We start from the raw sequence: 144,179 nt of genomic DNA on the forward strand, positions 1-144,179 counted from the left end.
ACCCGCACGAGCGGGGTTCGAACTCACAACCTCAGTGTTGACTGGCTAGTGATTACAGTAGTAACTACTTAGACCACTCGGCCACCGAGGCCCCTTCACAACATAGAAAGACACACTATAAAATATCAATTGAAATGGCTTAACTCAATCAAAAGACATATCAACACCAGTGATCTATGATACAATGTAAATACAAAATTAATAAACTAAGGGAAGAATAATTAAAGTAACATGTTATACCGCTGTGAAATGTTATACAATTTAAGAAAAACAATATGCAGCATTAATTAAGCAACACTATATGAAGTTTGTCAGTTTTTAAAATACGTCTTTCTATTCCAACTACTAGTTTTGAATTTTACATCAATTAAGGAATGACTGTAATTATTTTTTTGTCTATGAAGTAATAGCATAATAAATGTGGTGCACGCTGAATAACCCGCGTAGCGATTTATTTAAAAGTGTGCACCACATTTTTTAGGTTATTTGGAATAGACAGAAAAAATATTACAATCATTCCTTATAATTTAATGCTAAATTCCATTTTAAGGAGGAAATCATGAAAAAAAAAACGTTGTTGACGTCACGGTCACATGACAAAACTATGTTTATGAGCTGATAGACAAAAAACTTTCAGCCGATCAGAAGACTTGTTACATACAAAATTAAATTATTGATTAATAGATCTTAATATAATGAGGACATGTTTTCATTTTCAGGAAGTATAATTCGACTTCTACACAACTAAACATTGGAACTTTGAAGAGTCAATTATGACCATATATATATGACTGTATACAAAATCCGTACAGTGTAGGAAAATATCAAATTTATTTCACGAGCTTTAAAAAAATTAAAAGAGCGAAGCTGGCCGAGCTATTCTCCTGTTTCGTAACGAGTACAAATAAAATTTATATTTTCCTACACTACGAATATTGTTTTTATCCTGCAATTTAACATTGAGAGTTTTTTTTCCGCATCTCATTCCTCACATTAGTTTTTGAATGAACTCGACATGACTTAAAAGCGGACCGCAATGCGGACCCCGAATTGAACTGTCATGTAAACAGTAATTTGAACATAGCCGTTCGCTCGCAACAGAAGCAGGATACCAGACTGTAATCGTACAGTACACATTTATCGCTTCGTGATATCAGTACACCTGTTATTGTATAGTAGTAAGGTCGATTGCAGGATATAACAAGTTATATACGTATTACGAGTATCATATATGGATCGACAGCATATTCGATCGGACTTGTAAAGGATTCTGATAGAGTTGCATATACTTGGAGAAATATAGGCTAAAGATGCAACTTAATACCACTTATTGATATCTTACATGTTTTATGCATGGAAAATATGAGAAAAAAATACTAATATTCATTTGTATAAGTAAGAGATGAAATAAATAAAATCTGTATTGGTAACAGCAGACAAGGACACTTCTGATAGATTAATGGTTTTAATTTAATTTATAGTTTTACCATAATTTTTTATCAAAATAATAAATTGCAAATGGATCGAACGTAAGTTAGAAAAGTTAGAATTGCCGTTTTCGATTTCAATATCATTTCTTTTTCATACAATATACAATTGAAAACAAGGTCATGCATTTCTCACACTGTTTATGACCTCTTTACACTAAGTTCATTGGCTGTGTACTGATTGATAATTTTGTCTAGGAGAACATCATTTATTTCGAAGTTGTAATTGGCTTTGAACATGTTGAACATGTTTCCAGTAACTTCGAGTACTCTGATTTCTGTGCTTTGTGTCAATTGTTTTTCTTAGTTGTTTTTGTGCGTCGTACTGAGCCTTTGAGTTAAGCCAATTGCAACTGGTTTTTACAGTTAGTTCTTATGTTGTGCTGTTACACCACTGTCCCAGGTTAGGGGAGGGTTCACCGCTCACTAACATGTTTGACCCCGGCAACATTCTTTATGTGCCTGTCCTATGTAAGGAGCTTGTAGTGGTTGTCGTTAGTGCATGTCTGTTATATTTGTTTTTCGTATATTGTTTTGTTATAAATTAGGCAGCTAGTTTTCTCATTTTAATTATTTCATATTTTTATGTCGGGTTCTTTGATAGCCGACGATACTGTATGAGTTTTACTCATTGTTGAAGGCCTTACGGTTGCCTAAAGTTGTTACACTCACTTCATTTGAACTCTGGTGGATAGATGTCTCATTGGCAATAATACCACATATCTTTATGTTTATATTTACTCGGCCACAGTATGTATGTGTAGTCCCAAGTGAGGAGCCTGTTATGAAGTTGTTGTTGTTGGTTAATGTCTGTCATACTAGTTGATTTCGTTGAATGTTATAAATTATGCCGTTAATAGCTTCCTTCGTTTGAATTGTAACACATTTTTTATGTCGGGCCTTTTATTGCGGACTACAAGGTATGGGGTTTTCTAATCGTTAAAGGTGACTTAAAATTTTTATCGCACCGATCCGGAAGGTTAGTGACGTTGTGACCCCCAATGCATTCAAATGGAATCAGCAGATTTCAAAAGTGTGTTGTGACTTCACGTCTGTTATTTATGCTGACGTTATCTATTAGTGTTATTGTATTTCATTGTCTATTTTTATACAAAACCTGGCAGGAAAAGTCCCGTTGGCGATAAATTTGTTATACGGTTCACTACTGAGTCCCTATGGATTTATCACCTTCTACTGATCCGTATGGGGTCAGTAGCAAACCATTTATACTACTTAGATAACGAGGTCCAATTTTTAGCCGGCATGACGTAAAACTGACGAATCAAACGACCCAGAACTTGTTACTTATTGGCAATATTAATTATGTGGAAAACAACATAGTCTGGAATGGTGTAATGTATAAACAACACCTTTGTCCTATATTAGTTAAATATAAAGTTGAATTCTTTGAAATCCGAAACCGATACAAATAGTATACATGTCACATGTTACCTGTTACCTAATCTGTACTTTCCGCGTCTGCCAGGCGCACCACCAAACGGTGTATTTGGGATTTAATATATACATGGGTCATAATCACACCTGAACTTCGTCCTTAAATAAGTATTGACACTACTAAATTCAATCATTGACCAAAAAAAGTAGTTTCCGTTTGTTGTAAGAAAATCAGGACGAAAAAAAAACAGAAAGATTTTGAAAGCAGAGAAAATTGTGCACCTTATAATCAGCATGACTTTATCAAATGACAATACGAATATTTAAAATCAGGCTGAAAATAAGGCGTAGGTACTTTAATTCAGTCACGGACCCAAGGTGTCGCGGGTGTGTTCTATTGTAACTTATAATATCCACTTAACACTTAACATACATATTGGAAACAGAAATATTTCAGAGTTAAAACCGTCTATCGGTAACCATATTCGTTTACAATCACGCAGATTGTGAAATTATATATTACAACAAAAAGAAAAACACAAAATCCTGCAGGTAACAAAAAATAAATTCTCAAAAGTACTTCCTTAACATCTCATAAAGTTCAATATCACCTTTCACTGGAACTGGATCAAACAAACAGATGGCGTACATAAAGGCGACAGTAGTATACCGCTGTTCGAAATTCATGAATCGATTGAGAAAAAACAAATCCGGGTTACAAACTAAAACTGAGGGAAACACATCAAATATAAGAGGAGAACAAAGACACAACAGAAACACTAAAATGCAACACACACAGAAACGATTATAAGATAACAATAGCCATTTTCCTGACTTGGTACAGGACATTTTAAGAAAAAATGGTAGGATGAACCTGGTTTTGTGGCTAGCCAAACCTCCCGCTTTAATGGCAATGTTAAACATAACACTAAAATGACAACATTACATAACAGGACTACAATACAAATAAATGGAAGAACATACAGGACAGAGAAACACACAAATAAACAATACAATAGAACATTAAGACAAGCTAATAGTTATCTAAGTTGCCAGGCCTAAAGATTAAGAGCATTGATGACCCAAAATTCCAAAAAGTTGTGCCAAATACGGCTAGGTTATCTGCCTGGGATAAGAAAATATTAGTATTTAGAATAATTCATCTTTTAGCAAACAGTGAATTTATAAAATATAAAAATGACCATATAATTGATATACATGTTAATACCGAAGTGGTGACTAACTACAACCTGGGGAGGATTGGCGCGCAAACATGTTTTACCCTGCCATATTCTGTATTTCTGTAGCCTGTAATGCTGTGATTGTCGTTTGTTGCTGTTTATCATATTTATTTTTTTTTGTTTATTGTTTTTTTTTACATAAATCTGACCGTTAGTTTACTCGTTTGAATTGTTTTACACAATAATGTCATTTCGTATCCCTTATTATTTATGGGTTTTGCTTATTGTTGAAGGCCGTATGGTCAGATATAGTTGCTTACTTTCTACGGCATTTGATGTCTGGTGGAGAGCTGTCTCATTGGCAATCATATCGCATCATATTTTTATACTACTGTACTGTTCGCTTCCGTACGCTAGAGTCCAACGATCTGGATAATCACGATCTGCAGAATAACAAAACACTGTAAATGGCCATACTAGGTCATGCAAGAGTAAAAAAAACCCATCTTAGTTAGTAAGACTGACAAACGGGACTACAAAACATGTTTTAGTATTTTCAAATTACATCAACCATATAAATCTGAATTGTGAAAAGGAAAGAATTTAAACGTCCTCTTTGACTAAAATAATGATTTTTACCGGAAGTGATGATATAAGGTATATCGTATATAAGCCAATTTGGGGATGACACTATTCTAGAAATAAACCAAATATTTAATATGAATTTATTAAACAACAAAGTTATGAAAGATGTTAATCTATATATTTTCGAAATGGTTGGTATAAAAGAATATCTGATATCGTCAACATAACGTCAGCAAAGAGGAGTTCTGAGAAAGAAGGAATATCTGATAGACTATGTACGGTTATTTCCAGTGAAACTCATTTCAAGAATACCTGTCGAAGATTGGACCATACTCTAACCCGAATAAATCAGTCCAACCCTGTAATCGATCTCTCCTTCTTACGAGGGCCTGAATTCCTAACACGATAAAAACTCTTCACGAATCCTGGATTGTGACCATGCAATCAGCAATCATCTTAATTTTATCGAGATAGGTAAATCCCGAGTTAATTCCGAATGATTGATTTTTGATGAAAAATTTGTCATTGTCCATGCATTAAGGCGTTGATGAAGTTATCGTAGATCAGCGGAATATAACGACTGAATTATTCGGGTTAACCATACTCATACATTTCAGGATCAATAGAACCATAACACATTTCAAAATTGCAGCCCTACTGTGTCGATGTTTTTAGCTGAGTAAAGTATCGAAAATACATGCTTCATTGCCTTAAATTTCACTGCCTTTCTTATCATTTCATAATTGCCAGATGTAGGGTTTCTAAGAAACTATGTTGTAACCTACAAAAGGCATTAAACATGCAACTTAAAGATACAAGTACAGCAGTTAAATAGTTTATTCTTATGGATGGATTTAATAAGTTATTATGAAATCAACAATCTGTTTAACCAACAACAGTTTGCGGAATTCTGAAAAATATACAACCAAAAAACAATTTTGTTAGTTTATATACTATAGAATTATCAAAACTAAATTGTATTATTAATTAATGTTACAGAGTATAATGCCATCATAGTTTACCACTTAATTTCCAAAACAGATCGATTGACATGTTTTCATCCAACCAGAGCAAGTTAATGAATATTTAGATTCCTATATTAAGGTGGTACATAACACTACAGGGAGATAACTCTGTAAAAATCAGCTGAACGTTTTAATCACGTTCTATTGTTAAGGAAATATCAAGCTACTCAATGATCAAAATAAGTGTTTGTCAAACTGCCATATATCCAATGAAATTTTTCCTAGTGTGTGGTTCAAGTTTTTTGAAATTTTTATATTTTTGTCAAAGTGAATATTTTGTCAAAATTTAAGAAAATTAAACGAGCCAAATTAATTTTAGTCAACGTGTTTGGTACTACCTTAATATAATTTATCCTTCATAAGGGTTACTAATTACAAGGAAGCTAATGCATTAAAGGTTTCAAGTGGATAAATTGAAGTCTTCCCTTCGATTTTTTTGATAATTATTTGGTTGACTATTTTTGATATTTGTGTAAAGATATAACTACGGATATATTCGATTGTGGTAACCACTACCACTACCTATAGTCTTTCTTCAAATTACGATTATTCCTTTTATATCTATTTGCCATTTTATTTTGTTTTACATTATACAGCCATCCAAACAGATTTGAATACATTAAACAAGGACTCATAAATATTTGCCATCCGTAAAAGTCTAGATATATCGACATCTGATATGAATTATACTTCCTTTAAAACTGAATCTATTTTTACAAAAAACGTTATCAATTAATTTAAATATTACCGAAACAAAGTTTTTAAAAATACTATAAGACGGATTAAAGGACAGACGGACGGAGTTTTAACCTCGCCAATTTTAAGATCGCCGATTCGAGTAATAAAAGCTGAACTGATTATTGTAGATACAAATTACAAGAAGTACTTTTAAATTTAACGAGACCTATTGTGAAATACTTACTTAGATTCACATACATATCTCATTTCTGCTAAGCAACTTGTATCATCCCATTGCCAATTATGTGCACTCCACATTTGAAGGCAGTTTCCGTATAAACCGTTAGCTGGTTCATATGGTGCCCAATCGGTGTATGAAAAAAAACTTTTCGTGAATGACCACTGCCATTTTCCTTCCACTATGTCATCCCTACCACCAAGCCAAAAACCTGATAAAATGTATTACTTTCGAGTTGATTTTGATAATACGCACGGTGTTACCATGTATTACTCAAAACCTTTACAGCATTATTTCGTAGACACAAATATGTGGTTTTGATTTTTCATCATTTTCTTTTAATTAGATTTTAATATTTTTATCATCGGTACTAACATTGATTTTATTTCCAATAGTAATATACATTTAATATACAAATATTGCTATCGAAATTTTATTGTACTGTCTTTATTTTGGCACTTCACAAGATCAAACTTTTTCCTACAGGTTATGACATCTTTACGATGTATCTGTTGGAGGTATACTGATATACGTTTAAATCTTGAACATATGGTCTTTTTTAGTTTGAAATAGGTCTTTGAGCTAGCTTCCACTCACTGTTAGTACTCTTATCGATACTGTTTGTCCTTTAACATTGTGATGTTTGTTTTTGCCTTTCGCAAATCTAATGAGTAAAGCTTTTTGTTGTCCTCCTTTATCACTGTCCCTGCAATGGTAGGGTTAAGCAATGGCGTGGAATAACCGTTTCACAGATAATATCGGATATGTTCCTTATGTCGTAACTACAATACCCTTCCCTTTTCACGAATGTGACCTACCGAATTAGACTATTTACCTGATTTTTAATAACATAAGCAACACGACGGGTGCCACATATGGAGCAGGATCTGCTTAACCTTCCTGAGCACCTGAGATCACCCCCAGTTTTTGTTGGGGTTCGTGTTGCTTAGTCTTTGGTTTTCTGTCTTGTTTCATCTGTACTATTATTTGTCTATTTGTCTTTTTGTTTTTGGACATGGCGTTGTCAGTTTGTTTTCGATCTGTGAGTTTGATTGTCCCTCTGGTATCTTTCGTCCCTCTTTTAAGCGTGTACAAACATTTCACATTCATAAAGTGTTATTATTATTAATTCCTAAAGTGGTATTGTTAATTGATAAAGTGGTACTGTCATTTCAAAAAGTGGTAATTTCAATTCATAAAGTGGTATTTTCAGTTCATAAAGTGTGCATTTTATATAAATGAGTCACTTTCTTTATGCAACTGTCCTAAGTAATTGCTCGTGATACAGTGGTTGTTCGCCATAGTTTTTACCCCAAATGGTATAAGCTTAAAGCAAACCGCTGTTGTTCTCTTTTGATTTTTTTTCACATTATGTTACAATAAGGCCTTTCATAGCTGACTATACGATATGGGTGTAGTTCATTGTTGAAGGTCGCAGTTATTGACATCTTTCCCAAATGGTCTGTATTAGCATTTCTAACCTGAATAACTATTAAGACCAATCCTTCTTTTTAAGAGTTTCATCCATAGTTTACATTTTTTAATCAATGTAAATGAAGTTCAAGACAATAGTTGTTTATCCGTTTTAAAGCTTGCAAGTTCATTTTGAATAAACAAAAAAAGATAAAAAAAAAAATAAATAAAAAGCTTCAGGGAATCGCATAAACACTAAACGGAAGGAGGATTGAAGCATCCGCAGTGCAAGCGTCTCAAATCATTTAATTATCTTATTCCCACATCACAACCTGTTCCATAGATAGTTCACCAGCGAAGCTACCAAGCAAGAAGCAGTAATGTACGATACCGATTCAAGCTCAAATCTTGAATACCTCAGGTACGATTTGTTAACATATCTAAGGAGTGAAAAATGTAGACTTTATGAAGATTCTGAGTACATACACTCTAGACGTAGGGAAATAGGTGTTATCTTTAATAAACCATGCATCATCTATCATACAATTAAAATGCACTTTTATTCAGTATTTAATGTAATTTAATTAAGGTACTGATATTGCATTTGTATTTAAATAATACATAAACTCCCTCTTTTTTTGTATTATATTTAAGGTTAGATTAATAATGTGAATATAATATAGAAATAAGAAAATGTGGTATAATTGCAAATAATGAAGAACCAGAGTCCAAATGACGAAGATGTTAGCACCTATCTATAACCTTACTTTCTTCAACAATGAGCAAATCCAATACCGCATAGCAGAATAAAAATGACCCCGATAATACAAAATGTAAAACAATTCAAACAAAAAAAAACAAACGGTCTTATTTATGTACAAAACAGTTAACGAAAAACAAATATGATATACAGCAACACACGACAACTACTGAATTACAGGTTGAGGAAAGACAGATGTTACATAAAAAGTGGCGGGGTTACAAATGTTTGCAGATGCCCATCCCTCCCTTACCTTGGGCATTGGTGTAACAGAACAGCATAAAAACAAAATATAAACACTTGTTAAACAGGGCTTGCCAAATCCAATCCATACAAAACACAAAAAACAACTTTAAATAGGATTAAAAACACAAAGATAACGTTTGAGATCAAGAAAATATAGTATAAAAAGAACAGTCAACTCCGTGTAGTATCAGATTTATTGAAGGAATTGCATTTTTCACGAACAAAGTATAAGTACAAAAACAATTAGACCAAAGGGATAATTTTTATTATGTCAGTATACACTTGCGACTAGTTGGATGTTACATTTTGAATTCAGGCTTGTAATATATTTAAGATACTTGATCTACAAATATATGTAGTAATCAATAGATGATGTAAAAATAGTTAAAGCCTCAGCAACATAACTCATTGAGGGCAAAGGTTAAGTTTACATGTATTTGTTATTTTTCAATGCTTCTTATTTTTTTAATGTAGAATTGTATTTAATCATTATGATCTGGACTTAATGATTTATGCGGAGGAAAAATAAACAATAAATAAATGTTAAATCGTTGGCATATGTTCTAAAGAAAAATACATATTGTATTGTCCCTTCGTTAATATCAGTATACCCGTTGTCATTTTTGTATCTATCACTTTCAATATTTTAGTTATTGTGATTATACTTGTAATAGTGATAACAATTATGTTTTATTATCATTTTATCACAATTACTTTAATATTTCTTCGTCATTTTAACCATCATTAACACGTTTGAATGCAGATGCTTGCTTATTTATGTACATGTCATAAAATACCTGAAGAATTTCCATATAATCTTGCTGTATAACGCAAATATTCTTGTTGTGTAGATAACATCACTTCTGCAAGTCTAGCGTCATGTGCTCTGCATGAACCCTTATTCACCGTACAATTACAATTGCATTATTTTCATATCATAAATAATATAAAGCATCAACAATATAATCGTTACTTATGTTCGTTAAGTATATTTCCAAAAAAAAAAATTCACCCATAATGGAGAAGTTTTGTTTTTTATTTCAAAACCTAAAAAGTCAAACTTTGTGACAGCCAACAGTGACAGGTGTTTGAATTATAAAGTCGAAACCATAAAATGTTAGTTTTGCACGAGAAAATTGAAATTCATTGTTGTTTAACTTAAATTAAATAAATAATAAAATGTATTATTTCAGGTAGTTATTGATTGTCAACATCGAATGGTCAACCCATGAATTGAGGATAAATTTGGGACTAATCATTTCCAGCATAGCATGTACCAAGAGGTAGCCATTGAAAGTAGAACACAAATATTATTGGCATTTCATTGCGATTGGTCATAGTCACCAATAAATTGAAAGTACAGATAGGGTTGTGAATGACTTCGAGAAACAATCTTTAGTCGACACCTTTTATATTGGACCAACCAAATGGATTTTTCTCATTGTTGAAGGCCTTATGACGACCTATTATTGCGTACCCTTACGTGATACTCCAGCGGATAGTCGTCGCATTGGCAATCATATCACACCTCCTGATTTTTATATTAAGAATCATATTCAGAGTTTAAGTAATGTCTCTGTGCGACTTCCTCTTGATAGTTGCCCATTCGTTTTTGAAAGACTACGACTGTTATTAACATTATTTTATTTCACAATGCTTCCATTCTATTATAATAGTATATATTTGCTAATTCAAATATAGATATAAACAAATCAACGAAAGCATGTAGCTTCCGTTTTAAGGTTAGTTTAACACATACCTGTGCAGTTTAACACATACCTGTGCATTAAACCAGTTAAGTTTCTCGTGACTAAAAAGATAACAAGAATCTTCATAATGATGCCATGTCATTGGACACTCTGCTAAAACAGTCGCTGTAAAGACTACAAAAAGACAGTAAAAAGACATTCGGTTTTCATAAAGAGAAATCCCCCCTCAATCATTAACCAACGTCTATCAAATTTCCTATTTAATGTTCGAACTGTGGGTTGCTGGTTTTTGTAAATGATTCCTATATGGAATAGTATGAACCATATATTTTCCGGTTTTACACTGAATATGTTTTTTCTACTGCACTGTTATTCGCATATGTAACTAACTCATTCAGGTCATTTACGTGAATAAACAACACATCTGTTGTGGTTAAACGAAATGCCTCTAATAGTCTGTGTATAGTTTTTGAATATTGCATCTATCTTACAAGTTTATCGTAATGGTAAATTCCATGCTGTGGTATTTTCGGTACCTTTTTAACCACTAGTATACTAATTTTCCACTCCAGTTTTATAAAGATTGTATGTTGAGTGTTCTTGCCATCATGAAATATTTTTACACATTTATATTCGAATTGTGCAATAGATATAGCTATAGTATAAACAAGTACCCGGCCACGTCCACTTGTATTTTTAGTATTTGTATTTTTATCCATCTGAGGAGTTAAGCCTCTTTCAACTGACTTTTATAGTTCATTCTTATGTTGTACTTTTACACCACTGTCCCAGGTTAGGGGGAGGGTTGGTATCCCGCTAGCATGTTTAACCCCGCCACATTCTGTATGTATGTGCCTGTCCCAAGTCAGGAGCCTGTAATTCAGTGGTTGTCGTTTGTTTATGTGTTACATATTTGTTTTTCGTTCATTGTTTGTACATAAATTAGGCCGTTAGTTTTCTCGTTTGAATTGTTTTACATTGTCATTTCGGGGCCTTTTATAGCTGACTGTGCGGTATGGGCTTTGCGAATTGTTGAAGGCCGTACGGTGACATATAGTTGTTAATTTCTGTGTCATTTGGTCTCTTGTGGAGAGTTGTCTCATTGGCAATCATACCATATCTTCTTTTTTATATATACCCTTATATCAGACATTTAATGTGGGGTGTATCATATTGAATGGGGGTTTGAATAACATTTTTTTTAGGTTTGTGTGCCTGCATGCCTAACTGGTGTTGTTGAAATTGTATCTGCATTGTCAAGTTCGTAGGCCTGCATACAACAATTTGTATACTGACTCATAAACATTTATTTGATTGCATGTATGCTTTCAAATCTATTCGGTGAACAGTAGGAAAATATAACCGTAAACATACTAGTATACGCGGACCATAAAAATAAGTGAACTATTATCGTCAGCATCAATTGCTGTTGACTCAAAGCTGCTTTTGTTATAGCAAATTTGTAAATTTTAAGTATGCTTTTGTGTTTTGATATTTCCATACCGCAAACTCAAATTGTCAAGTTTTGACCAACACAATACGTCTCTATTTAAGACTAATCTCATCATGTTAACAGTAATAGGCAGGGTATTTTTTTAAAATGGTTTAGATAAAATATGTTCATCTTCACACTCAACGAAAGGAAGGGATCAGAACAAAAAAAAATATGCACCTATTTTATTGCGTAAAAGCCAGTAATAAAGAAACGGTCTAAGGTGCCACTGATGAGGTTTATGTAGATGAAATGCGGATCTTGAGTACGAGATTATAAGTTTGATATGTTTGAAGAGTTATTTTGAGAAGTTTCTTTCAGAATCAAATACGATACATATAAAGCAAGTGTAGTAACCGAAACTGGTGAAGCAAGCAGTTCGTATCGTGTACACCCAGAACCCCTTGAATGATAATGTAAGATATAATTGTTGAATGCTTTTACTATCTTCTGCAATTTAAGGTAAGTGATGTGCAAAATCACCAAGATGACTATTTTTAATTGTTTCCACTGCAAACAACAATTTTGCTAAGGATAAAGACATTAGTATTTACATGCAACGTCAATCATAAAAAAACATGTAAATGAGGCAAAACGACAAGCATGCTATTGTTAAGAAATAAAGAACCATCTGTGACAGTTTCATGTTTATCACGAATATTCCATAACGGGAATTGCTCTACAAGAACATATAAAAGAATACTGAACGCAATAAGGGAAAACATATGTGACTATAACGGCCTCTTTAAAATACAATATTATTGCCAACAACAGGAAAGTTGTTTTTTCTCTACTCAAGAACACAATTATATCCCTTTTTGAGCACTCTCTCATAAAGGAAACAAATTGTGTTCGGGAACTGTATTGCTTCATATTTATCAAAATCGTCGGTCCTATAAACAATTTGACCAGTTAAATCATTTCCATTTGTTTTCTGTTAACATTACGACAAATAGGACGATACCACTGTTTAGAACTACTAATGGGTGTTGGGAATGATACATTTGATAAACAAAAACCCGAACAAGATATTCAGATGTCATGTTAAGACACACAAACTATGAAAAGATCTGATAAAATTCACGAATTATATAGATATAAGAAGATGTGGTATGTTCATATTTTATAGTGTTAACAATTATTTTGTAATGTTATAATAACCTACCTGAAAGCAGCAGAATCAGTATTATGGAAATATAAAACGATACTTTTGAACGGAAAATCAACAGCATTATTTTTCCACTTTCAAATGTATACTATATCTTATCAATGCCTTTCACAATAGATTTGACCTATAAACAATTTCCAACAACTTCGATTCGGGCATAGTTTCTTATATATCTATCTAAACAGGTCATTGATTTATACTTCTCTTTATTCTTATTTATAAAAATACATATGTATGTTATTTAATTTGGGTTTTAATGCAAATTGAACTGCAATCTAATGTATTTTTTAATCCTCTAAATTTCTCTTTCTAAACAGGTCATTGATTCATATTTCTCCTCATTTTCTATTTAAAGGTACAAGTATGTAATTTATGTTGGGTGTTTAGGTCAAATTGAACTGCAATGTAATTTATTTCTTAATTGTTTGAACTTGTTAGATTAAAACGTCGAATCTATGTACTTATCTCTGTAATAACACATTGCAAATGTTGTTTTAAATGTTTTCTGTTGATGTGTTGTACAAGTATAAAATTTCAGTTGCTTTGATGGCTACGTGAATATTCTCTTTAAGAAACTGTTTTCGCTTACAACATTCGTACGATGCTTTAAGAATACAGAACGGTCTTCAGTTAAACATTTTGGTGCTGACGTTGTGTATCATTTAATATTTCTTTTGCAGTTTTTCCTATATTTATTTTTGTACTATAGTATGTCAATAGCTTTTTGACATGTATCGGTATTTAAACACCAAGCTTCAATTTTTTGGCTTTAGGCGTTCCTGATGAATGTAGTTCGATTCGGACACATTAAACTTTTGTAGTGTTATTTTCATTTTGTGTACCATCGTAATTATATTTAATTTAATTCGTACTTTATCGGGAGAGACATGTATATGTCATTATGTGTTACTATACTGTACTAGTTTAGATTTACTATCAACTACAAAAACAGTTATTTTTTTTTTGGCTTTCTTGTTAGATTTCATTGTATGTTTGTTTGGGTGATTCAATTTATATATGTTGTATATTTTTGATGTAGTTGTACACAATTTTGGCTGCTGGATCCCAACTACTGTCATGTTGACCAATCGTGTTCTTTTGAAATATCACATGTATATCAATGTGGCCAATTTCATGGAGATATAACAACAATGTTTAGAAATATATATGTCAATGTGTCAATGGTTCATACATATTCATAAATAGAATTATTCATCTTCTGTAAAGTTGTCTGTAAAAACTATGTAATTATCTTATTAAGATGTCAATTGCTCAATGCTCTTCAACTTCGTACTTTATTTGGCCTTTTAAACTTTTTTGTGTCGAGCGTCACTGATGATTCTTTTGTAGACGAAACGCGCGTCTGACGTACACAATTTTAATCGTGGTATCTATGATGGGCTTATTGTATTTCTGATAGCTAGGAAATACATAAATGGTGGACTGATGATTTTCCCATGAAGTATATGCGAATAAATCAATTCATTTCTATAAATTGAGGGGGTTTTAAATCCCAGCCGGACGCCTGTATCCATATTTCCCTCTAAAAATCGCACCAAACACAGAAACTGACGATTTTTAAGGAACATTCTGTACCTTTTAAGAAAGATTAAACTTGTGTCCATACAACAATAGAAAGCAAGGTTGACAAAGTGTTGTGTAACAATATCTTGATATTTAGCTATGGGAATACACTCCCCAATGTAAGACATTGATTTATTTTTCTGTTGGCTGAATACGTCAATGGAAGACGGCAATTTCAATCATTTACATGCCGCTAGACCAGCGATTTTCAGGAGAAACGTATCAACAAGATCTATTCATATGCATCAATGGTCAACAGTTGAGAATAAGAGTAAGTACACAAATCAAGAGAATCTTATTGTTATTGAACAATGTTTGTGTTTTCTGAACTTGTTTGTCTTTTCGTCGTGTAATGTATTTTCGCATGGCGTTATCAGATTCTTTCGACATAAGTTCTGAATGTCCCCTTAGTATCTTCAGCATCTTTTTAAATGCAAGTATAAAGATAATTGTTTTATTTTAAAATTATTCCTATGACAATGTACAGATTTTCGTGCTCGAAACGTAGTTGTAGAAAATAGGTATACTTCGCAAAATTGTATCATGTCAAAGACTATGTCAAGCACGTTGAAAATTTGTGTATTGAAAGACGTTTAGATTCAGCAAAGACCCAACTGTTTGGTTCAATATCAGCTTATCCAGATTTTAATGAAATTACCTCGATCAGTTAGCAAGGTAATGTTCCAAAAATATAGTTTAGCAGGAATTTATCAAAATGTACGATACTGTGAACCAACGTATTTTCGCGAGCAATTCTTTTTCGTGACTTTTGCGAGTAGAAAAATAACGCGAATATAAGCGGTCGCGAATATTTAAAAATTGAACTTCCCTCATCTAACTACACCAAGAAATAAAAAAATCGTGAAAATGAATAGCCATGAAGTCGGCTGAAAGGACTTATCGCGAAATGAAGTATCCGCGAAAATAAGTTTGTTTACAGTATTGCTTTTTTTCGAATTTATTTTTTTACATATTGTGTTGGTTGTCCTTCATAATCCCATAACAGCTTGTTCCTGCGTATTCAAACGGGTTTTAGATGAAGTTCGTGTTGCTCAGTATTTAGTTTCTATCTTGTGTTTTGTATACTGTTACTCGTCTTTTCATCGTTTGTCGTAATTTTTTGTCATGGCATTGTCAGTTTGTTTCGACTAATGAGTTTGAATATCTATCGTCTTTTTTCCGTAAACAAATATGAAGTAGAAAACAATTTTTTGTATAAAATATTCATAAACACTTCACAATCCATCTTATTTGACATTCAGAAATATTGTATCGATTTGCAATATCATGTTTATTCGAAAATGATATGTGTCATATATATAATTATATCTTTACATGTATATCTAAATTTCATACAAAGATTTTCTATTATTGATTATCAAAAAGAACAACAGTATTGGTATAAGAATAACATTTTTAAACCTCGAGAAGCTTGAAGCTGGATAACTACTCCATACATTTTTCTTGTGTTGTAACAATTTGGTAAAAGTATGTTAAACACCGTTCTGAGTCAATATAAGACATTTTGTTTCGCATGTTTTGCATGCATCATACACTTTTCAAGTGAATTCAGCTTATCAGATGTGTGTCACAAGAGTGATATTAATTGCCAGCAACCGAATTTTGACCATTCAGGACGTTTACATTTTGAAAGATGTCAACGAAGCAATATTCTTCGGCGATTAAGTCAGATAAGCATGCTAAATTGCGTAAAAGAATGCATTATGACATCACAATGCAGAGGTTTTAATTACAGATATGATTGGTTAATATGTGACCTTCTCGGAGAGACAAAATATATAGTATCTGAGACAGGTTGTATTTTCAGTGATATTGCGACATGGCCTAAGGTAAGCTAGTATTACAATCTGTCATGTTTGTAGACTTTTTCTCAATTTTTATATATTAAAAAATGTTTGAAAAAAGAAATCAAATGAATATGGATCTACATATTTTCATATCATATCATAAAAAATCATATCATAATAATAAGTATTGCATTTTTCCTTATCCAGTAAAGATAAAGACATTTTCATGTCCTCAATTCTCTCCAATATTGGCCTTTATTCGAGCATCAATGATGAGTCTTTTGTAGACAACACGAGCTTCTGGCGTACAAAATTTTAATCCTTGTATCTATGATGGGTTTATTTATCAATAATTTCGATTTTTATATCAGTTGGTTAAATATTGTTTCGTATTGTGATAGAGAAGTAGGTTAACGTTTATTTCCCAGTAGTTTCTTATTTTTATTTTCAATCAAAGGCGGTGTATGAAACGCATCAATGATTTATTAGACCAACGACAAGGTCAAGGTCACTCATGTTACATTCAAAAACATTTGTTGATATTACAGGTTATGGCGGGGGAATGCCGACAGCACAGTTGCAAGAACGGCGAGAGATGTATCTTCAATGGTCAACATCAGCTTTGTGAGAAATCATGTAAATAACCATATATATAGTGGAATTATAATTATAAGTAATTAGCAAGCGGTAGCAGGAGTTTATGTTTATATCTCATAGATACAAATAAAACTGGGTGCGTCGACAAAATAGGTCTATTTTTCCTTTGTATATACATGTGGGGTCTTCTCCATGTATTCGAATTAGTTGTTAAGATCGAAATAACAATAATAACAATAATTAATTATTTTCTTCGTAAACGTCTCTGAACGCGTTGTATATATAAGCAATAATCTGGCATGATCCAGTGACTTATACAGCAGATAAAATATGAGTTGAGGTTTCATATAAGAGGAATTTATTCCCACATCACCACGTCAAAACAATGTTACACATAACTCTTATATTCTGCTGTTCTGATCTCTTTTTGAATTAAGGAGAATATGATGACTTTATATGACAATTCTGATTAAAATTTTAATTTGTTCAATAATGTTTTTTACAAGATCATTTTTTTGTATAAAGCTGATTATTAACATCCTCATTGAAAACGTACAAAATATTTGAGATTTCCACTTCTCGGTGTTGGCAAGGGCCATACGTTTTCACACTTGTTTTGTTTTCAAATGAATTCAAACGTTTTAAATCTTCAACACTACCATGACTATATTCAATAAAATGATATTATAAAGTGTTGCAATAAATGGATGTTTTACGTAGTTTGAAGACATATACCATGAAAAAAACTCTGCAATTGGGATCTTGGGTGATCGCTATGATGTTATGTTACATTTGTCGACATGTCCTTGAAGCTTAAATTGTAATACAGGTCCTCCTTTATATATTTCGCTTTCAAATATTCGGCTTTGAGCGTTCATGAAGAAGGCAAATTCCAGAAAAGAGTTTCGAAAGTATAACATTGATAACGTGTTGTTTTCATATTTTACCTTACTATCAAAGTTGTTTTTATAAATATTAACCTTGTAGACTGTATAGAGGCTCCAGTTGTACAGAATGCAGTTAGTACTGAGAGGTTTGGTGTATATAGGAATATTGGTGCCGGTTTAAGATTTAAATGTGAAGATGGATATAAAATCAATGGATGGCCTTACTCAGTTTGTCTACCTTCAGTTGAATGGGAAAATAAGTTTTCCTGTGTAGCTGAAGGTGCGATTTATACAATAAAAATAGACTTTTTCTTAATTTTTATTCATCTTTTTTATTGTTGTTTTATTTTAGATATTTCACTCATGCTGGATATTTTTTCTATAAGTATAAAAAAGAAGATGTAGTATGATCGCCAATGAGACAACTCTTCATTGGAGATCAAATGACACAGATATTAACACCTATAGGTCACCGTACAACCTTCAACAATAAACCAAGTCCATACTGCATAGTCAGCTATAAAAGGCCCCGAAATGACAAATGTAAAACAATTCAAACGAGAAAACTAACGGCCTAATTTGTGTACAAAATATTGAACGAAAACCAAATATGTAACACAGCAACAAATGACAACCACTGAATTACAGGCTCCTGACTTCGGACAGGCACATACAGAATATGGTTGGGTTAAACATGTTAGCTGACGCCCCCTAACCTGGGACAGTGGTGTAACAGTACAACATTAAAAGCAAACTATAAATATCAGTTGAAAAAGGCTAGAAATACATATAACAAAAACATTGAGTGAACGTAGCTGGGTACTTGTACATCCCAAAAACAAATATTCACTAAGAACAGATCTGAGAGTACTCGCAGTTTTTGACAGCTAGTTTAAAGCCAATAACAACTAATAAAACAACTCAGGCATCTAAGACTAAATTAAGGCTTATTTCTCAATTTGCATTCATTTTTTATTTTAAATTCCTCCGAAAGAATAAGATGTTTATTAAATTTTAAAGATTAATTGCTTAACATTATCTATATCGTATCCTGTATACAATTTAACCGTAAATACTAAACATGCTTAAATAATTCTTATACACCAGAGACTGGTTCCTGTCCAGATGAATGGATATTACACAACGAACATTGTTACTTCTTTGATAGGGAACAGATGACATGGAGCCAGGCAAAGGTTAAGTCACTTTACCAAATTACACTACACACTCAAAATAACAAAAAGGCAGAAGTTTACTAATGATTTAGATATGTATAGACACTTGTAGGACTATATATATGTGTGTTAATTTGATTTCTGCTATTCAATTGCTGCTTAATATACATATAATCGATGTTTGTAATTTAAAGTTCAGGCTTAGGAGAAACAGAAATCATGCATACGGAAACCGGTACTAAATATGTTTACATTACTTTTATTGGACCCGTGTCGCTACCTCTGAATGAGTAATTCCTAAGTTACCATCCGCCAAGTAGTAATTGTATCGATTCCAAATGTTCAGGTTCTTAATTAATATGTAGTTGGTTTCATTGACCAGAGTATCACACCCATACATTTTTAGACTTTTAATTTTGAAATAAAATTTGAAAACAATATTTTTTAAAAATATCTAAAATTGAGGAATCCATCCGTCTTTGCAAAGCTATGATTGCCTGTGTGACTTTGGCTATACTTTTTTCCTATTTGGTTTATAAACTCTACAATTTTTCTTAAGATTTGGATTTTCAAACATTTTTATATCGAGCATCACTGAAGAGACATCTATTGTCGAAAGGCGCATCTGGTGTAGGAAAATTGGTGTCTTTTAAATATTGTACAAAACATATTATACTATTTTCTGATTTCAATAAATTATCGTCCGAAAGTGTTTGTTCTTCCATTTGTCCGTCCTTGACGAATGCTACGATCGCCATAATCTGAAAGTGGCGATAAACTAAAAACTAAATCAATAAATTAATCTTAAATTCTGAAGCATTGAATTCCAAGTATTAGGTTTCAAGCACCACCACATATAGCAATAAAGATTCAATTCATGTAACTAGTTACGATTTCGTGATTTATGTTGGACTTGAAAGAACAGTAAACGACTGTAACTATCATGCACGCATTCGTTCAATTGTGAATTGCATTACATTTCAGGTTAATTGTATAGAGAAAAATAGTAACTTAGTGAAAGTTGAAGATGACAATGAAGAATTGTGGATAGAGGGAAGTATGCCTGGTAAGTTTCAAATGCTCCACATTAAGCAATGATCAGTTCAAAGTTACCTTTATTTCACTCTTTGCACTGAGACCCTCAACACTGTGATATTCCAAAATAATTTCTTCCGGTGTTATTTAACACTGTGCTAATCAACAGTAAATACTTGCGATGTAATTTAACATTGTGTTTCAAATGTTTCATGAAACCAATTTATGACAGCTTTTCTAAAGTGAACTGAAAAAGCAAACATAAAGTGTACTGCACTTTTATAACGTAGGGAATGTTATAGTTGTATAAATATGTTATTGTGTTTAAAATATATGTACCCACTATATCTTGATGAATTACATGTGCATCTGCCAAAAAGCATTTGAACACATGTATTTTGCATCAATGGCTTAGTTGCTCTGCATGTTCAGGATGTTAGCTACTCTGTTTTAAATTAACAAGCTTTTTAAAAGACTGTTATGGCTTGAGAGTAAGTAAATACCGGAATTTAAAAAGCAGAAAAAAGGTCCTTGTCCTTGTTTTTTTTTAATACAATCAATTGAAAATTTGGCGGGAAATGATTCACTCTCATACATTTAACATTGGGACCATTTTTCTCTCAAAAACTATTTAAAAAAAGCATGGATTTTATAATATGTTCAAAAATAGCTTTTTATAGCAACTTTATCATGTATATGCTGTAACATTTTGAAAAAAGTACGAGTTAGCGGGCAAAATTTGTATTGGCACTTCATGGATAAAACTAGAGGATTTCGAATATTTATCAAAAAATCAAAAACAAAAGTAGAGAACATCCTTAATAAATTATATAGCTTGACGTCTTTTGATGAACACAATACTATATACATTTTAGTTGTTGCCTTAATATTCGTTCATTGATATCTCGAGAATAGTTGTTTCATTGGCCCTGATAAAGCACCTACTTTTTATTAACAAATTTATAGCTAAAAGATATCGATGAATCCATTTCTTTATAATTTTATCTATTATCTAAAAGAATATACTTCTTTATGGTAGACTCTAAAATTTGGATTGGTGCAAATGACATTGAGAATGAAGGTCGGTGGATATGGTCATCCGATAGCACAACCCTACAGTATTTCTCTTGGAGATCCGAACAGCCAGACAACCATCATGGTGAAGAACATTGTGCACACATTTTTTCTGACAAAGAAGGTGGTTGGAATGACATCGGCTGCTCTGAAAGAATTTTTTTCACATGCGAAAGAAATGCTATTTTATAGTTTATCCACTTAAAAGTATAATTAGAAAATACGTGGTACAGTGGGTGTCGTTCGTTGTTGTAAGTTGACAGTTTTTACCCCCACATTTTATTAGCTTAAAGCAGTGCGCTCCTGTTCTCTTTGCTTTTTGTCACACTTTGATTACACATGGCCTTCAATAGCTGAATATACGGTATGGGTATATATGTATTGTGGTCTCATTTGCAAGCATATACCATATCTTCGTATACATTTTTATTTATATTAATCAATAATAACACCTGGTTAGTAACTGTTATTCTTCATCCTAAACTACTGTAAGAATTAGGATACTGGTTTTAAATTCCAGTATTTTTTTGAATGTCATATAAAGAGATACAAAGTGGCCAGTAAAATGTACCTATTTCGATGCGCCGGATAGGGCCATTGAAGTTTTACCAGGCTTTATTTAACTCAGAATTATGATAACCTAATTATCACACTTGTGATAATACTACTATAAAAATAAGAACATGTGGTATGATTGCCAATGAGGCAACTCTCCACCAGAGACCAACGACATAGAAGTTAACAACTATAGTTCACCGTACGACCGTCAACAATGAGAAAAACCCATACCATATAGTCAGCTATAAAAGGCCCCGTAATGAAAAAAATGTACTAACCTGAATAACCAAGACTAATTACTTTCTCTGAAGAGTTGCATCTTAAGTTTGATTTTTATATTTATTTAAGCAAACTATGAAATAAATTCAAGGCAACAGTCGTTTACTATGTTCAAATCTCTTTAGTTCATTTTGAATATACAAGTCAAGATAAAACAAAACATCAAAGCTTAATTGCGGGAATCTTATAAACACCAAAACAGAGGCCTGATGCGTCAAAAGTGCAGGTGTCTCAAATCATTTTTAATTGTATAATTTGTCACACTACATGTTCCACAAGTAGTTCAACTGAAACATGACATATCCCGAGGCAGTAATGAAAATTGCACGATAACGCTTAAGTTTAAATCTGGAATACCTCAGTTACGATCTAGACCAAATATCTAAGAAGTACATACACACTAAATGTTGTGAAAACAGGTGTAACATATAGGCAAATATCCGCAATCAAACATGTATCATGGAGAAAGTTTTGATATTTCTTCCTTATGCAGTGTTCTCATTTTATTGAATTAGAGTAATATGATTTCTTTAAAACATGTGTTTAAATAAGACTTAAAATCCCCCTATTTTGATCATTTTAAAGTTAGATCAATAGTTAATATAATATAGAAATAAGAAGATGTGGTATGATCCAACAGAGTCCAAATGACGTAGATGTTAGCAACTATAGATAACCGTAAGGTCACCAACAATGAACATAACCCATACCGTATACATGGTATAGTCAGCTACACATATATTAATATATACGAATATCAATATATAAAATATCCCTAATGGACAAATGTAAAACAATTCAAACGAAAAGATCAACGGTTTCATTTATTCACAAAACAGTAAACGATATAATAATAATAAAAGAAATTATATTAGAAAATGATTTGTATCATTATAATTGTAAAATAGTCTTTTTATCTATTAATAGCACTTTTGAATGCTGATGTTTGCGTAGCAGACATGCCCTCTGTTAATTTGTGCCCTAAATTTGCACATTTAATAAAATACCTGAAGAAGTTCCATATAAGCTTGCTGTATAACGCAAAAGGTCTTGCTGGTTTGACGACATCACTTCTGCAAGTCTGGCGTCATGTGCTCTACAAGAACCCTAATTCACTGAACAATTACAAAAAATTCAATATTTGTATATTTATAAACAATATTAGGCATCAAAAATATAACCTTTCATTATGTTCGATTGTATATTTTGGAAAAAAATTCAACCCATAATGGATTAAAAAAAAATTCTATTTCAAACATCAAAGTCAAACTTTGTGACAGCCAAAAGTGACAGGTGGTAAATTGTATAGTCGAAAATAAAAAGGGCAAGTTTTGCACCAGAAATTTGAAATAAGATTAAAAAATAAAATGTGACTGTTCATGTTTTTATTGATTATTAATTGTCAATGTCGAATTGGCAACCACTGAGTTAAGGATGAATTTGGGAACTAACCATTTCCAGCATAGCATGACATCAGATGTAGCTATTTAAAGTAGAACAAAAATACATTTGCCATTTCATTGCGATTGGTCATAGTCACCAAAAAGCTGTAAGTAGAAATAGGGTCGTGGTAGACCTTGAAAACAATCTTAAGTCGGGGTCTTTTATATCGAACTAACCGAATGGATTTTTCTCATTGTTAAAGGCCTTACAGTGACATATGATTGCTTATATTAACACATAACTTCCGTAATAAGATTACTTTAACAAATACCTGCGCATTAAAACAATTAAGTTTCTCGTGACAAAAAAAGCATGTAACTTCCGTTTTAAGATTAGTTTAACACATACCTGCGCATTAATCCAATTAGGTTTCTAGTGACTAAAAAAGAATATAACTTCCGTTTAAAGGTCTGTTTAACACATGCCTGCGCATTTAACCAATTTGGTTTCTCGTGACTTTTAAAAAAGGCTTTTAACTTCCGTTTTTTGGATTAGTTTAACACATACTTGCGCATTAGAATAATTAAGTTTCTCGTGACTGAAAAAGCATTTAACCTCCGTTTTAAGATTAGTTTAATACATACCTGCGCATTAAACCAATTAAGTTTCTCGTGACTAACAAAGTAACAAGAATCGGCTTAATGATGCCATGTAACTGGGCACTCTGCTAAACCAGTCGCTGTAAAGACTATATAAAAAGACAGAAAAAGGTGCTTGTATGATTGTCTAACATCAGGTTTTCATTACGAAAAAGCCCCTATCAAACAATAACCTGTTGGTGGTTGATTCATGTCGAGTCTGCGATATCTATGTCGCGAAATCGAGACATGACGTCGGCGTCGTCAATGTTTAGGTTCAGTCTGTTGTTTAAAAGTGTTTTTTAAACAACAATAACTTTGACAAACCTTCATGGAATTTATGAAATTTGGACAGAAACTTGTTTATACTCTCCAACTTCGTTTTTATGTGGCTCTTTTAACGTTTTTTAATAGAGCGTACCTAATGAGTCTTCTGTGGACGAGACTCGCGTCTGTCATACAAAATTTGAATCCTGGTATTTATGATGAGATTAATTATGACCAAAAGACAGTACCTAAATTTATTTTGTGTACGGTAGGGAAATTTATACTACCAAACATATATACGGACCAAGAAATTTAAGTATTTAGTCAAAAAGTTTTGATACCTGACAACTTCATTTAACACATGATTAAGATAAACTTCTACTTAAATTGGTAAACAAGCAAGAAAAATCATGAAAATCAATTAGCATTCCATTGTAGAGTAGCTTTTTACCATGCAAGGTTTTAAGTTAACATTCCACTGTACAGTTTATTAATGTTATTTTTACATGTTTTAGAGGTTGTTGGAATTTAAATGGTTGAATTCTATAATTCAAAGTAGATTCAGTAATTACTTGTGTTGAAAAAAATTAGTAACTTATTATCGTAAGCATCAATTGCTAATTCCATTCTTTGTGGACTCAATGATGTTTTTCTTAAAGCAAATTTGTCAATTTTAAGAATTATTTTGCGTTTTGTTTTTTTTTCCGACAGCAAACTCAAATTTTTCAAGTTCTGACTAACACCATACGTCTCTATGACTGGTCTCAACACGTAAACAGTAATATGCGTATTTTGTTTTACACTGGTTTTAATAAAATACGTTCCCTTTCAAATATCAACTAACGGAAGGGCTCAAAACAAACTGAATTATACAGAATGAGTTCCATTTTATTGCGTAAAAAAGCCGGTAAGATAAGTCTTATGTGCCACTGATGAGTCTTATGTAGATAAAATGCAGGTCTGGAGTACGAAATTCTATGCTTTGTATCTTTGAAGAGGTATTTTGAGAAACGTCTTCCGGAACAAGTACGATACATGTATAGAAAATGTAGTAGCCGAAGCTGGTGAAGCAACCAGTTTTTTACTTGTACATCAAACTCCCTTGAATTGGTTAGTGTAAGATATAATTTTTGAATGGTTTTACTATCGTCTGCAATTGAAGGTAAGCGATTTGAAACATCACCGAGGGGAATATTACATGTATTATAAATGTTTTAATTGTTTCAATTGCTCTACCAGAACAAATACTAAATACGAATTTAATAAGGGAAATAAATATTTGATCATAACTGTCTGTTTGAAAATACAATTTCACTATCCACAACAAAATATACTCCTCCTTAAATCTCTTATCACTTTTAAAAAAAATCTACTGGAAGGGTATGCCTGCATTTGAAACCTTTCTGCTTATTGCTTCATACTTATCAAATTATTCTGTCCTATACACCAGTAAAGTCATTCAAATAGGCATCTGTCGAAAACAAATAAAGATGATCCCTAACTGTGGTTTCATTTCAACATTACAACAACTGAGACAATGCCACTACAGGTGAACTACCAATGGAGGTTGGAAATGATTAACAAACCGGAACCAGTTATACAGCAGTCATGTAAGAACACACAAACTATGATCTGATACAATGCACCAATGTTCTTTTTTTACAGTGTTATGATTTATTTCGCAAATTATAATGACCTACCTGAGAGCAGCAGAATCAGTATAATAGAAATACAGAGCTACTTTGAATATAATGTCTTATCAATGCCTTTTACACTAGGATTGACCTATAAACAATTTCCAACAACTTCGAATTTGGGCATAGTTTCTTACATATCCATCTAAACTGCAATCTGGTGTATTTCCTAATCGTCTGAATTTGTCTATCTAAACAGGTCATTGATTTGCATTTCTCTTGATTTTCTATATAAAAGTACATATGTTTGTTATTTAATTTGGAATTTTAAGGCAAATGGAACTACAATTTAGTGTATTTCTAAATCCTCTGAATTTGTCTATCTTAACAGGTCATTGATTTATATTTCTCTTTATTTTCTTTATAAACACACATATGTAAGTTATTTAATGTGGTTTTTAGGGCAAATGGAAGTCCGAACTACAATCTAGTGTATTTCTTAATCCTCTTAATTTGTCTATCTTAACCAGTGTCTGAGCAGAAAATTGATGAACCAGGGGTTATGTCAAAGAACATCTCGTCCTTTTTTCTGAAAAAGTTCACCGGAAGGTACCAAGACCTTGTTGATAAATGTTCCGTATCAACTTCAAAAATAATACACGATGGTCTTGTATAGATTCTGCGTACTGACGTTGTTTATCATCTTAATAACGTGTTATAGTATAATTTTATTTGTCTTTATTAATATTACTTTTACTGTTAAGTCTGTTTTTTGTAATATCCATTTGACGTAAATTTGACGTAAATTTGATATATGCCTTTTTACTTTCACTGTTAAAACTGTTTTTTTTTATATACATTTGACATGGCTCTGTACTTATGCATCCCGTCATACATTGAACGACAAAATTATTTTTGTTCTACCTGTGTGACTTCAAACGCGCGATTCTACGTCTAAGTTAATGTTAATCTAACCATGTGTCTGTCAGAGTAAGGATTCGGTCCCAGTAGTTAAAATCTTTCAATCCTTTATGGGTGGATTTTACATATATAAATTAAATCGTATAATAAAAAATTAGGTTGTTAAATTTGATGTATGCCTTTTTGTGCTTCTTTGTTACATTTGTTTGTTTTTATAGTGATTAAGATGATAACACAATGTTGACTGCTGTACCCTTATTTTTGACATTTTACTTATTGTATTTGTTTGTTTTGTTCACGCAGCGTTGTCAATATAATGGAATTTGATGCGACTGTCATACAAGTGAGAGGTTTAGCTAGCTATAAAACCAGGTTCTATCCACCATTTTCTACATAAGAAAATGCCTGTACCAAGTCAGGAATATGACAGTTGTTATCCATTCGTTTGAAGTGTTTGAGCTTTTAATTTGCCTTTTGATTAGGAACTTTCCTTTTTGAATTTTCCTCGGAGTTCAGTATTTTTGTGATTTTACTTTTTAACAGTTCATTGATTTACATTTCTCTTTATTTTCTATATAGAAGCACAAAATGTAAGTTATTTAATTTGGGGTTTAAGGTCAAATGGAACTACACTCTAGTGTATTTCTTAATTGTTTGAATTATTTAGACTAAAACGTCGAATCTATTTACCTATCTCTGTAATAACACCATGCAAATTCTGTTTCAAATGTTTTCTGGTGGTGATTTTTGTAAAAGTATAAAATGCCAGTTCGTTTGATGGCTATGTGAATATTCTGTTTAAGAAAATCTTTTCGTTCACAATATTTGTACGTTTTGTACTACATTATGTCTATTTGTGACGTGGCTCGGTAATTAAACACTAAGCTTTCAAATGTTTGGCTTTATGCGTTCCTGTTGCAGGTACATGTGGGTCCAGAGGGACTATTCGGACACATTATACTATTGTAGTGTTATTTTCATTGTGTGTACCCTCGTATTCATTTTTGATTGACTTTGAACTTAGAGTACATGTCATTATGTGTTACTATACTGCACTAGTTTATATCTACTATCAACTTTTTGTGTTGGCTTTCTTGTTAGCTTTCATTGTATGTTTGTTTGGATGATTAAATTTATTTGTGCTGTATATATTTATGATGTAGTTTTACACAAGTTTGGCCGCTGAATCCCAATTACTGTCACATTAACCAATTATGTTTGTTTTGGATGCTTACCTATTTTGTCAATAAAACACTATTATAGAACTATTTGGTGGGGCACTCCCCCTCCTTAACTTTTATCATTATTCTGTAGTTATTCTTTACTCAATTCAGCATCCTTTATAACTGCAATACTGATAATGTTAGATCATTTTGAACATTTCCTACAAAGACATGAGCCCTCAAAGTATGACCCCCATTATCTCAATGGAAGTATCGTTTGAAAAACTTGGCAAAACTTTCTTTTGGTAGCAAAGAATTGAGAATGCCTTATGGAAAGGAGAAGAAAGTATACACGGAAGTGTAAAACTATGATTAGTCAAGACTTGATTGAAGAATCGCGGAGGATACACAATGTTGGATAAGTGCAACGGGGGTGGGGGTGGGGTTGGGGCTTTCTAAAAAGGTATACGCAAAAGTGCTGCTGGTATGGGTCACTTTTAAAATATGCGGCCAATATACGAATATAGATTAAAACAATGGGTAAAAATATAAACCTGTATGTCAATAGGTCATAAAAAACAAACATTCATATTTGTTAAGTTGTCTGTAAAAACTATGTTAAATTTCTATCAAGATCAAGGTAATTGTATGTATGATAGCTCGGAAATATTTAAATGCTGGGGTGATGACTTTCCTATGAAATATATGCATGGGTAGGGATTTAGTAGACATGAAGACATGTCTATAACTTGAGTGTGTTTTAAATACCCATTTTCCCCTGAAACAATCGCGCCAAACATAGAAACTTTCGTAATTTTGATACTGCGGAACACTTTGTACCTTTTCAGAAAGGTCCAACTTGTGTCCTTTCTAATATAGAAAGCAAGGTTATCAAAGTGTTGTGTAAAAATGACTTGACATTTTGCTATGGAAATACACACCTCATGTAAGACATTGATTTACTGTAATGTTTGCTGTATACGTCACTGGAACAAGCCAATATCATGCATATATATATATATATGTAGCTAGACCAGAGAAGTTCAGGATAAACATATGAAAAAAAAAACATATTCATATGAAGCAATGGTTAACATTTTAGATTAAGAGTAACTTGAAAAGTTCAAGAGAACCTTCTTGTTGTTATAAAATTGTTTGTGTTTTGTGATCTTGTTTGTCTTGTCGTCGTCTTTTTTTTCCATGGTGTTATCAGATTGTCTCGACTTATGAGTTCTGAATGTCCCCTTGGTATCTTCCGCATCTTTTTTAATGCCAATAAAAAGAAATAATTGTTTTATTATTTATTCCAGAGACAGTGTACACCCTTGCGGGCTCGAAACGTCGTAGTAGAAAATAGGTAGACTTTGCAAAATTGTATGATGTCAAAGATTATGTCAAACACTTTGCAAAAAATAAAAAAAACAAAATTACCGAGGTCCAAGGAAAATTCTAACGGAAAGTCCCTCAACAAATGGCAAAATCAAAAGCTCATTAACATCAAACGAATGGAAAACAACTGTCATATTCCTGACTTGGTACAGGCATTTCCTTATGTAGAACATGGTGGATTATACCTGGTTTTTAGTAGCAAAATCTCTAAAATGTATAACAGTCGCATACAATTCCATTATATTGACAACAATGTGTGCAAATAAGTGTATGAAAAGACATTTTGATTCAGCAAAGATTATCTTTTTTTGATCAATATCAGCGTACCAAGAAATTAAATCTCTTTTTCGTAAAAGATTATGAAATAGAAAACAATTTTGTGTATTAAATACTCATAAATATTTGATCATCCAACTAATTTGACTTTCAGACATATTTCATCGATTTGCAATATCATGATTAATTGGAAATTATATGTTTGGTTTTATATAAATATTTCATGTAAAGACTTTTTCATCGAATATTAAAGAAATCAACAGTATTGGTTTAAGATAAACATGTTTAAACCTCGGAGAAACTTGAAGCGGGATAACTGATCCATGCATTTTTTATTTGTTGTAACAATTCGATAAAAGTATGTTATACACCGTTCGTAGTCAAAATGAGACATTTTGTTTCGCATCTTTTGCATGCATCATGCACTTTTCAAGTGCATTCAATTTATCAGATGTGTGTCACAAGAATGATTTTAATTGCCAGCAACCGAATTTGGACCATTCAGGACGTTTACATTTTGGAAAATGTCAACGGAGCAATATTCTTCGCAGATTAAGTCAGATAAGCATGCTAAATTGCGTGAAAGAAGCATTATGACATCACAATGCAGAGGTTTTAGTTACAGATATGATTGGTTAATGTGTGACCTTCTCGGAGAGACAAGAAATATAGTATCTGAGACTGGTTGTATTTTCAGTGATATTTCGACATGGCCTAAGGTAAGTTACTATTGCAAACTGTCAAGTATGTAGACTTTGTCTCCCTTGTTAATGGTATATATTAAACACATTTTGAAAAAAAATCATTTTACTTTGGCTAAATGAAAATGGATCGACAAATTTTCACATCATATCATAAAAAATCATATCATAATTACAAGCATTGTATTTTTCCTTATCCGGTAACGATAAAGACAATTTTGTGTCCTCAATGGTCTTCAATATTGGCCCTTATTCGAGCGTCAACGATGAGTCTTTTGTAGATTTTAATCCTTGTATCTATGATGGGTTTATTAAGCAATAATTTAAATTCTTATATTAGTTGTTTAAATATTTGTTCGTGTTGTGATAGAGAAGTAGGTTAATGTTTATTTCGCAGTTGGTTCGTATTTTAAGTTTTAGTCAAAGGCGGTTTATGAAATGCGTCAATGATTTATTAAACCAACGACAAGATAAAAGTTACAATTCGAAAACATTTGCTGATATTACAGGTAATGGCGGGGGAATGCCGACAGCACAGTTGTAAGAACGGCGAGAAATGTATCTTCAATGGTCAAAATCAGCTTTGTGAGAAATCATGTAAATAACTATATATAAATTGGAATTGTTAAGTACGAGTAATTAGCTAGAGACAGCAGAAGTTTACTGGTGTTTATATCTCATAGATAAACAAGACCGGATGCGTCGACAGAATAGGTCTTTTCTACCTTTGTATATACATGTGTGGTCTTCCCCATGTATTCAAATAAGTTGTTAAGATTGAAATAACAATAACGTTTGTTTTAATTTGTCTGATGACTTTAGTTATAAAATGTTAATCATTGCTGCCAATCAGTCAGTTTTGTTGATAATTTTCTTCCTGAAAGTCTCTAATCGCCTTGTATATAAATGCAATAATCTGGCATGATCCAGTGATTTATACAGCCGATGAAATATTAAGATAAGGTTTTATACAAAAAGAATTTATTCCCACAGCACCATGTCAAAACACTGTTACACAGAACTCTTATAGCCTGCTGTTCTGATCCCTCTGTTATATTATGGAGAATGTGATGACTTAATATGGCAATTCTGATTTAAATTTAATTGTGTTCAATATTACTATTTTCAAGAACATTTTTTTTCGGTGAAAAACTGATTAGTAACATCCTCGTTGAAGACGTACACGATATTTCAGATTTCCACTTCTCAGTGTTAGCACTGGCCATACGTTTTCCCACAAGTTTTGTTTTCAAATGAATTCAAACGTTTTAAGTATTCAACAGCATGTTAAATAAAATAATATTGTTAAGTGGAAAAAAAATTGATGTTTTACGTAGTTTGCAGACATATATCATGAAAAAAACCTCTGCAATTGTGATTGTTCTGGAGTTTTCTTCGCTGCGATGTAATATAAAATTTGTCGACACGTCTACAGAGCTCAAATTGCAATACAGTTTCTCCTTTATATATTTGGCTTTCAAATATTCGGCTTAGAGCGTTCCTGATGAAGGCAAATTCCAGAAAAGCATTTCGAAAGTATGAAATTTATAACGTGTTGTTTTCATATTTTACACTAATATCAATGTTGTTTTTATAAATGTTTACCTTGTAGACTATAGAGGCCCCAGTGGTACAGAAGGCAGTTAGTACTGAGAGGTTTGGTGTATATAGGAATGTTGGTGCCGGTGTTAGATTTAAATGTGAAGATGGATATAAAATCAATGGATGGCCTTTCTCAGTTTGCCTACCTTCGGGTGAATAGGAAAAAAAGTTTTCCTGTGTAGCTGAAGGTGCGATTTATAAAATAAAAATAGGCTTTTATAATATCTTTGTCTGAAGATATGTTTATGTATTTTGGTTGTAAAGGAAGATGTATATATATGTTTATTTACGTGAGAATAATTCGTTTTCTTTTATTCATCTTGTTTGTTGTTGTTTTATTTTATATATTTCACTCGTGTTGGATTTTTTTTATAATGGCTTATTTCTCAATGTGCATTCATTTTTTATTGTAAATGGCTCTGAAAAAAACAAGATGTCTATTAGAGTCCAAAGGTTAATTGTTTAACATTATCCATATTGTATTAAAACATGCACTGTCGTATCCTTCCTGTATACAAATTAAACGTAACTACTTAACATGTTAGATCATTCTTTTAAACCAGAGACTGGATCCTGTCCAAATAAATGGATATTACACAACGAACATTGCTACGTCTTTGCATGGGAGAAAATGACATGGAGCCAGGCAAAGGTTAAGTCTTTACCTAAATACACTACACACTCAAAATAACAAAAAAGCAGAAGTCAACTAGTGATTTTACATATTGTATAGACACTTCTATATATGTGTTAATTTGATTTCTGCTATTCAATTGCTGTTCAATATACATGTTATCGATGTTTGTAATTTAAAGTTTAGGCTTAGGAAAAACAGAAATCATGCATATGGAAACCGGTACTAGATATTCTTACATTACTTTTATTGGACCCGTGTCGCTACTTCAGAACGAGTTACCATCCGCCAAGTTGTAAATGTTTCGATTCCAACAGATCAGGTTACCAATCAATATGTAGTTGCTTTCATTGGTCAGAGTATCATACCTATATATTCATAGTCTTTTAATTTTAAAATAAAATTTAAAAGTTTTGTTTTTTGAAAATATCTAAAATTGAGGAATCCATCTTTCTATGCAAAGTTCTGATTCCTTGTTTGGCTTTGGCTATACGTTTGTCCTATTTGGTTTATAAGCTCTTCATTTTTGATAAGATTTGGATTTTCAAATATTTTGACCTCGAGCATAGCTGAAGAGACATTTATTGTCGAAAGCGTATCTGGTGCAGTAAAATTGGTACCATAAATGTCTTTTAAATATTGTACAATATATATTATTCTGTTTTCCAATTTGAATAAATTATCGTCCGAAGGTGTCCGTTCGTCCGTGTGTCCGTCCTTGACGAATGCTACGATCGCCAAGAGTGCTGAAAATGGCGCTTAACTAGAACAAAAATCAATAAATAAATCTTAAAGTCTAAAATTTTGAATTTCGAGTATTAGGTTTCAAGCACCACTGATCATTAAAAATGTGCAATGAAAATCTGATTCGTGTTACTAGATACGAGTTCGTGCCATTATATTGAGACTCAAAAGAACATTCAGGACTGTAATTATCAGGCACGCATTCGTTCAAATCTGAATTGCATTACTTTTCAGGATAATTGTAAAGAAAAATAGTGATTTAGTGAAAATTGAAGATGATTATGAAGAATTATGGATAGAGGGAAATATGCCTGGTAAGTTCTAATGCTTAACAGTAAGCAGTGATCATTGCAAAGGTACTTTTATTTCACTCTTCACTTCTACTTAACGGTTCAACACTGTGCTATTTTATAATAAATTCTTCCGGCGTAATTTAACACTGTGCTAATTAACAGTAAATACTTGTAGTGTTATTTTACACTGTAATGGTCAACAATAAATAATTGCGGTGTAATTCAACACCGTACTAGTCAACAACATATATTTGCGAAATGGTTTGAAACTGTTCTAGTCAACAATAAATACTTGCGATGTAATTTAACACTGTGCTAGTCAACAATAAATACTTGCGGTGTAATTCTACACCGTACTAGTCATCAAATAATACTTGCGAAGTGATTTAAAACTGTTCTAGTCAACAGTAAATACTTGCAGTGTAATTTTACACTGTCCTGGTCATCAGTAAATACTTGCGGGGTTATTTTACACTGTTCTAGTCAACAGCAAATACTTGCGTAGTATTTCAGATCCTACAAAATTGATGAATACACATTTTAGAATTTTATACAACCTTTTGTTTGAAAGGTATTTCATAGTTTGAGCGATGTATAACACAAAACGTATGATAGTCTTTGTTAAGATGTTTCACAAACTTATTTGAGTTTGGCATATTGTATAGGCACTGGTCTGTTCTTTGACTTTGTTTTGATCTCTCCTTGCTTATTGTGTTGTGTATGTGCAATCTTATTGACGTGTATCCAGCATCCCATTCAATGCATATGATAAATCTTGATATGTTTGTGCACGATAATTGTTTCCTGATTATCGCCATTAAGCACCTATTTGTTGACTCTTGGTAATTGAAGATATGCTCCTTCCAGAAGTCGAAGATTGAAAAAGAATTATCATCTACGAAATATAATATTCTAGTTTATTTTCGTTAAGACATTCTGCTGGTGTTTTATCATCTCGCATATGGCATATGAATTCTAGTTGTTTTAAAAGAATTTAATTTAACAGTTGTTAATTTCTTATTTTGAATTGATAACCTAATAGTGTTAATTCTAATTCGTTTTTCCCCAAATTATTTAGGCGAATTTTACACACAACATGCGCATAAAATATAGCGCTAATATTCAATATTCCTTATTACGGACAGTTTTTATCAGTTAAGCAAAGCTGAAGTTAGCGGACAGTACAGAATGTTACACCTCCAATGGAAATTTATCACATTATATTTCACGTGTTTTATGAAACCAATTTATGACAGCTTTTCTAAGGTAATCTGAAAAAGGAAACATAAAGTGTACTGTACGTTTATAACGTAGGGAATGTTATGGTTGTATATGTTGTTGTGCTTAAAATGAATGTACCCACTCTAACTGAAAGAGTTACATGTGCATCTGCCAAAAAGCATTTGTACACATGTATTTTGCATCGATGGCTTAGTTGCTCTGCATATTAAGGATGTTCGCTACTCTGTTTTAAATTAACAAGCTTTTTAAAAGACTGTTATGACTTGAGAGTATATAAATAACGGAACTTAAAAAGCAAAAAAAAATGAAAGGTTCTTGTCCTTGTTTTTGCGATATAATCAATTGAAAATTTGGTAGGAAATGATTCACTATAGATGTTTTATACATTTAACATTGGCGCCTTTTCTCTGTCAAAAACTATAAAAAAAAATAACAAGGATTTCATAAGATGTTAAAAAATGGCCTTTTAAACTATATGTTGTAAAATTATAAAAAGAAAAGTAGGAGTTAGCGGACAAAATTATTATTGGCACTACATGGATAAAACTAGAGGATTTCGAATATCTATCAAAAGGTAAAAAAAAGAGTAGCGAACATCCTTAATAAATTCTATAGCTTGACGTCTGTAAATGAACACGATACTATATACTTGTTTCCTAAATAGTCGTTCATTGATCTCTGGAAAATAGTTGTTTCATTGTCCCTAATACAGCACCTTCTTTTTATTTACTTATTTCTAGCTAAAAGATTTCGATGAATCTATTTCTTTATAATTTTATCTATTATCTAAAAGAATATACTTCTTTATGGTAGACTCTAAAATCGGGATTGGTGCAAACGACATTGAGAATGAAGGTCGGTTGATATGGTCATTCGATAACACAACCCTACAGTATATGTCTTGGAGATCCGAACAGCCAGACAACCATCATGGTGAAGAACATTGTGCACACATTTTTTCTGACAAAGAAGGTGGTTGGAATGACATCGGCTGCTCTGAAAGACTTTTTTTCTCATGCGAAAGAAATGCTATCTTATAGTTTATCCTCTTAAAAGTATATTGAGAAAATAAATCGGATAAAGTTTTCTTATTTTTGTCAATCGTGTAGCTAACAGTATTTTCTACCATATTTTTAAAGTTTTCTTGTAAATGTTACTTGAAATCTTATTTCTTATAAGTGAGGGAAAACAGATATAATAAAGTTTACTTCAAATTTTCAGAAACTAGTTTTATCTCAATCAAACTACTTCGACCATTCACCCAAAAACAAATCAAGATAAATACAAAAAATACAAAAATACAAAAATACCGACTCTAAGGAAAATTTGAAAAGGTAAAGTCCGTAAAACCTGACAAAGTCAAACGCTCGACTATCAACAAACTTCCCCTCTGGAAAACGACTGTCATATGTCATATTCCGGACTTGATATAGGCATTTTCAAAAGAAATTGGTGGGTTAACCTGGTTTTATTGCTAGCTTAACCTTCCACTTGTATGACAATTGTTTACAGTTCCATTTGATTGACAAAATTGTGTGAGCAACCCAGATATAATTTGGATCCAGCTACTTAAATTGTGTAAACACACACCATTTTTGATGTGAGATTTTTTGAAGTGCGATGGATGCTCATTGTGGATTTAAGTGATAATAGGACAAGCAATAACTAATAATATTCATTTAATGACTTAAATGTTGATGATATTTTCAATTTAAAAATCAAAACTTATCGTACATGCTTACTTGAATATACACGGGGTATAACCACCGTACGGTTGATTCCGGACAATGTGCTTTTTTAATCGATAAACAACAAGCCGAGAGAAGCAGATATATGATATTAAAATAAAATATTCTGAGTTATTTACAAATTATATATAAAATATATCATACACGTTGCATACATGATAAGCCATCAATATCTATTAAAGAATTCCACTTTTAACTCGGACTGCACTTACTAAATGATAAACTCACGAATGTTTACAAACCTTGGTCACAAAAACTCGCTTAAAATGCTTCACAAATGCAAACATTTAATAACTTTACATAACAACTGATATATGTGCAGACAATTGAGCGCATTTTCCTCAAGAAATATATCCCACATACCTAGTTCATTGTAGGGGTAAATTCAATAAATCAATATTAGTCATCAGGGACCGCCATTTGGGGGAGAGCTTTCTGTATAACACTAAAGTCCTGTGCTCTTCTGATTGGTAGATAATGTTTGTATTAAAAAAAAATTTTTGTAGATGGATCAAAACTAGAGTTAAAAAAAATTGCTAAATGAATGCTGAATGCACTTAATTTTTTTTTACTACAGTGTTGAAAAGTAATGGGGTCAGTATAGGAATACAGTGTGAATCTACCGTGTTTGTAAACAAGGCCCTGTGAATGCCAAAAAATGCCGCATGACCCTATGTTTTTATTGTTGCAAAAGATGGGGCTACATTTGTACTTTAATGAATGATATACGAAAGCTTCTGATTTCTAAAGGTAAACCAGTTATAAATTTAATTAAAGACATAGATTTGCATTAAAGTCAATGGGAGATTTTTTACTGAGTTTACCCCTATAGGAATATACGCACTCTGTTACCGTACTTTTTCAAGGCCACACAAAAATCACAAAGCTCATTTCCTTTAAATATTAAAGCAATGGAAGCTTTTTTGGACCAGTTAAAGTTGTTTTTCATACACAATTCTATGTTTAACTGCGGCGGGCAAGGATGCACTGAGTATACAGTGGGAGGAAGCATGGAGTGTATGGGAAATATCAATTTTGTGTCCAGATTGACAGAAACAATAGAAATTACACTTTAGAGTTATAAAATTGATGAAAAACATAAATATTCACTCCATTGTACATCAAATTTTGCACATATTTCTTCTAATAATGTGTAAAATCATATGCAAAATCAGAAGTACCTCCCTTTGACAAAGTGTTTTTTTAGCAGTGTTCCCCATGTAAAGTTGCAGATCAAGTTGTTATTAAGCACTTTTTCAAGCATTTTAACACTCGAATAATCTGACCGAATAAAGATATTCATTTTTTTTTATAATTCATTGCGTTTCTTTAATTAAAAAACATTCTGGATATCTTTTCAGGATTAGATATCCTTCATCTATCAAACTGGTGTTGAAATGTGTGTATTTGGATTGCCATGTTAAATGATTGCTTTTAAATATTCTTAATTGTTACTTTAATCTTTCAAATGCAAAGTTTGGTCATACCCAGTCTTATTTTTTCGTATTTGGCACATTTTCTTCTTCAGTTTTGGCTGTCAAGTTTTTGCGAAGAAACCATGCTGATGTTGGGTTAACAGGAATGTTTGTAAATGACAGTTTTTACGAGTGCAACATATTTGTATGGCGAATTTCCTTGAAAAGAGTTTAGTACTTAAGATTTAAAAAGTTTTACGTTATTGTTGAAAGTGAAAATTATTTGAATATAAATAAGTCGATAACAAAAATCAAAATTTTCTGCTCTTTGAATTTTCATAAATAGAATCTACGATATATCATAATAATGTACCGTATCAAAATTAATGCTTAAATGAGATGTCATTATGTAAACTACACACAAATTGTTACGCTTCGCATGCTAGTCACTTTTAACGCGTGTTTATCACATTTATACATAGTTACTTTTCTGCATGGGTTTGTTCGTGTTAAATTGTATCAGAAGCTTATTGTGCTATGAGATCTTCGAACCATTAGAAAACAAAAAGAACAAATTATAGCACGAAAAGCATTGGAATGCTAATAAAAAAACATTTGAATAATTTTTGGATAAGGTTTTAAGGGTTTCGTTTTTAATTTCTGGAAAAGACAATACTTCAAACAAACTCAAAAAAAAAAAAAAAAAAACGGGAAAAAAAGTGGTTTGGAAGACATGCACCTAAAAAATTCAACCACAATTTTCATTTCTCACAACTGTATTGCATTGTAATCTTATATATCCCAATTGTAAATGTATGCCAATTTTTAATCAATGTGTGACAGATTATCTAGTACTTAAAAAGCACTTTGTTTTTCTGAATGCCTTTAACGAGAATGTTATGCAGAACATCTACCATAATATTTTAATGCAAAATCAGTGACAATCAAATTTGGAAAAAAAAAATGGTCCAAATACAAATACAAATTTATCTCTCATTTTCAATTATTATCAGATTATAACATGACATCAGACGAATTATCAGCCCAAGGTTCGTTACCAGCCCAAGAGCCAACATATGCTTCAACAATGGAGAAACAGTTTAATATATTGATCCTTTTAAGTGGTTCTCAAGTAGAAGTTCAAAAAGTGAAAACTTTACGGACAACGGACGCCAAATGTAATACATCGCATATGAAATCTTTCTACCATATCAACAGAGGAGAAAAACAACAGTAATATATATTTTTATATTGACGAAAAAAAAACATTCAACAAAACATAATGAACACTGTAAGAAAAAGTCATTATCTGTACAGTAACTTGCTAAATTTTGCTGGAAACTTTGAAAAATGCATTTATTGTATCATTTATTTTGCATTTTACATAATATATTTTCCTGTTTCCTAATATTTGTTTTATACCCTTCTTTGTTATGTTTTTCAATGAAAACGTACCATTGAGGTGTATTTTCCGGAATTTGCCGAGTAACGTCGAAATTCCATGCGATAACGTTACGGAAAGGCATGCGATAATAGCCGGAAGCAGTTGATAAAAATGTTTATTTCATATCGGTTAAGAATTAGCTTCTCTTATTGGATAACAAGGGGCCACATGACATTCTTTATTCTCCAGTAAAAAATTCCATCGGTATTTAACAGAAAAAAAACGGACCAGAAAACCGGTCGTTAACGGACTTTTACATGTTAATGACCAGTGGGGCGTGGTTTCTCTGTTTATAGTGATGTCCCTTTAATAAAACGCAATTGCGATTCGTTAATCATAAAATTATAGAAAACTTTATTTTGTATTCATATCCTGAAAAATTGCACTTAAATGAATGGCAGTGACTTATAGTAATCACTATGACTGGTCTTCACTCTTTCCTATAGAAATCGTACAATAACTCGAGTTTGCTTTGAACAATTTGAATTTATGAGGATTTTTAAAAGCATGGTTCCTCAATAAAATAAACATAAAAGTTATTGAAGAACTGGTCATTATTGTGATACATGGACTGCCCGTTGGACAGTGATATTGACTGCGACAGCGATAATGACCTCGCCTACGGCTCAGTAGTTATCTTTTTCTTAGTCAATACCACTGTCCTGTGGGCAGTCCATATATCACGAGAATGACTAGTTTTTTAATAACTATTATGTAAATAAATACCCTGACACGTCCGGTCTGTGCTTTGTATCGATTTGAGGAGCTAAGCCCTTTTCAACTGATTTTTATAGTTTGTTCTCATCTTGTACTGTTACATCACTATCCCACATAAAAGGGAGGCTTAAGCGCCAACAAATTAGTTTAACCCCGCCAAATTCTGTCCCAAATCCGGAGCCTGCATTTCAGTGGTTTGTTGGTTTATATAATACTTGTTTTTGTTTGATCGTTTTCTACTTTGTACAGCACACGGAACATTTTCAGTGTTTTACATATACAAGTGTTTACTTCCTTCGTCAACGCACGATGCAGTAGAAGCAACCTAGAAAACAAATTTCTACATTTGTACAAGAGAAACATTTGAAATTCAACTTTTAATAAATTAGTTTACTAACTATGTTATTATCTTTTTAGGATTTAGTGTTTTTAGGATTAGCCTAATATATGTATATGTTAAGTCTTTTAATTCTTTTAATATAAATCATGAAATTACAAACAAATAACAAAAGAAGATGAAAGAGTTTTTTTATCATTTAGAAGACATAATATGACAAAATGTTGACATCTTGTAAACTAAGAAATTGTCCGTCGTTGATCTTTCATCGTAATTGAACGGAAATTGCACTGTACGAATATTTGACGACCGGGAAAAAAGATAGTGCAGATGATTTGATTTCGAATGGTAAATGAATTAGCCGTATGTTAGGTTGGTGCATTAAAAAAAAGATTTTATGGTTAATGTCGCTCATCTAAATGTTATGTTCTTAATTGAACACCAAGATTATGTATATAATATAAATTTATTAATTTTCCGCCTTTTTTAAAAAAATTAAAAAAAGAGAGATTTTATAATGATATTGTAAATTTTAAGTGCGTGCAAAAAGTATTACACACGTGACATAAATGTTTATCCTTTAGACCTAAGGCAACAAAAGTTAATGTGCAAAATACCAATTTGATAAAGCATGATAATTTTAAAGTGATATATAAGCATTTTAACGAATGGTCAACCATTAATATCAAAAGTTTTTAGCGTAACCAACAGATAAATGTTGAGATCTTTACATCACCCAAACCAATTAAATGGCTTGTTATGGCTATGATTATGATAAGAAGTGAATACATATTTCTAAGCCTTGAATATGAGAGTATTTTTCAGAAAATATTTCTTCTCGAATATTTTGATTAAAAAAATGAAACACATGTAAGACGTTTAATTGATCAGTCGAGGCAAATAGGAAATACTATAATATTATGAAATTTCATAATTTTATAAAAAAAAATCTAGTTGTCTTTCTTAGAAGCTTCTAGTCAAACTGGACATGGGAGATTACAACTTTTGTCTTAAATGAGGTTAAAAGGAAGATGAACACATGACTTCAAAAGGGATTTGGTTGACCGTTTTTGAATGATCAGTGTCACAGGTCCGTTTATCGTAGCCACAACCCCGTCATCTTTCCTTGCTTGTGAGCAGGGAATCATGGCAACAGTTTACATTCAAAGTGTAATAGTACACAACGGATACCATGCCACCATGACCACTAGCCAATTGGAGGAAGAACTTCTTTAATACCCTTATGAATGTTGAGTTTACTCTTAGTCCAAATTATTTGAACTAGTTTACCCCTACATTTTTTAGTTTCTGTCATTTTTTCCAGTGCTGTATTTTGTTAATTTGTCCAATCATTTCCTTGTTGTTTTTACAGGTAACGTCATAGTACCCAAATTGCACCCATTTAGGAAAAATAGCAGCGGAAATCTCATAAGTTTTCTTAGAAACTAAACAATTTGTATTTTTATAATTTGACATTATGCACGTCTCTCAACATAGCGAAATATATTTAAATATACACAAAACGTTACAGTATATATCAACAGATGAAATATTCACTTGAAAAAGTAAAATTTACTACCACAAAAAGTCATCTTTTGAAAATGAGCAATTAAAATATGCTACAGCCATTCATTTCTTAAAAATTGAGTAGTAAGCATGGACTTTTGTCAAATTGTTCTAAATATTTGGAGTAATAAGACAAAACATCAGCTATTCGATTTTTAAGGATGACTGTGTCCAATTAAAGCATGGATGCAATTTAAGTACTTCTCATTACAGAATCGTGGATCATTTGGAGGTCGGTTCGAACCCATTTTTCTATGATTCAGTATGGATTCAAAATTAAATTGATGGAACTATATCGGAAATAAGGATACATCTACAAAAGAAAAACAGAATGGAAACTTTTGTCTCGATCATGAATAAACGTAGGTGAAAAAACACTGTCAAAATAGGAGCAATTTAGGTATCCTCACGTTAACCGTCTATCTATCCTCTATCAGGTCAGTTCGCTCTGATTACATGTTTTCCCTTTGTCCAATTGTTTGCCCCTTAAAATCTCTTTGTCCTGGTTCGTTCGCCCTATTCTTCTTAAAATATATTAATATTTAGGTATTCCGTTTTCATATATCAATGCAGTTATTTATTTGGTAAATATATTTAAAAAGAAATATAATGTTAAAGGGTCAGATAATTATGGTACAATTAAGTTATTTAGATTAATTTGAAAATAACAACATAAATACTCATTCTGTTCAAAATGGTTGGCAAATATATTTACGTTTTTAAGCATGACTGTTTATCGTAATTTTCAACACACTAACTTTAAATAAGCAATACAGTACATGTACATACTCTATTCAAAAATAAGAATCTGGGCCAACGGACACAGGGAAAAAGGGAATCGTGTTGAACGGACCCGGGGCGACTGTAAATCAGGGCTAAAGGACTCAGATTCAAAACCTTGTTTACATTTCAAACTATCACATTCGGTCAAGTTTATTGTATGCTAAATTTTGACTAAACATCATTAACATCAATTTTCACTTGTGCCAATGGTTTATGAATTCGATGATGTCTTATGGTTAACAAGAGACATTCAACAATATGATAGTATAAAGAATAATCACCTTATATTATGATTTCAGGTAAATTAATCAGGAGTAATGGTGGGTTTCAATAATGGAGAAGGAGCTAATAACCCTTTTGGAGAACATGAGTTTACCATACATTCATCAACTTAGGGCAGCAGTTCTTCCACTTGTATCACATGCAGAAATAGAAGACATCTGGTTCCATGCACTTGATGACCTGAAAAATTAAATTCAGACTCAACAGCAAATACCACTTTGTTTACGAACTACATCACATCATGCTGGGTTTAAAGCAACAGGTAGCTATGAAACCATTACCAAACCAAAGGATCAAGGACGACGAACCACCTTGAAGGATGGCACAGCAGCTTGAAGAAGATGATCTCAATACCACACTCATTCATATACAAGCTACAGAACTACCTTAAAGACAAATGGGCCGCTTACGAAGTGGCCATCATCCAGTACCATTTCGGGCGGTGGAATACGATCAACAAATAGAAAAAAATACACACAACTCAATCAACATCTACAGGAACTCAAACATCATCTTCATAATGGTGATGTTAGTGTGTTTCAGTATGCTAACATTGCCTCTTATTTGTAACACTTAGACTAAATTTGTTGCAATTATATGATGTGTTGTGATTTTTATGTTATGTATTATGTGCTTTATTGTTATATTTATGTGTAATGTGTGCTATATTGTTGTACCTTCTGCGTTGTGTGTGCTTTATAGTATCTGCTCTTCGTGTCATATGTGTGCTTTAATGAATTAAATTGTTTATTATGTGTGCTTTATTGTATTAAGCTATTAATTATGTGTGCCTAATTGTATCTCTTTTTATCATACATTTATGGCGAACTGAGAAGTGCTTGATATGTGCTATTTTATTACTTATATCATATTTTATGTTTTATGATACTTCAGTTGTACCTAATACATCTAATATGAGCAAAATATGAAATATGTAAATACTATTATTTTTGTTCATGTTCATTTCATATTTTATAAGTTACATTAATTAGTTATCTGTAATTACCTCCTACACACTATAAAACAAATTATTTACTATCAAAACAGTTCCCGATTGTCCCACATTTAAACTTTCCAATTGTCCCACAAAATTTCGTTACTTTTTTACCTGTTTTTTCAAAAAGTGGGACAATCGGGAAGACACCAAATAGCCATATGTGCGCGTGACAACTTGTATACCCCTGTTTCAAAGATTATTGTAAGAAATAGCCATATGTCAACCTTTATGCTTCTGTTTTGTAAATTTTGTATGAGAAGTAGCGTGTATCAATCTCCCTATTTCAAGATATTTGAAGATTTTAATAAAAAAAAATAGACGTGTGTCAACCTGCATACCCGTGTTTCAAAGATTTTTATAAGAAATAGGCATATGTCAACATATATATTTCTGTTTCAGAGATTTTTATAAGAAATAGTCGTATTTCCACCATATACTTCTAGTTTAATTAATTCAATAAGAAATAGCCGTGTATCAATTTCTAAACCTCTGATTCAATGGTTTTATAAGAAACCTGTGTATGCAATTACTTACTAATGTAGTACAATAGCCTAGAATTTACATTCATTTGGGTTTTTTCCGGTCCACATGATGCAACTATATATTTCATTTCTTAAAAATAAAAAAAAATCTGCGTTGAACACATTTTCTGGTACACAAAAACTGGTACCTGCCACCTTTAACCACTCATTGGAAATAAGTTATTTCCCTTTTTTTTAGTCAGATTGAATTCTGTAGTCATTTAGCATTAAAAATACATACAGTGCATATGGTTACATCATAAAAAAAAATCATACATAGACTTTTTAGACCAAATTCAAGGTTTTTGTCACTAGCCGTCAACCTGCTTTGAACACATTAAACTTTGTTTAAATTAATTGTGCTAGCAGTTAACAAATTATATTGTGTGAGTTTTCTGGTATAATGAATGCCTGCGAAAACACTTTAGTGTATTGTTTTATGTGTGGTATGAAACCACTTACAGCTGATCTCGGGAAGTACTTTTCCATTGTCCGAAGGCTTAAATAGTCTGAAATCATGTGACTACCACTTTTCTGCCGACTGCAGTGCCTAAAACGGCTTAGCTATGAATACATAAATTTTCTTGATATCACGTTGAAGATCCAGGATGCACTGAATTAAGTGTACATCAAATCCCAAACACTCTCCCCTCTTATCCTTATAACAAACTATGTAGGCTGCATGTTGAAATTTAAGAATTGTCACACTATTCCTGATGGGACAGACCTGTTTTTATATCTCTTTGGCCTTTCCTAAAGCATTAAGTATGTAATAGACCTATTAAAAGAGAGGAGTCATATAATCAAGATTTAAACTGTAAAGAAATATAAAAAATGTTCAAAACATGTGAAATTGATCATTATAACAGGTAATACCCCGTAAATTGGGTTATTTTGGTTGTAGTCTTATTTTGGTTTATTTGGTGCCTCCAATGAAAGTGCCAAAATTAAACACACGAAAATAAGGCAAACACTAAAAATTGAAACGCCAATATTGCGTACTTTGTCATGTTTCTAGTTTGAGAAATTCAATGATATTTTGTCAATAAACGGGTAAATAAAGGTAGATATGAAGGAGCTTGCGCACTACTGTTGTTCCAAAATTAAACATATCAATTGGACGAAGCACCAAAATAAAACACATGCCTTTCGAGAAAAAAACGCCAAAATGTCCCAATTTACGGTAAACAGTATAATCAGCTTTTCTAGTATAATGCTGGAAATTATATTACTTTTTTTTCTCTTTGCAATCACTTCTTCTTTGTATTTAATGATAATAAATCATTCTAAGGTGAACATAGTCATTGTAATAGTGTTCCATTGAATGTCATTGTCTGTAATAGGAAACAGAGTTATCTTTTTTGATATTTGATAATTCTTTATATCTATGAAAAAAATATTTACTTGCCAACAGGCTGTGAATAAAAGAAATATAACATCACACAAATGTAGAACCCCTAAAAAAACGTATTTTATCATATGTTAAAATCAAATTATGTTTAAGGTGGCAGAAACCATTTATTTTACAATAAATCTTTAGATATTCATTTCCCAAAAAATCATTCAATTAGCAAATAAAAATTATGGTTTTGGGTAACTGAGATACTAGTATGTACGTGATTTTGTGAATATAAACAAATAAACCTCTTGTTTCATTGGACAACGGAGAATACTTTGTTATTTGATGAGACATTTAAACAATCACATGACATAAAACATAATTGAAATTAAATTTTACTTGCTGGTCAGTTTAGGTTATTTTAATATTCAAATGTGCAAAGTCGCAAGATACAATGAAACAGATATTCAAAGCACATGAATGTTGTTTTTATTTTGATTCGACGCCTGTTAGACTATTTACACTCATTCCATCAAGTATTTACTACCTCAAAAAATAAAATTAACATAGAGACCTAATGGGTAATTTTCTTAGTTATAGACCAAAATATCTGAGTTCGTTTATTTCATATATCAACATACAATAATAATGATTTAAAAAAATAGATTTTTAAGAATTTATTTCTGCAAATATATAGAAGTCAAATGGACTATACACAAACTGGTACCTGCCATTTCAAAAAATAACATAAATCGGCGTGTTGGGATGATTTTTCGTCCTATCGTGGAAAATCTGACAATTGTTCCTTATGCCCTGGTATGAACGCCACTCAGACAAAACTTTTATGCAAGACATTTCCCAAAATTAGTCACGCGGCCATTTAAACCAACCGAAAAAATTAATTGAAATTAAAATATTCTTCTAATCTTATGTATTTCCAAAATTTTATGAATTACGAAATACCATAATGTAGTAAGAAAATTATTTGATAAACTTTTATGAGAAAATTTCATAATAATGTGTTAAAATATAATATTACATAATATTATGCAATTTCCTATTTGTCTCGACTACTGATTTTGAATTACACTTTTTATCACGTAATTAAAAAGAATTACGCAATATGACAAAGCCTGAGGTAACATTTGCGAAAACATGTAAATACTGCATTTGATTATTACTTGAATATAAATTATCGAGGGATAAGCATTTTAATTTTGTGAGTCATGATCATCTTGTAAACAATATTCAGTAAAGTTCTAGAATTGAAGGCATAGTAACACGATTGTACCAGTACTTTGTTAGATAGAGGTATGTTTACATGAATTGTTAGGTTCATTGTTATATTCAAAGGAAACGACTATTTATATGTAAAAAATAAATAAATTATCGTTTATAGGTTAAGTGTTTTTTCTTCGTCTTTCTAAACTGCTAACAATATAATATTGGCCAAGAATCAGTTTTCTAATGAAGCTTTTGCATTTGTCCTAATAACACTATCTGCAAATAGGAATCATTTTTGCTTTTCTTTGATTAGATGACACATCGATTGTTGTCAATATCAGGAAATAAATATAATTTACCATTTTTGAAAAGGGGTAATACAAATGCTTTAACTTTTAAGGAATATACAAGGTATATACAGTAAAATATGGGTTTTCGATATCGAAAGTGAAAGACATGTAAAGAAGTTTATTCTCGTTCGATATTCCAATGAATACTGTTTGCACCACGCGCTTTTCAATCACTAATCCTGCTTTTTTATGCTAGCACCACTACATCATATATTATTTCTTTTATCAAATATGACGAAAAATTAATATTGTGGAAGATTGAAAATACCGTTCATGACCAACTGCGATCACCACCGGTTTTAGGTAGACAAATAAGTGTTTGTACATTTCGATGTAGTGTTTTGAGGACTGTTGTTTGTCTGTCCGACATTTTCGCTTTGGTCGTGCTGTTATCTGTGTTTCTTCGGTTATGGTATGCTACTGCTTCCTTGTTATCGTCTTCTTTCTGTCAAACAAAGAACATATAACCAGCTTGTTCAGGTGAATTAATGAAATCACAATAGAACTTAAAACAAAAATATCGATGTGTACATGTATTTGTGTATGTGTGTGTGTGTTTTTAGCCTTGAATGTGAAATTTTCTTGTCCCTACGCTTTTTTGTCTTTGTTTGTCATGCATATATCCATCCGTGAGTCTAAAAATAAACTTTAAAATGAGAAATACTCCTCCTACATCGCTTGGTAGATTTGAGTGAAGTTCAAAGTTTTAAAGTGCACATATGAAGAATATACATCAACGGATTTATTTATGATTAACAAATTCAAAAAGTGTTAAATAGATAGCAATTCAAATTCACTATTATAAATCTGATTCTAATTTATCTCTTTTTAAACGCTTGTTTGTCACATTGATTTTATACATACCATTTTTATGGGTTTTTTCATGTTAACTAATACTAACAACTTATTGCAGTTATGAGATCTTTGCGCAATCAAAAAAACCAAACAAACAAACAAAAGCATGTCTTTTTTGGTAATATCCTTTTGGCGTGGCTCGTTACTTATACATACCGCCATTGTGTTATTGTGTTATAGTCATTTTTTGCTTATGTGCTTTGACTATATGCCATTTTGTTTTTCTCTGTTGACATATTTGTTTAGCTAGCTATAAAACCAGGTTTAATCCGATATTTTCTATATAAGGAAATGCCTGTACTAAGTCAGGAATATGACAGTTGTTTTCCATTCGTTTGATGTGTTTGAGCTTTTGATTTTGTCATTTGATAAAGGACTTTCCGTTTTGAATTTTGCTTGGAATCCGATATTTTTGTTATTTTATTTTTTATGCAAACATTGGAATGCAAAAATTTTTGCTTGTTTTTTTTTTTAACGTTTAAAGGATTTATTTTTTAATGTAATTTTAGGAAAAGACAATACTTCAAACCAACGCCAAAAAAAAAAAACAACAAAAAAAAAAACAACAAATCCACTCAAGTAAGTTGGTTTGAATGACATGAAACCAATTAAAAAACATGATAATTTCAACCACAATTTTCATTTTTAATAACTGTCTAAATATTCTAGCTTATGCCTAATTTAAATGTAAACATTTATTTTATAAGTTTTTTATATGACAATTTTCAAACAATGCATGACAGATTATATACTTAAATAGTTCTCTAGTTTTCTTAATGCCTTAAACGAGAATATTATGCGGCACATCTACCATAAAATTTTAATGCAAAATCATTGCCAAGAAAATTTGGGAAAAAATTGGTCCAAATACATATTTATTTCTCAGTTTCAATTATGCAAATTCATTTGGTAATAAATAGCAATATCAAAAATGCTTTGTTTTATCAGAGAAATATCACTCCTTATATTCCACCTAAAAGCATGGATCTCGCGTGTATTATATCCTGTGAACATTTTTCTGCATTTTTGAGATTTATGTTTCTGCAGCATAGTATTGACTTCATACAAATGGTTTTAACGTAGAACAACTAAAAAGCACTCTTTTTGCAGATGGTGGATTTTTTTGGCAACAGCATGAGTTGTTCTGATTGGCTGTTTGAGAAGCTGTTTAGCGAGAAGCGTGATTGCAGTGTTTTGATGACGTCAAAACTTTCTTAGTACTTAAGTATGTTATTTGGTTCAATGGTGATAATCAATTGAATCGCATACGACAATTTTGGTTTTCACTCATTTTAATCATTTTCACTGAAATTTCTGAGAAAATGCGATATTTATAAAGAATACGTCATTAATACTTTAAAATGCCTTTGAAAGGTGACGATTAAAGAGTTACTTCAAAAGTTTTTTTTTTATATTTCCTTACATAATTCTATTTTTTAGAAGACATTTGCATAAATACTAACAACTTCTAAAAACAAATGTCCGTCCTTTACCTTTTATCGTGATTGGACGGATATTGCACAGTACGAATATTTGACGATCGGGCAAAAAAAAAAAACACTACAGATGATGTGCTTTCGAATGGTATATGATTTAGCCGTATGTTAGGCGGGTGCATTAAAAAAAGAAGATTTTATGGTTAATGTCACTCGTCTCCTCGTCAATAAATTACACAAAAAGGTAAAAGAAGACATGGCGTACCAATCGAGGTTGTACCCGCAGTTACTAACACATAGTTTTAAGCCCGAACACCAATGATGAACTTTCCAACCTTGTTTTCTACAATATACGTTTATTTAGAAAAGAACTTCATATAATGTACTGGTAAATAAAATCAAATAAAACTTGCAGTATGGATTCCATTTGGAACATACAAAGTCATATGATAGAGGGAGACAGCTCTTGTCATTCATCAGTTCATGATATATTTCTTTTGACAGTTGTTTTAGCATTGTATGTCATACATGTCTTCATAACTAAAAAGATACAAAAAATCTTTTAACCAGTACGGTAATGTTCCGTACAGTCATACAGCTTGGGTGTTGAAGAAAAAAAGATGGAATTCATCTTCACCAGAATACTTACATACATGTTGTATAAGGTAATTACACCCCCACCCCCAATTTAAGTAATAATTTCGTTAAGGAGACGACCATTTTATATTTTTGTTGGGGAGGAGAAATTTTCAAAATGAATGGTTTTGCCTGGCAGTAACTGAAATAATAAAATGAACCCATATGCATGTCAGCATGAAAAAATGATATGTCCTCTAATCTACAGGACTATGCAGGATTTAGTTGTGAAAGAGGATGAACAGAAATTGTCCATCCAACTACTCCCTTCCTGGTGACCCAAAGGTTGTCTCGTAACATTAACGGTACCAATTTAAATGCACCATATACGCATTTCGACAATTATTGTCTCTTCAATGATGCTTGAGACTAAGATGATTAAAATTAAAATCTAATACAAATGTTGAAGAGCTTGACATTCAGGACGTAAACTGTAACCCAAACCAAAAAAGGAGGAGATTATTTCCTTAAATCAAAATCTTATAAATGCAAATTTCAATCAAACAAATTCCGTATTTCCATCCCAGTACTGTCCTTACCATTTCCGTCCTGTTTTTTTATTGTCTTGCTTGTCATCTTTTAAAACATTTTCCAAGTTTCTCTCTGACCATTGTAAAAACTTGTAAATATTACGATTTATATTTGAATTATTTTTCTACTCGCGAAAGTCGCGAAAATAAATCGCTCGCAAAAATTAGTTGGTTTACAGTAATTACTCACTAAAATATTATTTAACTTATATTCATATTCACAATTAGAAACTTCTACAGTTTCTACCATTTCATTGTAGATGTGTCGTGTCATCTAATGTCTAAAACACAATTTATTCAAATTTCAAAAATTATAAGTAAGTCCTTACATCACTAGGACTAATCCATAAATGAAATGCCTAAAAAGGAAATCATGCATTAATTAAAAACATTGCACTGACAATGAAACAAACACATTCTTGATTAAAACCTTTTATGAAAGTCTAATACAATTTGCATCATGCTATTTCAATTGTATTAGCATGTATTACCTATTTTAAACTGATTTTTGTATCAAATTCAAACAATAGAAAAATAATTAAAACTCAATAAATCTAAAATAAAAATTACTTTGAAATAAAATACAACAGATATCATTTTATACTTAATGACACATGCATATTAATACGTATAAAAACAATAATGTTGGTTGTTTAATAAACACTGTACATTTCACATTCATATAACTTAATGACTATCAAAGCAATTTACATTTAATAACTCATCTTCCACCCAGTTTAGTCATTAAAAATTATCAGACAAGTTTGTAGCTGCTTCTAATTTAACATTTTTGTCATTGCGCTATCAATTATCTCCAAGTGACATATCAATATTTGAATTAGATACAAATAAATGATACATACAAAATAAACAGCAAATTGAATGCTTGTGGAAAAGTGTAAAAAAAAATACAAAAAATTACAACAAGAATTGTCATCAAATCGGCATAAACTAAATTATTGGAATATACCACATATGCATGTATATCAGTATAAAGATACAACATTGAACCCTGTCTCATATCTCTACAATAAAGTAGGTCAAAGGAGTTAAAAGTACAAACCAAAGTATGAACCAGTAAACATGTCTTAGATAAGAGCTGCATAACGTGAACAGGAATAAATGAAACAGATTCTAGCAACACATATCTATATGAATTTATTAATTTATCGAACTTCCAACTTAATATTAAAATGTGTTTTAAAGATGAGTTTAAATATAAGATGGGTGCTAAATAACGTACAAATTTCAAAACAATGTAATTGACAACCTTCATAACAAGAAACATTTTTTTGTTTCTACAACTCTCTACCCCTTAATTTAATTTTTTTAACAGATGTGCTGTATAATTGACTTAATATGACTGATTTTTTACAAAAAAAACACAAAAAAAATTTGTCTGACATAATATACAAGAGAAAAAAGTTAGTTCAATATTTTGTTACATTTAGATATTGAGTGTGTTCATCACATAGATGTAAATATGTAAATTTCTGCATGCATTTGTCATCACGATTCTTGAACAGCTGGCACAGATGTGATACTAAATATTTAAATGTCAGGATATGCTGCATTCAATGCAAGTTTTTATTTTTGCGAAACCTATCATGTTCAATTTTAGCAATAATAAAAACATCGCAAATATTTCTGAGTTTACAGTATTACCAATAGTTTTAATTGTTAAATGAACTAACGTTTTTTTTTACTAAACGAATTGCTGACCTTTTCATACATTTCTGCAGATGTACATTTGTCTGCTTTTCTCTTGCCTGAAGGTAACTAAGTAATCCTTCCACCAACCAAGATGTTGTTGTGTAAACCTAAAATGAAAGATTAGGATCTAATATAATAATAAATGGGATGTAATAAAGAAATATTTTCAATCAAATTAATACATACCAGATAATTTTCATGATCTTGAAATATCTTATAAGGTTGTCGATGAAAATCTACACTTCAAAGTGCCATAATATAAAAATTTATAAATTTGCTGTAGAAGCATGTCATATTTTAAAGCAATATATTGTATTTTAGCTTTAGATTTTGCCGTTTTGTTTTGAATTTTTCATTGGAGCTCGGTATTTTTGTTATTTTATTTTTTTTGTATATTCTTTGATAAGGTTTCACGAATCAATGTGTCATCAAACTTACTTTGACACCGAAACAAAATATTTACTGCATTTATTCTAAATATATCTTAATTTTATATGTTAAAGTCAGTGATAAAGAAATAATGTGGTTTCAAATTTTTGTTATTTCAAGTAATGGCTTATTATCCTGTACTTTCACATTGTTAAGGATGTTTGCTACTCTGTTTTAAAATAACAAGCTTTTTGAAAGACTGTCATAAATTGATAGTATATAAATGAAGGAACTAAAAAAGCAGAAAAAAATGAAGGGTCCGTGTGCTTGTTTACGAGATATAAGCCATTGAACATTTGGCGGGAAATGATTCTCTCTAGATTTTTCATACATTTAACATTGGCACCTTTTTTCTTTCAAAAACATTGAAAAAATAACAAGGATTTTATAAGATTTTCAAATATGGCTTTTTAAACTATATGTAATAAAATTATGAAAAGAAAAGTAGGGGTTAGTGGACAAAATTTCTTAATGGAAAACATGGATAAAACCAGAGGATTCCGAATATCTGACAAAAAATCAAAAACAAGAGGAGCGAACATCCTTAACACTGACATCCCTTTTTAACGTCTTTTTCATATAAATAAATGTGTGTAGAAGACGGTACCCACAACTGACATACTTTTATTGAGTATTTTGCATACATCAAGATTGCATACAATCATAGATTATACCCTCTTAAAGGCAACACTGTTGATTTTTTTTTTCCATTTCATGAAAATATATATTTTAAAATCTTTAAAAGAAAATATGTCATGCCCGAAACTGAATTATAACATTTAAATTGATCCTACAACTGTACAGAAATCTTGTTACATACCATCAAGTGTTGATCCAATTTTCAAGATCTCCTTCCATGCTGGTCACCAATACATCAACTTGGGAGGTATACCTTACACTATTGAAGGTAATACTGATGGTGGACAAAAAAGGTGGAACTGCATCTGTCAAATCTAGTTGTTTGTTTGTGGCCAGTTCTTGAATTTTAAAATTACCCTATCGTCTGTCTTGCTGAACACTGAATGGTGAATGTCTTTGAAGTCAGACAATGAATGATCAGCAGTCGACATCTCCCGGAAGTCCCAAAATTGCATTTGAAATAAGTTGATGAAGGTCTGGCATTGTGATAACAAATGTGACCTACTATTAATGTCAATAATGGTTGTAGTCAATTTTTATATATCAGAGAAGAAGAAGACTAAAATTTAAAGGTTTGATGATGTTATTGATGTCTATTGAACGTAACCTAATAATTAATGATGCTGATGAAATTGCAGGAACATTTTGAAGTGTTAGCTCTGCACCTGGTGTTAATAAATTATACTAATCACTACTGTATAAATGCACTATAAAAAGTCTAAATCTACAGAACTTATAGAATACTTTAGATTAGACAAAATAATATGGTATACAAAGTACTTAAAACTTTCGCAATATAGAATAAACAACAGATTTAACATATAACACAAATGATTTATTCAACCAGAAAAAAACCTACCTTTGATGATTTTATTCAGATTAGAATTCACAAAACTTAATATTGGCATTGCTCCACTTAGGTTCATTTCAGTCATTGCTTTCACAAACATCTGTAAAATAGAGAATACATGTTCCTGATGATTGATTACTATTGTAAGTTTAATGTCCAGGGGCAACTTATATTCAAGAGGAGAACATGATGCACGTTCTTGAATTCAGCAATTTCTTCGTACTGTATAATATCTTAATTAATTATCTTAACCCTTCACGTAAATAATCCATGTCTTTGTCAAGAATACATTGTTGAGTTTTGGTCTGCCTTACGAATGATAATGTTGTTTTTTTCTTCTCTTAAGATTACGAATTGCTAAAAGTGTCTGATGTGTTTTTCCCCATTCTACTCAGTTCAATCTTTGTCGAAAATACGTTATTTCCAACGGTTCGTATCCAGAATTTATATTTAACAAAGTACCATAAATTACTAAAAAAGAACATTGCAATTCGGTCGTGTACAGCCGAATAATTATTTCAAATGATACATAGGATATATAGAATTTTTTCTATTGAACTCAAAATAATAAAATATGTAACCATACCCTTCTGACCAAGATTAATGTTTTGTTAACATTACATTACTTTAGCCAAAAAGAAAACGCATGATTGTATTCAACACGAAAAAAGATTTACCCTCTTCAAACATAATTATTATTCTGACACCGATCCATACAAAAATAAGAAAATGTGGTATCATTGCCATTAGGACAACTATCTTCCAGAGATCAAATGGAGTCAATGTAAGTAATAAAAAGCAACCGTACCGCCTTCAACAATGAGAAAAACGCATACCGCATAGTCGGTTATAAATGGCCTGGACTTGAAATCCGACCATTTCTATACACTACATTTAAAATCTAAACACCAAATAACTTTAAGATTCGAAAAACAAACAAGTTCCTAAACTATGAGAGTAAAAGATATATATAAAAGAAGAAGATGCGATATGATTCTAAAGAAACAACTATACGCCAAAGTTCAAATCGGGTTTCTAGGACTTTTGCTATGATTGAGGGTTTTGTTTATAAAATTGCTAAAAAACAAACACGTCACTTAATATTCATTTATTCATTTATTTTTTTACTTATATATCAAAGCAAATTCCACAATTCCCTTTAAATCACTCAATAAGACATTGAACAAATTGGAACCACATTTTGAAATATCTTGAAATATCTGCTGTGGGTCTCTTCAAATTCAGGCTGACATATGGAAAATACTACAATGTAGTTGTTCGGTTGTTGTCTACAAGACATTTTCACCACATCTCCCTTCACTTGTTCTATGTAATATCCTCACTACTACCACTATCCATTTCAACGGTTTCTTTTTATTTTTATGATATTGGCAATTATCAGAACATCTATGCCTATCAATATTAGCCCTGCTCCTAGACTCTTATAACAATACAAATTATTCTGCTAGACTGAAGGCGGAACAGAAAAACTGTCTTGCAGTTTTGATACATATCCGTTATAATGTCACAGAGTAAAGTAACTTTTACAGAAAATATTATGTTATGCATAGTTTGTTCTTGGTTGTGCCGTTACACCACTGTCCCAGATTAGAGTGCGGGTTGGCACCTTCAAACATGTTTGACCCCACTACATTTGTATGTGCCTGTCCCATGCCAAGAGCCTGTAGTTCAGTGATTGTCGTTGGTTTATGTCTGTCATATTTGTTTTTCGTAAATTGTTTTGTTATAAATTAGGCCGTTAGTTTTCTCGATTGAATTGTTTCATATTTTTCATGTCGGGGCCTTTTATAGCCGGCTACACGGTATGGGTTTTTCTCGTTGTTGAAGGCCGGACGATTGCCTATACTTGCTTATATTCACTTCATTTGAACTTTGGTAGATAGTTGTCTCATTGGCCATCATACCGCATCTCCTTATATATATATATGGTTAATAGATTGCCTAACAATGCAATTTTAACACACTATTTAGTATGTAAATATAAGAATGTTTAAGATATTTACAAAATGATGAAAATAAACGCAATATTTCGCTAGACTAACTATCTTTATCAAGCGTGAATCTATCCAGGTGAAATCGGATGTAGATGATAAGAAACTTTTGCAGCTCAATGTATATGTTTCATTTGAATTTAGCTGCCTTGAAAATAATACATAATTTGGATGAAGTTCAAGATTTTACAAAATTGGTAGTTGAAGTTAGCAACGTCCATTGGCCAATATTACAGGATAAAAAGGACGATGCTGTGTACTAAATTATTCTTTATCTTTCCTGTATCTTTTCTCATCTTTTTCGTTAAGACCATCAGGTTCTAAAGTGTGGAGTTGGTGGATCCAAAAATTTTCTCTTCTCCTTCTCGCCGTGGTGTCCCACTCGGTGTTGACTTCTATGATTTGGAAAGTAACATTATCAAAAGAATGTTTCGTTGAACGAAGATGTCTTGTGAGAGGACAGTTTTTGTTGGTTTTGTACCTTAACGATGGTTATTAAGCCGAATATTAAATTTGTCCATCGTTTCTCCCACATACTGAATACCACAAGTGTCACATGTTAATATGTAAATTGAGTTCTCCGTTTTACAGTTGGAATTTGAGTAGATGGTATAATTTTGTTTAGTAACGGAGCTGATGAAAGAACTGCTTGTATTGGCAGCTTTACAACACAAGCAGTTCCCTCGACCACATTGTTTGTAGCAACCAGGAGACGATATTGATTTCAAATGGACAGACTCACAAGAACATTTTAATGAATTTCTAGGACACTGTTACTCTTTCCACCATTCAATAAAATTTACATATGAATCATCTATGGAGAAAATAAACTTCCTCGACACTACGAGTTACATCAAGAACGGAACCATTATAACGGACCTTCATACCAAACAAACGGACAAACATCAATTCCTTTCTCCTAAAAGTTGCCATCCTAAACACTGCTCCCGTGGCATCCCATTCAGCCAGGCATTGCGAATCAAGAGAATATGCTCTACTGAAAATACGCAAAATGCTAGACTTGGACAACTACGTAAACATCTAGTTGTTCGAGGATACAATAACAACATCATTGATAGCGCTTTCGAAAGAGCAAACAAAACTAGTCGCCAAGAACTTCTAGAGTACAAAGATAAGAATAAAGCAGCTAACAGAACATCCCTTGTACTCACTTACCATCCTGATTTTAAAAATGTGTCTTCCATTGTTCAGAAGCATTGGAAAATTATAGAAAATGATTCAAATCTTAAAAAAGTTTTTTCCTCACCACCAGTCATGGCCTTCAGAAGACCTAAAAACATCCGTGACAAATTAGTGACATCTGTATTAGCAAAGCAGCCTACTCCATCTCCCGGTTGCTACAAACAATGTGGTAGAAGGAACTGCTTGTGTTGTAAAGCTGCCAATACAAGCAGTTCTTTCATCAGCTCCGTTACTAAACAAAATTATACCATCTACTCAAATTCCAACTGTAAAACGGAGAACTCAATTTACATATTAACATGTGACACTTGTGGCATTCAGTATGTGGGAGAAACAATGGACAAATTTAATATTCGGCTTAATAACCATCGTTCATGGTACAAAACCAACAAAAACTGTCCTCTCACAAGACATCTTCGTTCAACGAAACATTCTTTGAATAATGTTACTTTCCAAATCATAGAAGTCAACACCGAGTGGGACACCACGGCGAGAAGGAGAAGAGAAAATTTTTGGATCCACCAACTCCACACTTTAGAACCTGATGGTCTTAACGAAAAAGATGAGAAAAGATACAGGAAAGATAATGAATAATTTAGTACACAGCATCATCCTTTTTATCCTGTAATATTGGCCAATGGACGTTGCTAACTTCAACTATCAATTTTGTAAAAATCTTGAACTTCATCCAAATTATGTATTATTTTCAAGGCAGCTAAATTCAAATGCAACATATACATTGAGCTGCAAAAGTTTCTTATCATCTACATCCGATTTCACCTGGATAGATGCACGCTTGATAAAGATAGTTAGTCTAGCGAAATATTGCGTTTATTTTCATCATTTTGTAAATATTTTAAACATTCTTATATTTACATACTAAATAGTGTGTTAAAATTACATTGTTAGGCAATCTATAATTTTATTTGTGTAATTGAATTAATCTCTGTACTGATTAATCCACACTCCCATAGATTTGTATGTCATGTGCTGCTATTTATAGGCACTTATATTATTATCTTCAGTAGCACGCATTTCACAAATGTTTGTGTAATCCATTCAAATCTATCGCTATCTTTACAACATGGATAGCGCACTGCATTTCAAGAAATTAAGATCTTCAACTAAAAAGAAACTACAAACTGAACATCATTTATCAAACTTAAAAAAATATATTCAAAGTAGAACTGTACCAAAAGGTTTAAACATCAAAGTGAGTCCCCAGGCACCGGGACATAAATCCAAAAGATTCATGAGCCGTTGGAATGAAATTCTGTTTAACTGTTCAATCCAGCTACTTCAACTGTTACTTTCTTTTACAACCACAAATTACAAACAAATTGTAAATTAAATATCAGATATCATCAACAATAGTAACATTTCACGTGACGATTTACCAATAATTAAACGTCGCCTCGCAGATATTGAAAAAATTGAACTATCCAAACATAAAGAAAAACAAAGGAATAAATTTCAAAGAGATAAAATTCATACTGTCTATTTAAATCAGGATATGAATGATATCAATACAACAAACCATAAGGTCCCTAGAAAAAGAAAATTCAAAATACGGACACAAAAAACTGAAAGCATTGTTGTAAATTTGTCATGTAAAGAACTTACACGTGCTGAAGAATCTCTTTTAAGTAAAGGTTTAAACTTCTGTCCTATCCCATCGAATGTAAATAACTTTTAGCTAGACGAGGACTTAGACCAATTCGCTAGACGTTTTCGCTTGAAAAAATTTTTCTACAATAGGGGCAAGAAAAACTTTGAAGAAGCTGTATTAACAGATTCAGATACTGACACCAATGAAGAAGTCACGCCCATCCCAAAATTTAAGAAAAAAAGTTCATGGAAACCACCTAAGAGTAAAAATGATAACTTGGAGTCATTCATTAACTACGTGAGGTCTGATATAAAGTCCTGTATAACAAATACAAGAAATTATAATTTATCCAAGGCAGAAAGCATTGCTTTGAAAGCGTTAAAAGATCAAGAGGATATCGTAATAAAACCTGCCGACAAAGGGGGCGCTGTGGTTGTCATGAATAAAACAGATTACATAGCAGAGGGAAATCGCCAACTTTCAAACTCCATTTTTTATAAACAATTAACCACAGATCCAACACTAAATACTATTCGAAGGATCAACACCATCCTTCAAGAGATGTTCGACAAAAAACATATAGACAATGACACCTTTGATTATCTCCGACCTCTTGAGAACGAAGCAAAGGCCGGAAGATTCTAGATGTTGCCTAAAATACATAAAACGGGCAATCCAGGTCGACCAATTGTTTCAGCAAATAGTCATCCAACTGAAAAGATATCAGAATTTGTAAACCATCATCTAAGACCTCATGTGAAAGAACTACCCTCTTACATCCAAGATACGACTGATTATCTAAGGAAAATGGAAAGCCTCAATCCTCTACCAAGCAATACTATACTTGCATCCATGGACGTGTCTTCTTTATATACCAACATTCCACAAGACGAAGGAATATCAGCGTGTGAAGAGGTATGGAACACTCGTAGTGAAAAAAATCCTCCAACAGAGTGCCTTGTTACACTTCTGAAACTAGTGCTAGAGAACAACAACTTCTCTTTCAATGAAAAACATTATCTCCAGATAGACGGTACTAGTATGGGCACAAAAATGGCCCCGTCATATGCCAACATATTTATGGGCCAACTTGAAAAACGCCTCTTGGCTAGTGCTCCATACCATGGACAGACCCACAAGAACATTTTAATGAATTTCTAGGACACTGTAACTCTTTCCACCATTCAATAAAATTTACATATGAATCATCTATGGAGAAAATAAACTTCCTCGACACTACGAGTTACATCAAGAACGGAACCATTATAACGGACCTTCATACCAAACAAACGGACAAACATCAATTCCTTTCTCCTAAAAGTTGCAATCCTAAACACTGCTCCCGTGGCATCCCATTCAGCCAGGCATTGCGAATCAAGAGAATATGCTCTACTGAAAATACGCAAAATGCTAGACTTGGACAACTACGTAAACATCTAGTTGTTCGAGGATACAATAACAACATCATTGATAGCGCTTTCGAAAGAGCAAACAAAACTAGTCGCCAAGAACTTCTAGCGTACAAAGATAAGAATAAAGCAGCTAACAGAACACCCCTTGTACTCACTTACCATCCTGATTTTAAAAATGTGTCTTCCATTGTTCAGAAGCATTGGAAAATTATAGAAAATGATTCAAATCTTAAAAAAGTATTTTCCTCACCACCAGTCATGGCCTTCAGAAGACCTAAAAACATCCGTGACAAATTAGTGACATCTGTATTAGCAAAGCAGCCTACTCCATCTCCCGGTTGCTACAAACAATGTGGTCGAAGGAACTGCTTGTGTTGTAAAGCTGCCAATACAAGCAGTTCTTTCATCAGCTCCGTTACTAAACAAAATTATACCATCTACTCAAATTCCAACTGTAAAACGGAGAACTCAATTTACATATTAACATGTGACACTTGTGGCATTCAGTATGTGGGAGAAACAATGGACAAATTTAATATTCGGCTTAATAACCATCGTTCATGGTACAAAACCAACAAAAACTGTCCTCTCACAAGACATCTTCGTTCAACGAAATATTCTTTTGATAATGTTACTTTCCAAATCATAGAAGTCAACACCGAGTGGGACACCACGGCGAGAAGGAGAAGAGAAAATTTTTGGATCCACCAACTCCACACTTTAGAACCTGATGGTCTTAACGAAAAAGATGAGAAAAGATACAGGAAAGATAAAGAATAATTTAGTACACAGCATCGTCCTTTTTATCCTGTAATATTGGCCAATGGACGTTGCTAACTTCAACTACCAATTTTGTAAAAATCTTGAACTTCATCCAAATTATGTATTATTTTCAAGGCAGCTAAATTCAAATGCAACATATACATTGAGCTGCAAAAGTTTCTTATCATCTACATCCGATTTCACCTGGATAGATGCACGCTTGATAAAGATAGTTAGTCTAGCGAAATATTGCGTTTATTTTCATCATTTTGTAAATATTTTAAACATTCTTATATTTACATACTAAATAGTGTGTTAAAATTACATTGTTAGGCAATCTATAATTTTATTTGTGTAATTGAATTAATCTCTGTACTGATTAATCCACACTCCCATAGATTTGTATGTCATGTGCTGCTATTTATAGGCACTTATATATGGTTAATACATAGGCTTTTCAGAAGTCCAACACCTAACGTTTTCTTAGAAGGTCCCCCTTTTCAAATCCTAGGTCCACACCTGAATCTATTGTATCTTCCTTGAAAAGGCGAAGGGTGTTGCAATTAAAACGCCGATTCTAACTTTCTATCTATAAGTATAAAAACAAAACTTGTAAATACATGAAGTAAAAAGTGTCTGCATTTTGCCGTTTAATTCCATATTTTATACAATATAATTGAGCATTATTATTTTTATCGTACTTATGTTATTGAAGAATGCTGTAAGTGTTTATTGGAACACAAAATTTCTTTGAGACCGCCGTCGTTGTGTGGCTTTTCATTAAATTTAAATCTTATAACAACCTTCAAAAGGCTTTTGTCTCTAGGCATATACATATCTGTGTATCCTGCGGCGTTCTCCAAGTAATTACTTGTCACTTGCAATTTTTGGATAGAAAGATATCTAAAAAAATGATAAAAGCGCAATTAATTTAGTTAAACAACACGATGCAAGTGAATCGCAATGGATTTTTTTTTACTGTAACAGAAGAAGCATTTTACTTGTAAACGATAGGAATTATTTTCTTATTTTCAATTTATAAGATAAGCCGTGAATCCTAGATAGAAAGTTCATTCGGTGTCCGTTGTAACATTCAAATCTAGATCCAATTTAAGAAGCTCTGGTCAACAGGTCAAAGCCAGTTTAGTCATTTTTGTCTTTTTCCGATAGAACGTTCAAATACACTTTTGAAATAAAAAATGATTAATATTATATTTAAACTATAAATCGTTTAATATGAAAAACAGTACTCAGCTATTTGATCCACCAATCTTCTTATTACGCCATGTAGTCCTCGTTTCAGTAAGTATATGCACATGATTAATATTTTGAGAACATCTTAGGTGTGTTTGAATAATAATTATCACTTTAAATATACTTAATAGTATACCCGACAAAAAAAAAAGAAATGCACCACCTTATCAAATTGAAATTAGAATATAAAATGTATAATACAAAAATATATAATAAATATATCTGATAAAATATATACAAGTCTAAATTGAAAACAACATTCAAACCTATGATTGCTTTGGATAAAAACCGCAGTTTTTATACGTGTGCATGCAAAACAAATTGTATGGTAGAGGGGTCTAAATACAGCACAAACAACATTTTCCAAAACACCAAAAAAGTGAAAAAGTAGACAGTGTACTTATTTCCATTGTCAGAACGTTTCTTTAAAAGTTATCTGTTATATTTCTAATTTCTAGTCACAAAAAAGTGTTTTTTCATGAATAAATTTTGCACAACTGGTAGCTTGAAAAAAGGACGGGGACATATACTATAAGAATAAGGAGGTGTGGTATGGTTGCCAATGAGACAACTATCCACAAAAGTTCAAATTAAGTAGATGTATGCAATTATAGGCAACTGTACTGCCTTTAATGCGGCGTTCACACAGTGCCGATTATGGCTCCCGTTTGAGATCAGACAGCGCTAAGACACGAAAAGTGAAAAAGTTGGATTACAATCTGAAATGTCCTATCATTGTCTGAACGCAATCGAATATGTTCGTAACAAATTCCTACGGATCGGGAATGGTCCGGGGAGGTTTGCCAAGCACCCCGACAGTTAGGTGCAATCTGTAACATTTGGGGAAACTCAGCCGATTTTGTCTAGTCGGATTACAATCGTGACTATGTCGTGACAGATTCTGCTGTATCGGATCAAAATCGTAACAATGTTCTGTGTTTTCTGGACGGTGTCCTGTAGAACGGGAATGATCTGGAGAAATATGTCATTGCTGTTTTTTTGCCGATTGAGTCCAGATTGCATCCAGATCTTGCCGAATGCACACCGTCTTTGCCGAAACCGTTCCGGAACAGTCCCGTTATTAATACGAAATTCGGCAATGATACCTACAACAGAGTCCCGAAAATTACAGAACACATTATGATGGAGTCCAGACAAGCTATTTGCAATGTGGTACAGCAGACTGTGAAAGTATTGCGTTCCGACAGTACCTGATCATCCCGAATATGGCGAAGGTTTTCTAACGGCCATCTTCGGTCAGCGTCGGTTCACTGTCTGGTCATTGTCTGATCTCTGTCTGATCACATTCGGTTGAATCTGGACGCTGTCGGGACAGATTCGGTCGTTTTTAACGATGAGAAAGATACAAATCGGATTATAATCGGATTGAGAAAGGGGATAATTGGGACAAATTCGGCTGGAAACGGCTGAATAAGGACGCTTCCTGAACAAGATCTGATTGTTGTCGTGATTAAATAATTGTTTTTACAAATTTTAATTAAAGTTTGAATTTCCAGCCACGATTCACATGATCTTGATCAGACATTTGACAAATTTTAATCGGGAATGGTCCTGTCAAGGCCGGCTGTAAAAATCGTGAATAAGTGACCCCGGCTTAAACAACGAGAAAAAACCCATATCGTATAATCGGCTTTAAAAGGCCCCAACATGAATTGACAGTAAAGTATATGAAAATTCTATTTGAGGAAATATTTAGCGATGATCCGCCTTAATCATGCAGCGCTTAAAAGGCATTAGCTACGATTTAGACAAAAATTTAAAATACGATTCTTTATGTATGCAGTAATAATAAAAGCAGAATTTTAAAACAATATTTCGTTATACGCAGTTAGTTCGACCAAATTTGTCAAAATAAGCTCAAGAACATCGCTGATGCAATATTGACTTGCAAGTGAACAATTCGACCTTATGTGAATCTGTATTTATGTAAATTTCAATTGACCCCCTTAGATGGAGATATGTTACGCATGTACTAGGCGTGTTCAGCTATTAAAAGGAAAAGAATGTCAACATTGAAATTAATTGAAACAAGAGTTAACCATTTGGTTGACCGATTTGAATCACAAAAACATCATTCTTATACAGGTTAAAACGACGATTAACATATTTCTTTAACCGATACATTTTTGAAGCATGATATCAAACAGACCTAGAAAAATCCATTTGCACGTGGTTGTTATCTATTTATATTTATGTTTAAATCGCATTAAGTGCATGCATTATTGATTTTATTTTAGACTTTTAGTAATTTGGATATACGTATGTTATAAATCAAATATGAGAATTTGAGTCAAATCGGTGAACATGAATTTGATAGCTAATGCCCCTTTAAAAACATTTTAATTTTATTGAAACAAGTAAAAATGTTAAAATCTGAGGTTTATGAATATACTTTTAACATTCAAACTCCAGTATGATTTGACACATTCAGATTGCATTATACCTCAATTGGTCTATCTCACTATGTGTCAAATGGTGGATTATACCTCAATTGACATATAATCCACCAGTTGATGGTTATTCCTGACCTGATTTAGAGAGGCTATCAGACGATCAACAGCAAGCCATCAATACCAAAATAAATTCGTTCAGAACTACAAAAAAGCACTGCACCGTCTACCTTTCAAGTAGATGGAACTAATATCAATATAAGACTGCAAGTGAACCTTTGGAATTCAAATTAACGAGTGAACGATTTTTATTACTAGAGCTGTTAAACAAACACACAAAGCAGTCGTGGGAAATTTTCATGTGAAATAAAGTTTACTAAAATTAACTGATTTTGTTCATATTATGTCGTATTATGTCTTTATTGGATGTTACTCGTTAACCGATAAAATGTTATCAATTACAACTTTATACTACATACACACATTCCATTTAATTGAGTTTACCACCAATCAAATTTGAAGGTTACCCAACAGTTAAAAATTTTAACTATTATATGGTTTATGAGTGCATTTGTTATATTCCTTTTTGTTCTGTATTATAAACAACATTTGTAAATTAGTATAAACATAAGATTGTATTAGCACATTCTTACTACTTCTCGTCCAATAAAATTGATTGAATTTGCCCTCTAAGTTTCATAATACATTTGTACATACTTTTTCCGTGTACTAAGTATAGGTTAGATGAAACATGACCAGGTATTGTCTGACCAATTCAGAAAATATTTACAACTTCGAGTGACAATACAAAACAAGCCTCTCCCATTATTATAATCAAACCTTTACATGAACTCACTTTAAGTGTTGACATGGTATTTAAAAGGGATGTAAATCATATTGAATGGTCATTTCAACAGATAAAATGAAATAGCAATGAGATAGTTTTGTGATAACAAAACAGAAAGAAAATATTCAAAATAGGAGATTTCTTCTTCCTCAGGTACAGTTTAATACTTATATATCTGAAATTCCTTCATTTTAAAAAGCACATAGTAATATATAAATCAGCTTTCCTAAAATTGTATAATTTTTAACTACGACAAAACTTCATCAATAAATTTTGAAATTACAATCGTTTCAACATCAGATACTTACTTTTTTATTGATGAATGTTTCTTTCAAAAACATCCTTTCCTTTTCATATCAACAGTCATTTTTTCTTAAAAAACCATTTGATAGATAAAATGGTATTATACCTGAACCTTTACCCCCTTTTCAATTCTTTTTTTGTTGTTGTTCTATATATGTACCATTATATTACGTTTACAATATTGAAATCTCAACTTAAAATGGTTCTATAGTTCTATTCTCTTGTTTTCATTTATAATAGTTAGACAAACAACAGTACTTATGGTTATTTTCTTTTGCTCTTTTCCTATGGATATTGCCCTGGAATTGTACATTCATTTAGTGCAGTTTTTAAGCGTTTGCCATTTGATAAGAGACTTTCCGTTATGAATTGTCCTTGGTGATCGGGCTTTTTTTGTTATTTTACTTGCATAATTAATCTTCAATGAAAAGTCATTCATGTATAGCATTTTATAGTGCACGGAAAGCCATGTACTATGTGTCGGTTAGTGTATGGAAAGGTATATACTATGAAATTTAGAGCGAGGGGCTTGCCCCGAGCTCTTAATTTCATAGTATATACCTTTCCATACACTATCCAATTTAGCACATATTTACAACTTGAGTAATCCTGTAATTAGTCTATTGATATATTTTGGCTGACTAGGTGTAGCTCATGTACGTAGTTTTGTCAATCTACTCACTAGTATCATTGTAAAATATTGAATCCAGAATGAAAAGATGGTAGCTGCTGGTGTAAGTATGTTTATTGACATAAAGCGGTGTTTTACTATTCATGTACTTCTTCACATGGTAAGATGACAAAATAAATTGACCAAAAGCAGGCAATAATTAAATTGCAGTGGAAGCTTTACATTCTTGTAAACATTTTTTCAATTTCACCTAAAAGCTAAAACTATAATAAATTGTACACATATAGATAGTTTGCACTGGCGGATCCAAAAAGGGGGAGGGGGAGTTCAGGAGGGGGATGGAAAACGCCCTTTTTGTGATGATCAATGCTTTTGAATGAGGACATACAGTTGGACCCCTCCCCCCCTTTTATCTTGGGTTGGAACCCCTTTTAAAAATGACTGGATCTGCCCTGGTATGTACCCATAGGTAGTCTAGTGGATAGTTTACATGCATGAAATATTTGTCACTGGACATTAAGCAACCAATTATCAATCAATTCATGACGAAATATATCAAATTGCTGTAATTTTCCTTCACAAGGTTTCATGGTTCACTCTTTTTTGTGTACAAAGTAATTGCATGGAAGATAAATGATTACAATTTTCAGATGGCGTTGTACTCTAATCAAGGTATAAAAAAAAACCATATGTGTTACTCTTTATTTAAATTAAAGAAACTTTTAATCGTCAAAAACATTTTTAGATCCAAAGATTAAATAGTAGGATGTTTAAAAATCAATTTGAAAACTAATTACAAACTATTTAGTTTAATTTGGAACACAGCATTTATTTCAAAATCGCCAGTAGCAATTTTTGTTTTAATATCTTGATTACGATACAATGAAATCTTACCCTTGTGGTCATTCATGCGTAGTTACTTAGTACATGGAAAAAGTATGTACTATGAAAATTAGAAGGCAAATATAAGCAATTTGATTGGACGAGAAGTTGTAAGTATGTGCTAAGTATATGTAAGAGAATGATGATCCCTTTCTTCATGATTAAGTACAAGCGTTAGCGAGTACTTATCATGAAGTAAGAGATTATCATTCTCTTACAAACTTAGAATGTTGTAAAGTGCTCAAGGCTCAAATGATCTCTTGATTGGTTGTATTCAATAATTAGTTTCAGTCTTTTTTCACAACCAATATTTCGGTCTGGCTTTTTACATCAAATACTATTTCATTATGTCAGGGAAATGTTCAAAAATAATGCCTTTAAAAGTTTTTGAAATCTTAAATCAAATTTCTATTTTTTTAAAGGAATATTAGAAATAACTATTCTTCCCAACCGCTGATCCACTAATCAAAGTTTTGGAAACCTAAAGATTTAGATTATTTTTTATCTGAAGGCTCTTTTTTTACATTGCTTTTGTATTGTTTATTTTTTTTAGTAGTCTGAAGTTATTAATATTTTCATAATAATATTCACGGTACCAATTTTACTGCAGCAGTAGACTTAAAGTCTTTAATTTATTTTGAAAATTTTGTTTGTTTTACAATTCAACTTTAGTCAGTTTCAATCTTTGAGTGATAAATCCTTTCAATCTGATAAATGTGCTTCGGGGCAGTTGTAACTCATTTATAGAAACTCTTTGTTTTGAACGGTAAATAGACCAAAATAAAAGGATAATCCCTTACTAAGAACATGATTTACATTCAATCTTCACAATTAGGAGGCATCAAATCCTACAATTTCATTGGTCGAGAGCACTTTGCTATATTCTAAGAACACTAAAAAGGAAAATACTAATTTTCAATTGAAGGAGAATGGGTGAGTATGTTTGAAATATCGCTTAGTCTATAAAAAATATTTGTACTATAAAATGTAGAGCGAGGGGCTTGCCCCGAGCACTTAATATCATATTATATACCTTTTCATATTAGACTATTCAATATAGCACATATTTACAACTCTAGTAATCATTTCATTGGTCTGTTGATAATTTATCATAGCTAACTACTTGTATCACAGGTATTTGTAAAACGGAGTTCAATAACTATGTTGTATGTAGCTACTGGTGTAGATATATATATATCGATATAAAGCGGTGTCTTTCTACATGTTTTTATTTAGACGGTAGGATGACAAAATAAATTGAAAACAAAGTTGGAGCTTTACATGTTTTGAAAACAATTTCATTTCAATAACATTTAAATAAGGAAATGTGCCACCTATATCTGTATTGTAATAAAGATTTTAGGTTTTCTTTAAAGTAATTTGAAAAAAACTATAATCTTTCAAATTGATCTATTGGTAGTTGTTTTAATGCCTAACCGCTAGACTATCAATGGCACATATATCTATATTTCACCAATTTATTATAGCTTTCGTTTTACTGTGAAATTAAAATTGTTTTCAAAAAAATTTCTGTTCCCACTGCAATTTAATTTCAATTTATTTTGTCATCTTACCGTGTAAATAAGTACACGTAGAAACCCCGCTATATATCGATATTCATACATCCAGCAGCAGCTACCTTCTTTTCATTCTGGAGTCAAGGGCCTTTTAAAATCACATATGTGCAATTGCCTTACAAACCAGTATTTCACAATTCGTGTTTCTTGCATTTATAAACCCATCATCTGGTAAATCACCGTCACAAATTGAACAAATATGATAGCTATGATACTAGTGAGTCAATTTAAAAAGCACAAAACTTAGTTTATGAACTCCGTTTTACAAACACCTGTGATACAAGTAGTCAGCCTAGATAAACTATCAATAGGCCAATTAAATGATTACTTGAATTGTAAATATGTGCTAAATTGAATATTCTATGAAAAGGTTTATACTATGAACTTAAGTGCTCGGATCAAGCTCCTCGCTCTATATTTCACAGTACATCTCTTTTCATAGAATAACCGATACATGTAATCTACTCCCTCATCTCTTTATATAATTCAGTGAACCGTTGTGAATAGTGTTACATTGCAAAATAGTCACAACAGAACGTAATTGGATTCTTGAAAATTAATCCACTGCTTCTTGAATAGACAACGTCACAACAATGGTTTAATTTTCCGGATTGTAGAAAACCCGTAAGAAGTGTTATGAATTATTTTAAATTATAGAAATAACAAAGACAATAATAGTGTATTGACTTGACATATCAACGATATAAAGATGAAGCTTAGAAACGGGTTGAAATAATTAATTACATTGTTAAACCATTTGGGTCATGAATTTTAAAGGGGCATTAGCTACGAGATATAAAAAAAATAAAAAAAATTTTTTTTCAATCATTAATGAAAGTTAAATAGTGAAATAATAATTGCTTTTAACAGCAAGTTTGGTTCAGTTTTGTCAAAATAAGCATAGAGTGAATACTTGCAAGTGAATAATTCGATCTCATTAAATCCGTATTCAAATGAACTGATCCTATAGTTAGAGATGGATTACGCATGAACTCTGCGTGTTCAGTTATTGAATGGAAAAGAATGTAAACATTGATAGTGAAACAAGGATAAACCATTTGATTTACTAGAAGAACTTATTCTTATACAGGTAAAAACGATCATTAACATATTTTTCAACCTATAATATGAAATCAAAAAGACCAAGAAAAATCCAATTTCACGAGTTCGCAATCTGTTTATATATATGTTTATGTTTATATAGGGTCATATGAACGTCGGCAGTCTTCGGATGTCACCTCGATAGTTAATTGGATGGCATCTGAACACAATACACACAAAATGCTGATACATAATATCGAGTCTACGCATTTAAATTGTTTATTTTAGACTTTTTATAATTGGATATGCGTTTTATTATGTTATAAGTCGAATATAAGAATTTGAGTCATATCGGTGAACATGAATTTGACAGCTAATGCCCCTTTAAGATAAAGTAGTGATTTAGGTCTAGTTGAAAAAGGTAAAACATTAGAATGACTGAAGCAGTCAAACTGAATTCAAGACCTCTTCAATGGAAAATTGTCCATATTTCCAGTTAAAGCTGACTAGGTTTTCTGTAATTTTGATATTATTTGTCTGAAAAGTAGTATGCCACACTGTAAAAATATTATTGAGAAAGCGCGGGTGGGATTTGTTCAATTTGCAATTATTGTACAAAAGAAATGCACTATTAATTAATTGTGTTATCGGGCCTAAGAGATGAATTCAGAAAATACAGAATCTGTACTTTTACAACTTCCCTGTATGTTTTAAGGATGTACTTAGGTCAGTTTTAGGAAGTTTTGTCAAATGTTCGGACTCATTGTTTTTTTTCCTACGATATAGGGTAAAATTTTGGCCCCATAACACCCATTTTTCTTTTCATAGAAGACTTCAATAGCTCATAAAAGGTCATTTATCAAAATTTCAGCAGATTCTAGATTTCTTTTCTTTCGATTTGAGACCCAAATAATACCAATGCAAATATAAGGTAAAAGTCCAAGTCAGCCTTTTATCGCCATTTTCTATAAATTGAATATTTCGAAAAGGAGCTCCATAATCTATCAATATTTCTAGCTTATTTTGCTCCTTAACTTATACTCTTCTGACTTATAGTGTCAATTTTAAATTATAGATTTTTTCTATTTCACCTAAGTACATCCTAAAAGGTATTAATTTGTCAGACTGTATGACATTAGAAAATTAAAAATTTTGTTTGATAGACATTCAATATTAATATTCCATTTTGGCATTATATGGTCAAAATAAGCATTTTTAAGCCATTTTCATTTTCATGCCTATGTGGCATGCTGACTTTCTATCTGGAAGTTTTTTTATGTTTTGATATTTCTGTTTCAAGGGTTATTTCAAGTTTACATTATCATTTGAAAACTCGAAATCTAAAAAAAAAAAAAATAGATTAACACAGAAAAAAATGTGCATAATGTGTTTTATTTATGGTCCTGGTCAATTAGTTGCCTTGGAAAACTGTTAACCTCTGTCTTAAATGTTAGCATGAGTTCTTTCCTAGAGGATTATGTATTATTAAATGAAAATCATGCGGGCTTCATGAAAGGTTTTTCCACAGTGGATAATATAATTTTTATATATATTTTATTTGAGTTGCAGAAGAGAAAAAGAAGAAACTTTATTGTGCATTCGTTGACTTTGTGAAAGTTTTTGATACTGTTTGGCGGTCGAAAATTGGATGTTTGCATATGTATCCGGTACATTCTGAAATTGTAATTGTATTTTATTGGCGCTTTGTAATCTCCAACAGCAAGTATTTGAATACAAATTTCAAAATGAATTAAGTTTACTACAATACAAACAGACTGAGTTCTTTGCTTTCTTTCAGAAAATGTAATTTAAACTTGTTGTAATAAAGTTAGTTTAAAATCTGTGAGAATAGGCTTTTAAATTTACTTTAACATAGATTTATGATGCATGTCCTTACACCACATAGCAAGCAAGGCGTAACAGTTTATAAGCAGTAGTTCACAAAATATAATCTCATTTATGCGTTTGATACGGTACATCTATTACATGTATGACATATTTTAGATGACATTTATGAAAATATATAGAGCAGAGAATTTTGATTTTTTTCCATTTAATATGTAGATTCAATTTTTTTCATTCCAAACGATAGCGAGTTTCCAGCAAAAGGTGAGTGTTAATCTTTTTCTTCACAAATATTTCGAAATGACAATCAAATATTATTCAATTGATGTATTATCAAAATACAATAATTTTGGAAATTGAATGAAATATCTGAAAACAGTTATAAATTTGTAAATGATCGATTTAATTTCAATCTATACAATTCTATAAATGCCACTTCTAACGTTGCCATGGTACACAACCATTTAAAACATCCTTGATTCGCACCAGAAAATTACTAATATATTTTAAATCTACCATGCAAACCTATCTTACGACTTCCTTGCACTTCTATGATAAATACTGTGTATGGTCTTTTCTGTTTACTTATTTATGGAAAAACTGTACATCGCATAAACTCACGTCAATCGTTGTATACCAACCGCCGGTCACCGGTATAGATAAAACGCATCTTCTTTCTTTAAATCCTGTATAGACGCTTGTATTCATATGGAACCTACAATATTTTACAGTTCGTGACACATGTATATAGACAAAAGCGTTGAAATAATATATGTTGTGAGGAGGGGGTATTAATTGGCTATGACTTTATAAAAATAAGAAGATGCAGCATGATTGCCAATGAGATCTAGACAACTCTCCACCACATATCAAATGACGTAGAAGTTAACAATTATAGGTCACCGTACGGCCTTCGACAATGAGCAAAATCCACAGTGCATAGTAAGTTAAAAAAGGCCCCGAAGTGACAAATGTTAATATCGAAGGCACTAATTATGACTGCTGTTCCCCTATTTTTGACATTTTTACCTAATATGTTTGTTTGTTTTGTTCACACTTCGTTGTCAATATAATGGAATTGTATGCGACTATCATACAAGTGAGAGGTTTAGCTAGCTATAAAATCAGGTTTATTCCACCATATTCTACATAAGAAAATGCCTGTACCAAGTCAGGAATATGACAGTTGTTTTCCATTCGTTTGATGTTTTTGAGTTTTTGATTTTGCTATTTGCTTATGGACTTTCCGTTTAGTATTTTCCTCTGAGTTCGGTATTTTTGTTATTTCATTTTTATTTTTTATAAAATACAAAATTATTGTATTTTATTGGCGCTTTGTAATCTCCAACAGCAACGTATTTGAATACAAATTTCAAAATGAATTAAATTTACTACAATACAAACAGACTGAGTTCTTTGCTTTCTTTCAGAAAATGTAATTTAAACTTGTTGTAATAAAGTTAGTATAAAGTCTGTTAGAATAGGCTTTTAAAATTATTTTTAATTTGTCTTTGAACAAAGATTTATGATGCATGTCGCTACACCACATAGCAAGCAATGCGTAACAATTTATAAACAGTAGTTCACAAAATATAATCTCATATATGCGTTTGATACGGTACATCTATTACATGTATAACATATTTTAGATGACATTTATGAAAATATATAGAGCAGAGAATTTTGATCTTTTTCCATTTAATAAGTAGATTCAAATCTTTTCATTCCAAACGATAGCGAGTTTCCAGCAAAAGGTGAGTGTTAATCTTTTTCTTCACAAATATTTCGAAATGACAATCAAATATTATTCAATTGATGTATTATCAAAATACAATAATTTTGGAAATTGAATGAAATAGCTGAAAACAGTTATAAATTTGTAAATGATCGATTTACTTTCAATTATTTTTAACGGGCTTCTTCAACTTATGAAGTCAGAGGTAGATTTTTATATTTTTTTCTTCTTTTTTTTTTTGGGGGGGGGGGGGGGGGGAGGGGGGCCGCTTGGCCGCAGCTGCATACATGGTAAATGCATAAACTTTTTCAAATGCCACTTCTAACGTTGCCATGGTACACAACCATTTAAAAAATCCTTGATTCGCACCAGAAAATTACTAATATATTTTAAATCTACCATGCAAACCTATCTTACGACTTCCTTGCACTTCTATGATAAATACTGTGTAAGGTCTTTTCTGTTTACTTATTTATGGAAAAATTGTACATCGCATAAACTCACGTCAATCGTTTTATACCAACCGCCGGTCACCGGTATAGATAAAACGCATCTTCTTTCTTTAAATCCTGTATAGACGCTTGTATTCATATGGAACCTACAATATTTTACTGTTCGTGACACATGTATATAGACAAAAGCGTTGAAATAATATATGTTGTGAGGAGGGGGTATTAATTGGCTATGACTTTATAAAAATAAGAAGATGCAGCATGATTGCCAATGAGATCTAGACAACTCTCCACCAGATATCAAATGACGTAGAAGTTAACAATTATAGGTCACCGTACGGCCTTCAACAATGAGCAAAATCCACAGTGCATAGTAAGCTAAAAAAGGCCCCGAAGTGACAAATGTTATTATCGAAGGCACTAATTATGACTGCTGTACCCCTATTTTTGACATTTCCTGACTTTGGACAGGCACATAAGGAATGTGGCGGGGTTAAACATAGAACAGAGAATGGAAACGGGAAGTGTGTCAAGGCGACAACAACCCGATCAAAGAACAAAAAACAGTACAAGGCTACATATGTTTGCTTGTGGCAAACCCTCCCCTAACATGTGACAGTGAAGTAACAGTACAACATAAGAACAAACTATAAAAATCAATTAAAAAGGGCTTAACTCTTCAGATTAAAAAGTCAGATATTAAAACAAATGAAAACTATATGTATAAAAGATTGCCAAAAAGCATTTTAATAAAATAAATTACTCGAAAAAAAGAGTTAATCTTATATTCAAATACAATACTGGTTACCCTTAAAAACCGTAAGACTATATGACTTATTGTATGCAATGTGTTTAACTTTGTTATTATCATTTGCTGTTCCTAAGTTTTGAGAACTTGTAAACGGTCGAGATCCGCAACCCTAAACCATATATATTCCTGTCATTTCAAGAAGATTTGAATGACATACAGGGTCAAACTCCAAGGCGTCACATATGCATATCACTTTACTAGACCAAACCAATTTGTACTGAACTCTACCCAATGTCAGGCGACCATGGGAATGACGAATTATAGGAGCTTTGTTTGGGAGACTTCGTTACAGCATCCTGTTACAATTATTTCTTGTTTATTATAAAATTTAACTGATGCAGATAATAAGTCTAGGTTGAATTTACTTGAATTATTTTTTCAGTAATTTCTGGGACTATAAAACTTTTCATGTATGGCTCATTTCAAAGGAAACATATTTAAAATAAATTAGAAATAACTTTTGAAAATAGTAGGATTGGATAGCGGAAACATTAAGGTACAAACATTTTTTGATACTTGAAACAGCTGAGATAAATAACTAAACCAATTCTTCCACAATATTCATCTTAACTTCTGCCACGTTTGCCTCGGTTTTTTTAAATTAACTGCCTATAGCGCCCTTGGTGCTTTAATTATTTATCATGCTGTCTTCATCTACTTAAAGGGTGTTCTATATTTTTATAGAACATTTAAATTTGGAGTAAGAGAAGGTTTAATACTATTTTATTTAAAACATATTTATTCATGAAGTTACCACAAAGATTTTATTTATGTAATTTTGTCTACATTTAATGCAATATGTCAAAACTATATATGATTCCAAATACGTGCGTTTATTCACGTGTAAAGTTCAGTGCATGTTCACTCGAGAAAAGGGCTAAAGTATCAAAACATTAATGACAAATTAATGTTATTTTAAATTTTCTTTTATAGTGAAATTGTTACAAAACTTTGAAATGGAACAAAACGAATTTCCAGTAAGGTTTGGAATGGATGATCCTAATACAACATGGAGACATGGAAAACCGGACTACACTGTGGTAAACAACAAATACATGCGTGAGAAAAGTAAGAATCACCCAACTGGATCTTTGGAGAAAACGGTGGAAAATTTAGTGAAATCCTGGGAGATGGAAAGTTCACACAAATCTGATCTTAAGGTAGTGTTAACTTACATTGTAACCATATTAAATTCATAGTCACCATTTGTATGGTGGCCGGGAGAGGGGTTCGTAATTTCTGTATTCTTTAAATTTTAGAGCAGTTGTCTTTATCTTTAAAATATTGATTATTATTCTGTAAAGTTCTCATAAGATTGGTTTACCTACTAAAATTTTCTTTAATGTTGTACATCATTCATTTCTGCATGTAATCATAGTCCTATAATATATGACCTCGGGACATTATTTTCTATTTCTGTTTATTTCTGATATGTTCTTTATACTTATTTTGCTATTTATTATTTTTTTATTTTCAACTTTATTTGTTTTTTGTTTTTTGTTTTTACGGTCAATGTGCCATCCGAGCATTAAATAAAATGAAAATTTCAGCTTAAAAACGTTAAATAATGAAAATATAATGCGAAGGCGTATATTATAGGACAACATATAATCCTTATTGTATTACCTAATTCTTTTATTTTCAACAATTATTCTTTATACTTTTGCACCACATTATTCCGTATTCTTTATATAGTTGCTGATAGTTCACTATTCGTTGTTTTATTACCAGTTCATATACCCATGTAACGTCCTTTGATATCTCGTTGATAGTTGCTTCACTTAAGAAATAATTCATGGGGACTTGAATATATCGTGATTTTACCACGGGTTGGCCCTTTATGACAAATATTTTACCCTGAGCGATAGCGAGGGGTAAAATATCGGCATAAAGGGACAACCCGTGGTAAAATCACGATATGTTCAAGCCCCCATGAATTATTTCGATTCTAAATACGGCAATTGTTTTGGATCGAAGCGCTCTAGATGAAGGCATTATTTGCCGTTCCCATGAATAAACGCACTATTAAATTGACGTAAAAGACGGGGGCAAACTGAATAAATGACATGCTTAAACTATTTACAATAACATACTTAGATAGATTTGGATGAATCTAAATGATAATTTTACTTATATGTCTTATATGTATACAAAAAATGACTTATATAACACATTTTAGCATCGTTTGTTTAAGTTTCCTTGTTGTGATGATTTTCGGTTTCACAAGCGTGTATTTTCCCGCAAAATGCTTATATTCTTACGTCATCGTTCTATGACGTCGGGTAGCTCATTCATAAAAAAGCATATGACGCGGGAGTACGATCGGAACAGCCCAAACAATATATTCATATTTTACCACGGTTGTGTACTCAAAGCGTTTGAAGAACGTCATGTTAGAATAGCAATTATACCACATTTCCTTATTTTTAAATGACCATTTGTTTTCTTCAGACGGCCAAAAATAATTGAAGTGATGATACATACACGTATTAGCTATAGCATCTAAAGGCTTAAACGACCACAAAAACAACGCATGTTGACTGCTCGAATATAACGATTGCGGCAAAAATCTTGTGAAATGGCCTTTTTCAAAACTTGTATTTGTTGCTAATTCAAAAAAAGCTGTAAAAAGCCTACACGACTTTAGCAGCTATTTGTCAATTTTATTGTGTAAAAGTGATAATAAGGATGTTCGCTCCTCTGTTTAAAAAAAAAAACAAGCTTTTTAAATTACTGTTGTAAATTGATAGAATATAAATAAGGGAACTTAAACATTAGAAAAAAAATTATAGGTCCGTGTCTTGTTTTTGAGATATAATGAATTGAAAAATTGGCGGAAAATAGTTCTCTCTAGATTGTTCATTCATTTAACATTTTTTTCTTTCAAAAACAATGAAAAAATAACATGGATTATAAAAGATTTTCAAAAATGGACTTTTAAACTATATGTTATAAAATTATGAAAAGGAAAGTAGGGATTAGCGGACAAATTTTTTATTGGCATTACATGGATAAAACTAAACGATTCCGAATATCTGACAAAAAGTCAAAAACAAGAGTAGCCAACATCCTTAAAGAAACTATTTTATAAATAAGTGCTAGCTTTTAATTTGATAATGTCAAATATTGCGGTTCATAACAAGTGCTTACTCCATACTTGTCCAATTTAGATAAAGTTCAAGTAATTGATATGAAGTCCGATATTTAAACGAAAATAATTCCATATAATGCCTCCGAGTCTCACTCCCATTTTCGGAATGAACTGATCTTCAAATCTAATATTCGAAATTTACAGGAAAGATATAAAATTCAACTCAGTATCGATATATGACTTTTGAAAATATACACCTTTTGTCGTGGTTCTACATGTTTTACACTATAATCTGCAATATAGAACTAGATAAAAGGCATTATAAATACTTTAAAATTGTATAACAATAATAACTGAGAGTTATCTTAGACCGGCACTTTGTGCTTTGTGTCTTTAATAGAAATAAGAAGATGTGGTATGAGTGCCAATGAGATAACTTGGTTGTCATTGGTTGCTGTCTATCATAAATTTGGTTTTTTTTTCGTTTATTCTTTTGTACAGAAAACAGGCCATTGGTTTTTCTTATTTGAATTGTTTCACATGTGGTCATGTCAGGTCCTTTTACATCTTACTATAGGATATCGGTTTTGCTCATTGTTGAAGGTCGCAATGTGACTTTTATGTACAATTGCTGACATCTACGTCATATGGTCTCTGTTGGATAGTTGTCTTATGGGCAATTATTCCGCATTTTTTTATATGGGGAGCTTAATTGGAGTTTTCGGGTCTTGAAAGAATTGTTCCTGGTGTTAAAACCAGTCAAAAGTAAAATAATTCATACTTATTTCGAAATGTGTTCGCCTTGTAACGCTTGGTTATTAACATCTTATGTGTAAAACCCCACTCAACAATTCTTATAAATTCGTGTCTTAATACAACATGTACGTGAATTACATTGAAGGATTCATATTTTAAAATTTCTAATATTTGTCTCATAAATCAATCTTTTATGTGATAATTTAGAAATACATGATCCATCGAAAAAGTTTTTTTATATAATTTATTAGTTTATATAAAGTGCAAATGAATGTATGGAAAATTTACGTAACGATATTTCGCATTCATTAGACCAAAAACATACAGTTGATAGTCATCATTAAACTTAATTGCCTATTTTATTAGACGAGCGGGATTAAAAAGATGGAGGCGAAAGATACTAAAGTGATATTCAAACTCAAAGTCGAATACAAACTGACAATGCCAGTGCAAAAAAAAAAAAAACAACGAAAAACGACGACAAGACTACAGTACACAAAACACAACATAAAAAACAAACACGCAAATGCTCCTACTGTGAAGAGGAGTCTGATCAAGCGTATGTATGAAATAACGCATCGTCATAGCTTCCTTTCCAAAAAAAAAAATGACAATGTATATTTGTGAGTTGTACGCGTATTCTATACGTATTTCGTTTTTTTTTTCTCGAAAGGATCGTATTAATACTTTGTATAAGTCCCCGAGCTTTTTTTCAGCTCAATAGTCAGAACTTCGGTACTGACATGATTCATAACAAACCTTTCTAAAATTGTTTGCCTGCAAGGGGGACGTTTGAATAGAAATATGATCACTTACTAGGTCCTTTTCCGACTGGCAGTAAAACCCTTGCCAAAGTTGGGCATCCGTTTGGCTGTGCGGGATGTACAAGTACACAGCCACGTCCGGCCAGGAGGGGCGTGTAAAAGATGCCACGCTCTTTTCACGTTAAGAAGCCTTGCAAAAACTCTTTAAGGGGTCCGTATGTGGCCTGTTGCAATGCAACATTTCTGTCCCTATCCTATATATCATTTTCAGGTGGTAGTCTAAATTTCTCAACCTTCATTCCGAGCGGCCTCTATTACAGGACATGCCTTTCGTATTTATTCTAAATTTGTTCTCGTCCTGAACATGCCTGAAATATTTACCACTGGACGTTAAGTAACCAACAATTTATCATCTTAAATTGTCCATTTATAAAATTAATGTAAAAATTGTAAAGAAACTCCGGTAAAGTTGAACATTAGATGGATTTGGCTATATTTAGGTACCTTTAGGGGGTGTAGCGCTTCAACTGTTTCGGTTCTGATACATCCCTGGCTTTCAAATATTCGACTGAAGGAAAATTAAAAAAAAACGCTTCGGACGCAGAAAATTTATAATGTGTTGTTTAAATTTTTTTTTTATCAAATATTCCTTTAAATTTAAAATAGTATTGTAAATGGGTAATAGAACTTTGGCGGACTAAGTGTGTTTTTTTTTTGGTTTTTATTATTGACTTCTTTTTTAAGGGATGCCTCTTTTAGTAGAATATATGTGTTTATATTGATTTTTTCGGATTTTTTGCTGCATTTACTTAATTTTCTTAACCCTATTTTTAAAACTCACTTAAGGATTCCCCACTGTAATATGTGACCCGTTATGACATTTCCAGGCTTATAGAGGTAGAACGTTATTGTGAGAAAAACGCCGTGCATTATATGTGACTAGCCACGATGTTTCCAGAATTATGAGGGAACCTTGTCTAAAATTGTCTTTTTATATATTTATCTATAACATACTGAAACAAAACTCTCTGTCAAGTTATTATGTGTTGTAATGACAGTGAAACGAGTCTTTTTGAATATTAGCATAATGAGACTTTTCGATGACGACTTTTTATTAATATCGAAGGCACTAATTTATAAAATACAAAATTTTTGTATTTCATTGAGGCTTAGTAATCTCCAACAGCATATTTGAATACAAGTTTCAAATGAATTAAATTTACTACAATACAAACAGTTCTTAACTCTCTTTTAGAAAATGTTATTTTAACATGTTGAAATGAAGTTAGTATAATATTTGTCAAAAAAAGCTTTTAGAATTATTTTTTAAATTGTCTTTTAACTTATATTTATGATGCGTGTCTTTACACCACATTAATTATGCGAAGCGTAACAGTTTATAAGTAGTTGTTCTCATATATGCATTAGATACGGTGAAATTTATTAGGGATATATTTTAGACTATATTTATAAAAATCTATAGAGCAGAGAATCTAGTTTTTTTCTATCAATTTTACATGTAGATTCAAATATTTTTCACTTCAAATGATAACGTAAAACTTCTTCAGAACTTATATAGGATCTTCGAAGAAATTGAAGGAACCATCTGAAAACAATTATAAATATGTAAATGATTGATTTACTTTCAATTCATATATTAGTTTTACCGGGCTTCAACTTATGAATTCAGAGGCGGATTTTTGAATTCATTTCTTTTCTTTTAGATTTTGGGGGTGCTTGGCCGCATCTACATATAATTATGGTAAATGCATAAACTTTGTTTTCAAATGCCAATCCTTACGATGTTATGGTACTCCACTCTTTTCAAAATCCCTGAACTGCAACTAGGAGTTAATTACTAACATGTTTTAAATCAACGATGCACCTATTTTACGACATTTTTGGAATTTTATGATAAATACTTTTTCTGTTTACTTATCTATGGAGTAATTGTACATCGCATATATTCACGTCGGTCGTTTTACCATACCAACCGACTGTTTCTAGTAGAGATACAAACATTTCATTTCTTTAAATAAATCCATTTAAGAAGCTTGTATTCTTATGGAACCTACACTATTTTACAGTTCTTGACAAATTTATGTGGACAAAAGCGTTGAAAATAATATATAATGGGAGGGGGTATTACATTTTAAGTGGCTATGACTTTATAAAAATAAGAAGATGCGGTATGATTGCCTGTGAAAAAAAAACTCTCCATCATGCAGAGACCAAATGACGTAGAAGTTAACAACTATAGGTCACCGTACGGCTTTCAATATTGAGCAAAATCCATACCGCATAGTAAACTAAAAAAGGGCCCCAAAATTTTTTGAAGTTTTTGATTAGTTCGCTTGCTTTAGCTAAAAGCTTTACATTTTATAAATTTCATATGCAATGGTAAAAAGCATCGAAAACATTAATTATTAGTTAGAAATAAACGTGTGTGCCCCCATACGAAATTTCACATAAAGTTTCTAATATTTTAACGATGTTTTTCTATCAATGACGTTCTACCTCCATAAGCCAGGAAAATTAATGTCATGGCGGGTCACATATATATCAATCGCAAAAATATTATTGACTGTAAAAACAAAGGTTGCATTAAAAGAAATTGTTAAGATTATGAGTCCGCGTTCTAAATACCGTTTTAAAAAGGACTCAAACGATTTCTTTTATATCTTTATACTGCAAGGTTATTGTAAAATGTTTTCAGTACAGAAAATTAGCATTAAATCGAAATGGTTAAATTTAAACAACAATACGATATGCTTTGTGACTTATTGGGGAAATATAATATTGTTCTCCACTAAATTAACTAAAAAAGTTAATTCTAAGTAAAAAGAATGCTGTCTGTCTTAATCACATTTTCTTTGAAAAACCCGGACCGTTTGTTAAAAACCCTGAACGTTTTAAATATTGCTCTCGAAAAAACACGACAATGTAAAGCGCTGAATTTTAAGTAAAATTCAAGGAAACTGTGCGTAGTTTGTGCTCAAAATATTATAGTATTCATAACAAGATGAACAGTCATGCATATCGTTGAACTAATATACTTGCGAAATAGCAGTAAATCGGTCGGATCGCATGTAATATCACTCGAAAAAACCGGATCTACACTCGAAAAGAGTGGACCGATTCACTCGAAAGAAAAAAACGATCTCAGCCGGACACGTCTATACCTACTGTGTTTACGAGTTATGAAAAAAGAAGCTACACAGAAGGATACAATTATAATAATATTGATATTAATATTTTTATTATTATTTTTTGTTGTAGATGATTCATAGAGAATCATACATTACGATAAACACTTGCGTATATAATATGTGTCTATTATTTTGTCAATGATGTACTGTAACATATTTCTAACTTTCAAGATTTTACTTTTATTAGCTTAAATATCACTGTTTCTTAAAATAAAATATTCATAATTGAAACACATCTATTTGATCTATTTTTCTGATTTACAGATGTGTTCAAGCTCAGAATAATTCACATGTAGAAAACAATGTCGTCCTTCACTCAAATAATCTGATGTTTTACCGCAGAGTAAATTTCCTAGAGCAACTTCAACAGCGCAGAAAACACACGACCATTGCCCAATGTAATATATGAAGTATTCAATTTCAATTCAGAAAAAATAATTTGATTTATCAATTTAACGCTCTCTTATATACTTAAGGAATGACTGTAATATTTGTTTATGTCTATGAAGAATTAACATAAAAAAAATGTGGTGCACACTGAATAACCCGCGTAGCTGGTTATTCAAAAGTGTGCACCACACTTTTGAGGTTATTTCGAATGAACAGAATAAATATTGCAGTCAGTCCTTATAATTCAATTCTAAATTCTATTTTTAAGTAGAAAATCATGAAAAAACGTTGATGACGTCACGGTCACATGACAAAATTATGTCTATGAGCTGATAGATAAAAAACTTTCAGCCAATTAAAAGACGTGTAACATCCAATATTAAATTATATATATATTGAAAATTCAATCAGATATATTAATACATGATATCTACGTATACTGATATTCAGTGTTATACTTGTTTGTCAAGAAATTAAATGAGATTTTACTTTTTAAAGAGATCACGTGTTTAATAAGTGTGTGTTCCCTTTTTGCTAGAAGATTATAAAACTTTTGAAAACTTCCGTAACAAGTATCGTTTTTTAACAGGACTGGAAAACGATATCAAAAGATGGTGATTTTTATTTCCAAGTTAATGGAGGTAAAAAGTTCACAGGAGAAGACAATGTAGAGCTAGGGAACTACAACATGATGTTATTGGAATCACCGTTTATAGATGTATCTCAAGAAACACACGATTCGTCACATGCCCTCTTCAAAGAAGCGTTTCCAGAAGGATTTCCCTGGGAAGTTCTCGAAGTTTTCTCAGGTATTTATTCGAGCCAAATGAAAGTAAAAACTATTCGATACACATTTGATCCCAGACATGATAATTCACTATTCGGATATGTTCTTTTATATCTCGTAGCTAAGGGAAACAATTTACTATAATTATATGACAATTGTTCTTGTTTTTTTTCAACAATTCTAGACATTGATGTTTTTTTCATCGACAGTATAGTCGTAAAAATATTTATTTTCCAATATTTTTCGGTTTACTTTTTTAGAATGCATTTTTAAAAAAATAACTTCAGTTGTTGATAAAAAAAAAACATGAGAAGGGTGCCTTTTTCTCGTTTAATATAAGTTTTTCATAGGTACTGTAGTATTTTAATTATTCTGTTTTATCATGAGAAAATATTCTTCTGTTATATATATATATATATATATAAACAAAACAGAAACAACACATTAAACAAACACAAACTCAAATCTATATTTAGAATTTAAAGACAGTCTCAAGATCGTGAAAGGTCTGTTTGATTCATGCACTTGTGCACTAACTAAATAATAATATTTAGAATTACAAAGAAAGTGTTCTAGAAACGGTAAAATCACAATCAAATTAAAAGTTAAGCCAGATTTTGCTGATAAGCAATTTGATTTCTGTAATTTTATAATGATGAATATAATAATCTCATGCATTACATGATACGTCCAAAACAACACTAACGGTTGTGTTACGTACCAACCGGAAATGATACGTAGGAAATCGGGACACCTATATTTAGACGTAACGCGCGTCTTGAGTACAAAATTATAAGCCTGGTATCTTTGGTTAGTTTTAAATTACAGATGTTTTCCTTCATTAACACACAAGAACGAGCAAAATGCAAAATTTCTACCGTAATGATACTCGGTGCACATTTTTAAATTTATTTCATTCTCTTTATACGCATGGTTTGCCATAAACTATTAATAGCTTCATATTTTTAAATTCGTTTTATTTCTGGAGCTGTCTCATTTTTTATTAATCAATATATAATGTTGTACACTGCAGGTCCACCAAAGGTTAGTTTTACATGGCGACATTGGACAAACTGGACTGGTCCATATAAAGACCAGAAACCAACAGGAGAGAAAATTGAAATGGTTGGTTCATGTATAGCGGAAGTGACGTCAGATATGAAAATAAAATATATTGAGGTGTTCTTTGATCCAAACCCAGTAATGGCAAAACTAACAGGATACAAATGTCCATTGTCGCTAATCAAATGAACAGTGACATATGAGGGTCTGAATGAGGTTCCTTCATTTCTGGCATTTTTCTCTATTCTTTATACTTTTTGCCCATATTTCTCTATTCTTTATACTTTTTGCCCATATTTCTCTATTCTTTATATTTTAACACCACATTATTCTCTATTTTTTATTTTTTTGATACATTTTTCTCTTTTCTTTTTTTTTGGTACATTTTTCTCTATTCTTTATTTTTTTCCCATATATCATTCTTTATTCTGTAAACATATTACATATATCCGATTGCTTGAATTTGTAGATATGAGAAATGCAAACTGGTATTGTACATGCTATTTTTCTACACGTTTGTATTTTAACGAATTGTGAAAATGAACAAAAGACGATTTTTGAAGAAACACGTACACACATACTGATGAAGATATAACTTTGGATTAAGTAATTCATTTTTACTCTGAAAATAAATCTGTTAAAACTGTCTGTGGCATATAGATATGAAATCCGTTATTGTATTAGTTGAAACATGCATTTAAACCAAAAGATAAGTACATGGAAAATTTTAGCAAGAGATGACAATTAGATGTAATAATAAAAGTCCGAAAGATGCATCACCAAAATGGTTATATTTTAGAACTTTTTAAGAAAGAAACCAAGTTAGAGAAATAGTTTAATATTTTGTCAACTAACCATTTTAATACAGTGTGCGAATTAAGATGTGTTAGTCACCGATTACCAGTTACAACAGGAAGATGGCATGGTCTTTCAAGAGACAATACTGTGTGCTAACTTTGTGACTCAACTGACATTGATGACGAATACACTGTATACTATTACATTATGACTTGTGATTTATATAAATGTTCAGTTCTCTGTAACTTTGTATTTAGTTGATGAGATAAAAGATTCATTCCTATATAATATCTTTGTACAAACAATGGTGAAAGATATTTGTCCAACTAATTGGAATGTTTTTGTCTGGTCATAATAAATTAAGATTGACCATTAACAGTAATTTACACAGAAATCAAGGTTTATTGACATAAAATCTGTCCCGCTGAATATTATCAATGCAACCTTTAACAACGGTAATTTTCATTTATCAAATATACATTAATTAGTGGAAGTTTATACTCATTAAATTCTTATATAATTCTTATTTTCCTCTCATAATTTTTCAATTTTTGAAATGTGTGGTTGACATTACTGATTCCTTGACATACAACATTATTCAATTCAAATAGTTTTTAATACATTAGAAAAAACAAAGGATATATGATATCCATTATACATGACACAAAATCAGACGGCCCCTAGCATCGGCTTGAGCGCAATGTTTTGCGAAAATAAAAAAAAAAGTACGTTTATAATTTGAAATAACACTTTGTTCTGCACAATGATACTGTACTTGCAATATTTATTTTCTCTTTCATTATTTTTAACTACAGATTCTTTAAAGGTGGTTGAAGATTCTTCGCTTTTTTATCAGGCATTGTGGTTCCCATTTACTTTCATTCTCACAATTCTAATATTAGTTTAGCATATTTTAATTGCATTATCATAAAAGATAATTCATTTGCTAATCTCACTGACAATGACAAAGTTATATATATATACTTAACCAATCAACACCAACACAAGTGAATAAACTATGATCCTTTATTAAAAAGTCAATAGAACTGAGGACGGGGGACCCTTTAATATTTACTTGAACCTGTATATATATATTGAGTTACTTAGTTATTGTCTTCATTTGTTTTGTTATATGTCACAAACTGTAAAGTTTATATGGCAATAAAATATTGAATTGAATTGAATTGAATTTATCATTGCTGTATATATCACATCTCAGAATAAGAAATCTAAATTTAAATTTTATTTTGTAAATTTTTATACGACATTTAATCAAAGCGGGACAACTGCATTTCTTTCTATAGTTTTCATTAAAAAATTGTGTTTGTCCTTCTTTGGTATGTTGGAGTTATATTTCGAATTATTACAACAATAAATATTAAAAATGCTAAGAATTTAGAAATGTATCAAATGATCTGAACTGAACAGGGAAAGGGTTTTCTGTAGATACGAGACCGCTACTCTCCAGACAGGGTTACAGTTCCGTCCCTTTACACCCAACGGAACAATCGCAGTCACGGAGGATTACAGTTCTGTTCCTTATCACCCAAATGGAGCAGTCGCAGTCACGGAGGGTTACAGTTACGTCCCTTTACACCCAAATGGAACAGTCGAGGTTACAGTTCCGTCCCTTTTCACCCAACGGAACAGTCTCAGTCACGGAGGGTTACAGTTCCGTCCCTTTACACCACAAGGAACACTCGTAGTCACGGAGGGTTACAGTTACGTCCCTATACACCCAAATGGAACAGACGAGGTTACAGTTGCGTCACTTTACCCCAAATGGAACAGTCAAAGTCATGGAAGGTTGTAGTTCCGTCCCTTTACACCTAATGGAAAAGTTGCAGTCAAGGAGGTTTGCAGTTCCGTCCCTTTACAACCAATGGAACAGTCGAAGTCAAGAAGGGTTACAGTTCCGTCTCTTTACGCCCAATGGAACAGTCACAGTCACGGAGGGTTACAGTTCCGTTCCTTTACACCCAACGGAACAGTCGAAGAAACGGAGGGTTGCTGTTTCGACTCTTTACACCCAATTGAACAGTCGCAGTCACAGAGGGTTTCAGTTCCGTCCTTTTACACCCAACGGAAACGTCGACGTCACCAAGGGTTACAGTTCCGTCCCTTTACACCCGATGGAACAGTCGAGGTTACAGCTGTTCAGACCCTTTTCACCTAACGGAACAGTCTCAGTCAAGGAGGGTTACAGTTCCGGCCCTTTACACCCTATGGTCTAGTAAGGAACAGTCGCAGTCACGAAGGGTTACAATTACGTCCCAAAACACCCAAATGGAACAGTCGAGGTTAAAGTTCCGTCACTAAACACCCAATGGAACAGTCGCAGTTACGGAGGGTTACAGTTCCGTACGTACACCCAACGGAACAGTCGAAGTCATGGAGGATTGCATTGCGTCCCTTTACACCGAATGGAACATTCGCAGTCATGGAGGGTTACAGATCCGTCCCTTTACACCCAACGCACAGTCGAAGTCGCGGAGAGTTGCAGTTCCGTCCAATTACACCCAATGGAACAGTCGCAGTGACGGAGGGTTCCGATTCCGTCTCATACCTAATGGAACAGTCGAAGTCACGGAGGGTTACAGGCCGTCCCTTTACACCAAACGGAACAGTCGAAGTTCCCAATGGTTATAGTGCCGTCCCAACACACCCAATGGGGTAGTCGATGTCAAGGAGGGTTACAGTTCTGTCCCTTTACACTGTATGGTACAGTCACAGTGACGGATGGTTGCGATTCCGTCCCTTTACACTCATTGGAACAGTCGCAGTAACGGAGGATTACAATTCCGTCCCTTTACACACAATGGACAAATTTCAATCACAGAGGGTTACGATTCATTCCAATAACTCGTAGATTAAAAAATTAACCATGTTTGCGCTACACTACCGACATGGTTACCATTCCATCCAATTACTTTAAATGTGGGATTAGTTCCAATGGAGCACATCTTAATTGTTTATGTATGTAAAAGGACTTCGTTCCTTCCCTTGAAAAAAAATTCCTGACAACAAAGATGGAATTTCTCTTACATTCATGGCCAGTCAGAGTGCGCGCGCAGCAAGAGGTAACACTTGAATATCTTTTTGAGATTATGATATGAAATCAACTATGTATATATAATAACTTCGTTTCCTCCCATGAAACAAATTTCCTGATAAAACGAAGAATGACTTTCTCTCACATTCATGTCAAAATAAATTCACTTCATTTCATACAAGTATTTCAGTTTAAACATGTCTTCTGTCTAAATAGAATAAAGAAATGAGGGACCACCCATCCAGATCCTCGTCTATCTTGACGACTTAAAATGACATTTTCATGATTTATGGTTTTCTTTCAATTTGTCTTATAAAAATAGATTTTTTATTATCGAATTAGTAAGCTTAAACGTACTTGTATTTTATTCTTAACGATTCAATGCATTAAATGTACCCGGGTGAATCACTCTATGGCTGCTCTGTTGCGAGTAATTAAATAATCGTAACCCTATCGGTATTGTAACGGACACAGGGAAACCTTATCATATCTAGGTATTCATTCACTATCTAGGAGACTTGCTTAGTTTTGAACTAATGTACAATGTACACAAGCAAATCCATTCCGCTTCCGCCAAAATTAAAAGTTTATGATAATTTAATATGTTAATTTAGCCAAAATTTAACTAATATCAAAGATCATCACCAATACATCAAATGTCAACCTTAAAAAATTATTCATAAGAAATATTAATTCACGAAATTTAATTTATTTTGAAAAAAAAACCTCAAGGATTATGTGTCTGACCTTTCCTGGATAAAAGTTTCGCTTTAGCTGTACGTACATTAATTGTCGAGACGTGCCATATAATGCGTAAAATAATTATAGAACAAAATTACTAAGTTAAACGTACTTACTGTAACTACTTAACCCAATAAAAGTTCTTGAAAAATCTTCTATTAAATTAAATCGTAGTCCTGGATTAAGCACTATGTATGTCATGTGATTTTGAAGTGACAGGATTGTAATAACTTTGATAGTTACTGTTTTCTTTGTAAAGTCAGTTATTTGCTATAATTAAAGATATTTTCGTCAATTAAGAGTTTGCAAATTATACACGTATACATAATTAATAAACATAATAATGCTTTATTGTTAGATTGCGTATCATTTCTATGGCATTTATATGCTAATAAAGATTGACTGATTGTTGGTTGCTTAACGTCCAGTGGTGCTAATAAAACATGGACACTTTGAACAGAATGGAAACAATTTTTTTTTTGGTGGAATTATTTAAGATTTTAACACAATACGACTAGAAACAACAACTACTTCCACTTTGATCTCGTGAAAAAAAAACGAGCTCGACTTTAGTACAATATTGATCGATTGATTGTTGCTTGCTTAACGCCCAATTCGCCCTTTCAGAATCTAATGCATTCTGGGTTATATTTTCAAAAGCGTACACCAAAACGTTGTGATTGGTTTAAAACGTTTTAAACCATGGAAATTGATCCAATAATCATTTTGGTGTACGAACCAGATGGAAAGCAAGTCCTTGGAAACGTCCGTTGTCGTCAAGCTCTATCAGCAACAATAGCAGGGGGAATCAATTAGGTGGCGCTACAGTCGTCGGTGACGTTAAAAAGTCCGCGAAATCAATCGGCGAGCAATATAGTTTCAATACGACATAGAAACATTGCCCAAAATAACTTTTATTTGCTATATCTTTATCCTGTCCGTTCTAAAAATTATCAGCCATCTTTTTTGTTCGCCAAAAACATCGAATTTAAATAACTTGACGTTTGTGTATCCAAATACGGAAAAGAACGGTAAAAATCTTAAATGAAACCGGGTAACCTATTTCAAATTTCTACACAATTATGAAGCCATCTTTTTTTACTCTAATACAACAATTTTAGTGACCACAAGTAATGTCAATTTGTAGCTGGTTTTGGCTGCATTTCTAGTTTGAAACAGTGAATTTTCATCCTCTTTTCATTGTACCTGTTTCCAAAGTACTCTAAATACTGATTTTATTAGAAATATGAATGTAATTGTGATTAAAAGTTGTTGTTTTTCACAATTCCATACGAAACCTCCATTTCAAAGTAATTAAAACCCTTCTTGATCCCCTACACAAATTGACGGTGACATTGTTTTCTATTTCAACATACGTCATATAACGTTAACAAAATATGTGTCAGGGTCAAGTGCATACACTGCATAGTGAAAATTTACACACTGAAAAGGTAAAACAAAGATCATCGTATGAAACGGTACGTCTTAGAATATTGAAGCAAATCTGACAAATTAATGATAGCCTATGGATGGACAAAAACACAAAAAATAGCAATAGAAAATACATTGTAGATCTAATGAAAATTTCTGGAGGAAAAACCATGAAAAAGGAAATAAAGGTCAGTTTATTTTAGGTTAAAAGTTGAAAACCTTGCATTTTTGGTTATCTCTGTACTAAAAAAGCCACAGTAATTAATAAGTGAAAAAATAGCTTATAAAGTCAAACAAGAAATTTAATTCATAGAGATGTGTTCTTATGTCTTCTAACAAAATTGAATTTATTCAAATGGCAAACTAATCTTGTAAAATTTATCAATCCATTGATAATTAAGTAAAAGGCACAAGATTTGTCCCACCAACTTTCATCTGTGATATAGATATCCAATTATTAGGGTAAAATATAAATACTTTGTTTATGAATATGTTTACCAGCTGATACAGCAATCTGAAGAGTAGAAGCCCCATTTTGTTATTTTTTAAGTTTACTTTCATAATCTAAAAATACCCTGAGAAATTTGGCAAGGGCTACTCAGTAGCTGTGGTAGCCAATCTAATAATTGAACTTTACAATAATAATGATTTTAAAGTCAAAATTATGTCACTTATAATTTTAAGTATATTTTTTTAAAGAATTTCTGTCAATGTTTTTGTTAAACTTATTCTTTTTCTTTATGATATTTTCAACTAAGAAACATAGGCTTGAGTTAAAAGGCTTTTTTACTTTGGAGAAACTAAATTGTGACTCTTGGTCCCACTTTATACACCTTATCGCTATTTGTCCGCCATTACTGGACATCACACAAGTTCCCGTAAAATTTTGACGTCATAATAGAAAATATCTGACGCCACAATGGAAAAGTGATTGTTGTATGACGTCAAAAGTTCGAGCGGGACTGATTCTCGGGTCAAGCGGGATTAGCGATAAGGTGTATTTAAGGAATGACTGTAATATTTTTTCTGTCTATGAATAAATAACATCAAAAATGTGGTGTACACTGAATACACCTTATCGCTATTTGTCCGCCATTATTGGACATCACACAGGTTCCCGTAAAATTTTGACGTCACAATACAAAATATCTGACGCCACAATGGAAAAGTGATTGTTGTATGACGTCAAAAGTTCAAGCGGGACAGATTCTCGGGTCAGCCGGGAATAGCGATAAGGTGTATAACCCGCGGGTTATTTTAAAGTGTGCGCCACATTTTTTTATGTTATTTCGAATAGACAGAAAAAATATTAGTCATTTCTTATAATTTAATTCTAAATTCCATTTTAAACCGGAGTAAACCATGAAAAAACGTTGATGACGTCACGGTCACATGACAAAATTATGTCTATTTTCTTCTTGATTTTTGTAAAAAAAAAATCCTTTTTATTCATTTTGGTGGGTCTGACTGGTGATATCAAGGGGAGATAACCACTTGCACAAATCGTCAAAAAAACCACCGCTTCGTGTTGAACATAACTTGACGTTTGCATATCCAAAACTGTATTGCCTAGATATTCATAGCGAGTGTTTGTCTTAATGAGATGCATTACTAAATTTAAATTCAGCCCATCATTTTTTAGTTTCCTCGAAAATATTTAGGTTTTTCGATCAGGAGCCTTGACAATAGACGTATTTACACATGCAAATTTGTCCGCCATTACGTAAAATCACACAGGTTCCCGTAAAATTTGACATCATAATTCAAAACATTTGACGTCACAATTAAAAAGTGATTGTTGCCTGACGTCAAAAGGTGATTCGGAGTAGATATAAGGTCATTCGGAGGCAAAATATAGCTAAATACCAAAAGTGTAAATACGTTTATTTTCACACAAACTTCAAGTTCGAAGATAAAATAAAGAATAAAGGTCTTTGGGTTGATGTGTAAGTTTTGACGAGTTAAAACTATGTATATTCAAGATTATTTTGATCAATAAGTTTTTACCATGACAGTGATATTTTAGTGAGTAAAAGTTAGGTTTGTCTCATCCGTAGTTTTACTGAATTTTCACGGTCACGTGACTCTATTGTTGTTGAAAGACTTGGGGTCAAACAGTGACCTCCAACTGAACAATGCGATTACCCATCGTCCTTTAGATTCTGATATGGCAAATGGCAAAAAATGTCATACATTTCCAGGACAAGAAAAAATTAACAACCAATACAATAAATAATGATATATAAGTAAATTAAAATAACGAGTACAAGAGGTTTCTAATAAGATTCAAGTTCAGACTCATCAAAAGAAAGATGTCGATTCTTGTCAAAATTGTTGCACGTAGTAATATATAGCTGGAACAAAACAGTCAATTCGGAGTCTGAATAATTTATATGTAGTGTCTGCTCGGAGTCAGGATAACTTTAATGTGTTGTGTCTTCTCGGAGTTTGAATAATTTGTATGGGTAGTATCTGCTTGGTGTCATAATATGTTATTTGGGTAGTGTCTGCTCGGAGTGAGAATAACTTGTATAGATAATGTCTTCTCGGAGTCTGAATAATTTGTATAGATAGTGCTTACTCGGAGTCCGAATATCTTGTATAGGTAGTGTCTGATTGGAGCCGCTTGGAGTCTGAAACTTTTATAGGCACAGTCTGCTCGGAGTCTGAATGATTTGTATGGGAAGTGTCTACTCGGAGCCTGATTAATTTGTATATACAATGTCTGCTCGGAGTCTGAATAATTTTAATGGGAAGTGTCTGCTCGGAGTCTAAATAATTTGTATGGGTAGTGTCTGCTCGGAGTCTGAATGATTTGTATAGACAAAGTCTACTCGGAATCTGAATAATTTGTATAGACAAAGTCTTCTTTGAGTCTGAATAATTTGTATAGACAAAGTCTGCTCGGAGTCTGAATAATTTGTATAGACAAAGTCTGCTCGGAGTCTGAATAACATGTATGGGTATATACGTAGTGTCACATTATTTGCCCAGGTGGTTGATAATAATTTGATATCCTGTATATATATGTTCCTCCACAGTATAAAATATGCATACTGAATAAAAAAAGTGTAGCAACATACATTTTAATTAAAAAAATTGAAATAAGAATTTTCTGATTAATTTGTATTGACAATGTCTGCTCGGAGTCTGAATAATTTGTATGGGAAATGTCTGGTGGGAGTCAGATTAATGTGTATGGGTAGTGTCTGCTCGGAGTCATATTAAATTGTATGAATATTGTCTGATCCGAGTCTGAATAATTTGTATGGGTAGTCTCGGCTTGGAGTCTGAAACTTTTATATACAGGCACAGTCTGCTCGGAGTCTGAATGATTTGTATGGGAAGTGTCTACTCGGAGTCTGATTAATTTGTATAGACAATGTCTGCTCAGAGTCTTTAATAATTTGTATGGGAAGTGTCTGGTGGGAGTCAGATTAATGTGTATGGGTAGTGTCTGCTCGGAGTCATATTAAATTGTATGAGTAGTGTCTGCTCGGAGTCTGAATAATGTGTATGGTAGTCTCTGCTTGGAGTCTGAAACTTTTATATATAGTCACAGTCTGCTCGGAGTCTGAATGATTTGTATGGGAAGTGTCTACTCGGAGTCTGATTAATTTGTAAAGACAATTTCTGCTCAGAGTCTGAATATTTTATATGGGAAGTGTCTGGTGGGAGTCAGATTAATGTGTATGGGTAGTGTCTGCTCGGAGTCAAATCAAATTGTATGAGTAGTGTCAGCTCGGAGTCTAAATAATTTGTATGGGTAGTTTCCGCTTGGAGTCTGAAACTTTTGTATATAGGCACAGTCTGCTCGGAGTCTGAATGATTTGTATGGGAAGTATCTACTCGGAGTCTGATTAATTTGTATTGACAATGTCTGCTCGGAGTCTGATTAATTTATATTGACAATGTCTGCTCGGAGTCTGAATAATTTGTATGGGAAATGTCTGGTGGGAGTCAGATTAATGTGTATGGGTAGTGTCTGCTCGGAGTCATATTAAATTGTATGAATAGTCTCTGCTCGGAGTCTAAATAATTTGTATGGGTAGTCTCCGCTTGGAGTCTGAAACTTTTATATATAGGCACAGTCTGCTCGGAGTCTGAATGATTTGTATGGGAAGTGTCTACTCGGAGTCTGATTAATTTGTATAGACAATGTCTGCTCAGAGTCTGAATAATTTGTATTGGAAATGTCTGGTGGGAGTCAGATAAATGTGTATTGGTAGTGTCTGCTCGGAGTCATATTGAATTGTATGAGTAGTGTCTGCTCGGAGTCTGAATAATTTGTATGGGTAGTCTCTGCTTGGAGTCTGAAACTTTTATATATAGGCACAGTCTACTCGGAGTCTGAATGATTTGTATGGGAATTATCTACTCGGAGTCTGATTAATTTGTATTGACAATGTCTGCTCGGAGTCTGATTAATTTGTATTGACAATGTCTGCTCGGAGTCTGATTAATTTGTATTGACAATGTCTGCTCGGAGTCTGAATTATTTGTATCGGTAATGTCTGGTGGGAGTCAGATTAATGTGTATTGGTAGTATCTGCTCGGAGTCATATTAAATTGTATGAATAGTGTCTGCTCGGAGTCTGAATAATTTGTATGGGTAGTCTCCGCTTGGAGTCTGAAACTTTTATATATAGGCACAGTCTGCTCGGAGTCTGAATGATTTGTATGGGAAGTGTCTACTCGGAGTCTGATTAATTTGTATAGAAAATGTCTGCTCAGAGTCTGAATAATTTGTATGGGAAGTGTCTGGTGGGAGTCAGATTAATGTGTATGGGTAGTGTCTGTTCGGAGTCATATTAAATTGTATAAGTTGTATCTGCTCGGAGTCTGAATAATTTGTATGGGTAGTCTCCGCTTGGAGTCTGAAACTTTTATATATAGGCACAGTCTGCTCGGAGTCTGAATGATTTGTATGGGAAGTGTCTACTCGGAGTCTGATTAATTTGTATAGACAATTTCTGCTCGGAGTCTGAATATTTTGTATTGACAATGTCTGATCGGAGTCTGAATAATTTGTGTAGACAAAGTCTACTCGGAATCTGAATAATTTGTATACAAAAAGTCTGCTCGGAGTCTGAATAATTCGTATAGACAAAGTCTGCTCGGAGTCTGAATAATTTGTATAGACAAAGTCTGCTCGGAGTCTGAATAATTCGTATAGACAAATTCTGCTCGGAGTCTGAATAATTCGTATAGACAAAGTCTGCTCGGAGTCTGAAGAATTTGTATAGACAAAGTCTGCTCGGAGTCTGAATAACATGTAATGGTATATACGTAGTGTCACATTATTTGCCGAGGTGGTTGATAATAATTTGATATCCTGTATAAATATGTTCCTCCACTGTATAAAATATGTATACTGAATAAAAAAAGTGTAGCAACATACATTTTAATTAAAAAAAATTGAAATAAGAATTTTCAAAGTTTCGAAAATAAAATGTTAATATTTTTGTGTGACAATAAGAAATTTGTAATTGTGTTGAGAAGTATTATTTGTTTTTGAAATATGATATTCAAAATATTGGTTGCTCAACTTTTTTTTTACTCAGTATACATTGTACAACTACATTACACAGTTCTCTTATATAAAAGGATTTCAAAAGTCGAGTTTGTATACGTGGCCTTGTGAATTGAACTGATACGTGTTTTCGTTGTCCTTTAATCTCTCTTTAACATCAGTGTTTGTTTATAATAGCACTTGTATCTTTAGACTTGAATAATACCATATTAAATAATATCTATATTATTAGAGTCACACATTGTTTTGTTTCATTTTAAGGATGTACGAACGACAGTATTACTAGTCTATCTGAATTTCTGGTATTGTATATTTGATTTTGTAATATGTTATGGTATATGGTTTTTTAAAAATATTTACATTTTGTAATTCGATTTTCATTTCAGACAACATTTTCGATTTTAATCATTGCTAAGAGTATTTTTTAACGGAAACCAGCTGAGAATGGGATAAATTAAATATTTACCATTTTGAACCGAATTTAAATCGATAAATGTGTTAAAAGAATCAAGAATTGTGTCTTCTCTATGGCTTTTAATTCTCCAAACAATATAAAAAAACAGGTAATATTTTACACAGCGTTATCAGAAACTGTTTGATTAGCAAACAACGGCCATAACAATGGAAATTCTACCAACGACGTGATGTTAATTTCATTTGAAGGCACGAAGAAAATTTCACATATCCCTTTAGATTTCTAATTATTCAAAAAACGTTTGACAAATATCATATATTTCTTAAAGTAACTGCATAATATAGATAATACACTCATCATTGATACCAATTTTGTACGATACACGCACGTTTCTTCAGTGACTCTCGAATTAAAAGAGTTTAAAATACCAAATAAAGTACCAAGTTGAAGAGCATTGAGGAACCAAAATCCGAAAGGTTTTGCCAAATACAGCTATTGTGGTCTATTCTTGAAGTATTGAAGAAATTGAAATAAGAATTTTCAAAGTTTCGGAAATAAAATGTTAATCTTTTTTTATAAAGAATTGCATCTTGTGGTTTATTATTTGTGTGACAATAAGAAATTTGTAATTGTGTTGAGAAGTATTATTTATGTTTGAAATATGATATTCAAAATATTGATTGCTCAACTTTTTTTTTACTCAGTATACATTGTACAACTACATTACACAGTTCTCTTATATACAAGGATTTCAAAAGTCGAGTTTGTATATGTGGCCTTGTGAATTGAACTGATACGTGTTTTCGTTGTCCTTTAATCTCTCTTTAACATCAGTGTTTGTTTATATTAGCACTTGTATCTTTAGACTTGAATAATACCATATTAAATAATATCTATATTATTAGAGTCACACATTGTTTTGTTTCTTTTTAAGGATGTACGAACGACAGTATTACTAGTCTATCTGAATTTCTGGTATTGTATATTTGATTTTGTAATATGTTATGGTATACGGTTTTTAAAAATATTTACATTTTGTAATTCGATTTTCATTTCATACAACATTTTCGATTTTAATCATTGCTAAGAGTACTTTTTAACGGAAACCAGCTGAGAATGGGATAAATTAAATATTTACCATTTTGAACCGAATCTAAATCGATAAATGTGTTAAAAGAATCAAGAATTGTGTCTTCCCTATGGCTTTTAATTCTCCAAACAATATAAAAAAAAAAACAGGTAATATTTTATACAGCGTTATCAGAAACTGTTTGATTAGCAAACAACGGCCATAACAATGGAAATTCTACCAACGACGTGATGTTAATTTCATTTGAAGGCACGAACAAAATTTCACATATCCCTTTAGATTTCTAATTATTCAAAAAACGTTTGACAAATATCATATATTTCTTAAAGTAACTGCATAATATAGATAATAAACTCATCATTGATACCAATTTTGTACGATACACGCACGTTTCTTCAGTGACTCTCGAATTAAAAGAGTTTAAAATACCAAATAAAGTACCAAGTTGAAGAGCATTGAGGAACCAAAATCCGAAAGGTTTTGCCAAATACAGCTATTGTGGTCTATTCTTGGGGTAGAAAATCTTTAGTATTTCGAAAAATTCAGGCATACATATAACGCCACGTTTTGAAATAAATGTAACCACATTCCCGTCCTCATTCCTTCGAATGTGACTTACTAAATTAGACTTATAACCGGTTTGGTACTTACACGAGCAACACGAAGAGTTCCACGTGTGGAGGAGAATCTGATATCCTTTCCTTCTGGTTTGGTTAAAAGGTGTTCGCGGGTTATTCAGTGTGCACCACATTTTTTGTGTTATTTCTTCATAGACAGAAAAAATATTACAGTCATTCCTTAAATAATAAACAAATCATCAAAATAAATAAAGTGTATACAATCTATTAAAAAGTTTAGTATCTATTTACAATGTATATCTTTATCCCATTTCAAAAGATTTCTTGTCGTCGTAGGCATAGGTGTGACGTGTCTGTATCGATTAGTTTCCAAATATTAACATTTCCGATAGAGTGTGTTCAAATCTTTAAAAGGAGGACTAGGCGTATTGTCTCTGAAAATAACACAAATATACTTTATGTAAACCATATGTTTAAAAGTAGTGTAATCAAATCCGTAAAAGTATGAGGGTCTGGATGAGGGTTACAGAATAGAGAATAATGGGTCAACACCACAGAAAAGTAGGCCAACAAATTGGGGAAAAGTGAATAATTGGAGCAAAAAATATAAAGAATAGAGAATCATGAGCAAATAATATAAAGAATAGAGAAAAATGACCTAAAAATTAAATGAATACAGAATTGAAGGAATCCCAATCTAGACCCTCAAGTATCGAGGAAGTAGAATCGGAAATAAACTACATAAGTACTTCAGAGCAGTAAAAGTTCTATTTAACAATAACAGTATATAGTACTGTATAAATATATGGACCTAACATTTCTTAGAAAGGAAGAATTTCTGAATATTTTAGATTTAAGGTAAGAATTTAAGAAATATGGAGCTTGGTCATGATACGGTTAATCCTTTATGGTAAACAAAATAATATGTACCAAGGATTATAGAAAAAAATGGGTAAGAAAAAAAAATTTAGAGATCAATGGGGTGCTACAATATAAAGAATAGAGAATAATAGTAAAAAATAAAGAATAGAGTTAAATGTTTATTGAAGTCATTGTATTAATTTGATGTTTGTTAAGCCGCTAACGTATATATTATCGTCAGGATTAAATAGAATTTTTTTTCTGCTTTTTCCAAAAAATATGATTCTTTTCAAATCAAATTACACTAAATGATAGAGTACCTAAGATAGTGGCAAAGATCACATGCGGACGCTTGGTGATGTTCGTGTTGTTTAATCTTTATAAGTTTTTGTGTTGTGTATACTGTTTGTGTTTTTGTAATTTTTCTGTTTGTAATGTTGTTATCTCTATGAATGCGTATTTTTTGTTTTTATTACCTTATTGTAATTATCCTTTTTTATCATAGATAAAAGGAAGTGTTTAAGGGCTCTGAAACAATAACTTTAACGATAGGCGGATTTAGAGGGGGATATAGCCCCCTTTATGGCTACATATATGGTTAATGTTTACCAGTCCCACTCCTAACGACGTCTTGTCAAGCCTCCCTTGGATCTGCAACTGTCATAACATCACGAAAAATAATCAGATGGCCAATGGTTCTCAATTTTAATTTTACCATGGTGTCAAAATGAGATTTTTTTTAAACCTATTGAATTTTAGATAATATTGAGATACATAATATATAGTTAACAGTTTGGTGAATAATTTTTAAAACGTAATGTCAAACCGTACTCAATGATGCATTGAATTGGTGACATTTTTTTTTTTATTTTTCAAATTTAACACGTTTTTTGTTAAATTTTACATCGAAGGACAGTCAGCCTACTGCAAATTGAATTAGTTTAAATCTAGAAGAAAATAAGAAGATGTCTGGGACCGGCACTGCAACATGTGGGAATTAATACTAGTCTGAAGCAACAGTAGTGTATAGCGAATGAGTGTTGATAGAATAAAAATGAAGATATCGCACTCCCCCTTTAATGAGGGTCTGGATGGTGTTTACAGAATAGAGAATAATGGGCAACACATGCAGAATAAAGGGCAACAAATATATAGAATAGAGAAAAACAGGCAAAAGAAAAATGAAGAATAGAGAATAAATGGGTGCCAAAATATAAAGAATAGAGAATAATGGTCAAAATTTATAAATAATAGAGAAAAATGGCCTAAAATATTAAAGAATACAGAATTGAAGGAACCCCCCTCTCCAGACCCTCTTTTATCTTGCTCTATGGAATAGTAATAATACAGTCAAAGACGAACCGTAAAACATATGCAATGATAATTTTCAAATAAAACAAGTTCAAGCTTCTTTTCTTATAAGTTTCCTGTTTATCTATTTTGGACACGAAAGAAAGTTGAAAGGTCAGAATCGATTTTATTATCTTTTTGTGTACATTTAAATACCGTAAGTGTTGTTTATCAATTATGCAAGCTTTGTCAATGAGACATGTGATTAAATCTTTGTGTGAAAGATATCTTTAAAATTACTTGTTTATTTGGAAAAGAAAGAGTGTACATCCGAGTGGTAAGAGCTTTATACTTACGTCTAATTACACACATATATAGACGAGGGTCTGGATGGGGGGTTCTTCATTTTTGTATTGGAATTTCTTTTAAATTATTGACCATTTTTCTCTGTTCTTTATAAATGTTGCCTGTTATTCTCTATTCTTTATATTTTAGCACTCTATTATTCTCTATTATGTATTTTTTTTACTATTGTTCACTATTCTTTGTACATGTTATATTTTTTGGGTATTGTACCACAGACTTTTGTTAGCGTACATACAATGCATTTTGCAATCGTGTACAGAAGATATTTAATTGTGTTATCTATGGCCGTACCGACAGCCGGTCTTTAAGGTGTGAAGTCAATTTCACAATTTTTATAACGTTTGAAGAGAATGGCAACCACTTGGTTTGATTAAAGTTTAAAAAAATGTTTATCCCTATAGAAAAAGAGCCATGCATGTTTAGTGCCTTATTAAAATACGTTATAATAACCCTATTTTGTATCTTCTATTTTTCATGTATGACTAGACACATTGTATACATAAGTAAAAGTAAAAAATAGGCCGTAGAATAAACATATGCAAATTGAATTCCTACATGCAAACATATGTGTTATCTTGTTTATATAAGGTCAAAGTTATCTTTTTCTTCGTTTTTTGTTCGTTTGCTCGTAGGATAAAAAAAACCCATTTAAAACGACTTCTAAAATTTGTTTGATTTAAAAAAAAAAGATTTGCATGAGGACAATTCAACTTAAGTCATGTAGTTATTTCATGAATGTCCTTAATCCATCTGGTTCAAATTAACAAATATTATTAAATGACGTGTAGGATAGTTTACTAGATTATGATGAACATACATGTGTATGAATGTCCTGAACAAATATTATTTTATGATGTGTAGGGTAGCTTGTTAGATAAAATATTTCTAACAAAAATAATGTTGATGTTAAGAATCGGCGTCAACTCAATGCATGTTTAGTTTCTTATGTGTGTTATTTGGTTCTCTGTTTGTGTGTATTTTCAGCCACGGTGGCTGGTACATGTAGGTTTGAAAATTTGACCTGACACACAACAATTTAAAAACAGACACGATCGAAAAGGAAAAAATGTCATATTTTGACAACATATTATCTCTTAAGTAAAGGTTAAAGGTTAAATGTAGCTGTGATACTGGGAATTGAATGGAAAAATGATTGGACTACTTTTAAAAAATGACCTTAGGGGAGGGTTGGGCGCCGTTAACATGTGTAAACACACCACATTCTGTATGTGCATTTCCCAAGTCAGGAGCCTGTAATTCAGCGGTTGTCATTTGTTGCTGTAGACCATATTTTTTTCCTTTGTTGTTTTGAACATAAATCAGGCCGTTGGTTTTCTCGTTTGAAATGTTGTACGGTTTTTTATGTCGGGCCTTTAAAAGCTTGCTATGCGGTATGGGTTTTGCTTATAGTTGAAGTCCGTACGGTGACCTATAGTTGCTAACATCTACGTCATTTGGTCTCTTATGGATAGTTGTCTCATTGACAATCATATCACATCTCCTTATTTTATACTGGTGTGAAAGTAAGTCCAGGGAAACTTGACCTTCACTCTTTGCTTACCGTAAATTGTGTTCTATAAAATCTTAAAGGCAAGTTAAGAGACTATCAGATAGTTGCCGGAATCACTAGTTTTTTTTTTGGACGAAAAATCTTTAACAGATAAAGGCGCAAAATAACCACTACCGGTGCCCGGTCCCGATGAAACCGATACTTCAACATGTGCTACTAGTAAACAGCAGACGTATACCGAATGGATGTAGAAATAAATAGCTTCGCCATGAGCGCATAATATGGCCGTCACTTTTTTACAGAACAAAGTTCCATAACTCCTCAATGTCATATCAGAAATTTATAAAAAAAACTACAGTGAGGTTAATTTAATAGATATAAAGCAGTCACGAAAAGTTTCATGAAAACCACTTAAAGCACTTTTGAGTTATTGTCCGAAAACTGGAAAAAAACCTTTTTTATGAATAAAATCCCATAACTCGGAAACGTAAAATCTAAAATTTTTAAAAAATCGAATGGGAGCTTACGTTAATAGATATAAACAATTCACCAAAGGTTCATGCAAATTGGTTAAAGCGTTTTTGAGTTATTGTCCGACATGTTGACGACGGACAGACGAACGGACGGACAACGGTATACCATAATACGTCCCGTAAACGGGCGTATAAAAGATGAGGAAATCGCATGGGAAATAGCATGAATTCCAAGATTTCTGCGAGTACGGTATCCCCCTTTTATCTTGACAGATTTAATAAAAAAAATACAGTCAGAGACGAGCAATGAAAATCAATATAAAGAAATACATGCAGGAATTAATGACGATGGTTAAATACAACAAATTCAAACCTTCTTTCGTGTACGTTTGATTTCTTACTATTTTTGACCTGAAACGCACTTTAAAGGTCAGTATCGATTTTACTATCTTTTTGTTTGTATTTAAATACCGTTATTGTTTTGATTACCTCGACTTTTATCATAATCATGTAAGCTATTATGTCGAGTACGTAGGCATTAATTATATCCCATGTAAATGAAGGTATTTTACTTGTTGATTTGGATAAGAAAGGGTGAACACGAACGGTAAGAGCTTCATTCTTAATAATTATTCTGACATACATGTACAATAACATTCATAGGGTATTAATTACTTTCACATTTCATACATGTAGTACAAAATATTTTTGGATCGTAACATGGGTGCACTATCTAAAGGTTCATCAGAATGAATTGACACATATGGATGTGTTTACACTAACCAAATAAAGATAAACTGTACCCCTGGAACTTTCTGAAGCTTAATGACCTAGATAAATAATTATCAATTAAAAGTTAATTGCATTTTATGTAAAAGCCTAACTTGATTTTGCGGGCTTTGGCGAAAGGAAGTTTCCCTGAAACACACAAGGCATGAATGCAACCGATTGGAAGGACAAAAATTAGTTATGAGTGACCTTTCGATGTAAAGAGAATTATATACTAAAGCATCGACCATTCATGTTTGCTAAAAATAAAAAGGGGAGGGGTAAATAAATTGTTTCATTCTAATTTTCTTGTTTTTTGTTTCAGAAGGGAAATAATTCATTTTCATTGAAAATTAGGGGGGGGGGGGGGGTATTCAACATGCATGGAGTTAAAAAAAAATATTTCTGGTAAGTTCTTATAAAAAATGCTTGGAGTTTGATTAAAGTCGGAAATAAAATTTGTCCTTAGAAAAAAATCTCAACATCCCCCAACAAAAGATGAATGGTCAGTGCCTTATTGATTAATTATAAGAAATATAACACTAGTTTTTATCTTATGTTTTCATTTATGACTAGACACACAGTAATTGTGTAATTATATATGTATAAATATATGTATGAATAGTAAAGTAAATATGTAATGAGGGTCACAGAAAACTTTTATACATGGATAATTCGTCAAATTCTTAGTAATACGTGATCGTGTTTATGAAATTCCGACATATGTGTTGTCTCCTAATGTACAAGATTATCTTGTTTATATAAGAGGATGTGGCGGACGGGGTTCTTCATTTCTGTATTCTTTAATTTTTTAACCCATTTTTCTCTATTCTTTATATTTTAGCACGCAAGTATTCTCTATTCTTTATTTTTATTTGTCCATGTTTAGCTTATCTTTATTTTGTGGGCCCTTTGTTCTGCAATTTTTGTCTATTATTCTCTATCATGTGAACCCCATCCAGACCCTCATTTCAGGCCAAAGTTATGTTTTTTCTTCGTTTCGCTTCTTTTTGCTAGTAGATTTTTAAGGATGAGATAAAAAAAAAAAAAACGAACCACCAAAAACTACTTGTAAAATTTTTAATTTGAAAAAAATAATGTTTGTATAAAGAACAATTAAACTTAAGTCATATACAAGCGTATTAATGTCCTAAATCTATCGGGTTCCAATTAAAAATTAGATTAAATGAATTGTAGGATAGATATTAAACATTTAGAATAAAAATAATTTGATGTTTAAAATTGGCCTCAAGCTTTATGCATGTTTTTTTAAAAATTATTTTCGACCTAGCTGGCTTAAACCTGCAAGTTTTTGAAAATTTGACCTGGCACAAAACAAATCACAAATAACAAACATGACTGTGCTCTTAAGACTATCGCCGACTGTAACACAATAATTTATCAATTTGCTATGCACATGTTTAAATTTTACTTTCTAAAAGTTAAATACATATTAAAAACACTTGGTTCATATGAACTAAGATTGAATTGGATACTGACCTTAACACATATAAATTTATAGTGTCACGTGTAAACAATCTCTATATGCCTCTTGAAATTCTTTAGCGATTCTAACTAACTCGAATACCAATTATAAAATATAAACAGCAAACTACTTCTAAATTAATCAGTTATTTGCCCGTTATTTATTTTGTAGATTTAATTCACACATACAAGCCTAAACATGTATACCAATAATTAGATATAAGATGACCTTTAATGTTTTCTGTAAAAATATATATAGACACATTCTCAACTCAAATATCAAAATATTTTGAAATCCTTTTATTGGGGGTTTACACTGTACAACCATCATAACATTTTAGTATTAATTTAAAGGAAAATGAAGTTCATTAATTCGCAGAAAAATGTAATGTTTTTAATGTGTGTTTAAGTTTTATGATATGGTCTAGATAGGAAAAATAGAGGAGGAGTGTGCGAATGTAAGACTGGTACAAAATCAAGCTATATTTACATGAACCATCATCTGTTGTTGGTTGTCTTTGTTTGTTGTTTTCAGATCAGTCGGGTGTTGTTGGTTAGTGTGGTCTGTTGCACTGTGTGGTATTGTTTTTTTACGATTCCTAATATAAAGGTCTTGATGGGGGGTCCTTCATTTCTTTAATTTTTACTTATTTTTGTCTATTCTTTATTTTTTTTTTACCTAAATTTTCTCTATTTTATTATTTTTTTGCAATTTTTTCTGCACTTTTTATCCATTATTGTCAATTTTGTAAATCCAATCCATACCCTCTCAGGGGCGGATCCAGCCATTTTTAAACAGGGGGGGGGGGGGGGGGGTTTCCAACCCAGGATAAGGGGGTCAAACCATATGTCCCCATTCAAAAGCATTGACCGTCAAAAAAAGGGGGGGAGGGGTTTCAACACCCGGAACATCCCCATGGATGCGCCACTGTCTCTGATATCGATTTTATGTTTATTCGACCAATTATAGAACTTAAAGAACTGTCTCTAACACTCATAACAGTTTACCCTGTAGCAAGAAGCAGACAAATAATACAAACAATATATTACAATGGTGAACAAGATAGAATGAAAAATAACATAAGTTACCAATGCAAGAGGGTCTGGATGGGGGTCCTTCATTTCTTTATTCTTTAATTTTTTAGACCATTGTCCATTATTCTCTATTCTTTATCTTTTTTGTCCATTATTCTCTATTCTTTATCTTTTTTGTCCATTATTCTCTATTCTTTATCTTTTTGTCCATTATTCTCTATTCTTTGTCTTTTTTGTCCATTATTCTCTATTCTTTATCTTTTTTGTCCATTACACTCTATTCTTTATATTTTGGCCTATTTTTCTCTATTCTTAATTTTTTGGGCGCTTTATTCTGTACCCTTTGCCCATTTTTCTCCATTCTGTAAACCCCATCCAGACCCTCATGTAATTATCATTTATTTACTTACCGTACATAACCTTTCTTCTTTGCGAATGTTGTACTATAGACCAGTCTCTATGGGGATTTTGATATTTGAGCATCTAAGTCTCGTTAAACATTATAAGTCTTTGCTCTTTTTTCAATCTAGATAAGTATTTGTCTAAGCAAAAATCAAATTTTAACAGTAAATAATATCAATTCTTGATGAGTTTCAGCATTGCTATGCCACTTTTGAATAAACTGGTCACAAAAAAGTGGCTTTACAAAAGTTTTGTTATCAAGTATTCCTAAGGGGACAATAGGTCAATAGCTACATGTACGAAGTTGAAAACAAATCAAGCTATGATTTTGTTTTTGTTTCAATTATTAGTAAAAGCGGAATTGTGAAATTATATTTCGCTATTAAGAATCAGTTTAGTTCAATTCTATCAAAATAAAAAGCTTAAAAGTATTAGTGGCTTGCAAGTCAATAATTCAACCTATTTACATCCGTCTTCATGTGAACTTCAATTTGACCCTTAACTGTAGATATTTTACGCATGGGGTTAGCATGTCTTATTATTAAACCAAAAACTAATGTCAGCATTGAAAAGTGAAACAAGGCATCATCCGGGCATAAACCCTTTCGTTGAATAATTCTTCCCTCATAGAAATAATTCTTATACAGGTAAAATGATGATATATCTTTGACATGAGATCAAACAGACCTAGTATTATATTTATATGTTAATCATGTTCTACTCGATTCGTTTGCTATATATATAGATAAACATAAAATTGAGAATGGAAATGGGGAATGTGTCAAAGAGACAACAACCCGACCATAGAACAGACAACAGCAGAAGGTCACCAACAGGTCTTCAATGCAGCGAGAAATTCCCGCACCCGGAGGCGTCCTTCAGCTGGCCCCTAAACAAATATATATACTAGTTCAGTGATAATGAACGCCATACTAAACTCCAAATTGTACACAATAAACTAAAATTAAAAATAATAATAATACAAGACTAACAAAGACTAGAGGCTCCTGACTTGGGACAGGCGCAAAAATGCGGCGGGGTTAAACATGTTTATGAGATCTCAACCCTCCCCCTATACCTCTAGCCAATGTAGAAAAGTAAACGCATAACAATACGCACATTAAAATTCAGTTCAAGAGAAGTCCGAGTCTGATGTCAGAAGATGTAACCAAAGAAAATAAACAAAATGACAATAATACATAAATAACAACAGACTACTAGCAGTTAACTGACATGCCAGCTCCAGACTTCAATTAAACTGATTGAAAGATTATGTCTTCATCATATGAATATCAGGCACAATCCTTCCCGTTAGGGGTTTAGTATCATACCATCATAACATATATGAGAAGAACATAACCCGTGTCATGCCAACAACTGGTTTTTAAATAAATGTGTTTAGTGCCGATGCAAAGACCCTATAAGTGAATCAATATTAACGCCAAAATATGCAATCTTTAATGACCTGACAACAGTATCGTAACTATATCCCTTCTTAATAAGTCTATTTAAAGGTTTTGTTATCTTCAGATCTAGAGGTGAATACTGACATTTTTGTGCTTTATAAAGAATATTTCCATAAAAAATTGGATGTGAAATACCTGAACGTATAAGAAGTCTGCATGTTGAGCTATATTTACGAATGATGTCCTTATACCGATGATAAAATTTAGTAAATGTTTTGACTAGTTTGTGATATCGAAAACCCTGGTGTAATAATTTTACAGTAATACATAAATTTCTCTCGTTAAAATCTAAAACATTGTTACATACACGAGCGAATCGTACAAGTTGAGATATCTAAACACCGTAAGATGGTGACAAGGGAACGTCACCATCTAAAAATGGATAATTAACGATAGGAAATGAAAAATCGTCTCTTTTATCATATATTTTAGTATTAAGCTTTCCATTAATGATATAGATATCAAGATCGAGGAAAGGGCAGTGGTCATTGTTAGTATTAGCTTTATTTAAAGTAAGTTCAACAGGATAAATTTCTTTAGTATACATACTGAAGTCGTCATTATTGAGAGCCAAAATATCATCCAAATATCTAAAAGTATATATATTAAATTTGTGTATCAGATGTTGTTTCGATGGGTCTTTGCTGATTTTTGTCATAAATCGTAACTCATAGCAATACAAAAAAAGGTCCGCAATAAGTGGTGCACAGTTAGTGTATGTATGTATTTGTCTCTTATGTGACGCAGTTCCTGCGGCTGAGCTGTTTTTTGAAATAAACATCTAAACTCTTCAATTTGATGACTTCTACGTAAATACACCAGTGACTTGTTTATTCAATGCTTCTGCTTTTTGGCGGTTGTTTTCTGCTGTTATATCTCTTAGTCTTTAGTAGTGGTACACTTTGAGAATCCTTTTTTTTTAGCTGTTATGTAATTTCCAAATCGGTGTGCTAATTTTCCTTGCATGATATCTCCACATACTTGTCTTGTACTTTTATTGTTTCAGTCTTTATTGATTTTCGTAGTTCTTGTAATTTTTTCCCTCAAATTCCGTCCATATAAATATTTCTTTTCGTTTCTGTTCTGTCTTCCGTTTCCGTCGTTTAATAACACCCCAGTTTTAACACCTATTCTACACATTTGTAGGTGCGAGTCGTACGTTGTTACTACTTGTATATAAGGAACGAAAATACCTTTTACTGGCGTATAAATAAATGACACTATAATTGTGAAAAGGTAAGCTATATTTTGTTACACTACACAATTGCTCTGTCCAAATAACGGTGATTTGGTTATTGTTTTTTTGTATCTAAAAATACGAGCAATTAAACAAAAGATTTATACTTGGTCTTTTTTCCCGCGACGTCTCCCTTTGTAAAAACGATATTATATGACAAAAATTTGAAATAAAATCACATTTTAGTGAAAACTCTTGAGAAATTTAAAATGATTGAAGGATCTTTCTGTAAAATCCTGATTTAAAATAATGTTAAATAGAAACACCAAATCATAAGAATAATTATTAACATTTTCTAAATAAAATTTTTCTGAGGAAAATTCTTAATTCATAAAACGAAACAAATTGTGGATCAGTGATTGTCGTAGCTAGGTTGCTGTCATTTATATATCAGTGATTGTCGTAGGTTGCTGTCATTTATTTTTGTTTTTCTTTCATTGTTTTTGATTAAGCTCTCATTTCAAGTGTTTCACATTTTGTCATGTCAGAGGTTTTTATATCTTTGACTATATTGCTCATTGATAAAGGTCATTCAGTGACCTATAGTTGCATACACCCACGTCATTTGGATCCTAGTGAATAGTTTTCTAATTGGCAAGCATACGACATATCCTTATTTTTATAGTAATTAAAGTTATGTTAGGTTTTTTAAATGATATTTTTTCAAATGCAAAAATAAAGTTCTGGTTCATACATGTACTTCCATGTAAACTTATTTTAGATATGAGGGTCTAGATGGGTTTACTGAAAAGGGAATAATGGGCAAAATGTGCAGAATAAAGGACTAAAATAAAGAATAGAGAAAAATAGGCCACAAAAGGAAAGAATAAGAAATAATGGGGTGTTAAAATATAAAGACTAGAGAATAATGGACGAAATAGATAAAGAATAAAGAAAAATTGTCTATAAAATTTAGAAATAGAGGAATCAAGGTCCCCCATCCAGACCCTCAGATATTGCAAGCCCTCACGCCCATGCACTTACTACATACTACAAGCGTGAGACCAATTTCCAATAGATTTATTGCAGCCAGAGTCATTATTCAAAAGTCTTTCAATATTTACCAAAATGTTCAGTATCACAGCTCCATACATGTATTCTTTAAAGATCAAACCGTATCATGGTTTTTTTTAAGCAGATGACCAAATTATACACCCTCAAGCATGCATGTAGCTCAAAATATAATTTTTTAGTTATTTATCTTAAGATTGAGTACGTAGGACATTCTTACATAAAACCAAAGTTCATTTAATTTGGAAGTTGAACTTAATGTTGTCCTTTGGATACAAATTAATTCTTTCTAGTTATAGGAGTTCCTCGATGTATTAATTATTAAAACTTGTAAAATCTGCATTTAAAAATTTTGTATGAAAATGTCTTCAAATGTAACATGTTTTACCGAATAACATTTTGATTTTGGAAATAAACGAAATTGATAAAAAATATTTTTTTTGAATATGATATGAATGAATACCACACAGTACAGCACTATAGCATCCAACACCCGACTGGTCCGAAAACAACGGAAATAACCAACAACGGATAACACGTGCTAAAGATAGCCTGATTTGGTACCCTGATTTAGTGCCAGTTTTACATTCGCACACCCTTCACACTACTTTCCTATCTACACCATCTGAATGGGAGGGCCTTTAATCTTCATTGAAATTGATCCACCCTCTTTTATTCGGCACTTTTTGTCCATTTTTCTTTATTCTGTAAACCCCATACACACCCTCTTTTATCCGTTTTACCAAATAAAAATAGACTAGTTAAGTGAGGCCCAACCTTAATTGCTATTTTTAATGATATTTTTAAATTGTAATTTCATATTAAAAAAAGGTTACATTTTATAATTCATGGCCTTGTGTTATTATAAAGCCATGATAATTAAGTACTTTTATTAGCATTGGTCCTTGTTTTCGAAAGTATCTTAGAACTACGAAATATCCTAAGATGATCCTCGGACATTATATTAGTCCTATGTGATGTTTTTGAAAGTGTCATACATTTGTAAGTTAAGATAAATCCGAAAATTATGTTAGGCGTAAATTTAGGACATCAAAATATATGTCTTTAAAGATGTTATTTGACTATTATACATTGTATTGAAAATAACAATTTTTAAACAGTCAAAAGAGATTAATGAAATATACATTGTCTGTTAAATGTATTGACATGAAATAATCGTGTAACGTGTGTACACACGTCGTCTATGCATTCATCTAAAGGTTCTATTTAATGTAAAGTGCATGTACATGTAATAAAGAGTTGTAAGTATTGATCATAAAAGGAGCAGATGGACGAATTGATTATATGCTGCTTATGTGCATTTTGATTGCAACTAAAATAATTCCTGTTGGGTTTATCAGCTTCCAAGTTTAAAGTGATATTTCGTGCAATGTCGATTTTTGCCACGTCACTTTTCTTCACAGTTTAAGGTTCGTTTAGTGATGGAAGAGACGTTTTATTTTTGTGTCAACATTTTTCATAACTATAATTTTAGCCATTTTTGGCTGCAGTATAAAAACAGTATTAGGTCAATGTCAGAAAAATGTCAACTTTTTTGTATTCGGCACGAAACAGTTGAAGGGCTCGGTAGACCTCGCCTTTCCCTAAAATGAGCCTCGTTATCCTTTGAAACACAACTTTTCCCAATCGTATTAAAGTACAACAAAAGACTTCTTATATTATAACATATTACTAATATCCAACCACAAAAACTTCATTTTAACAACAAACTGATGGTAATTAGCTTTTATTTATTTGTTTCCTATACTTTAAATAATAGTTTATTTTTGTTTGAATCATCATATAAACTATTATAATTCTTAATAAAAAAATAACCATAGTGCGATAATTAGAATAAATTAAACATATTGTTTTAAAGTCATGATATGAAACTTCAAATTAAAAAAAAAGTTGAATATATTTTATATACTTAAATGGCTAAGTTTTACTATAAAACAAGTGTACGTGAATATTTTTGTAAAAGAAAATCCTTTTATATTATTAAATGTACTGCTATTGAATAATTGTCTGCCCGTACTCTAATTCGCCGATATTTTCCGGTATGCATTGACATTAACTAGGAGACCTCTCGTTAGAACATAGGTCACTGGAATGTAAATAGCAATTACTGATTCTTAAAGATCACTGGAATGTAAATAGCAATAACTGATTCTTAAAGAACAAATCACATACATTAAATCATTTAACCATTGTTAAGAGAAAGGTAAATTAACAAATGGGAACGTATGGAAAATATAAAAAAATATCATGGCTCTATTAATACCCTTACTTTTCACGTGCTGCACGTGCTCTGTGTTGGTTGTTTATCAAAGTCACGATCCGGTAAACATACTCGAAAGCTCATAAGCTTGCTATCAACAATCACTGAATGATATATTATTTGTCGATAATAGGATATAAATTGCAAATAAATGTTAAAAAAAAACGTGCATACAGGACTTAGTTTAGTATACATGCATGCATTGGTTTAATAATTTTTAGGCAACTAATTTTGAGAGGCTGATCAGAACAGATTGTTACCCCGAGGACACATTGTCAACCGAAGCGAATCCAAGGTTGACAATGTTTTTTTCGAGGGGTAACAATCTGCTCTTATCACCCTCTCAGCTATGTGTTATTTGATTTATTATACTGAATGCTCTGTCATTATTTTCAATTTGTAGATATGTAAGACTGAACATACATGTATTTCCAAATTTAACCTTGTTCGATCATTTCCATTTCAATATTAACTCTGAAGGGATTCCTTCCAGAGAGCTGACATTTCAGCCTAATTTTGCAGATATTTACATGATTTAAAAGGAGCCTTCGTGGTCGAGTGTTCCAAGTGGTCGAACTACTGTATCACTAGCCTGTCAACACTGAGGTTGTGAGTTTGAATCCCGCACGTGGCAGGTGTGCTCGACTCGAATCTTAATTGACTAGCTACTGAAGGTCGGTGGTTCTCTCCGGGCTCTCTGGTTTCCACCACCAATAAAAACTAACCATCATGAAATAGCACATTAGTGCTGAAAGTGGCGTTAAACACAAATTAATCAATTAATCAATCAATCAATCATGATTAAAAAAATGCGACGGTGGTTACCTTCTCCCGAAACCCCTTTTCCTCTTTTCTATTGACACTTATATTATGCTGCTTTATTAAAAATGTAAACCACAGAAACCATGCGTTAAATCTTACACAAGTTACTATAACACCTTGTTTCATGTTATACACGCTTTTTCCATTTTTAGTATAAATAATTAAGTGCATATTATGTCATGTTCTGTAGGATTATATGTCCCCCAGTATGCATGATGCATTGCTAATTAAGTTGATATTTATACAATTCCCATTAGAATACATTAGGTACAGTTATGTTTTACAATATTATTGATTTGCTTTGAATAATAGATATAGTAGCTCATATTTCAGTATGCTCTTTTATTTCTCACTTAATTGATTGTGAATAGGAATAGTGATTTTGACTGACAGGTAGGTTGTCTGTCCTATTTGCTTTTTGTAAATTGTTTTGTTATAAATTATGCCGTTTTTTCTCAATTGAATTGTTACATATTTTTCATGTCGAGGGGCCATTAATATATAGCAGACTATATGATATGGGTTTTCTCATTGTTGAAGGCCTTACGGTTGCCTATAATTGCTTACATTCACTTCATTTGAACTTTGGAGGATGGATCTCTTATTGGCAATTATACAACATGCATCTCCTTATTTTTATATTGAATTAAAAAATTATGTTTATAGTACAATAATTCTTTCTCAGCTGTGTATAGTTTCAATAGAATTCAGGGGCGTTGAGTCAGGCTTGGAGAGTGGGTTCCACATAATTTTGTTCCCCAACCCTCACTTTTAGCCCAAAAATATTGAAAATGAAAGATAACACTGACTAATTTTAGACTATTAGAATATAGATGTTGTTTATTTTGCTAGTCACTTTCAGACGTTTGCCCCTTCCCACTTGCCTACTACTCATTTTATAAGTCTATTAAATTATTCAAATATAACTACAAAAAATATAAATGTATTAATCCTGTCATTTCTATATCAATAATTTAATTTTGGATGTAACGCGTCTTCTGATTGGCTGACGTTGTTTTGTTTATCAGCTCATAGACATAATTTTGTCATGTGACCGTGACGTCATCAACGTTTTTTCATGGTTTACTCCGGTTTAAAATGGAAATTAGAATTAAATTATAAGAAATTACTGTAATATTTTTTCTGTCTATTCGAAATAACATAAAAAATGTGGTGCACACTTTAAAATAACCCGCTATTCATTTTTGATGTTATTTCTTCATAGACAGAAAAAATATTACAGTCATTCCTTAATAGTTTAAAAGCGTTAAGCTAAGTACATTTTGTACGATGCGCATCATACTTCTTGTTAGTCTTGTGTGTTTTGGTTCATTTACAGGGGCGGATCCAGCCATTTTTAAAGGGGGGCCCAACCCAGGATAAATGGGGGGGGGGGTGTTTCCAACTATATGTCCCCATTCAAATTCATTGATCGTCAAAAAAAGGGGGTTCCAACCTGGAACCTGGATCCGTCACTAAAAATTATGTTTCGGAGTTAAGTGTGGCGTCCATTTCGCTAGTATACACTTTTGTTTAGAGGCCAACATTCACATGGGCAACGACATTACAAACTAAAAAATCTTCACAAAAGAAATATTCAATTCTAAAAAATCAAAATGACAACCATGAAAATATTACTTTAATCAAGATTTTCGTTTGTTGTGCTTTAAATATTCATACGCATTGTTGTAACGTCGTTATGGAGAGCATGTGCAGTCATTAATGCTGCATTTTCTTGAAACATAAAACATTACTCTTTACCGGGTGAACGCGCTATGCCAGTCTGAATAATGGAACCCGTATGGAACATCTATGAATCTTAGGTATTTTGCAAATTACAAAATGGAGTACACTCCTCCGTAGTTTCTGTTTCAGTTCACATAAGGAAACAACTATATAATAATGTTAGGAGTTACATGAGCATGTAGGTCAACAACGGAATCAACCGACCTACAGAGCATAGTAATGTTATAATGTACAGAATTGAAAGTCATGGCACTTAGTTCTCCTCACCAGAACCCCATTTCTCTTTACCAGAAGATCCATTCTTCCATATTAGAATATCCCTTTCTCCCTACCAGAATCTCTCCTTTTCTCCCTACCAGAATCTCTCCTTTCTCCCTACAGAATCTCCCTTTCTCCCTACCGGAATCTCCCCTTTTCTCCCTACAGAATCTCCCCTTCTCCCTACCAGAATCTCCCCTTTTCTCACTACAGAATCTCCCCTTCTCCCTACCAGAATCTCCCCTTTTCCCAATCTAAAGTAAACCTTTTTCTGCATATAGCAGTTTGAAAATGTTGCTACTTATATGAAAATAAAATACTGGAAAGCGTCTTTATTTTTAATATACTGTAGTCCGGCATTCGCTTGCCGAAAAATTGTGCCCGATGCTCCAACATAAAATATTTGTAACGCTATTGACCGTTTTGAATGTTTTACGTACCAGCGTAATCCAAATACAGAACTTTTTCAACGGGTTCACTGTGACTCCATCCATATTGCAAAATAGCCCGTTGGTATGATAAAGAAATCTCAGACTGGGCCCGTATGCATAAAGCTACTTATGTTAAGATTTGTTCCGAACGGACGTATTTTTCTACATGTCCTACGATAAATTAGTATTACGATTGGATATCTTAACTTAAGTAGCTTTATGCATACGGGCCCTGGTTATCATATATACCGTTGTTCGTCACATCACCTTACAATGATAAAACCAATGCTTATTTTCTTTTCCGTAAATCGATTCAAAATCAATGCCAGAGTTTATTAACTCTATCAAGGTAAATGTTTAACAGGTAACTTAAAATGAACAGTTCCATATCGACTTCACATGATCATTTATACATGACACGGAAAGACAGCTCAGGTAAAAATTACAGATACTTTTGTTGCATGATATTTCAAGATAGCTGTTATAAAATGTAAATACAAAATTCAGTCGTTTTGCAAAATATTAAATTTTTAAAAGTTTTTAAAGACATTTTCATCAATCTGTGAAGTATACTGTTTCAATATATCGATCATTTCATCCAGATCATTGAGGTATCCAGAATAAAATATGTTTAATAATTTTTCTTCTTCTCGAAATAGAAAATATACATTAATGGAATAGTGTTCAAAGATTGATTGATTGTTAATTTTTAAACGTCCAGTGGAAAATATTTCATGAATATGCAGGTTAAATTCACAGTACGCCCAGTATGTACGTTCTGTAAAGTGAGTTGATCGGAATAACCGGAAGGACTGGAAATTAAGACTCCAATTCGAAAAAGGGTGTATCTTGGATAGGGGCAGAAATTTTGTCTGAGACATTTGTAGACATTTGCATACATCTATAGCCATTTTGGTAACTGACAACATGAAGGTCAACACAAATGTTCTTTTACAAATATTGGTTTTGTTTTCAGTATTCCGTATCATATAGTACTAATCACTGAAAACAACACCAAAGCACGTGTAAACTGATATAGATATGTTTGTATTTAATAGTATTTACAGACAGAAATTTCTCCCTCTGAATGCGCACCTTTTTAGTTTTTTTTTATATGAATTAAGATTCCTCAAAACAGGCATTTAAAAGAGTTGAAATGTCATTTAAGCACACATATACTAAAATAAAACCATGATATCATTGATTAGCTCAAAAACACTTATAACTTATGTTTGAATGCGTTAAGATTTTGAGAAGTTGGCAGGTAGGCGCCAGTGGGCCAGGCAGACCTGTCAACCTTTACGATTTATTGGTGATTTCCCCCGAGAGGTATTGATCTGACTCTTGGAATCCTCCTTAGGTTCGCTTAAGAAAACACCCCCTGGAGATCGATTTTGAAAAATATCCAGTTTGAAATTTATTTAATTATTAAATTATAAATGATTTTTTCTTAGAACTGGTACTTCCTTATTTGATCGGAAACACTATAGATTCGGGAAACTGATAACTGCATGGTAATCAAGTTAACGGAAACTGAATGTTAAGATAAATAATGACCGTGAGATTGAAAGCGAAGACTTCTAGTATAATGCATTTAACATAGATGACCATATATTTACATATTTGAAGAGGGACTTTTTGAAGGGAGCCTCATTTGTGTTTTTTTTTTAGTTTTTACCATTTTCCCTATTTTTTTATTTTGTTTGCTCATTTTTGCTTCATCTTATTTTAAAAAATATTTTCTCTATTCATTATTTCTTATGCCCATCATGCTCTATTCTGTAAACCACATCCAGACCCTCTTAAATAGACAAAATAACATGACAATCGAGTATGAAATCTTTGAACATGCTCCTAATATTATACATGTATATGTATATATGTATTGTGGTCTAAACTTTCGAACAACTGTCTTTTTACTGTAATCATTGGAAAACTTCGTCCAATTTTTACAGTAAACTGAACACTACAATTATGAGTAAAACGCATAGTATAAATAAAACACACAAAAACCCACTAATTTCAGATATTTCAGATATCTTGAACCCGATAGTAAAAATAAGACAAGAACAAACCACTAATTTAAGATATCTTGAAACCGATGGTAGAAATAAGACAAGAACAAAACACTAATTTCAAATATCTTAAAACCGATGGTAAAAATAAGACAAGAACAAACAACTTATTTCAAACATCTTGTAACCGATGGTAAAAATAAGACAAAAATAAACCACTAATTTCAAATATCTGGATACGCATAGTAAAACTAAGACAAGACAAAACAACAATTTCAGATATATTGGTTACACTGAAAACCAAAACAAAAGCCACAAAAACACAATGCAAGTGGATTTGGGATTATAGAATAGAGAAAAGAGAATAATAAACAAAAAGTGCAGAATTAAGAGCACAAAGTATAAAGAATAAGAGGCAACAAAATAAAAATGAAGAATAGATAATACTAAAAAAAATTGATAAAGGATTTAGAAAAAAATAGTTTAAAAAATGAAAGAATAAAGAAATGAAGGACCGTCATCCAGACCCTCGTGTGATACCGTATGAAAGAATGTTCACTGCTGATAGTCACATGATATATTGTTTAACATGTTAATGGTAAGACCATACATTAACCATCTAACATCAGCTAATGAACTTCTAAATAGATTTCAAATAATTCGATAGTTTTGATAAGTTGACAGTTTTTACAATGTTCTTTACAACAATAAGTCAAGTGGAACAGATATATTTACTATTTTTGGAGTGTAAAACATTCTTTGGATGTTTTAGACAAATTAGGTGCTTTTGATGGTCCTTTTGATTCTGTTGTCAGTTTTGATTTTTCAACTCTTTTACGCTACACTTCAACAAAATCTTATCAAACAAAAGTTTTCCTATTTAATTAAATGGTCGTAATCTGAATGTAAATATATTTGCTTCAACTCATTTAAAGCCTTCTTCTCTAGATATACTTACTGGAGGTGTGATGAGATGATTGAAGCTGTTAATTTTCTCCTTGATAATATTTATGTACGTTTCGGCAATAAAGTTTATCGACAGGTTGTACAGTATGTATTCCTATGGGCACCAATTGCACCCCTTTAATAGCAGACTTGTTCTTGTACTGTTATGAATCACAGTGTATGACCAAACTCAGTAAAGACCCGTTTAAATTGCATTTAATTGATAAATTCAACAACCCTTACCGTTATCTTGATAATTTTGTTTTCGTTAAATAATCAAGAATTTTCTTAATATACTGCCGAAACTTACCCAAAGGAACTTATTCTAAATAAATCAAATATAAACGGTAATAACTGTTCTTTCCTAGATTTTGATATTTCATTTTTACACGGGAAAACCTACACTAAAATTCACGACAAAAGGGACGATTTTTCGTTTCCTATTGTTAATTTTCCTTTTTTGGACGGCGATGTTCCTTTGACACCATCTTACGGTGTTTATATATCACAATTCGTTCGCTATGCCCGTGTCTGTTGTGACGTTTTGGATTTCAATGAAACTAATCTATGTATTACTGGTAAATTATTAAGTCAGGGATTCCGTTACCACACATTACTTAAAACCTTTATTAAATTACTTCCATAGATATAAAGATTTGGTTTTGAAGTTTGATTGTATCTATAGAAAACTTATTTCAAACGGGATAGCACATCCTAATTTTTACGGTGATATTGTTTACCGAGCCCGAAAATTTAGATACGATCCGGGTAAACTTATCGATCTTTTAAATAAACTTATTCTGAAAGGTTACCAATTCAACAATGTAATTAGATCTTTGAATATTGTTTTTATTGGTATTAATTATGATTTTGTTATCAGTAAATTAAAATGAAACTAAAATATTATTTTTTATATACATATGCACATTCATGGCTCTACAATCTGTCGATACCTGTATCTTGGAATTGCACAGGGTCATGTTTTTCTCTGACGGTTAATGACGTCTTTACACTAAATCCATTGGATGTTGGATGTGTACTGATTGATTTTTTTTCTTAGATTCATGAATTTTTTTTCTTAGTTGTTATTGGCTTTGAACTAGCTGTCAGTAACTGCGAGTACTCTCAAATCTGTATTTAGTGTCTTTTTGTTGTGGGGATGTTGTGTTTTTGTTAGATGTATTTCTAATTGTATCCATCTGAATAGTTATGCCTTTATCAACTATTATTATACAGTGGAGATCACTTCTAACATCTCATCAAATCTGTCAGAATCGGTCAGGAGAACTGTTCTAGGACAGTATGTAGAACTGTCATCCTGACACCTTTTAGACAGTTCTAGCTAGAACAGTTCTAACCTAGAACTGATTTGGTCAGTTCTACATAGAACTGATTTAGACAGTTCTACCTAGAACTGATCCTGACAGTTCTACCCTAGAACAGTTTTTTAGACAGTTCTACCTAGAACTGACCAAATCTTTGGTCAGTTCTACGACTAGAACAGTTCTACGACTAGAACAGTTCTACGGCTAGAACAGTTCTATGACTAGAACAGTTCTACGATTAGAACTGATTTGGTCAGTTCCACTGCTAGAATTGATTTAGTCAGTTCTATCCATAGAACAGTTTTAAGAACTCTTTGTCTTAAATATAAATAAGTCAAAAGAATATAATATGTATTTCAAAGTTCTCATCACAGCACTGTTTAACATTTCTCTATCTGCAGTGACGTCATTTAGAACTGTTCTAAAATCATGACAGTTCTACGGTTACAACTGATTTGGTCAGTTCGGCTGACAGTTCTACGACTAGAACTGATTTGGACAGTTCTACCGTGAACAGTTTTAGACAGTTCTACCCTAGAACTGATCCTGACAGTTCTACCTAGAACTGATTTGGTCTCTTCTACCTAGAACTGATTCTGACAGTTCTCCTTAGAACAGTTCTAGGGTAGAACTGTTCTGTGACAGTTTAGAACAGTTCTATGACAGATTATTCTGTCAGTTCTAATGAGAGGTTAGAAGTGATCTCCACTGTAGTTTGTTCTTATGTTGTACTGTTATACCACTGTTCCAGGTTAGGGGCGGGTTGGCGCCTCAAACTAGTTTAACCCCGCCACATTCTGTATGTGCCTGTCCCAAGTCAGGAGCCTGTAATTCAGTGGTTGTCGTTTGTTGCTGTATATCATATTTGTTTTTCCTTCATTATTTTGAACATTTATTTGGCCGTTAGTTTTCTCGTGTGAATTGTTAAATACATTTTTAATTTCGGGGCCTTTTATAGCTGACTATGCGGTATGGGTTTTGCTCATTGTTGAAGGCCGTACGGTGACCTATAGTTGTTAATGTCTGTGTCATTTGGTCTTTTGTGGAGATTTGTCACATTGGCAATCATACCACACTTCTTATTTTTATATTTATACACACTGTATGATGGGATATAGATTTTAGAATTTTGATTGTTATGATGCTTTACTTGAGGCGTTAAAATATTTTTTTTTTAAATTGAGTAATTTAATTTTCGTTCTTTTTTTCAGTGCCGTTTAATCCAAGATGAAGAACAGCGAATGTTTTGGTGTGTGTTGCCTTTTAACGATAACTTTGATGATTGGATGGCAAGCAGGAAGACATTTTGATCAAATGCCGGTAGCCATTTTTAATGCCAATCAAACTAAGACTAAAAATGTACTTTTCCCTTTTACACAGACAATAAATAAAATTACACCAAGAACGTTTTCACAAGTTTCCCATTCAAAGTATAATTTTAAAACAGGAGTTCACGTATTTCGTCATGACCTAACAAAATGGAATGCAGACGATAGTATTTGTGATAATCTCCCGCCAAATTTAAAGAAAGCAACTCTTCATACATCTCATGGCGACACTCCTATTTACGTCCATAATCCAAATGAAGATATTCACGTGAGCGGAAGCTTAGTCCGGTCAAGAACATGGGAGCCACATTTACTTAATTTGATGGCTGGTCATTTGCGTAAAGATGCAGAATTACAATTTATGGATCTTGGAGCCAATCTTGGTGTATTTTCCCTCGCCATGGCTAAGTTTGGAAGACAGGTAATCGCTGTGGAACCCCTTTCAATAAATTTGCATCGATTCTGTGCTTCAATAAAGTCGGGACAATTCACGGAAAAAATTACTATTGTTTATAATGCACTTTCGGACAAACGAGAAAATGTGTCTCTCGGTATCGATAGACGTAATGTCGGTGGAACATTTATTGTGAATAATAAAAATATGAATAAAGTAAAAGGGTCATCCGTTGGCGGACAATATAAAGACATTGTCATGACAGCAAAGTTAGACGACATTTTGAAATTACCTGGATTTGATTTCAAAAAGGTCATAATAAAAATGGACGTGGAAGGGTACGAAAATTTCGTTTTGAATGGGGGTCTAAATTTTTTCGACCAAGTGGACGTCCAAGCTGTATTAATGGAATGGATGTGGCAGCGAAGTGGGACTGCTGCTAAGGAAATCCTGGCATTTTATGCTCAACGTGGATATAAACCGTACACCCCTGGGTCAAACACTCCATTAAAAACGTCACTTTCTCATGCTTGGCCAGTGGATGTCATTTGGAAGAAATCTTGAAGGTAATGCATTTATAATTTTATACTTTATTTTCACTGATATGAATTTTACAAAGATATTATTTATATCTAAAATGAAAGAAGTATGGAGTAATTTACTTTTATTAAACCTAAGGTAATCTTCATGAACTTGTCGAAAAGTTGAGATCTCAACTGGAAATTTTCGTTTTTGATGTTGACACAATACAATGACAAAAACGTTATAAAATGTATTAGAAAACATAAGAAAATAAGACAATACAAAACCGATAGACACTCCAACACATAGAGATAACTAAATATAAATAGCAGAGGTTATTGTCAGCAATATCTTTTCCAAAAAAAACAGAGAAAAATAAAATAAATTCCCGAAGCGTATGCATGTCCAGCTCCGCATAAGTAAAGGTATTAAATTAAACTGCAAACGCGAATGTGGGACATTCCAAATCAAAATGTTGATATAATACATGTAGTAATATAGCACAATACAAAATAGATAGAGCCACAAAAGACAAGCACATATCTAATCGCACGCATATGTCCATACCGTGATGTATGAATACACCATGCGATATGTCCATACCGTGATGTATGAATACACCATGCGATATGTCCATACCGTGATGTATGAATACACCATGCGATATGTCCATACCGTGATGTATGAATACACCATGCGATATGTCCATACCGTGATGTATGAATACACTATGCGATATGTCCATACCGTGATGTATGAATACACCATGCGATATGTCCATACCGTGATGTATGAATACACCATGCGATAAAAACGTTGACGTGACAGCAATGTCTGGTTCTCCTAAAGTTTAAACATATCCGCAAAATATGCATCATATATGAAGACTTTGTGTCTCGTAGGATTGGCGTCTCTTGACTATCCGCAAAATATGTATCATATATGAAGACTTTGTGTCTCGTAGGATTGGCGTCTCTTGACTATCCGCAAAATATGTATCATATATGAAGACTTTGTGTCTCGTAGGATTGGCGTCTCTTGACTATCCGCAAAATATGTATCATATATGAAGACTTTGTGTCTCGTACAGACCTTCTAAAATTCAAACTGACCACACGCACGATACACGCACGGTGAATGCACGATACACGCACGGTGAATGCACGATACACGATACACGCACGATGAGCGATGAGCGTTACACGGAGGATTAACGAAAAATGAATGATGAATGATGAACGCACGATACACGCACGATGCACGATGAATGAAGAACACACGATACACGCACGATACACGCACGGTGAATGATTCATTGACGAATGAACGATAAGCGCTTAATACACGGTTCTCAAAGCCATTTTATTTGGAATTGCATTTAAACTTGATGTATGATAATGAAAATCTATAAGGGTATACAAATTTTAGATATCTCGCTTTCTGTGTTGATTGGTCGACAGTTTTACTAAACACTCCATGTATTAAAAAAATTAATTGTAGTATAGTATTTCCAATATCAATGAGTGTTGTCAAATTATAAAACTCATCGATTTTATAATTCTACTTAATATAAATAATTTATAAATTGCTACGTTTTAAAGAGTGGCGATTCCAGCCATTTTTAAAAAGAGGGTTCTCAACCCAGGATAAAAGGGGTGGTTTTAACCATATGTCCCCATTCAAATGCATTGACCCCCCCCCCCCTTCTTTTTATCTGCCTAAATTTGTAACCTTAACTAATCAATTATCATATGTTTACGTTCCGAAATTTAGGAAATATTTGTATGTTTCGAAGTTTAGTATGATGTCCATTATCACTAAACTAAAATTCATTTGTGTTTAGGGACCAGCTGAAAAACGCCTTCGGTGCGGGATTTTCTACCCATTGGTGGCCTTCGACTGTTTTCTGCCTGTACGTCTAAACACTGCTAAGGACTTATAATATGCCACTAAGGACTAGAAAGGACGTGTTACGTGTACTCTGTTTTCATACTATAGTAGAGATAGATAGATTTTTATTACATAAATTCCAATTTTTAAAGAAAAAGAATCACCATTAAATGAGTAGTTGAACAATATTTGGAACGTGCCGGTTTTTCCTTGATATTGCCGAAAATCAGTGATCCGACTGACACGAGCGAACTTACATAACAACTGATTAAACAATCATAATCTCTTTTTTTTTACTTAAGTTACAATGTTCCTTATATTATCAGAATCGTATGAGTTAATTTAGAGCAAAATATATAATTTGTCAGAAAAATCTGATTCGTACAAATTAATTAGAAATAGCTAAGAAAATGAAATTTACCAAATAATGAGAACATTTAAACAATTGTAATACCAAATACTTCATAATATACTTCTGAAACGACTTTTCGTCCTGAATATGCATGAAATTTTTGCCACTGGACGTTTAAACAACCACTGAATAATCAATTAATCAAATTTTGCTCTCAGTAAAAATGAATTAAACAATATAAGCCACAATTGTATCCATGATCACTTGGTGTCTGTTGTTTGTTTGTACAGTAAACATACTGAATCTTTTTATATTCCTTATACAATTTCAAGTATGTAATAAAATTCATACATATTTTCAAACATCCTGGCACTTTAAATTTCTAGGAGGTGAGATTCTCGGGGTTTTACCTGAAACTCTTTGGGAAATGCAATTTTTAATTCCAATTCCAATTCCAATTCCAAACTGTAAAAGATATCCCAAGGTTTTTAAAAATGCATTTCTAATTTGATAATGAGATTTGAAAAAAACGATCTCAATGGTAGTTGAAATTATTCAGTGCAATCATTTTGTGTCCGCCGTTGTCTTTCATACATATCAATTGGTGTATCCAGTGTTTGCTGTTCGTTATCTGTTGTTTATGGCAGTCAGGCCTCGCGATCGGTCTCCAAATTTAAGCCCCCACTTAGGTAAATTAATGATCATTTATAGGAGGGGGGGGGGGGGGCTTTTTTCTCGGGACAAACATTATTTTCCTTCCTTTAAAACAACTTAACAATTTTCTATATTTTTCATTTAATCATAAACCGATGAATATTAAATGATTTTTAAAAATATATCTAAATATCTGGGTTATTTTCTTATCCAAATAATTATTTTTTCATTTTTTTAAGGAAAAAGTGTTATCAGTTATGGCCCCCTCATTTTAGACATGACATTTTGCTTGATACTGTATGAAGATTATTCGTTGCAACTTTTAAGAAGAAATTACCGACTTTTTTGTAACTAGATAAATATACAACAAAAATACCGTTTTTTCTTCTTGTATCAATTTCTTTTCACAAAAAGTAAATATTAACAAAGAATTGTTACACAAATGTAGAGCCCAATTTTATAACGAAGATATTCCTAATCTCTTTACCGAAATCCGCATATCTTTATCTTTTGAAACAAAAAAGTTAAGGATGTCTGTTCAAAGGACAAAAATGTCCAAGAAACCGAAATGTTATAAGAAAATTTTTTAATGTCGAATAATTCAAACCCATTTGTCTTTTAAATTTAGCACATGAAGATATAATTTTTATTACATATACAAATTGATTTTGTAAAAATTAGCTTGTATATATGTGAACTTTTGTTAAAGAAAATCACTGTGGTTCTAAAACTGTATCACATGCCCATAATTGTCCTAAAGCTAAATGTCATCGTCAGATTATGAGGGTCTGAATAGGGATTCATTATTTCTGTATTCTATCATTTTAGGCAATTTTTTCTAATCGTTATACGTTTTGTTGATCATTCTTTATTCCATATATTCTAGTACCTCATCATTTTCTTTTCTATATATTTGTCTGGTTATTTTTTTGTATTCTTTATTTTTTGGTCAATAATTTTCTATTCTATAAACCCCCATCCATACCCTTATGTATAATGGAAGACGATAAACATTTTAGTATACATACCACCCGTTGTCACTTTCACCTGACATACAAACCACAAATTGTTATTTTTACCTGGACACGGGACTTATATAATTACGTAATAATAACGGATATAGTAAATTCAGTAGAATATAACCTGTATCAACGCACTGGCTTGTTAAATGAATATTGATCTGACAACTGTTTATCATATTTTTAGTTATTTTAAAATTGAGAATGGAAATGATGAATATGTCAAAGAGACAACAACCCGAAAAGAGCAGATGACAGCCGAAGGCCACCATATTTGATTAGGTTTTAGTTTCTAATGAGACAGTAACCATCGTATTTTCAGAAAATCTCTAAACGGATAATGAGAGTTTAGCGACCTTGACTGGCTATACAGCCCAAGCACGGTCGGTCTCTAAAAGTTGCCGAATTTAAGAGCCTATATCAAGAGATAGGCTTTACCTAGCTTTAGGTGTTTAAAAAATATCCATTTAAGAACCAAATGTGGCTTCTTTATATTTATACCAAAATTGAGTTCAATGCAGTATTTTGTCGAAGAGAACAATTACACAAAGTGCAACATGCGAGAAGAGGTTTCATTTCCCTTATTTATTTTTTATTGAAGTGAGTAATCTTTTGAGATTACTTCACGGAAATATATTTTAAATGAAAAGGTGCAACTGGATGCATCCCTAAAAAACAAATTTAAATATATATATATATATTACCTGAAGATCTGTAAAAGCAGTGAAAGCGCTAGTAAAAGTGATGAATTGAAATCGTTATTATCTTTTATTAATTTTCTTATATGTTACCAGCATACGGATTCTACTTAACTTTTCTTTATATATATATATATATATATATATATATATATATAATTTAAATTTGTTTGTTATATATATATGTAAAATGACGGATATTCGTCAATCAGACAGCAATCCAACATAAACACGAGTAAGTTACCTGACATCTAGAATAAGAGGTTTAAGCATACCCCGCGCTGGTCAACTTTCTGAGTTGTGGGTAAAATTCAATATACATGTAGGACTGTGAAACGGGAAATATACGAACGATTTGATTTTACGTACGATGAAGTGTCATTCCCTCAATACATACGGGTCCACCGTGAAACTATTCTTATGATTATATAACGGTAAATGATGATCTCATTAGAGGAACAAATTAAGTAAAGATACATGTTGAAGCAAGAACAATTTCCACATGCAAAACATTAAATAGGACGATCTCTAAATTAGTACGCGGCAACTTTAACTATTACATTCATAGACAATAACACTAGTAAATGCTTTATATACTGACATTGAAACAAATATACCGCTCATAATAATTGCACATCTGTAGACTTTAATCTAGGTATCCCGCGTTATATAAACCATCGCAAACCATCGAACAGCTCATCGCACTTCGGCGCAGACCAGCGCACTTCACGCGTGGCCATCAAACTTTATGATCTCCATTGCACCTCCGAGTCATACACACATATATATTCCGATTTTCTAATAATGGTTTTTATTAATTTAATTCCCGTAGGTATTGCCCAAAGAAATAGGGTTTATTTAAGGGTTTACACATCTTCATAGCTAAACTATTTTGATACTTATATCACGAACAGATATCTATGACAAACATTTCTTAAATTGTCAGTATATAAATTTAGATTTTTTTTTAAGAATTAAACGTAGGTTTCAGCTACATCAGACTAAATTGGCTTTTGATGGATTGAAGGCTTATGTAAAAATAAGAAAATGTGGTATAATTGCTAGTGAGTCAACTATTCAAGACAGTTCAAATCAAGAGGAATGCTAGAAGTTATATCTATACGACCTTCAATAATGAAAAAATACGGGAACTGTAAAGTCGGTTATTAAAGGCCCCGCCCCGACAAGAAAAAAATATGAAACAATTCAATTGAGCAAACTAACGGCCTTCTTTATTTCAAAGCTACATGTATCTTGCCACAACAAAAAGCCCAAATACATGTATATAACAGAATTGATGTTACGAAAACCACTGAACTACGTGCTTTTGACTTTGGACAGACACATAAATACACAGAATGTTGTGAATGTGTATAGGCCCTTTATTGGTCATATAGCTCTACACTCCTATCCATTTTATACATTCTTTGGCTTTCAAATATTTAGCATTGAGCGTTCCTAGTGAAAGTAAATCCAGAAAAGCGTTATAGATGCATGAAATTTATAAAGTGTTGTTTTGTGAGGGGATCAAAACGTAGGGATCGATGTTAATGTCTGTTTTATATGTGCAATAATATCGGCCTTCTAACTTTAGTGAAACTCTGCAGTTGATTCAGTGACGGATCTAGGGGGGGGGGGGGGGGGGTTCAGGGGGTTGGAACCCCCCTTTTTTTGGACGATCAATGCATTTGAATGGAGACATATAGTTGGAAAACCCCCCCCCCCCCCCTTTTTGCCCTGGGTTGGGAACCCCCCTTTTTAAAATTTTCAAAATGGCTGGATCCGCCCCTGTTGTTTCATGTATTTGATATGCAAATTATCACAAAACTAAAAGGATAAGATGGATGAATTAATAGTTGATCGTTTAACGTCCAGTGGCATATATTATAGATTCATTATTCGGGGGAGTACAATAATTATGATATAATGATGAACATTGGCAATCATACCACAACTTCTTTTTTATAAGAACGTACATTTGTAGATTTTCGTCTTTTACTGTAAACGACAGTGTCCCCGGGAGTCAAAGCCGAAATCAAACTTGTGTAAATTTCTGAAACATACATTTCATTATTTAACCCAATGTAAAGCAAAACAAATGATACCGTTTTGAGCTATAAAACCAAGGCAACCCTTTATACTAGTCAAAAGTTGCTGGATCGTGATAGATGCATACGAAACTTCAATTAATTGTTTGTATTTTTCAATCTTTTATATCCGATAAAGATGAACACAAAATCTATCGGATAAAAACTACCGATTTTTCTATAAGATAAAATGTATCCTTATTGGAGTCAAATTGTCATATGGATTCATAAAGGACAAAAAAATGTCCTCAGTAACGGAACAAAAAATACCCCCATGGTAAAATAATCCGGCATTTTTTAATACAAAGTACTATTGTGAATTATTTTTTCGGATATTAATCTTTTAGACATACATTAAAAACGGTGTCCTTGATATGCAACCATGAATACAATGAAAAGTGAATCTGTGAAAGTGTGAAAGTGTTCCATGTTGATTCCATTTAAATAAAGACTTGTTGTGATAATACAATACATTTAACTATTTTATCAAAAAATTTAAATAAAAAAGAATATCTTAAACTCGTAAACACAATTTTTTCAAGTTTAAAAAGTTCCTCAATTTAAAATCCTTCTTAAGGAATACGGGATATATTTGCGTGATCTTATACTTGTTTAATTAAAAAAATGCCTTCAAATACATATGTTTATTTGTATTCAATTTTCCACAAAACATATTTAGCTTTTTTTAAATGAAAATAAAGAACAGAGAATAAAAACACTGTTGAAGAGAAAATACATATTCGTGTTAAATTCGCCTCAGTTGAATTTGTTAATTCAAGTTTGACATCTAAAATCTTAATCCGCAATCCACATTTACCCGACAATCTTGTATATTGTATTTTCTCAATGGAATAACCCTACCTGCACGTGACCATCAGAAACGAAGACAAAAATTATATTTGTAATGGTATTTATCAAAACTTAAATGTTTGAATATTTAGTAGAATATGAATTTGCCAAATAAGCGAAGAATTATAATCTTGCATTGTTCAACATTGGAGAGTTGAACATTAATCATGTTAATACTGATTCAATATTTTATTATAGTCTCACCACATACAAACATAAAATGAGAATCACAGAAATAAACATAAAACATTAAAACATTTGCATTCTATGTACCAATCTTAAAAAGAATAATGAGAGACTTTTAAGACACAATATATTTACTCATTTACATTTAAAATTTACAGTGTCCACCTGTACTATATGAAAATAAAACATTTTTTCTTTGAGAACTAGGAAATAAAATGCCGTTTCTTTTCAATGAAATATTGTTGATGTTTTTGGCAACTATAGCAGCAACATTGCCGTTATTAAATAAAAATATAAATTTTTCGCTATCTGATAATTAAAGGTTAAAATGTTCATTAAAATGTTTAGCTTAATGTATCATAATTTGTCTTAAATCTACATATAATGGGCATTTTAAAATGACATGAAGTTCATCTTCAATAGTAGAGCTACAACACATGTCATCTCGTGGACTTCTTTTCTTTCATACTTTCCAGTTTCTATCTTTAGAGCTACCCCACATTTAAATTTTGCAAAAGCACTGTTGTTTTTAATTGGCGGAATATTTTTTAACAAATAACAGTTGGCCAACAGTATATTTTTAAGCCCATTTCGCTCAGTTGAATAGAAATTCCAATTTTAACTGTTCTGTCGTAGAAATGTCATCATGTTATTGTTTGTACGTAGAACATGTATCATTATATTAAAATGTGTCAGTCCCAGCCAAGATTCACTGAAAAACCACGAAATGTTAACAGATGATAAATAAATTTTACACAAAAATTCATGAATCTGTATGAACGTTATGTACGATGAAGTTAATTAAGTGTTCACAAGAAAGTAAGTATGAATGTAAATTGTATTTAAAGTCGGAACATATATATACACTTTAACCGTTAGATAAAATATAAGCTTTGATGAGCTCTATAACCGATTATCATATAAAAACCGCAATGAATGAACGTTACCCGATTAGAGATGAACGTTTGACAAATGCACGTTATCTGATGTACACAGTAAATACACGATTGACGAACGCACGATACACGGTTAAGAATGAATGATTGATGAACGCACGATACACGCACGATACACGCACCATACACGATTAAGAATACACGATGCACGCACGTTACACGGAAAATACACGGAACGATGAATGATGAGCGCACGATTGATACACGCACGATACACGCACGATACACGCACGCAACACGCACGATACACGATGAACGCACGGAATAATGGTCAGTTTGAATTTTAGAAGGTCTGTAGGATTGGCTTCTCTTGACTGTCCTCAAAATATGTATCATATATGAAGACTTTGTGTCTCGTAGGATTGGCGTCTCTTGACTATCCGCAAAATATGTATCATATATGAAGACTTTGTGTCGCGTAGGAATAGCGTCTCTTGACTATCCGCAAAATATGTATCATATATGAAGACTTTGTGTCTCGTAGGATTGGCGTCTCTTGACTATCCGCAAAATATGTATCATATATGAAGACTTTGTGTCTCGTAGGATTGGCGTCTCAGTGAAGGAAATCTCTTTGCTTCTGTATTCTTTTCGCACATGTAAATGCATTGTGTACAGTTACGAGATGTCCAGCAGGCAAAGATGAAACCGAACAGAAGTCACTGATTTATCAGAATAAGAAATAAAAAAAAAAGGCAAAGTATCACTTAATATCCTACCTTTTATAGATTTCAGATTATTCAGTTGGTTCAGCGATGCAACGTGCTGACCTAATATATTTAATATACAGCGTTTACATTGACCGATAAAGGACGACATCCATTTAATTCTAAATTGAGTAATATACAGTCATCTTTTGTTTCAAGTATACTAGTATGAGATATTCGGTAGAATACAATAGCTAGATCGGTCGTCAATGAACCAATGTGGTATATAGAAGGTCGTTTAACTTTATATTAGAACTTGAGCTATGCTCTCTCTTCATATTAGATGATTAGGTCTACTGACCGTGTAGATCTAATATAATGTCACTTAGGACCTGTGTAATATGAAATACTCAAACATACACACGCTTCTTCCACATACAAATAGATTCTGTTGATAATCTGCTGAATTTAAAGTACAATGGACTAAACAGATGTGTCGTGTACCGTGTAAAAAGCATAATACGAAATATAAACTGACAGCGAAAAATAAAGTGTTATTTAACAAATAAGAAAAATTTTAGAAAAGGATTAATTCTAATAAATAACTTTGAATATTCACTATGTATTTACTAATGGGCGTTGAGCAAACAGCAATTAATTATCATGAATCCAAATCGATGATACAAATATTTTATGTCTTTGATAAAGAAGTCAATACTGAGAAGTTCATTTTACTGTTTCAATAAGGGGTTTTCGGGAAAAAATAATTTGAGCTACTAGTATTTTAAAGCTAATTCACTAGTTTGTCCTATCATACGACAAATGCCTACTAAATTTGACAACTTACTACAAGATATCAATACAGCTAAAATTGTCGGTATTTTTTTCAGATAAAACACGTGTACAACTGGCTGAACAGTGCTGGACGACAACGTAGGTTCTGATATCATTAAAGTACAACTGGCAAAACAGTCCTGATGTAGGTTATGCTGTCAAAGACGTACCGAGCCTAATAGGCCGTTTCAGAATCTAATGCATTCTGGGTAATATTTTCATAAGCGTACATCAAAACGTTTTGATTGGCCTACGACGCCCTAAACAATGGGAATTCAACCAATGACGACGTAATTTTCATTTTAGGGTACGAACAATCATTACCCACTATCCTATAGATTCTAAAACGGCTAATTGTTCTTCAATATGTCTTTTAATTGTGAAATCCATGGAAGTGTATCGTTTCTAGTGAGGATTTATTCAATAAAAGAGTGTCCACACTTCGCTTGATATGGTCTGACAACATTCCATTATGTTTTCTGTTCCCGTAATAATTTTATCTGCCAATAAAATTTTAACCCTTCATTATTTTGATGGAGTGTATCGTTAAGACGAACTAGAGGATCCAGAACGGTTCTAAAACGGAAAGTAGAACGGAGCGTTGTCCGATCATTGTAAGCAAAGCGTGAGCAAAGAGTGGGATTAATCAACCTCGGCTTTTTACAGTGAAATGGTCCATGAGTCATTTTTGAGATATAAAAACATATATTATACGATCGATGACTTTCTTGTGACTAAAAGAGATAATAAGCAGATTGTACCAATTATATCAGTTTTATGTGTTAAATTGACGGACATTTTAGATCAAATATTGCGAACAATTTAACGGTTAATTAACTGAAAGTTAACCAAGCAGATGGAAAAGGTTTTGTTGTTTGCATTTGAATAAAAGGAAATGTAAGTTATATGTCAATCTAACAGCAATTCAACAGCACAAAGCACTAGAAAAAGTATTAACAAATACACCGAACTCCAAAGTAAATTCAAAATGGGAGAAGCTATTCCACAAAACCTGCAATAATCAAACGCTCGACTATATCAACCAACGGAAAGAATGTCATATTCCTGACTTGGTACGGACATTTTCTGAGAGAAATATTGGGTTTAACCTGGTTTTAATAGCTAGCTACATTCTGTATGTGAGATAGGCATACACATGTTGTAATCGAAGGGTCAGATAGAAAGATATATGACAGTATCGTCGGACAGTTAAATAGTACAATATGAGTTTTTGACTAAAACGTAGTTTATTTTCTCTTTTTACACACATCTATAGTCATAACCAGGAAACATTGGTAGGGGTGTTCTCCGTGCGCGTTGCGCCATTGAAATAGTTGACAGCAGCGGCATCGGAGTAGTTGAAATTGGTACTAGTTGGCATGATTTATGTCCTAGGCACCCACAATGCGCATATCCACAGAAAACTCCTTCCCCGACGTAATTATAGCATTTGGCTAAAATGAAATCAAATATTGACTAAAATAGTATAACGTTTGTTGTCCATATACTTACATTTGCATTTTTTTTAAACCAGATACACGCAAAAATTGTCGGAAGATCCTAAAGGGACAATCAAAATTCATAAGTCGGAGAAAAACCTAAAATGTCATGGCTAAAAGCAAAAAACGACAAAAGGAAAAACAGCAGTCCTCAATGCCATTGCTAAAAGTCAAACATGACGAAAAGACAAACAATAGTTTTCAAAAACACATCCCAATAAATACTAAGCTACACTAACCTCATCTAACATTGAGGGGGATATTGATATCACAGAAGGATATGCAAAATACTAATTGCGAATTTACCGATGATGAAGGGACCTTGGTGGCTGCAAGGCTCTGCAGTCTGGGTCCAAACTGGTAGGAGGATTTTGTTACTAAAAATTCACGCCATATCTTAAAAAATTGCTGAAAAAATATTACGTACCCAAAAAGACAACAAAAAATAGTCAACAACTTCAATACGTGTGCAATCTGTAAAGAATCATCTGGGTTCATAACTGTATATAGGAAGAGATGATTCCACCAAATTTTTGCCCACAGGTCGAAATTAAAATGAACCGAACATTTGTTTTACATATGGTCTTTTTACAGTGTTGCTTGGTATACACCTTATCGCTATTTGTCCGCCATTACTGGACATCACACAAGTTCCCGTAAAATTTTGACGTCATAATAGAAAATGGCTGACGCCACAATGGAAAAGTGATTGTTGTATGACGTCAAAAGTTCGAGCGGGACAGATTCTCGGGTCAAGCGGGATTAGCGATAAGGTGTATTATGCTTGGTATTAAAGGGTCCAATATTTCTACTAGATTTCTTGGATAAAATAATTTCCTATGTCTATTTCCCTCTCGAAGTCATTGACAACATCTTTTAGCAAACAATAATTTATTATTATAGAAAGATTCGTATCGATGAACTACACATCCTACTATATTTAAAAGAGGCTTGATTGATTTTTCGTTTATGAGGGGCTGGATGGAGGGGTCCTTCATTTCTGTATTCTTTAATTTTTTAGGCCATTTTTCTCTATTCTTTATACTTTTTGCCCATTATGCTCTTTTCTTTTTATTTTAGCACATCATTATTCTCTATTCTTTTTGTTTTTTTTTATTTTTTGGGTCGATATTTCTCTATTCTTTATACTTTTTGCCCATTATTATCTATTTTGTAGACCCCCATCCACACCCTCTTACATGAGTTTCCCACAGGGTCAAAATCTTAAAGCCATCAAATGGTGCGTTTATCATCAATTTTACATATTTTGATAACATATAATGAGTATTTAGCTCTATATGTTGCTTTGAAATGGCTTTTGTATGTTTTTTTAATTTTAGTTCATTTATATGTTTTGGAGTTTAGTGTGAAGTCCATTTTCACTGAACAAGTACACAATTTTATTTAGGGGCCAGCTGAGGACCACCTCCGGGTGCGGGATTTTCTCGCTGCGTTGAAGACCCATTAGTGGCCTTCGACTGTTGTCTGCTCTTTGGTCGGGTTGTTGTCTCTTTGACATATTCCCCATTTCCATTTTCAATTTTACATGATCTTTTTTTCATTAATTAGCCAAAAAGAATTATTTTGTATCCCAAAGACAATAGATAGTTTTTTTTACCGAAATGATTTGGGTTTGAGTTGAGAATATTCACCTTAATATACTTTTTAGGGAACAATTAAATAAAAATTGCCGAAATGTATCAAAGTTAAGGTTTTGGACTTACTTCAGGTAGATCCGATTTAGTGATATGTTTAGAATAAGCCATAATTTTGTAAGAATTACACAGTACAAACTGTGAATTGAAGTAAAATTTGAAAAACATTATGAAAATGGCTCCTGTATGTCATTAAATTTCAGGGTAAATTGGTCCTATATTTGTATTTTGGTCCATGAATATTACTAATGTTTCTGAGATAAGAACTAGTCAAATTTCGTCCACTGAAAGTGTGTTCTCGGTGTAATGATTGCTATTAGGTTACTATAAATCAAACATTCTTGCTCTATGTTATGAGGTGTGTTTGTTTGAAAATTTAATATAAACAAAAACACAATTAAATCAAAATAAACTATGATTTTGGCACTATTCAAAACGTTTAACTGTGTTAAAGTAGCTCTATATTAAACTTACATCCAATGTAATAATCCCCAAAAGGACCATAAGGACGTGGCGTAAGTGGCTCGAGGAAACGTTTACTCATAATTGGATATTTTGGTACTTTATAACAACATTGGTTAGTATTGCAGTCGGCATTGGACAAGCAGTGATAGTTGGATGGTATTGGTGGTAAGATTGGCACGTCTTGAGGTGTTCCACCTCTTGAGTCTGTTGTAACCATATCGTATGTCGATAAACTAATTAGCTGAAAACAAATTTTAGGTATTAATTGTTCGACTCTGTTACTACTTAGTCTATATTATCATAAGCTACAATTCCGATCTCCTGAACGCTCACTTGCATACTATTTAATATATATGAGTATACAACATTAGCATGGAGTTATATTCTTCGTTCTGTACCGTCACAACATAAAGTAAAAGTTACAGATAAGTGTAAACAAAAGGAGATATTAGGGGTTAATTTGAGGATACTTTGAAAATATAACATAATAGCCAACAAAAAGAATAACTTAAACTATCGCTGTGCTATGCTCTTCATTAATACATATAATGACATCTCACATATATAGTCTTTATATTAATGTATCTATATTGATATGAAAAGACGTAAACTGTATGTCTGGTTTAGTTATTTACATTTTGTGCTATATTCAAGGTTGGTAATGGGGGTACCATCATGACGATTAACGGTAAAAATTCTTGCCAATTGACGTTAACAGTAATTTTTGGTGCATGACGATAAAATGTACACTTTTTTTTAGACGGTAAAAACATCGACGGAATTTGACGATTCACGTTAATTTTTTTCCAAAAATAACGGTAACGATAATTTTTTGAGACCTCTGACGAATCACGGTAAGGATATTTTGACGAATCACGGTAAAATTTTAACCAATTTGACGCTAACGGTAGCCGAAAATGACCGTTTGACGCTTGACGGTAAAGGGCATTACTACCCTCATATTCGTATGACACTTTTGCCTAATTTCCGCACGTTTCCTACTATTTTGATCAACACATATAAAAGAGGGTATGGTCTTGGGGGAAGGGATAATCTTCTTATCTTTGTTCTTATATTTTTCTCAATTCATTATTCATTTGGCCCATTATTCTCCATTCCTTATATTTCCGCACCCCATTTTCTCTATTCTTTATTCTTTTGCCTTTTTTCTCTATCTTTTATTTTGCACTTTTTGTCCTTTACTCTCTATTCTGTAAACCCCATCCAGATCCTAATAATATATATATGGTTGATTACTGCCCGGTAAATGATTTTCGAGGAATTGATTTTCAGCAACTTTAGTTAAATTGTGACTTACCGTGACAGCCATTATTGTTTTTAGACATAACATTGTGAACTCGTAGAAGCTCCTATGTGTGCCAGATTAATTCTAATCAAATTTATCCTTTATACTGTGTAATAAACAAGGATCGTCTTATCAACTAATAACCGGACATAAAGATATGTATACAGAGCAATTTAAAGAGATAAGTCATTGTAAGGTACGAATGCGTGGGTATTCGCCAGAAAGAATACCACAAACAAGTGAAGGAGTAGGGCCAATTCCCATCTATTTGTCTGATACGCATGCTCAAAATCGGACACTTTTAAAACCTACATTCGAAAATTAAAGAGAACGCATAATGTTCTCGCACCAATTATCAACAATTTTACTTTTTCAAAAAATAAAATTGCTATGCTGCGCTACATATTACTGTTGATGACAATGCTGTATTTTTACAAGTTTGTTTAGTTTTGCATTGAAGGTCATCTCTTACCAAAATCATTAAATATATATTCGAATGACAGTATATAGCTCTTCAAACAAAGATTTCGTTTTTGCTAAAGGAGTCCGTTTTATCTTTTTTAAAGATAAGTACTAAATGACATAATATGTAACCTGTCACAATTGCTAATTAGGGGCTACCTTTAAGCCTGTACAATTTGGAAACGTGTTCAAAAATGCGCAAAAATATTGTTAAAACTTTAACATACACATCATGACATATATGATATTTTGAATTTTAGGAAAGATTGAATGACTTTTAGCAATCGAAAATTGACCCTACATCTTTCATGGATTTGTTTTTGGAATATATAGTTTGATAAGAGAATTGAGGAACATATATTCCTGATTTTCTCATTTTAAATCCTTGATCAATTGAATAATGAGTTATTTTTATCCGTTGTTGGACACTTTTTTTTCTCTTATACAAACCTGACCAATTTCAACCTAACGAGCTAAATTATCGTCTGGTTATCTTGTTTAAATCGTGTTCCCGCCTGCGATGCATTAAGCAGTAACCCTCTATCAAGAACATTATAATGAGCAACATAAGCAATCCAAGCTCTTGAATATCGTATACACTGAGAGATATATCCGCCATATACAGGCGCTGCTGAATAGTTGCTACATGTACATAGAAATGAAAAGCTGAAATCATCTTTTTTGTCGTAAAATTTTCTCAACCAACCTGCATTGTTATTTCCTAGATGTACGTCAATATATGAGACAAACTAAACTGTATCGTTTGGTAATTTTTAGGTTCGATGGGATAGACATGTTCAACATAGTCATCAAATTTTCAATTATTCAGTGAGGGGCATCATTTATATGGCGGAATATGAAGTTTTCAAAAAAGGTAGCTTCTTTTCTTTTTACTTGAGATGCTCCTGTTTGAAGTCTTCCTCGCATAAATAAGGAACTGATTGTCATGAAGGTGCAAAAAATATGCTTCAGCTCTACAATTTCTGTAAAAGACGAATTCGTCATTAAATACATAAAATTGATGATTTGCGTGTTGCCTTACTTTATATAAATATATGTAAGTATAGTCACCACTATCGGTTAAAGATAATAAAACTTATTATACCCCACGCAACGGGTTGCGGAGGGTATAATGTTTTTGACCCGTCCGTCCGTTCGTCCGTCAGTTCGTCCGTCCGTCAGTCCTGTTTCTTGTCATCACAACTCCTCTCAAACCACCCAACAGAATTTCACGAAACCTTTTTAGATAATAAGGAAATACTATGTAGTTGTGCATATCGATAGGAAATTGCGATTCAATTTTTTTTCTAGGAGTTACGCCCCTTTGAACTTATTTACTTTAATGTACTACTGCAACAGTTTGTCATCGCAACTCCTCTCAAACCACACAACAGAATTTCATGAAACCTTTTCAGATAATAAGGACATACTACGTAGATGTGCATATCGGCAGGAAATTACGATTCAATTTCTTTTCCAGGAGTTACGCCCCTTTGAACTTATTTGCCCAATATACTACTGCAACCTTTTGTCATCGCAACTCCTCTCAAACCACACAACAGAATTTCATGAAACTGTGTAGATAATAAGGACATACTATGTAGATGTGCATATTGACAGGAAATTATGATTCAATTTTTTTTTCTGATACAATATTTTTTTCTTACACTTATTTTATTTCTCCAATGACAATGTGGGGACGTGGGTTATGTGAGCGCGCTCACTAAGGCTCTTTCATTTTGATAACCATGCAGATCTTTCCTCTGAATTGCTCTGAATACTTCATGTGTTCTTGTTATCTCGCATATTTTTGTGTGTAAATTCTTTTAAATATTTATTTGTTTTATAATATGCCAGTTCCGGGATACGGTAGTTAGTTGAATCTGGCATGTGACTTCCATCACCACGTGACCAAAATGTAGGCATCGGAAATTCCAACACATGTTGAGCGAACGGGTGAAAAAGTTTTATCTTATACTGCACAAAATATTTTGGAAATTAAATAAAATAAGTTGGGCACCCTCCCTTCAGTCGTACGGAAATTAAGATTACGTACTTACGGAACATAAGTTATTTCTAGACTACCCTGCAGAATCACGATTCTGAAAGTGCTTAAACTTTAATAATGCAGGGATACAGGCGCGACTTCTATCTGGTAAATGACGTCACTAAGGCGTGCGAAATTGACGATCTTTTCCGATGAAAGACATGTTTCCAGAAATAGCCTATCAGAACTAAAATGTTGTCATGATGTATGATTCTTCGAGGACGCGCGACGTTTGAGGTAATGTAAACGACTGGTATATGACGTCATTTATGATGTCATTGATCATTTTTAAAAAATGAGTTTAGCTCACGTTTGACTGAAAATCTCGAGACGGGAATAGACAAGCTTAACGTATTGAATTGAAAACGGAACAGCAGTTATCTTCTTCTTTAAATAATTATCGATCCGTGGCCGTTTTTTCGCGAGCTAAGGGTATATTTTTTTTTTATTCAGAAACAATAATACAGGTTGGGTAGACTATGTGATGTCATGGTTTCACCTGCGCCCTGAAGAAGTCATCACACCCTTTGTCTGATGCAGTAATTAATCTGTTAAGTGTGATTTTAATATACATAAAAGTTTATAAATATTACATTTTTTCTATAAATACTGTTTGTATGGTTGTTGTTAATCCTGCCTTTTATTATAAAATTTATACTGAATTTTGAAATATATCTTCTAAAATTTCGTCATGGTTACAATGCACATGGTGTTTCTATATAAAGTAAACATGCTTAAAGAATGGTGCATTTTATGAGATCTACTTTAATTGTATTTACAGATTGTCGTTTGTCATTAATTACATTAAATTTTCTTCTATAAAAATTGTTATAAAACCCTTCATTTGGTTCAACAAGTATATTCGTTTATTTTGTATAAAAAAATCATCAAAATTACCTGGCACTTAATTTGGTACGCTAATTATTCAACATTTTATAGGCAGTAAATTCACTTAAAATGGTATTAATGTCAACCCACAAGTTCGAACTACTTGGCTGGTGATATCCTCGCGGATGGAATGTCGTAAATAATCGTACCAACCCAGTTGTCGCGAAACCCCATCAACAATGTTATCCGATAAAGAATAATGTATCTCGACTGGATTAGATTGTAAAGACGTGTGACCATTATTTTTTAAAAATAGACGAAAGATATTTTATTCTGACATTGCTTTAAATTCATTTCATTGGAATTATAAGTTAAACGTTTTTGATACGCATTTTTTTAGTAAACTTGGCTGACTCACTAACGAACTAATTTAAGTCATCTCTCCTGGAGTATTACCTCTGCGAAAAAAAACTCACTAATAATCTGTTATTCGGAATTTTTGCGGGTAAGGGTGTCTTCCGAGTGTACACATACATAAAACCCTTTAGCATACCCTTTATTATTATAATGACTTACTGAGTTTCGAACAGCGGTATACTACTGTTGCCTTTATTTATTTACTAACGAATGACATAATTAACATGATAGAATGCCGCTTTATACATGTACTTCTGTCTACGATCAAATGTTTTATTTCAAACATACGTTTAAATATGCATAAAACACAAACACATGGAAGATCATAATGTGGAGCATGTTCTGCTTACCCTTCCGGAGCACCTGAGATCAACCCCAGTTTTTGGTGGGGGTTCGTGATGCTCAGTCTTTAGTTTTCTATGTTGTGTTTTGTGTACCCTTATTTGTCTGTTGGTCTCTTTCTTTTTTAGCCATGGCGTTGCCGACAGCCGACAGCCCGTCGTACGTGATGGACGCCAGATATAATTGTATATAATATATAATCGAGACATATCATCAAATAAAACATATAAATCAGTAATCAATTGGCATTTTCATTCACCAATCATATCATTATGTACAAAACACAGCAAAATATCAAAATATTGGCAGCTGTACGTTTAATAAATTACCCCTCATTGATAGCCAAGGCCGACCAGGAAAAACCGTATTACGGAAACATGTATCTGAATCAATGTTCGAGCCTATCTCAGGATAATGACGTCGGACCTCGTCGGTTCAAACAGTTAACGAAAAGCAAAAATATTTGTCTAACAATAGATATATAAACATCATTTAAAATAATGGAGTTTACTTGGTCAATACGACGGCTAGAAGTGAAGTTACCACACAAAAAAACACCTTATATATGACCACAACTCAGCCCCCTGATTGGATAGATGTACATCGTCCTACCGAAAATTAACGATTCCATACCGAGAATACAACATTTTCCCGATATACTGATCGAAACGCGGGAAAATATTAGTATTCTCTATACTACAGACGACAGACACACAAATGACAGCCTTTTCTGCCACTGACAGCACACAAACAACACCTTTTTGTACGCATGGCAGAAAAATAAAACTCAAACGCAAATTCAAATTTGCCGACAGCCCGTCGTACGTGATAGAAAATCAAAGAAAGGGGTAATCTATAGGCCTAATACCTTAGATATCTACAGTGGAATCTACTATGTAACCGTCTTTACTGGAGACAGACCTCCATCTGCCGTGCTTCTTTAAGCATCTGTCACTAACATCAGCGTTAGCCGCCATCGTGGCCCCACCGGATCTGAATGAATGAAGACCTATGTTTCCCTCTGGACAAATTGTCCGGATTCTCTTAAGAATTGACTCTCTAGCCGCCGTGTAACTTAGTTTTTATCTTTTGTAATGAGCTTGCATGTATTACGAGATCTATAAATAGGCCGAAACAAATAAAAGTTTTGCTGACCAGAATCACCAAAACCTGCTAACCTAGTGTATCTTATAAACATTGTGTAAGGACAAGTAGATGAAACACCCCTAGAAATCAAGACTTCAGAACTTTGTCTATATTGGTCGGTTTTACTTTTTTGAATACACAAAATTAAATGAGACTCGTGTACTTTAACATCACAAAAACGTAAGGAACTGACCTCATCATATCTGAGAAATCCTGAAAAACTCAAAATCATCATTGCCAAATCCCTTATAACAAGTAAATCTGAAGAATCTTTAAACATTCACAAAGTTCAGTTAAAGTTGTTTTCGACTTA

At 32.4% G+C, this 144,179-nt stretch overlaps 4 protein-coding genes across 7 annotated transcripts in view; 3 read left to right on the forward strand and 1 right to left on the reverse strand.

The window, feature by feature from the left end:
• LOC127703954 (deoxycytidylate deaminase-like) overlaps nt 1-1,606 on the forward strand; it is a 10,618-nt gene extending 9,012 nt beyond the window's left edge. For both annotated transcript variants that reach the window (XM_052207992.1, XM_052207993.1), the window contains exon 5: nt 720-1,606. In XM_052207992.1, the coding sequence (XP_052063952.1) occupies nt 720-777 (58 nt within the window). In that variant the 3' untranslated portion in view covers nt 778-1,606. The remainder of the gene's footprint in view (nt 1-719) is intronic.
• Nucleotides 1,607-21,723: 20,117 nt separating this feature from the next.
• On the reverse strand, nt 21,724-25,549 carry LOC127703938 (uncharacterized). Its single transcript, XM_052207976.1, has 4 exons — nt 25,526-25,549; nt 24,474-24,530; nt 23,382-23,481; nt 21,724-21,737 (listed from the first exon to the last, which is right to left on the reverse strand). The coding sequence occupies exons 1-4, from the start codon at nt 25,547-25,549 to the stop codon at nt 21,724-21,726; spliced, it is 195 nt and encodes a 64-aa protein (XP_052063936.1).
• Nucleotides 25,550-47,580: 22,031 nt separating this feature from the next.
• Nucleotides 47,581-87,895, forward strand: LOC127703941 (uncharacterized). 2 transcript variants are annotated; one of them, XM_052207980.1, is made up of 5 exons: nt 47,581-47,721; nt 73,109-73,125; nt 76,793-77,019; nt 84,659-84,878; nt 85,890-87,895. In XM_052207980.1, exons 3-5 carry the CDS (start codon nt 76,816-76,818, stop codon nt 86,105-86,107), a joined length of 642 nt encoding a protein of 213 aa, XP_052063940.1. In that variant the 5' UTR covers nt 47,581-47,721; nt 73,109-73,125; nt 76,793-76,815; the 3' UTR covers nt 86,108-87,895. The 2 variants fall into 2 exon arrangements, with proteins under 2 accessions (XP_052063940.1, XP_052063939.1); XM_052207979.1 differs by lacking the exon at nt 73,109-73,125 and adding an exon at nt 74,599-74,615.
• A 12,353-nt stretch (nt 87,896-100,248) lies between these two features.
• On the forward strand, nt 100,249-134,604 carry LOC127703933 (uncharacterized). Of its 2 annotated transcripts, none has more exons than XM_052207973.1 (3): nt 100,249-100,414; nt 122,495-123,571; nt 133,756-134,604. In XM_052207973.1, exon 2 carries the CDS (start codon nt 122,511-122,513, stop codon nt 123,567-123,569), a length of 1,059 nt encoding a protein of 352 aa, XP_052063933.1. In that variant the 5' UTR covers nt 100,249-100,414; nt 122,495-122,510; the 3' UTR covers nt 123,570-123,571; nt 133,756-134,604. The 2 variants fall into 2 exon arrangements, with proteins under 2 accessions (XP_052063933.1, XP_052063934.1); XM_052207974.1 differs by lacking the exon at nt 100,249-100,414 and adding an exon at nt 114,893-114,956.
• The last annotated feature ends 9,575 nt before the right edge of the window (nt 134,605-144,179 follow it).

The sequence above is a fragment of the Mytilus californianus genome, unplaced genomic scaffold (assembly GCF_021869535.1).
Source record: "Mytilus californianus isolate M0D057914Y unplaced genomic scaffold, xbMytCali1.0.p SCAF_57, whole genome shotgun sequence".
In the NCBI taxonomy this organism is placed as follows: Eukaryota; Metazoa; Mollusca; class Bivalvia; order Mytilida; family Mytilidae; genus Mytilus; species Mytilus californianus.

Excerpts from the sequence above, each read along its gene's own strand:
- LOC127703941 (XM_052207980.1), top strand. The coding sequence starts at position 76,816 with ATGGAACAAAACGAATTTCCAGTAAGGTTTGGAATGGATGATCCTAAT. Across the intron at positions 77,020-84,658 it reads CACACAAATCTGATCTTAAG|GACTGGAAAACGATATCAAA; the intron begins GTAGTGTTAACT and ends GTTTTTTAACAG. Across the intron at positions 84,879-85,889 it reads AGTTCTCGAAGTTTTCTCAG|GTCCACCAAAGGTTAGTTTT; the intron begins GTATTTATTCGA and ends TGTACACTGCAG.
- LOC127703933 (XM_052207973.1), top strand. The coding sequence starts at position 122,511 with ATGAAGAACAGCGAATGTTTTGGTGTGTGTTGCCTTTTAACGATAACT.
- LOC127703938 (XM_052207976.1), bottom strand. The coding sequence starts at position 25,549 with ATGGAACTCATTCTGTATAATTCA. Across the intron at positions 24,531-25,525 it reads AACTCATTCTGTATAATTCA|CACCTTTTTCTGTCTTTTTA; the intron begins GTTTGTTTTGAG and ends CAATCATACAAG. Across the intron at positions 23,482-24,473 it reads CTGGTTTAGCAGAGTGCCCA|GGTTCTTGTAGAGCACATGA; the intron begins GTTACATGGCAT and ends TCAGTGAATTAG.